Below are 144179 nucleotides of genomic sequence, written 5' to 3'. Positions count from 1 at the left end.
GAGTCTGAGAGGAGGAGCTAACCAGCTGGCCTTCACGTGGCTTGATTTTGCTGCAATAGAAGAAATCAAAACCGGTGGTCACTAATGAAGGGAAGATGCACACGATAACTCATTAAGGTACCCCAACAAACAGATGTTGAGCACCTTATACTCAAAGTCCTCAGAAGAGGACAAGTTTCTGTAATGTGGAAAGTTGACAAGGACAGCCTTTCCCTTTGGTGGCCTTCCAGAGCCACTGTGGAGTGCAGCAGATTGTTTATCTAGGGAGGATGTTACCTTGCTTTAACTAAAGTGGCCCCCACTGAGAACTCATAAAGAGAAGCTCAGGGGGACATCAAGGAAGAGGCAGTGCTGGACCCTCTCCAGGCCTCAGGATGATCTGTGTGTCAGCCATGTTAGTGAGACAAACGTCCTATCTTACCTGACACAGTTGGGATAACCAAGAAGACAATTTGGAATGTGGATTTGCATCCACCAGCATTAACAAGGTGCGAAGAGAATACTGGGTCTTATTAGAATCCTGAACTTAACGATAGTGTGGAGTTATCCTCATTAGTAAAAACATAATCACAACAAGAGCAAAGATGGTGGGTAGCATTAATAAAATGAGGGATTGTTTAAAAAGTAGAACACCTTTCATCTTTATCTTATTGTTTTTATTCTGTTTTGTACATGTTTTATAGGAACCTGGAGAACTCACACCTATGTAAATATGCCTACCCATCAGAAGTTAAGGCTCACTGAGAAGGGTGTCTGGGGTTGTGAAGGACAAAAGGAGATTGTCCAGCATCTATCCACGGATAGGATTAAGAAAACAACTGCTCCAGAAGTCAAGCATATAACAGGTCCTTCCAGCAGAGCTAACCAAGCACAGGCTGGATAGATCTTTACTTCATGGGGAGGATTTAAGTCACCTTTGGAACATTAGACTATATGATTTTATGCTCTTTCTGAGACAGAATCTTCCGATGTGACCTCCCGTGGCCTGAAATTACAGTTCTGCATCCCTTGATTATCCAGGATGACTTTACTTCCATCCCTGGTTTATCTATGTCTCTTCTGTTTCCGGCGGATCTCAGTTAGCTTTTCCATGGAGATCACCTCATTTCACCTTTCGGCACATGGGTGTGTGTGTGCCACTGTCTCTGCTAGGAGACGAAAGCCTTTACGAGCAGAGGAAATCTGGTATTTTATTTTAACTTTTATTTTTTGTGTGTTTATGTATGTATGCATGCACGTATGTGCAGGAGTACCTTGTGCGTGTACTCAGGCATGTGTGGACATCGGTGGACAATGTCAGGTGCTGAACTTCAGATCCCCCTGCCTCTGCCTCCAAAGTAGACACACACCACCATAACTGTTTTGTTCAGTGCTGGACTGAACCTGTGACTTCATGCATACTGGGTAAATATTTGACCAGCTATGCTACAAACTCAGCCCCCGTTGTTTTATGAGACAGGGTTTCTAACTGGCCTGGAAATCCCCCAGTAGTCCAGGCTGGCTCGTGAGCCCTCCCTGTCGCCACCTCTCAGCACTGCATAACAAGATAAAGCCACCACAACTAGCTTTTTAACGTAAGTTCTAGGGATTGAACTCAGGTCCTTGTGCTTGAGAGGTTCCCTGCTTGCCCTTGTATTTCTCTCTGTACTCTTAAAGCATCTCAACCTACGCTTTATATATTGGTGACATTCAATAAATGTTCATTAGTTTAAATTATGGAGTATTATTGTTTTAATAAAGGCAAAACTAAGTAGAGATAACATGTCAAATTCCAAAGAAATGAATGCAGGGGGTCATTGGCAGCCACGTCTTCAGATCAGCGTTGTTAAGAATGCAGACCATATCCAGCTTTGAATACCCATGTTAAAATGTTGTCCTTGTGCAAAGATACTGTCATCAGTCACCATGATGGCTCTGTCATCAACAAGTCCCAGCACCTCCAAGGGGTCTCCTCTTACAATGATAATCAACCCATACATTTTAACTGAGAAGCTGAGCTGTTCATATTATATTGTGAATAGCCACTGTGAATATGATATTGGTGATACTTATGTTCCATTCTCAAAGAGCCCAGAGTGGAATTTAGGGTTAGGAGGAGGTTTACTCTGGAAGCAGAGCTTCATGAAACACCAGGTGCTGCTTCAGGTGTTGGTGCCAACAGAATTCTCAAGCAATCCAGGGGAAAGAGGGTTTTCACAGGCAGAGAGTTCTGGAGAAGAGGCTTGAGCAGGCCTCCAAAAGCACTGCCTGAACGCCTTGCTAGCTGGTGAGAATGGTGTTCCTCCTGAGGCATCAGCCCCCTCTCTGATGCTTCCCTGGCATTTGCTGTCAGGTTCTGACAGCAGAATCCAGACATAAATCTGAGAGCTTCTTTATCCTTAGAATAACCAGCCTTTGTGCGCCGCCACAGTCAAACCCAAAACCTAAGGCTTTTGTCCATAAAGATGGCCTATTGTGTTTGGGTCGTCCGAAATTCCTTAGAGTGATAAAATCAAACCTGTAATTTTATGAGCATAGATAGTCCCTGCAGAGGGAGAGGTTCAGAGAACTTGCAGGCCAGATGGTTCCTCTGGGGAGAGCCTGGAAAAGGAACCGAGTGCTCAGGCTGAGTGGAGAACTTAGCTGGGTGAGGAAGCTGTAAATCTCAGTCTTCGTGACAACATGAGCCGCCAACGCCTCAGAAATGGCCCCACCAAGCTGTTCCTGCTGTAGGTAGACCCAGGGCGGGTAGGTCTATGGAGGCTGGCTGGCAGGCTTGCCACAGCTAATCTGAGCCTCCTTGTTGACCAGCTCTGCGGTCTTTGCAAGGCTTTCGCTGCCACCGGGAGAGTGGATTTGGTGTTGTCCTTTGCTCAAATCCACTTTTGCTGCTGAGCACAGAGTTTAGACTCTTAACTGAGAGTTCCCGAAGGAGGTTTTGCCGCTCATGATGGATTAGGAGAGTAACTCACTGTGAACGCTACAGAAATAATGGGAGTAACGGCCGGAGAAACAGCTCAGTCAATAAAGTGCTTGCTTTGCAAGAATGAGGACCTGAGTTCAATTCCCAAAACGCACATAAAAACAAAACAATTTTTTAAAAAAAGTCTGGGGTAGAATATGTTTTGTCTTTATCTCATTGCTTTTATTCCAAAGGAACCATGGAGAACTCACATCTGTGCAAATAAGCCTGCCCATCAGAAGTTAAGAGCTCATTGAAAAGGCTGTTGCAAGTCTATAATCCCAGTTCTAGAGAGGCAGATGCAGGCAGATCCCTGGGGCTCACTAGTCAATCAAACTTGTCTACTTAGTGAGTTCTAGTCCAGTGAGAGACCATGTCTGATAGATAGGTAGATAGGTAGATAGAAAGATAGATAGATAGATGATAGATAGGTAGATAGATAGATAGAAAGATAGATAGATGAACAGATAGATTGATGGATGAATGGATGGATGGATGAATGGATGGATGGATGAACAGATGGATGAATGGATAGATGGATGGATGGATGGATGAACAGATGGATGGATGGATGAACAGATGGATGGATGGATAGATAGATGAATGGATGGATGGATGAACAGATGGATGGATGGATGGATGGAGGGATGGATGGATGGATGGATGGATGGATGGATGGATATATAGATAGACAGTAAGGTAGACAGATAAAAAATGAATGGTTCCCAAGACACTTGAGCTTACCCTCTGGCCTACATACACACATACATATGTGTGATATGGGTGGATGTGCAGCCACATTCACAGACAAATATGAACATGCCCATGTATAAACACACACAAACACTCAAAAAGAAGTAAGTCAGTTAGGACGCAGGCAAGCCATACCACTTTCTACTCTCTGGTTATCAGGAAAGGTGGCTACATGGTTTCCAGCTGCAGGAGACAGTCGTCTTTGCTCTTCATTCATTCTGTTAACTCACAGCAAACTGGAATTGTTGATTCCTTATGTCCCTGTTTCTCAGTGCATGAACTCAACAAGCTTCTGCTGGCATCCCAACCTCTGAAGCTGTTCTCTCAGTTCGCAGCCCACAGCCTAGTAACACTTCTCTGGCCTCTAGAGGGTAATAGATGTAGGAAAAATGGGAAGAGCACACCCTTTGGGATACATTGTAGCAAGTGGCTGCCGTGTGCCACAGAGACACGAGTACCAGTAGCTAAGCTCCTGATGGGTGAGGCACATGCATTTGTCTTGCTCTGGGCTGGGCAGAGGGGGCTGTGCACACAAGGATGATCAGCCTGACGGTGGCAGCTCCCGGCTGGCAATCAGGGAAAAGCTTGGGTGACTTTGGTGTCTGTGGTTTGAATGGACCGTGATCTCTCTGAAACTCAGTTGGAATGTCATCTCCCTCGTAGGTCATTAACAAGGAGAAGAAGATTGTCTGGCTATGAAGAGTAGGGATCAGTCCCCTGGGAAGAGTCTAGGGTTAGAAGAAAGGAACAGAGTAGAATTCCCATTCTTGACTCTAAGTGGCTTTGTAGAGAGAGAAGATCCAGATATCCAGATACACACACCCTACTGTCTCTGGGTGTAAGATACCTGTCATTGTTCAGGGATGCTGCCAGTGAGAAAGTCACCACCACAGCCATGATATACTTCTTTTTCTTAAAAACGTAACCTATCTTGTGCTATTATAAAGAGAAAAGTGGCCTAAGACAGGGCTGAAGCCTGGGTTAAACTTGGGAAGTTTGAGAAACGGTGTAAGAGAATTTATACTAAAGGATCCGTTTAATCAAGGTTACAGAATCGTGTTCAGTGAGTTCTTAAAGCAAATCATTCATCCAATGAACATCCATGGGACATCCCCCTAGGTACCGGGAACACAGCATCCAAAAGACAGATTCCTGCTTTCATAGAGCTGCTACGCCAGCAGAGCAGATAAAGAAAATCACAAATAATAAAGAATGCAGCATGGTGGGTGGGGTGCATGAAGAAAGGAGTGGGAAAGGGACAGCCTAGTGGAGAGTGAGGGTGTTCTAAAGGGCAGCATGCAAGGTAGAAGAACACTAGGTCTTCTTTCTGTCCATGTTGTGTGTGAGGCTGTCAGTCTTCCAAATGTTTGCCTGAGGGATCATCCAGAAATGAACCACATCACCTCTCTGTTTATAGTCATTTGGATTACCCTGGGTATATGACGTGCATGCGCACATGCGTGTGTGTGCGTGTGTGTGTGTGCGCATGTGTGTGTGTGCGTGTGTGGGGGGGGTGTCAGGGTGTGGGGATTGGATGCATATGACCCAGATTGCAAGTGAAGGTCAAAAGACAGCTTTCTAAAGTTGGTTCTTTCCTACCATGAGTTCCAAGAATCAAACATGGGTCATCAGGTTTGTAGGGGACCTGAGGAGCTTCAATTGTCAGTTTGACACAGTGTAACATCGACAGGAAAGGAAACCTCAGTTAGGAATTGTCTAGACTGGGTTGGCCTGTGGGCATGCGTAAATGTGAGTCGAGCCAGTTCAATTGCTGGGCCCTGGACCAAATGAAAAGGAAGGAGTGGTCTAAACACTAGCAGGCCCGCATCACCTCATGGCTCTCTCGTCTGTGGGCGTTAGGTGACTAGCCTGGGCTTACCCTCATGGATGGAGCTAGAACTGTACTAAACCATTTTTCCTTTGAGTGGCTTTTGTCAGGATATCTTATCACAGCAAACGCTCTTACCTCCTGAACTAGGACGTCAGTCCTGCCGCTGGCTGCTGTGTCATTTCTAACCTCCCTAGCACAGACCTGTGCTCTGTCCTCTCCTGCCTCCAGCACCCCTTCTTCTGGGGCCGTCTGTTGCCCCCACTGTCTTCTTCCATCTCACACTTCCGCTCAGGAGCCAGGGAATTGATTCTGGGGAAATTGGAGCTACGTGGGCAGTCCACATCACCCGCACCTGGACAGAGTGATCCAGTTAGGACTGGTCCGGAAAGGCTGGCAGGGAGCACACTAACCACGCAGCATGCACGAGGGAGACTCCTCGGGGAAATCTACCTGGAGATAAGTAGGGATTGGAAAGCAGAAGGAAGAATCTGGAGCGGAGGGAGCCAGTGTCTGAGCCTGGAGGACCTAGAAGGTGCATGAGGGTATGAGACCATCTGGTTGTCAGGGCAGCCCCGATACTACAGCAACGGCTAGAAACAAATTCTCAGGCCCCACCTCTATTCTGAGGAGTGAAAGACTTGGGAGCAGAGTCCAGCCACCTGTTTCTATAAACTGAGTGCACGATTCTGACTCTTGTTAAAGCCGGGAAGCCAGGGGCTTGTTTAGCTACCTCGGCCCGCGAATGGGCTCGCTAGTTTAAGGCGACTGAGCTGGGATTTTGCTTCCCTATGTCACCTTTATTTTGACCTGGCAGGACTCCGATGATGCAAGGACAAAGGCAGCTTTGGTTGTATCCTTCTGGTCTCCAGGAATCTGCTTGGCCGTGGGTGGGGAAAGGGGGAGGGAGTATGCGTTTGCCTCTGGGTGAAACTTTAGAAAAGCCTCATTCTCTTTGTCTTTTTCATCTTATCAAGACTTCTGCTTATTAGGACAAAATATGCATACAATTTTATTTTAACAACATAGGTGTACAGATCGGTAGTGTTAAATACTCAGTGTCGTGCGGTCAGTACCATCTTTCATTCCCAAATAAACTTTGCTCCCAGTAAACAGTGAGTCCCCTTCTCTCCTGTCCTTGGTGCCTGGTAACCGCCCTTCTCTTTCCCTCCTCTGCGCATTGGTTACTGGGGACCAAGGGGTGGTATAGATACAGCCCTTGTCCTTTGGTCGGTGACTCCTTGCATGAGGCATAATGTCGTCAAGATCTGCCCATGTTGTCTTACAGATCCGGGTTTCTTGTCTGGTGACGGCTGCAGTCTGCTGTACACACCCTCCATGTCCTGCTTACCCATCATCCATCAGCAGATGCTTGGGCAGCCTCCAGCTCTGGGCTGCCAGGAAGGCGCATGCGCAGATGTCTGCTGGGGTATCTGCCCTGTCTTCGATTGTTCTAACCATGACTCCCTCACAAATCCACGCTCGCCTTCTGCCCTCTTTCCTGCCAGTGCACTGAGATCGGTTCCGGATACTTGGAATATTTTTCTCCTACTTTTTAAAGTGTTCCCAAGTAACTCAATGCCCTGTTATACAACTAAAAACACACGCTACACCCTTGTTAGAATTCTTTAAGTGTGAGTCATAGCCCTGCCCTCAAAGAGGAAGGGAAACTCACAGGCGTAGACCTGGCCCCAGAAACGGCTTTAGATGTCTTTATCTTATAAAATTGGTGTAGTGACTTTGCGAAACAAGGATTCTTATCATCCACAGACGAGGAAACGCCATTTCGGGGGTGGGGGTGGGGACGACAAATTGCATCCCTGATCTCACAAGCCCCAGATTAGAATCCTGACAGCTCTGTGGGTCTGTAGAGCAATTACATAATCTTTTTAACCTACTCCACTTTCATGTCCAACCGGAGAGATGCAGCTTTGTTACAGAGTACTGAGCACACCTAAAAAATATTTGTAAGGGTTTATTTTAATTTTGTGTGCATGAATGCTTTGTCTCCAGGTGTGTACGCACACCACACACGTGCAGGGCCTCCTCGGAACCGAGCATCAGATCCCCTGGAACTGGGGTTGCAGATGGTTGTGAGCCACCCTGCTGGGAAACACAGTCAGGTTCTCAGTAAGACCAACCAGCGCTCTTAACCACTACGCTAGCTCTCCAGTCCAGTGATCGTAGATATTAGAAGTGGGAATGCTTCTAACCCCCTGCCTGGAGATTAGTCTGTACTGAAGATTTAACTTCCTCAGGACCTCAGAGAATCAGTGACATTTATATCAACAGTAGTTAAGAGCGCAAGCATTCCTAGGGTGGGGACTAAGCCCCGATGAAGGGAGGGGGAGAGTATGGGCATGGGCTACGTGAGGGGCAGAAACCAGCCCTTCCGAAGTGGAAAGCACCTATTATTACTGAACACTAAGCAGGAGGTTCCATGAATATCAGATCAAAACTGAAAGTGCTTTCTGAAAGCAGTGTGGCCTAACTCTTGCACCAGGAGGAGGAGCCCTTGAAGAGGCCTTGTCCCCGCTGGACATCTTGCACAAGCCGTCCAAACACACCACGTCCATTGTTTCCTCATTCACGAGGAGGGGTATTTACACCTGCTCTGCATGGCTGTGTAAGACTCTGCGGTAGAAGGTGAATAAAGTCTCGGTCCTGGCTCCTGACCGCTCAGTCACAGCAGCGGCTGCCGTTGCGGTCATCAACATGCATCAACATACATCAACAGCATCAACATGCATCAACATACATCAACAGCATCAACATGCATCAACATACATCAACATGCATCAACATACATCAACAGCATCAATATGCATCAACATGCATCAACATATATCAACATGCATCAACAGCATCAACATACATCAACAGCATCAACATGCATCAACATACATCAACAGCATCAACATGCATCAACATACATCAACAGCATCAACATGCATCAACATATATCAATAGCATCAACATGCATCAACATACATCAACAGCATCAACAGCATCAACATGCATCAACATGCATCAACAGCATCAACAGCATCAACATACATCAACAGCATCAACATGCATCAACATACATCAACAGCATCAACATGCATCAACATACATCAACAGCATCAACATACATCAACATACATCAACAGCATCAACATGCATCAACATACATCAACAGCATCAACATACATCAACAGCATCAACAGCATCAACATGCATCAACAGCATCAACATGCATCAACAGCATCAACATACATCAACATACATCAACAGCATCAACAGCATCAACATGCATCAACATGCATCAACATGCATCAACAGCATCAACATGCATCAACAGCATCAACATACATCAACATGCATCAACATACATCAACAGCATCAACAGCATCAACATGCATCAACAGCATCAACAGCATCAACATACATCAACAGCATCAACATGCATCAACATACATCAACAGCATCAACATACATCAACAGCATCAACATACATCAACAGCATCAACATGCATCAACAGCATCAACATGCATCAACAGCATCAACATACATCAACATACATCAACAGCATCAACATGCATCAACATACATCAACATGCATCAACAGCATCAACAGCATCAACATGCATCAACATGCATCAACAGCATCAACAGCATCAACATACATCAACATACATCAACAGCATCAACATACATCAACAGCATCAACAGCATCAACATGCATCAACATACATCAACAGCATCAACATACATCAACATACATCAACAGCATCAACAACATCAACATGCATCAACAACATCAGCATGCATCAACATACATCAACAGCATCAACATACATCAACATACATCAACAGCATCAACAGCATCAACATGCATCAACATACATCAACAGCATCAACAGCATCAACAGCATCAACAGCATCAACATACATCAACAGCATCAACAACATCAACATGCATCAACATGCATCAACAGCATCAACATACATCAACAGCATCAACAGCATCAACATGCATCAACATGCATCAACAGCATCAACATACATCAACAGCATCAACAGCATCAACATGCATCAACAGCATCAACATACATCAACAGCATCAACATACATCAACAGCATCAACATACATCAACAGCATCAACATGCATCAACAGCATCAACATGCATCAACATACATCAACAGCATCAACATGCATCAACATACATCAACAGCATCAACATGCATCAACAGCATCAACAGCATCAACATACATCAACAGCATCAACATGCATCAACATACATCAACAGCATCAACAGCATCAACATACATCAACAGCATCAACATGCATCAACAGCATCAACAGCATCAACATGCATCAACATGCATCAACATGCATCGACAGCATCAACATACATCAACAGCATCAACATGCATCAACAGCATCAACATGCATCAACATGCATCGACACGCCCGTGCTCAGCCGAGTGCCAACAGGGAAGCGTGGCTCTTCCTGGTCTCAGAAGTGTTGACCCAGAGTGCCATTTGAGGGAAACTTCTAGACAACAGAGGTCAGTCTGGAGTACAGAGGTGGCATCAGTGGCAGAGGGGACGTCGAAGGGGCTTTTGTAACCACTGGGAATTGAGAGCACTAGCAGGGGCTAGAGAGGCTGTAGGAGAAGGTGGACCAGAAAGCGAAGAGCTAGCAACCTGCCAGACCATGGGAATAAAGCCTTAGAGAGAGGAAAAGTCCAGGATCACCGTACATAAGACAGAGGAGATTCATGGAAGCAGGAACCAAGACTGAGGTAGGAGAGCTGATGGTCTGGAGATGGGGTGGATGTGACAAGAAGGTTGTCACAACCCATTCCAGAATGTTGACAAGACATCGAAAAGAACAAAGAGCCCGGTGCTTCCACACACTGAGCGAGCAGCTGATACCAGAGACTCTGAAAGGAATTCCGCATGCCAGAGAGAGAGAGAGAGAGAGAGAGAGAGAGAGAGAGAGAGAAAGGAGAGCTCAGGAAGGATAGGGTGGACCTACATGAACAGATAGCAGTGCTCTTCATGTTAAATACTCTCACTATTTAAACAACAGAAAAACAGGTGAGGGGTTCTTTCGTGACGATCTCACAGAGACCTGGATACTACAGACCCCACATTTACCCTGCCCACAGGATTGCTCTGTGAGACGAAGGGCCAAGTGGTCTGTGCCTCTGCTCTGGATGAAGGAAGGAAGGGGTGTTTCAGAAAGCTGTGTTTTCCTGTGCTGGGGATTTCTGATACTTATCTGCACGTTCCTCGTGTGTTAGCCCTCTGATGAGACAGTAATACAGCCTTGATTCTCACGCTAGCATTCCACGACCATTTGTCTGGACATTCTCTGCACGGCTCCTGGTTGCTAGGCTACTCATCAGAACTACTGCCTTTCACATTTCTTCAAGGGTTTCCGTGTATCCACCACTACTTTAACCATGCTCCATTATTTTCCCAAAAACAAAGTGGAATTCATTTGGTCTAGCCATGGTCATATGGTTTTAATCTCTTCATTTTATTAATATATGCATGCTCAGGCTTGCATGAGTATGTGTGTGCATGTGTGTGTGTGTGTGTGTGTGTGTGTGCAGTGCACTCCTGCACTGGTGCTCAGGCTTGTGTTAGTATGTGTGTGTGTGAATGCATGTGTGTGTGTGTGTGTGTGTGCAATGCACTCCTGCACTGGTGTTCAGGCTTGTGTTAGTATGTGTGTGTGCAATGCACTCCTGCACTGGTGTTCAGGCTTGTGTTAGTATGTGTGTGCATATGTGTGTGTGCAATGCACTCCTGCACTGGTGTTCAGGCTTGTGTTAGTATGTGTGTGCATATGTGTGTGTGCAATGCACTCCTGCACTGGTGCTCAGGCTTGTGTTAGTATGTGTGTGTGTGCATGCATGTGTGTGCATATGTGTGTGTGTGTGTGTGTGCAATGCACTCCTGCACTGTTGCTCAGGCTTGTGTTAGTATGTGTGTGTGTGCATGCATGTGTGTGCATATGTGTGTGTGCAATGCACTCCTGCACTGGTGTTCAGGCTTGTGTTAGTATGTGTGTGTGCATATGCACTCCTGCACTGGTGCTTAGGCTTGCATGAGTGTGTGTGCATGTGCATATGTGTATGTGCATATTTGTGTGTGTGCATGCACTCCTGCACTAATTCTCAGACTTGCATGAGTGTGTGTGGGTGCATGTGTGTGTGCATGCACACACGTGCATGCATCTTGCACTGGTGCTCAGGCTTGCATGCCATAGCGTACATGCAAATATCAGAGGATGACTCATGGAAACTGAGTCTCTTCCTCTGCCCATGGATTCCAGGGATGAAACACAAACCATCAGGCTTGGCGGTGAGCGGCTTTGCCTGCCAAGCCATGTCTGTAGCTGTTTTGGCCTTTTAGATCACATTCTGTCTCAGTAAAGATGACCCAATCTAAGAGTTATTCTTAAACTGAGATTTTTCTTTGGCTTTTGAATCGTGTCTGATTATTTTTATGTAAATCACAGTGTTGGTTGTTTCTCTGCGGTCTTAGAACACTGCAGTGCCATCCGTTTCTTATCTCAGCAAGGTGACATGCATCACCAGCTGAATTCTTGAAGCGAGGCTCCTTGCTATTTTGAGTTAAAGGAGATGGTAAATGAAAGTGATTACACTTTCTATAGGCACTGTGGTGTCTCCAGAGGCAGTTTCAGGACCACACTGAATATCAAAATCCAAACTAGAAATGTTTGGTGAAAGCTGAATTACCATGAGCTAACAACCTAGGTGAGATAGAACACCAAGTCTAGGGGTGAATTTTGCTTTTTATTCATAGACTTTGAAGAATACATTTGAGATTCATGAACGGCACTCCTCATATGTGCATCTCTCTGAGCCTAGCGCTGTCCGTCACAGGAACACTGCCGTGGGATTATTTAGTTCCTCTTCTGCTGCATCGTTAGTTATATAAGGAAGAGACCATGTCTGCCCTGTTCATGTCCTTGGTGCAGTTCCTGGGTCGATCGTAACGGTCATGCAACATATATTTGACTATCTAATCAGTGAATGACGACAATAGGCTTCTCCATGTGACTAGTCACACAGAATGCTCAGACATACTTCCTGAATATGTCAGTGTTACCATCGACATCACACTTGGGTCCATAAAGCCTCTGTGAGTCATTTGGTGTTGCAGTTCTCAGCTTTAGATGCAGCTAGAAATGATGCAAAGAATTCACACGAGTCCAATCCCCAGATATCCTGATACAGTCAGTGCAGGTTGTGTTCCAATCTCTGGGGGTCATAAACTGCCCCCAGGCATTGATAACAAACAGCCAAAGCTGAGTTGTCCTGATCTGTCATAACCTCTTCCTTTTATGGATAAAGAAGTTGAGGCCAAAAGACCTGAAGTAATTGGTTTGTCGGTGAGTTTGTGGCAGAGAAAACCTGGGTGCGCTGGTGCTCCAGCCAGCATGCTCTCTGCTGTACCTGGTTTCTCAGATCGGCTCACTCCAAGTCACTTGCTCTTTTTTAAAGTGTATATTTATTATATATACTTTATTTATTTATTTTAAAGTGTATATTTATTATATACAAGCTTCAGAACATGTGTGTGCTGTGAAATGGCTGGATTGAGCGAATTAGCGAATTCACACTTAGAATTTTTGTCACAAGAAGACTAAACATCTGCTTTTTGCATGTTTAATGTCTTGTGTGTGTGTGTGTGTAGGTGAGCATGTGTGTGTGCATGCACGTGTGTGCATGCATGCATGTGTGGTGTGTGTAGATGTGCATTTTTATTTTCCGGGGTAGCTTGTTTTTTTTTTTTTCTCATCAGATGTTGAACCAATGGCATATTACAAGCCCTAAGGCTGATGGGAAATGTTTGGGAGAATTCCAAATGAGAACACATTTGCTGGATCAATCGATCCTTACTTATATTCTCCATAAGATGCAAACTTACTGGCCCTCTCCTACTTCTTCTTTTAGGGATGAAACGTTTTTGTCTGCTGGTCCTGCTCAAACGTTGTCTAGTAGACAGCAGCCCCGTGACCTGCCTCGTCTGCAGAAAACCAGCCGAGTTCTGTGGCTCTAGCCTGGAGCTTGTGATCATGCAATGGCTTCCCTTTCAACACACCGGTGAGGAGCACTCCCCTGCCAAGAACTGAAGGCTCGAATTCTGTAATTCATCAAAGCATTCCCCTAAACACGCTGTCAAATAACCTTTCTTTTCAGGAGGTCTAACCCAATAGCCTCCCAGACCCCAGATGAAACCGAGCTGCGTGTCCACGGTGTGCAGGAAGAACAAAGGAGAAATGACTTCAAAGCAGGACCACTCGTTGCATAACGCCTTGTGTTAAGAAATCCATGGCCCATAAAGCACTTACCTACTTTGTGGGGTTTAAATAAAGCAGAGTGCCGTTCCTTTCTACAGTCATCTTTCTGTCAGAATTCCAGCTATTCTATGACTCAGTGGGTATGTGTCTAGATTTTTAAAACTCTTTTTTTTTAAAAAAATTATTTTGGATAAGAATGAAGAAGTCTTCATATGAAGTTTGTAAAGAAAAGTTTATCTAACAAATGATCTGCTGCATCTAACAGATACACACATTTTATTTCACACTTGAAAGAAAGGGTTGTGAGTGACATTCTAAGAACTGAGGCTTACCCTTATTGGAGGAGCGTTTTCTCTGGACCCTCTATCTGAATGTGCAGCCGTTCATTCCTGCCTGCAGATTGGCTAAAATCTGTGGCAGGGTGGGGGTTGTCGATTTCACCTTGGCTGAGCGTTAGGATACAGACCACCAAAGAGGAAGACGGATCAATGTATACACACGAGAGGCCTTTGCCCCAGTTTTCACAAACCTTGTCTGTAGATCCTTCATCTGCAGCACAGCCTGGCAGGCTGCTCACACTGTAGGCTTACACACACACACACACACACACACACACACACACACACACACACACACACACACACACACAGAGGCACTCAGCTGGACTATCTTTCCCAGAACACAGGGGTATCCCGGGACTTGCTCTGTTCAGAATGAGGTATTCCGCTTCCTCTGACCCAGTAAAAGTTCTGGGTGTCTCCCACCCTACTCTGCTCACTGGGTGGCACAGGACCCAAAGAGACCTCTAAAAGAAGATGAAATCACAAACAAGTAGCCACATGTCAATCATTCGTATGCACAGGACTGTGAACTTGGAGAAAGTGAGAAATAAAGTTTTGTTATCGTAAATCGTAAAGTTCCGGTTTTCTATTTATTTTAGTAGCTCTCAATACATTCCCCATTGCTACTCTTCTTTCTTTTGGCCCCTCTGTCTCACTCCTATTATTTCTTATGATGAGTACCTCTCTTTGCCTCTCTCTGTGTGTGTTTGTGCACGCACACGCACGCACGTGTGGTGGCCAGAGGTTGGTAATGACTACCTTCCCTTATCACTCTCTCTGTTCAGTTACCCTGACTGGATAATGAGCTCCGGGGATCCACCCACGGGTCCCCATCCCTAGGACTGGATTTCCAAATGTGTGCCACTGTGCCTAGTGTTTACATGGTGCCGTAATTCAGGTACAAATACTTTCATGTCAAGCATCTTACCCATGGAATGTCTCCCTAGACTGTAGTTCTTTCTTCGTGGCTAAATGACGGCATACATTGGTGGATGTAGGATTAAAGCCTTCACTGTGTTGAAATGATAATCACACAGTTGAAACAATTCGACTTTTTACAAAGCTTACAATTTCAGTACTTGAGATAATTTTTGTTGACTAGCTGTCTGAGTGGATAGTAACACAGGTCAGGTAATTCCCCATGGGGAAAGGCACAAAGGTGGTTATCTCCACAGTAATGACCCAACAGGTGTGGACATGACAACCCTTTGCTGATAAGCTAAAACACCAGTATGCACAGACTTGCAGATCAGTATCTGTCTGAGCACTCAGCTGACTTTGGGTGGCCGTGTGGCTTCTGGACCTTGTAGCTTGGTGTCAAGCTGCTGACTTTGGGTGGCCCTGTGGCTTCTGGACCTTGTAGCTTGGTGTCAAGCTGTAAGTGCTGCCCGGAAAGACATCGGAACTGCTTAGGACTGGATGAGGCTCCCAGGTGAATTCAAGTCTGGAGACAGCAGAGCAAACAACACTCCCAGCTAATGCTCCCCTGTGACCTGGCTTAGGACCTTCTAACTACATTCTTTCAACTGTGGCGTGACAGTTAACCCTTTCTCCTCCTGGCTTCTTTTCCCTAGCTAGTAGCTCTGAAACCGGTTTCAAGGTAGTCCCAGCCAGAGGCTTTCCTACAAAGTGGGCCCCAGGCAACTCACTCTGGATTCAAACAGAAAAACTACATTTTGATGAGCCTTGAAAATTGCATTTTGACATAGGAATTTATTTTTGTTTGAGAGTGGGGAGACCCCATGACCATACCATCTCGTTAGGTTTTATAATACCACACCAACGCCTAGTCTCAGTCTTGCCTTATCTGAATCTACAGCTCATCGCTTCCTGAGCCCCCACACAGAGTCCCACTCACCTACCACCGTCTCCACTTGCTGGATGTCTCATAGACACCTCCTCGAGTATTCCTGGAATAGAGCACTTCACCCCGCCCACTCTTCCATCTTAATTGATGACATCACCATCTTCCCCATGACTTTGCATAAAACTCTGAACTGTGCTGACCTCTGTTATCTACTTCCTCCACATCTAGCCAGTTCTGCTTGTAAGCTGCCCTAATTAGCTCTTAATTATCTCCCCCTCTCCATCCCTACTGCCCCTGCCTTAGTGTGGGATCTGCTCGTCAATCTTCATCTGCCATTACCAGACTTCAAGCAACTCCAACAGCCTGATGACTGCTCTGACCGTTCCCTAACCTACAGAAGACTTTCTAGTAGTTTCTATTTAATTGCAACTTGGTAGTTAACAAACTGCTTTCTCGTACATTCTCACACTTAAACCTCATAACACTCTATTTTTGGTTTTCTTTTTGAATATGATATTTTGTTGATTTTTGAAAATTCCATTTAATATATTTTGATCATACTCACTTTCCACTCCTTTCCCTAATTCTTCTGAGATCCACCCTATCTCCTGGGGGACAATGGTCTGTACCCTGCCGCTTTTATTTTAATAAACGCTGATTGGCCAGTAGCCAGGAAGGAAGTATAGGTGGAGCGACCAGGCAGGAAGTAGAGGTAGGGCAACGAGAATTCTGGGAAGAGGGAAGTTTCAGTCTACAGTCGTTACCCAGACACAGAGGAAGTAAGATGTGACTGCCTTGTCGAAAAAGGTACCAAGCCACGTGGCTAACACAGACAAGAATTATGGGCTAATATAAGTTATGAGAGTTAATAAGAAGCCGACCTAATAGGCCAATCAGTTTACAATTAATGTAGACATCTGTGTGTTTCTTTGGGGCTAAATGGCTGTGGGACCTGGAGGGACAGAAACCTCAGTCAATACCATCCCTACCGCTTGTTCTCTTTTGAAAAATAACCAAGTCAATTTGTGCCAGGCCTCCACTGGATGTGACCGGCCTACCTGGGGTGACACTGACTGTCCCTCTCCTGGAAGTCATCCACTGTCCACGGCTTCGCAGAGAGGAGTGGGGGCTCATGATCCCCTCCCCAGCTCTCAACTAGAATGTCGACTGGCTTTGTCTCCAGCACACCTTTTACAGGCAATCACAGTGCTGTGAGCTCATGACCATAGAGGTCCTGCCATGTCCAGAATAAACTGGTTGGCTCTGGTCCTCCTCAACTTTTGGCTCTCGCAACCCCTCTGTCCTCTCTTCTCTGATGGTCCCTGAGACGTGGAGGAAGGGTGTGAAAGCAATGTAACCTTTGTGGCCGAGCACTCCCCTGACTGACACTTGTTTTCCACACTTTGGCCAGTCGTGGTTTTCTGTATTAACCAAGTCTCTGGTGAGATCTGAGATCTGCACTAGGCTATGTGCACAGCAAATGGAATTCAGATGGAAGGTTGATAGCATGCTTCAGCAGAACGATAGTAAAAGGCTCACCCCAGGAGCCTGGAACCCCCCAACCATGGGATGCTGGCCAGTAAATCTCACATTTTGTCAAGAAGTCATTTTTGTTATTCTAATTTAGACCAGGAAACTGAGGCTTAAATTATTACAGTGACCAAGGAGTCTTGTAAAGATACAGAGCCCTGAGATTTGAAGCCAGTTCTGAAGCCACGACACTGAAGCCAGTTCTGAAGACTGTGTATGTCCACGACACTGAAGTCCGTTCTGAAGACTGTGTGTGTCCACGAGACTGAGCCACAGAGACAAACATGCACCAGCATTTCCTTCAGGAGAATCCCAAAGTTTCCAGTCCAGAGAAGATCTTTAGAACTGTGCCATAGAGCTCCTTCCTGGGCTCCTTGTACAGCTTGAGTGGGAACTCATATTCTAGCATGAAACCTTGATCAGTCACGCAAGCCCTCTCAGCCTCCACTCCCTAATCTGTAGATGAAAGCTGGCAACAGAGTGTGTCCCCCCCCCCCTAGAACTGTCATGGGCCTTCAACAAGTTAGGGCACACGATGTTCTCTGCATTCTGCTTGCACTGACATGCTCAGTCCTGTTGCATGTTGGTTCTAACTTAACAGTCTCATTGTGTTGACTAGTTTTATGTCAACTTGACACAAGCTAGAGACATCTAAGAGGAGGGACCCTGAACTGAAAAAAATGCCTCCATAAAATTGGACTGTAGGCAAACCTGTACAGGAGCAGTTCTCAACCTGTGGGCCATGATGCTTTGGGCGCTGCAGACCAGATATCCTGCACATCAGGTATTTACAATTCAATTGATAACAGCAGCAAAATTACGGTTATGAAGTTGCCGTAAATAATTTTATGGTTGGAGGTCACCACAACACGAGGAACTGTGTTAAAGGGTTGCAGGATTACGAAGGTTGAGAACCACTGCTTTAGGGCAGTCTTTTAATTAGTGATTGATAAAGGGGCGGCCAGCTCTTTGTAGGTGATGCCACACCTGAACTGGTGGTCCTAGGTTCTATAAGGAAGCAGACTGAGCAAGTCACGAGGAGCAAGTCAGTAAGCAGCACCTCTCCATGGCCTCTGCATCAGCTCCTGCCTCTGGGTTTGAGTTCCTGCCTTGGCTTCCCTCAGCATGCTCGGAAAATGCAAGCCACATAAACCCTTTCCTCTTTAAGTTACTTTTGGACCAATGTTTCAACACAGCAACAGTAACCTTAATGAGCAAATCGTCTCACACCATTTCCTTTCCATTTTCTACCCCGGGCAGACCAGTTCCCAATCTGTTACTGTGTCTATGAAGCCTTAAAAATACTGTTGATGACCAGCTCTCCCAGCCAACACCATATGTATCTACCTCTATAGTTAGATACATCGTCAGATAGCAAAGTCCTTAAGATCAGCATAGAATTTCTTCAGAGACTTCTCAATAGGTCTTCAGGTATGTTCCTGCCCAGAAGAGATTTGAACTGCTCTTCCTGCAAATGATTCCAGACTGGTTCTTTTTCATTTCTCTTGTCTTCCAATGCCTTTCCTTGACTCCTCCTACTTCTGACCTCATGTTTGTCCTTGAGACTCTTTCTTGCCCCACACAGCCAGTTCTGACTGTCTGGGTGTAGTTATCAGACCTCAGCCCCAGGCCAGTAAGTGTCTCCAGGCAAGGCTAGTGTGTCTGCCCTTACTCTGTCAGCTGCTCATAGGTTTTTTGCTGCTGGCAATACCCAAGGACTGAGCAACAATGGTTCCAGTAAGATGGTCTCAGTTTATCTCTATTGTTTGTTATTTGTCTTTCGTCAGACAGCTGAACTCTCTCAGGACAAAGAGACCTCGTCCTTGATATCAGTAGCTCCTCCACAGTACCTGCCTTGGTACTATGTATTGAATGCTCACTGATTGAATAGACAATTCCTTCCCAGCCTAGTGGCGGTGGCTCTAAGTTCTCCGGACCACGAGGAGGCATCTCCTGGCACAGGTACTGCATCTTCAGTTACACGGCCAGGTTCAGACAAATGGGAAGAGCAGACAGAGATGGCACTGGGGGCTTAGGATTTTCACCACAGTGTGGAAGCGCATTATCAGCTTAACTATGGAAGGATTTTCTTACCCTTTCCCATTATACCGCTATCCATCATTTCTATAGGCTTGGATGCTATCAACATCCTTTATTCATTTAACTGCATTGTATATATTTCAGAATTAGTGCTGTGCTTTTTACCAAAGTGATTTGTTAATATTAGTCTCCCACTCTTGTCTTGTCCATTAGTTCCCTGAAGTAACTCTTTTCTGGTTTTCCAGATTTGTGTGTGTGTGTGTGTGTGTGTGTGTGTGTGTGTGTGAGAGAGAGAGAGAGAGAGAGAGAGAGAGAGAGAGAGAGACCCTGTTGAGTCATCTATTGTGAGGTATGTATTACAAAATGTTGATTAAATTGAAAGACACAGGGCCGTTTTCAGCGATGAGCCAATTTCATTTTCTGTTTGATTCAACAAGCATGGCTCTCGCTGAATACGTTTTTCCATAATTATTTTTGACTCTACAGTGATAGAGATGCCTAGACGATCACGTTTCTTTTCACTTCCAAATGATCGTGATGTGTGGTTCTGAGACTGAATTTAAGACCACGATGCCTCCTTGTTTATGACGATCTTGGAATTAGTCAAAAGATTTTAAAATGCTATTATTTTACTAAATGAAAGATGTACTTTGAAATTACTGATTGCTAAAATTTCTAATGTCATCACGGGGCCATACCACTTCTTACCTACCCATCACTGAAAAATATACACTTTAGGGAAATGAACATCATCTCAGTGACATACTACAAGCTGCCTGCCTGGGTAAATTGTTCTTGATGCTGAGTGGCACTACTGGACGGCAGAGCTGGGGATGTAATTTGGTGCAAGCTTTGCAGAAGGCAATTTGACCATCTATGCTACCACACTTAAAAGTGCCTCTTTAAAAATGCATGTACCTTTTCAATTGTTCTAGAATATTCTCCTAAGCATATAGTTGATAGAGGGCTGAAGTTTTAGTTAGATGGTAGTCCTAGGAATTTAGAAGAGGGTACAAACTCATCACAGGGTTGTGGACTGGGAACTAGGAATACGGCTCGGTTGATAAGGGTTTATAAGATGAGGAAGAAAAGGAGAAGTAAGGCACCACGTGGCTGTAATCCCAGCCCCGAGGAGACAGGAGGGTGTATGCAGTCTTGTAAGCCTGCCCAGTATAACTCAGTAAGTTCCCAGTTCAGTGAGTGTCTGTCTGAAATACAAGGTGAGGAGCAATTGAGGAAGACACTAGCCACCACACACAGGCACACACACGTGCACACAAATACCATGCAACACACCTGTAAGTGCATGTTTATACATTCACACACGCAGGTGCACTGAAACATATCTGTGAATTGAATGAAGTAGCATTTTTCAACTAAAGCTTAAGATACTTAGGGCTACTGCTCTCTAAACAGTGTGTGCCTCGGTCTACCATTGACAAGAGATGCGCAAACACCCTTGGGGAAGTGCTTCAGTTAGGACCACTTTCCTGCATCCTTCCCAGCTTCATTATAGGTCAAACTAGAGTCAGTAGGACATCTCATAATTTGGGTCAGTGATCTGAAGAATAACTCGGATAGGGAGAAAATGAGGGGAGTTAAGAGGGGTAAAAAGGCAGAAGGTGAGAAAGGCAGTCCAGGCAAAGGTAGGGGCTTCTGAGTAGGCAGATTCCAGCATTCCGAGGAGACTCTCTTGCGCCACCTTCTGAGCGTTATGTATAAATGCAGCAAATAAAAATTTTTGTTCTTAGGGACTGTATTTCTCTTTTAAATGGTTAGTATACAGCTAAGAGTTTAGAATAGCAAACAAGAAAAAGGAACAACATTGAAAGATGTGTTTAATATTTGCTAACATTAAGAGGTAGTTATGCAATACATGTATGTATTCAAATGAGAGATGCAGGAAATAAAAAAGTGCCCAGTAATCTTGTTTATACACAAGACAAGCTGTAGATTGAGATGCTTTAAGGAAGTAATAGAATTCTAGGCACTGGAATCAGATATAATGCAACAGCAAATAGACAAAACCCCTCGTGAGCAGGTTAGTGAGGAGGGGGAGTATGGAGGAGGAGTGTTGGACTTGATTTTGAGCTGGAGGCAGACTTTTGTAGACTCTGTAGTTCAGCAAGCACACGTTCCATGCAACAGGGAAAAGCTCAGTGTGCTCTCTACTGCCACCTGCTGTTGTCTCTGGGGAAGTTTCACAAGGGTCAGATTAAGATGACTTTAGTCATGAAAATAATACGAAAGTTCATTTGTTCTACACGGCTCTGACAGCACATGGTGCCATCTTGGTGGCATCCTGGAGGTACCTTCTGGCTTTATTCTGCACTCAGTCACTAACAAGGGTGAATCCCTATCCAAGCCCTTATGCACAGGGCTTGCATACAACCTATGCATATCTTCCCATAGGCTTCAAATCTTCACTGGCTTACTTATAATACCTACAACGCACGTGTCATATAAATAGTTGTTATGCTGTATCGTTCAGGAAATCAGATATCATCATCCTGATAGGATATGACAGTGTACAGGCAGACATGGTGCTGGAGAAGGCGCTGAGAGTCCTACATCTTGATCCAAAGGCAACAGGAAGTGAACTGTGTGACTGGGCAAGTAGCTTGAGCATAGGCTACCTCAAAGCCCACCCCTACAGTGATACACTTCCTCCAACAAAGCCACTTCCTAACAGTGCCTTTCCCTATTAGTTCTGGGGGGACTGTAGTCAGAGACTGCTCATTCGTTCCTGGGTGCTAAGATCCGAATAATCACACAGAAACTATATTAATTATAACACTGCTTGGTACATTAGCCCAGGCTTCTTACTAACCATGACAATAGTGAACTAAACCTCTGAACTGTAAGTGAGCCACCCTAATTAGATGTTCCCTTTATTAGAATTGCTGTGGTCATGGTGTCTCCACAGCAACAGAAAACGTACTAATACAGCAACAACACATGGGCATCCTATTGGGATCTAGAAACAGAAGGGAGTGCAGCCAAAATACCATCAGAAGGATGCACTGGCAGGGACGAGGGCTTTATCTGGGATGTCCAATGAACAGATGATGTGGGGCAGGGCAACTGCTTTAGGAAAGCATAGTTTGAGAAATTTCAGAGATCTACGCCAGTTGGTGATCTTGTTTCCTGGCCCAGGGATGATAGAGGCAGAGAAGTTTCCCTGAGGTGTGGCTCGGGATGGATTAGTCTGTATGACGTGGGCAAGCTTCAGCCTAACCTCACCAGTTCTAAGAACTGACTCCAGGAGAAGCAAGAAAGGTTAATTACCTGTGCACCCTAAACTGCTATGGGCTTCTTAGTAACTAGTTTCTTTGTCTTGGATGTACTTGATTTTTGACTTATCTTAAAACCTCACATCAAACACATCTTTTCTGAGTCTGAAGCCCTGATGATGCAGAGTTAATAGGTTTTCTGAAGTCATAAGCTTGTGACTACAGCTGTACTTACTGGTTAATCTCTCCCTCTCCTCTACGCGACAAGACACTTCGAAGGCCAGGAAGCGAGAAGAGGTGCTAGAATGAATGAAGGAAGGAACAAATGAAAGAAATCCTCCCTATTCCAGAGACAGTACCCACACCCCCTCTTTCTTTACTCTGCATCAAGAACCAAATCTCCAGCACGGGGTGGCCACAGCTCCTTCCTTGCCACCACTACTGTGCTGTGACCATACTGGGGCCTTGTGGTGAGGCTGGAAGAGCCGAAGGGGCCCAGGATCTGCGACAGTCACTTACTGAGACCATTATAAATATTTTATGAAATTAATTCATTAGCAAAACAGAATATAAATTTTGAGATTTTAAACTGATAGTAATAATAATTTAGGGCTAAAAATTAAGACCATCAAGACTCCTAGGTTACTTACTAGTTTAAGCATTTTGCTTACTTTTGTGTGTGTGGTGCTGCAGATCAGACCCAGGACGTCAGGTATGTTAGGTGTGATTGCTCTTCTAGATTGCCAACTTGACTACATCTGGGGTAAGTAAACCCTACGCGGTTGTGCACACCTGTGAGGCTTTTCCTTAATCAGTTCAAGTGTGAAGCCCCACTTGTAACGTGGATCTCTGAGATGGGAAGATCCCCCTGTAACCTGGACCACACCTTCGGCTGGCGGCCTGTATAAAGGACGTGGGACAACGAAGCTGGCATTAGAGCCTAATTCCTCACTGAAGACCAGCTAAGACATCCAGATTGTGTAAAGATTAACACTGGGTTCTTGGGCCATTTCTTGGTGGACAGCCATTGCTGGACCAGCTGGACCAACATCTGTGAGCCATTCTAATATCCCTCCTCTGTCTATTCAATACATACATATCATTCCGTAAGTCCCGTTCCTCTGGAGAACCCTAACACACCAGGCAAGTGTTCTACCATTGAGCTATACCCCAGTCTCCTGTTGTAAGGGTATCTTGATATGAACCAGTATCTTAATATGCTAATCTCTGGGCCCCCCCGAGTAGTGAGGGAAGGGAAGGGTACTAATCTCTGGGCCCCCCCGAGTGGTGAGGGAAGGGAAGGGTACTAATCTCTGGGCCCCCCCGAGTGGTGAGGGAAGGGTACTAATCTCTGGGCCCCCCCGAGTGGTGAGGGAAGGGAAGGGTACTAATCTCTGGGCCCCCCCGAGTGGTGAGGGAAGGGAAGGGTACTAATCTCTGGGCCCCCCCGAGTGGTGAGGGAAGGGAAGGGTACTAATCTCTGGGACACCCCAAGTGGTGAGGGAAGGGAAGGGTACTAATCTCTGGGACACCCCGAGTGGTGAGGAAAGGCTACCATCTCAGGTAAAGATGTAGTAACTTCCTGGAGAGTTTGCAGCTGCTTCTGGTATCCAGCACATCTTCATTAAGCCACTCAGCTTACGGCTCTGTGACTTGGATTTACTTCCCCTCAGACGATACTGGTTGATATTTACACACAGGAGAAAGACACAGGCTTCCTGCTTGAAAGCACTTCAGTTAAAGTGAATGCATCCCCACTCGGGTTCCCAGCCTGGCCTCCTCCAACAGCAGCAGCCTGTTTACACAGGGTTTTGGGGGATTGCCTATCTCTGAGAAGCACACAAGTACACAACAGCTTAAAGGAGCCCCTAGGGCTGTTTCCCCTTGAGGGGACAGAGCAAAACTGTAACTGTGCTACAGAAATGTACAAAAGGAAAGGAAACAGTTGAAGCGGGCCCTGAGACCAGCGGCTGCCACACTGTGCAACAGGAACACAGGATCTAAGCAAGGGATGAAGAAACACACAACACTAATTCAGAGTGGATTTTAAGGATTTTTCCCTTTCCATTCTCAGCAGTGCAGAACCAGACCCTGTATGCTGACATTTACTTAGCAGTAACTATTTACTGTGGAGTGGGGGCTGACTCTGTGCTGTGGGTGTGGAGTGGGGGCTGACTCTGTGCTGTGGGTGTGGAGTGGGGGCTGACTCTGTGCTGTGGGTGTGGAGTGGGGGCTGACTCTGTGCTGTGGGTGTGGAGTGGGGGCTGACTCTGTGCTGTGGGTGTGGAGTGGGGGCTGACTCTGTGCTGTGGGTCGTTTTAAAACTCTCCGCTGCCTCATGTAGCACCTCTGTGGCTTTTATAAAGACATCCTGCCATGGGGCCCTTCAGAAACCACAGTTCCAGTGACCCAGCTTTTTATTCCTTTCCTTCTCTGCTCAGTCATCCAAAAACTAAGGGAAAATGAAAGATCCAGCTTGGGCGGCGGCTGGATCCCCTGCCCTGACACACGGCATTCTTGAATGCTAGGTCTTCTGAGTACATAAGTCAAAAAGGAAATAGAAGTGTAAATGATTTATTACACATTTTCAATTAGTAACTAGATACAGCACACACAGTATTGCACCACTGTAGAGAGTAGTCAAGATGCCGGCTCTGGAATGTGGAATTATCTTACAGTACCAGGCTCCTCTACATTATGGCAGGACACAGAAAGACTACTTAAGAGTATCTTGAGGAGAAAAACAGAAAAGAGAAAATGACTAACTATATGGTTTAGAACTTATTTTAACTGTATTTATTTTGTTTTTTGAGACAGGATTTTTCTGTATACCCCCAGCTGTCCTAGAACTCACTCTGTTTAGGCTGGCCTTGAACCCAGAGATCCCTCTGTCTCTGCCTTGTGAGTGCTGGGATTAAAGGTGTGCACCACCACTGTCAGGCTACTGGTATTTTGAATCCATTTTTTTCCTTATTAAAAATAAGATAGTAGGCTAGGTGGTGGTGCCCACACACCTTTAATCCCAGCACTCAGGAGGGAGAGGCAGGCAAATCTCTGAGTTTGAGGCTAGCCTGGTCTACAGCGTGAGTTCCAGGGTTACACAGGAAACTCTGTCTCCAAAAACAAAACAAAACAAAAAAACCAAAAAATAAGCTACTGACTTATGAAGCGTAAATTTGCCTTCAATAAACTGGTCAATATAACAAGGAATATTTATAGTCTGTTATTTATAGTATTCATTCATAACTGAAAAGCAGCACTTTGGAAGAGTACTCTTAAAATATTAAAATGTGTGAAAAATTCTACATTGGGAAAAAAATCACGCAGTTTAAAATATGAAGAAGGATGCTTAAAAGAAATCCCACACTAGCTCAGAACTGAGAATAATAGATGGTTATTTATTTAGGGGTAGACTCACAAATGAATATCCTCTGCTTGAATGGAGAACAGCAACCGAATCCCGCACCAGAAGAGAGGCTGGACGCACCCTTTACGTGGGTATAAATAATAGAAGAGGTCACGCCCCAGTGGGCGGACAACTTAAAAGCTACTGGCTGTAGGATTTCCTACAGCATCAATAAATGTAAATAACACGAAAGAGCACGCTCGTACCAGGCTGTACTGCACCACATCATTCTGTCCAATAGAAACCCGCCCACCCACAAACAGGGGTGACTGCAGCAGTAATAATACAAGCCAGAAATGTTAAGTAAATTTGAAAGTATCTTTAAATGTTTATTTTATTATAAATATAAGTAAAACATGCAAATACTGCACTAAACACTAGCTCTGAACCTAGAATCAACTAGATTTGTCACTCTGAGAAAACGTAGGCTGACCAGTGTCCTGATGATAACAAGTGACGGCGGCGAGCTCGTCATCACGTCCGACCACGGAAAGCCGCACACTTCTCTTTCCTCTTTCCTTCCCTTTATCTGTCCTATGGTCAGTGCCAATGTAATACTTAGTAAATTAAATACAATAATGGGGAAATAGTACTCTCTACTATATTTCATATTTACAAGCTATAAAAATAAGTTTTTCTGTATATAAAAAAATGAAAGGATAATATGTATTACAAGTTTTTTGGTTTTTCGAGACAGGGTTTCTCTGTAGCTTTGGAGCCTGTCCTGGAACTCCCTTTGTAGACCAGGCTGGCCTCGAACTCACAGAGATCCGCCTGCCTCTGCCTTCCGAGTGCTGGGATTAAAGGCGCCACCACCACCCGGCTTACAAGTTTTAAAAAGTATAACTGACATCACGGCTCGTGCCACAATTATACCCAGTCCGTAAGTTCTGTAGGCACAGGTCAGATAAGAAATCTCTCATCCACTAGCGTTTTGGTTGCCAAATTCTTTTGTCCTACTATATTGCGGATAAATCGAAAAATCTGGAAAAATAAAACAGTTGAGAAGGAAATTAAAGATTCATAAAAAATTAAATATGCAATTCAATTTTAAATATCTAAATTAGTCAATTTTCTCAACCCTTTCTTGTCACGAATGAGTATTTTAATTACTTGATGCAATCATTTTTAAACTATAAAATATTAGGAAATACTTTTATGAATTAATATATACCTCTCATATTCACAAAAACATACTTTTAAATACTTAAGGAAAATTTTTAACTGTCTAAAACTAAAGAAACATCAAAAGCATGTCCTTGGTAAAGACAGAATTTGTGCCTGATTCTAGACCTCTATCCAGGAATAATAAAGCAGGCCCTAAGGCACGCCTTCCTTCATGCAGGCGGTATTTCAGGAGCAGCTGCCGTCTCGTGAACTCTCCTTCTCAGAGGTTTCACCCACGCAGTTCTTTACTATGCACACAGGTGAGGTTGTGTGAGCTGGCGGTGTACAGCCCTGAATGGCGTCTCTAGGGCTTTCTGTTTTTGTATGAATGGGACTCATAATAATTAGTGCTCACTTTTGGCATGTAGGAGACTGGTAGCTAAGTATCTTCCTGGTTGCTCAAGGAACTTCTGCCCTCAAGTGGATCCTGGCATTTTACTGTCCCCAGGGACAGAGTGCAGAGTGTGATCTCCTGAATGGCTCCTCCTTTTCTTGGCAGGGTTGATCATATTCCAAACATGCCTGAAACCTGGTCATACATTCTTTAAGAATATAAATACCAGAGGGAGGAGGGATTATATGGGCAAAGGGGTCAAGACCATGATGGGAAAAGCCACAGAGACAGCTGACCCGAGCTAGTGGGAGTTCACGGACTCTGGACAGCTGGGGAACCTGCATGAGACTGAACTGGGCCCTCTGAATGTGGGGGACAGTTGTGTGGCAGTAGAACCAGGATTTACCCTAGTGCATGAACTGGCTCTTTGGAGTGCGGAGTGACACCTTGCTCAGCCCTGATACAGTGAGGGGGAGCTTGGTGCTGCCTCAATCTGATATGCCAGACTTTGTTGACTCCCCATGGAAGGCCTTACCCTTTCTGAGGAGTGGATGGGAGGTTGACTGGGAAGAGCGGGATGAGGGGAAGAAGGGGGACTGTGGTTGGTATGTAAAATGAAAAAAAAATAAATAGAAAAGAAAAATACCCACACTTCTAACACTCTGCTTTAGAGGAACCCAGAATATGTGTGGAGATTTACCTCTTGCTGCAGGTACGTGAGGAAGGACGCTAAAACAAAATTCTGGCAAGCCAAGTCCACAACACAGAAGAACAACAGATCAAAGATAAGGAGCGTGGCCTCGTTTCCATAATACAGCACGCTGCTGAAAGAATGGCCTTCGTCTGCAAAACCACGCATAAGATCCAGAGTCAGGTTAAAGTCCTGCAAGGCTGGCACAAGGGTTCTAGAGTTTCTGCCTCAGTTTCCTACAGTTTTGTCTCTCTTTGTACTGCACTGCACTGCATACACAACCCTGTCCTTTGTGAGATGGGAACACCCTGTCAAACACCTGATCAGTGCTGCAGACCCCGCTACCATGGGAAAACTATCAACAGACAGACACAAGTGCTATCCACAATTTAGGGGTTCAGAGAACCAACACTGCCAGGGAAGTCCGGCAAGGGCCTGTTTAATACAAGGTGGTGAAGTCAGGGAACTGGGCCTGTTTAGTATAAGGTGGTGACGTCAGGGAACTGGGCCTGTTTAATACAAGGTGGTGAAGTCAGGGAACTGGGCCTGTTTAGTATAAGGTGGTGACGTCAGAGAACTGGGCCTGTTTAATACAGGTGGTGACGTCAGGGAACTGGGCCATTTAATACAAGGTGGTGACGTCAGGGAACTGGGCCTGTTTAATACAGGTGGTGACGTCAGGGAACTGGGCCTGTTTAATACAAGGTGGTGACATCAGGGAACTGGGCCTGTGTAATACAAGGTGGTGACGTCAGAACTGGCACCATCTGTCACACTGCAGGTGCTAGGAACGAGAATGATCCAGCTTGTGGAAAGTCACTGAGCTGTTAGCAAGACCCTTACAATGTATGCACTTCTCTACATACACACAGGCTCCTTTCTTCTTTGTTGATGAGATCTCATCATGGCACTCAGGCTGACCTGAGACTTGAGGAGATGGAATTACAGGGTGCCAGGCCCAGCTTTGTTTAATTTTTCTTTGCTATTGCCTTTCCACCAACATTTCTGGTAAACCCCTAATCCCCTCTCCTGACATCTACCCATAACACCCCTCTCCTGGCACCTACCCATAACTCCCCTCTTCTGGCACCTACCCATAACACCCCTCTCCTGTCACTTACCCATAATTCCCCTCTCCTGGCCTCTATCCATAACATCCCTCTCTTGGCACCTACCCACAACACCCCTCTCCTGGAACCTACCCATAACACCCCTCTCCTGTCACCTACTCATATTCTGCTTTAGATTCTTTATATGTGAAAATTCCGAAAACCCTTTAGAAGGTCATACCAAGTTTAGAGTGAAGGGGATTTAAATATTCAGAAAGGTTAAACAACACTTTGAAGTTCACAAAGTGTGGCTCTAGCAGGTGTTGAGTTGGGCTTTAACCTCAGGGCAGAAGACTCTGAAGCTGTATTCTTAATGTCTGGCTCATTTCTTTAACTCAGCCTGCACCATGCTCCAGAGTATAATGCGTTACAGACATCAGTAGCCGTGCTCACGAGCAGTGGCTTCTAAACTGCTTTAACCATGTGCCTCACCAAAATAAAATGGAACACAGGAACAACTATAGTCCCATGAGGCTGAGTTAACAAAGTTCTCTTGTTTCTATAAAATTACAAACATCAATAAGAAAACGACTTAAGCTCCCCCCGCCTCCCCAAACGTGCAAGGGTTGAGGAGTCACCGTTGTAGAAGATGCTCCTCTCCATGGGTTCCATGAACTCTATCCCTAGGACCCGCTCCAGAAGCAGCTTATCTTTTATAAAGTAATCCATTTCCTTATGAACCTGGTTTGAGACGACAGTCATGTAAAAAACTGTAATGAAATAAGTGTTTTCCAATGAACGCAAAATGAGAAGCAGAAAAAAAAATGAGGAATGAATAATATATGAGAAACTTGAGTAAAATGAATCACTACACTAGTATTTATAATAAAAATATTTTTAGAAAAGTTTTAAATCTTAAATTCTGTGAATATATTGAAGGTTAGAGATACTGGAAATTGATTTATAGATGCCTTTAAGAATACAATCATATGGCCTGGAGGGATGGCTCAGCCGTTAAAGGCTAGGCTCACAACCAAAAATATAAGAGTTTGGTTCCCAGCACCCATGGCTGTCCCTCCAGGTACTTAAAATAAAAAGAAAAAAGAAAAAAAAAAGAATACAATCATAGTGTAAGCATTTCAATGAGTAATAAATAACATTTTGGTGACATAAAATTCTAGTACAGACATATTTAAGAGGACCATAATTTGCTAATGGGCACATTAAATTCACATCTTTTATACACTCTAACTTTCTCTCGAAACCATACATTGTTAGTGACTGTAAATGTCTTAAAATATTATTCGTAAGTATTAAATGAGACAGAAAGCAAAACCAGCAAAAGGTTCCCTGACACAGCTGAGACTATAACTGAGCCCATTGAACTTCTCAAAAGCAGCAGACGACACCAGCATACATACGTGATCAATGAAAGAGCCAAGGAACTTATTCATTGCGTGGTACGCTTTTACACTTTGTTCGAAAGTGCTTGCTGATGAACTCAGTAACCTGGCGGGGCCATTTCTCTAATATGAAAAAGAGAAATGTATAAATATAACAACACACTTTGCTATATATACACACATACACACACACACACACACACACACACACACACACACACACACACACTGTGGAAACACGCGCAAACAATCCTTTACAAACCCTTGTTAGTGTTTCATGGATTCTGTCATAGTGCTGTCTCATCTGATCAGAAACTGCAATCTGGAAAGTCTGCCCGTCCGTGTTGGGTACCAAACCTCTTTGGCTGCACAAATTTTCCTGAAAAATTGAAAGAATTTACATTAAGATAAAAACAACTACAAAAGGCCTTTCTTAGAAAGAGAAGTGCACCATTTTCTTTAGCTGGTGTCACATGTTACGAGACTGATTAACCTGGTGGAATTTGGCTGATGCTAACTTGAGACAAAGATTCTAATGTCACTCAAGGTCCCCCCATCCCTCCAGATTTGGCCATGTTCCCTGCACTCTTACCCCAGCTCCCCTATAGGTCTCCACGGTGACTCCTCTACTCTGCTACCTACACTGCCCGGTTCACTGAGTATTTGGCCAGACTCCTGTATTCAGGGTCTTGAACTGGTATCCCTGCAGCTCTCAAAACACCTGTGAGCATTTCAGGTTCACTTTAACATGGGGAAGACATGAACTGTATTCCTACCGCTTCTCTTTTGAGGTTCATGTTCATCTCCTCCATGTTCGTGTCTGCGTGTCCGTGCACTGACCTCCCGTGGATGTAATACCCGAAACACCGGTGCGACAGCAGAAACACGGACACCTACAGAAGGAGAAGAAATCAGAGGCTCATACACAAAACTCCAAACCAAGTTTTTGTTCAAATCATTCCCCCCTCCAAAAGAATTAAGTCTAACTGTTTAGGAAGTACATAAAATGGAAACCAGGGTAGTGATGATAATAAAGGTTTTGTTTTGTTTTGTTTTTATAGATGGAAAAAAGAAAGGTTTTCTAAAAAAGGAAGACATTCTGAAATATAAATACATTTCAGGGGCTGTAGGATGAATAAATTATTAATTATTCATAATTAAGAAATGTGGATAAAGAAAAGAAAAGCTAAAGTAGGAATATTAACTTGTGGAGCATTGTATCTGTTTTTCAGATTAAAAGCTGGTTGAAAATTAGATTAATAACCCAATCCTCACAGACCAAGATGATAAACTGCAATAGCACTGTTTTGTCAGATGTGCACACACTGCAGTCATCTGTAAACACCGCGTCTGTCAGGTGTGCACACACTGCAGTCATCTGTAAACACACCGCGTCTGTCAGGTGTGCACACACTGCAGTCATCTGTAAACACCGCGTCTGTCAGATGTGCACACACTGCAGACATCTGTAAACACCGCGTCTGTCAGGTGTGCACACACTGCAGTCATCTGTAAACACCGCGTCTGTCAGGTGTGCACACACTGCAGACATCTGTAAACACCGCGTCTGTCAGGTGTGCACACACTGCAGTCATCTGTAAACACACCATGTCTGTCAGGTGTGCACACACTGCAGTCATCTGTAAACACCCCGTCTGTCAGGTGTGCACACACTGCAGTCATCTGTAAACACCCCGTCTGTCAGGTGTGCACACACTGCAGTCATCTGTAAACACCCCGTCTGTCAGGTGTGCACACACTGCAGTCATCTGTAAACACCGCGTCTGTCAGGTGTGCACACACTGCAGTCATCTGTAAACACCGCGTCTGTCAGGTGTGCACACACTGCAGTCATCTGTAAACACCGCGTCTGTCAGGTGTGCACACACTGCAGTCATCTGTAAACACCGCGTCTGTCAGGTGTGCACACACTGCAGTCATCTGTAAACACCGCGTCTGTCAGGTGTGCACACACTGCAGTCATCTGTAAACACCGCGTCTGTCAGGTGTGCACACACTGCAGTCATCTGTAAACACCGCGTCTGTCAGGTGTGCACACACTGCAGTCATCTGTAAACACCGCGTCTGTCAGGTGTGCACACACTGCAGTCATCTGTAAACACCGCGTCTGTCAGGTGTGCACACACTGCAGTCATCTGTAAACACACCGCGTCTGTCAGGTGTGCACACACTGCAGACATCTGTAAACACACCGCGTCTGTCAGGTGTGCACACACTGCAGTCATCTGTAAACACACCGCGTCTGTCAGGTGTGCACACTCTGGAGTGCATCTGTAAACACACCGTGTCTGTCAGGTGTGCACACACTGCAGTCATCTGTAAACACACCATGTCTGTCAGGTGTGCACACACTGCAGACATCTGTAAACACACCGCGTCTGTCAGGTGTGCACACACTGCAGTCATCTGTAAACACCCCGTCTGTCAGGTGTGCACACACTGCAGTCATCTGTAAACACCGCGTCTGTCAGGTGTGCACACACTGCAGTCATCTGTAAACACCCCGTCTGTCAGATGTGCACACACTGCAGACATCTGTAAACACCGCGTCTGTCAGGTGTGCACACACTGCAGTCATCTGTAAACACCGCGTCTGTCAGGTGTGCACACACTGCAGTCATCTGTAAACACACCGCGTCTGTCAGGTGTGCACACACTGCAGTCATCTGTAAACACCGCGTCTGTCAGGTGTGCACACACTGCAGTCATCTGTAAACACACCGCGTCTGTCAGGTGTGCACACACTGCAGACATCTGTAAACACCGCGTCTGTCAGGTGTGCACACACTGCAGTCATCTGTAAACACCGCGTCTGTCAGATGTGCACACACTGCAGACATCTGTAAACACCGTGTCTGTCAGGTGTGCACACACTGCAGTCATCTGTAAACACCGCGTCTGTCAGATGTGCACACACTGCAGACATCTGTAAACACCCCGTCTGTCAGGTGTGCACACACTGCAGACATCTGTAAACACCGCGTCTGTCAGGTGTGCACACACTGCAGTCATCTGTAAACACCGCGTCTGTCAGATGTGCACACACTGCAGACATCTGTAAACACCGCGTCTGTCAGGTGTGCACACACTGCAGTCATCTGTAAACACCGCGTCTGTCAGGTGTGCACACACTGCAGTCATCTGTAAACACCGCGTCTGTCAGGTGTGCACACACTGCAGTCATCTGTAAACACACCATGTCTGTCAGGTGTGCACACACTGCAGACATCTGTAAACACACCGCGTCTGTCAGGTGTGCACACACTGCAGACATCTGTAAACACCGCGTCTGTCAGGTGTGCACACACTGCAGTCATCTGTAAACACCGCGTCTGTCAGGTGTGCACACACTGCAGTCATCTGTAAACACCGCGTCTGTCAGGTGTGCACACACTGCAGTCATCTGTAAACACACCATGTCTGTCAGGTGTGCACACACTGCAGACATCTGTAAACACACCGCGTCTGTCAGGTGTGCACACACTGCAGTCATCTGTAAACACCGCGTCTGTCAGGTGTGCACACACTGCAGTCATCTGTAAACACCCTGTCTGTCAGGTGTGCACACACTGCAGTCATCTGTAAACACCGCGTCTGTCAGGTGTGCACACACTGCAGTCATCTGTAAACACCGCGTCTGTCAGGTGTGCACACACTGCAGTCATCTGTAAACACCGCGTCTGTCAGGTGTGCACACACTGCAGTCATCTGTAAACACCCCGTCTGTCAGGTGTGCACACACTGCAGTCATCTGTAAACACCGCGTCTGTCAGGTGTGCACACACTGCAGTCATCTGTAAACACCGCGTCTGTCAGGTGTGCACACACTGCAGTCATCTGTAAACACCCCGTCTGTCAGGTGTGCACACACTGCAGTCATCTGTAAACACCGCGTCTGTCTGGTGTGCACACACTGCAGTCATCTGTAAACACACCATGTCTGTCAGGTGTGCACACACTGCAGACATCTGTAAACACACCACGTCTGTCAGGTGTGCACACACTGCAGTCATCTGTAAACACCGCGTCTGTCAGGTGTGCACACACTGCAGTCATCTGTAAACACCGCGTCTGTCAGGTGTGCACACACTGCAGTCATCTGTAAACACCCCGTCTGTCAGGTGTGCACACACTGCAGTCATCTGTAAACACCGCGTCTGTCAGGTGTGCACACACTGCAGTCATCTGTAAACACACCATGTCTGTCAGGTGTGCACACACTGCAGACATCTGTAAACACACCACGTCTGTCAGGTGTGCACACACTGCAGTCATCTGTAAACACCGCGTCTGTCAGATGGACACCCACAGCTGCAGACGGTCGGAAGGTACTCACATTGCTCATGGAGCACAGGTCGACGAACTGCCGGATTTTGTCTTCTACAAATCGCTCATAAAAGGCCCCAAAGAAGAAAACCTGAAACAGTCAGTCAGGCCATGAGTGTCTGCCAGCCAAGCATACAGTGGCTCTAAAGGTTTCCACAGGATAACATCCCACTTGTCAGTTCTGACTCTAACCTCAGAGGAAGGGAGATTCAGAACTACGCCAGGAGTTACTGAGTGAGTCCATTTTGAATTTTCAAAACTTCTCTTGCTAACGAAACAAGGACAGACAAGGGTAGGAAGACAGTGACTTACAAAGTTAGCATATATTAGTGCTGGGGAGAGGGCTCAGTATATAAGAGGCCCTGAGGGGGCTGGAGAGATGGCTCAGTGGTTAAGAGCACGGCCTGCTCTTCCAAAGGTCCTGAGTTCAATTCCCAGCAACCACATGGTGGCTCACAACCATCTGTAATGAGATCTGGTGCCCTCTTCTGGCCTGCAGACAGAACATTGTATACATAATAAATAAATAAATCTAAAAAAAAAAAAAGAGGCCCTGAGTCAGGATCCCCAGCAGCCACAGCAGAAGGCTGGTGTGGAGGCAAGCAGCTAACCTCAGCACGACGGTGGAGAGAGGCGGGTCCCCACTCACTGAGAGACCCTCAAGAAGTAGAGAGGAGTAGCTGAAGGAGACACTGGATTTTGATATTCGGCTTACACATGTACACATACAGATGTACACCTACATGTGCATGCTTATACAAACAGGTCTGTATACCACCCACTCACACATACACATGATGTACACCTACGTGCACACGCTTATACAAACAGGTCTGTATACCACCCACTCACACATACACATGATGTACACCTACATGTGCATGCTTATACAAACAGGTCTGTATACCACCCACTCACACATACACATGATGTACACCTACGTGCACACGCTTATACAAACAGGTCTGTATACCACCCACTCACACATACACATGATGTACACCTACATGTGCATGCTTATACAAACAGGTCTGTATACCACCCACTCACACATACACATGATGTACACCTACGTGCACACGCTTATACAAACAGGTCTGTATACCACCCACTCACACATACACATGATGTACACCTACATGTGCATGCTTATACAAACAGGTCTGTATACCACCCACTCACACATACACATGATGTACACCTACGTGCACACGCTTATACAAACAGGTCTGTATACCACCCACTCACACATACACATGATGTACACCTACATGTGCATGCTTATACAAACAGGTCTGTATACCACCCACTCACACATACACATGATGTACACCTACGTGCACACGCTTATACAAACAGGTCTGTATACCACCCACTCACACATACACATGATGTACACCTACATGTGCATGCTTATACAAACAGGTCTGTATACCACCCACTCACACATACACATGATGTACACCTACGTGCACACGCTTATACAAACAGGTCTGTATATCACCCACTCACACATTTGAATAAGTCAGTGTATTGCTGGTCAAGATAAAAGTTTACTTTCCCAATTTTTCTCAAATTTTTTTGAGAAATTGTGAATTTCAAAAGCCATTAAAAACTTTATGAATTTCAAATTAATTCTGAACAGAATAGCATATAAAACATATTTAACATTAAATTTTAACTATTGGTAATACATTTCTTTTAAATGAAATACTTTTAAGTGTTTAATTGTATAGGCTTAATAGCAATACTACGTAAGGAAATTTTATGAATTAAAGTTTCAATTATAGCCGGGCGATAGTGGTGCACGCCTTTAATCCCAGTACTCGGGAGGCAGAGGCAGGCGGATCTCTGTGAGTTCGAGGCCAGCCTGGTCTACAAGAGCTAGTTCCAGGACAGGCTCCAAAACCACAGAGAAACCCTGTCTCGAAAAACCAAAAAAAATAAAATAAAATAAAATAAAAAAAAAATAAAAAAGTTTCAATTATAGACCTTTTTAGATGTTCCAGAGAAACCTATTTCCTAACTGCCCTACTTAGAGCTACCCACTGCTCCCTCATGCAGAGCTCGTCTCTGTTGATTATCTCATATCCTGTCAGATATCGTCATAGCAACACCACACACCCTCGGTAGCTCTTGTGGGAGCATCCCCATGACTTCAACACAAGGTCTATTATATAAACCATGCTGAAGTCTAAGAATGAACTTGACCCTATAGCAGCTGACTCCTAGTACTGACCAAACAATAATGGCAGCAATAACAAGTCAACAACACACACACACACACACACACACACACACACACACACACACACACACAGAACATGAAAATGACAACAGCCACGATCTGAACACGTGGAAGGCGTGGGCACTAGCGCCTCACTGTCACAATGCAGAGAAAGATTTCTGACCGGTCTGAAGGCAGAATGAGAGCACAGAAAGAGGTTAGGTGGTGGCAAGACTGCCAATGACTGTCCCTTTCTTCTTAGCCACAGACCTGTGCTTTGGGCAGGGCACACAGATGCCTCGCCAAAGGGCATCAGCACAGTTAGGTGTTCGAGTCCAGAGATACCAAATGGTACCTCACAAAGACTCTTTTTTTTTTCTTTAAAAAAGCTTTAGTTTGAAGTGTGTGTGTCTGCTAATGAGTACATATATGTGCATGCAAATGTGTACAGAGGCAGAGAGGCCACTGGGTCCTCCAGAGCGAGAGTTACAGCTGTGAGCACAGAGGTTGAGGGCTTGGAACTAAATTCTGGTCCCCTGCAAGAGTGCCCCATGCTGTTCAAGCTGGTTTAAATCACTAAGTCAAACTATGATATGGCCTAGTCACCTGAGAAAGGAGTTTCAGTCTGGGGACTTCCCAGGTCAGCCTGGCCTTTGGGCATGTCTGTTGGGGACCATCTTGATTATTATTGATGCAGGCGAGCCCAGTTTCCTGTGGGCAACAGCACTCTGTGGGTCCTGTGCTGCACGAGAAGCCTAGTGAAGCATGAGCTGTAGCCAATCCAGCGAGCAGCCTTGCTCAACGGGAAGACTCAGCTTCCTGATGGATTTTCCGCCCCGACACCCTCGTGCTCACCTGTGACCCCTAGCTGTATACGTCAGAATGACCAAAGGAGAGTGGTGCACTCCTGAGCAGCCATTTCTCTAGCCCCAAGACTTAACAAGGGACCAGGAAACCAGACTCCCGGCTTCCTCCTGCAAACCATCAGTCATCATGGGCCAGGAGATGAACTCAGGGATTCCACCCGACAGAGAAGAACATGTTTCTGGGTCCTGACGACACCAAGTCACCTCTTCAGCCTGTATTTCCGACCTCTGCTCTTCTTTTTCACCAGGAGAAGATGGAAGGGAACGGCTTGCCCCTCCCCCTTCCTGTTTTGCTTTGTTGTTAAATTTAATTAAATGGCAATTTTCAGATGGTATTCTGTGAAATTCTCTCTAACAAGGCTACTTTAAGATCAGATGAAGTAGGTACGTTCACAAGACACATCACTCATCAAAGATCTTATTTCATCCTCTCCTGGTGGCATTCACTAGCTCTCACCAGCCCAGCTCTGCAGCTTCCACTCTGAGCAGTGTTACCAACGCAAAGTGTGCATTCCTCAAACCAGTTCTCAGCTGGGAGCATGGTTCAGAGCAGAGCGCTTGCTGGCGTATGTAAGGCCCTGTGTTCAGTTCCCAGCCCTGGGGAAAGCCCTTTCTCAGTTATGGAATGCCACTTGAATCCAATTGAAAGGAAAACGACAATTTAAACAGACACAGGTAAAGAAAACACTATCTAAATAAAGATAAACAACAAGAAAAAGAAAACACCTGAAGTATACAAGCATATCTGGCCCCTTAGTTACATTTAAACCAGAGTCTGCCCTAGATCTGAGTCTCCACTTCAGAGTCCACAATGAATAGGAAGTAACCGTGAAACTAAACTGCCTAGGTTAATCCCAGCGCTGCCAACTCTAACTGTGAGACTTAAAGCAATCATTTAACTCTCCAGAGCCTCAGGTCTCCTTGCTTGTTACATGAGGACACTGCCTTAACCCATCTCTGAAGGCTAAAGTACAGACTAAGTAGTCAGTGTGTGTAAAGCCACGGATCTCCCAGTGCTTGGATCAGGATACAATACAAATAGTTATTGTTATTGCCTTTGTCGCCTTCTTTCTGCTGTAGTACTCAGCATTTGGAGAGACGCTGGTATACAGGCAGGGCTATAAACTGGCATTGTACCTACGCACAGTCTCGTTACCTGTATTATCCCGATCACCAGCCAGATAGCAGTGGCCACAGCATATCTCAAAATGCGGCTATAAGGTGCCACGTAGTCAGACGGGTTTCTAGAAAGGCTGGAAGACGAATCCATCAACGCTAAGTTTTTGAATCCCACAACCTGAAGCAAAAAAAAAGGTGAGAATTTACAGACATAGGTAAAGAAAACCCTTCCAGACTAAAAATGAAATATTCTTCTCTATTCACCTTGAAAAACTAAAACGCCCAAGGTTGTAAACAGCAGGAAAACCAAGACACAAATTACAAACCTAAAACTACCAAAAAGTTAAACAAATAACTAGCAATTTATAAGTATTTAACATGTACCCTTTAGTACACTAAATACTTTCTGTATTTCAAAACAATATATTCCAAGCCGGGCGGTGGTGGCGCACGCCTTTAATCCCAGCACTTGGGAGGCAGAGGCAGGCGGATCTCTGTGAGTTCGAGACCAGCCTGGTCTACAAGAGCTAGTTCCAGGACAGGCTCCAAAACCACAGAGAAACCCTGTCTCGAAAAACCAAAAAAAAAAAAAAAAAAAAAAAAAAAAGAGAGAAAAAAAAAAAAAAACTTGGTCAAAACAATATATTCCAAAATGTCTTCCAAGGAATGTATGTCCCTTCTTGGATGAAACGAAGCCACAGTTGGGGAGGTTTGACGGGTCTATCACACTGACTGCCACGGCTCTTCTCCTTGGAAAACAAGGCCCTAAGGATTTTACAGCAAGGTTTCTATACAATTCTATGTTCTCTAGGGTTTTGCAAAGCTAACTGCGGAAACATGTAATACCTTTTCAAGGTCATCAAATATTCAAACCCTTTTTACTATTTTGGGGTTTGAAGTATGCTCTCCTTGGCTTAGGTGAGGTTGGAACTTGCTGTGCACATGATCTTGAATTCTTGAGCCTCATCCACTTCCACCTTCAGAGAGTCTGCTGCAGACCACTGGTACAAAAGCTACCCCCTAGAAACCCAGAGTGTTCAAATCCATGAGCCACGAAGAGGAGTGCTGGGGACCCGGGGGCTGCAGGGACAAGGAGCGAGCGATTGACTGCAGGACCAATGCATGGCTGCAGCAGAATGAAGAGTCTGGGCTTTGCAGACGAGGAGCTCAGGAGGCAGACGTGGTGAGTCCATCCCACAGCACTGCCCTGTGCACTGAGAGCTCCAGACGGTGCACCTTCCAGGGACTCGTCACAACTTTTGTTTTATAGGAAAGATCAAGAGGAAATAAGGACAAGCCACAGAACAAGCTCCACTGTCTGGGAACTTACTTGCAATCAGAGTAACACTGTGCAGCGCTAATAAGCTGCACTCAGCCGCATCAAATGCCCACAGTACACAGTTTATACCTCCAAAAAGAAGAGTGTGCTGAGCACTTGGAAGAGAGGATTGGTTTTCCTCACAGTCTGAATCTCATTCCATTCATTTGCTATAAAGTATGTCCTCCAGATGCTCACAGGAACAGTGGCACTCCTGACACCGCCCTCACCTGGGGGGAGAGGAAACGAGTAAACACTGTTCTCCTTCACCCCGCAAGGCAGCAGCAGGACTCGGGCACAAACACTGACTTCAGTTACCTTCGACAGCTTTAAGAACTTTTCCTTTGGGCCGCTCCCAATCAATAAAGAATATATCTATGGTAATCTGGGAGATGAGCTTGTGCAAAAATTGTAGAGCCTAAAAATAACACAAAACAAAACACCTGAAAATATCAGTATTTAAGACTGATCATAAAAACAACACAGTTCTTTTCAAAACACAGTGCAATCACGAGAGTCACCAAGGGCACAGAGATGTCACACACCCATCCATTCACCTCTTTTCCTTCTGTACTTAAATTAGGAGCATGAAAAAGCTGAGCTGGCCTTCCGCCCCTCCCTACAGGCCCTTGCTTAAATGGCACCCTTTCTCCAGGCTCTACATTCTCTGACTTCTCGGTGAGCAGGGTGGCTGCAAAGCTGGGTGAAAGCAGCGGATGCCCCGTGTCTTCTCTCTGGGGCTGAGATGGGAAGCAGACTGTCGCTGACACAATCCTCTCCCTTGCAGGCGCGCGGTCAGTTTAGACCCAGTCTCCTTCCTGGGGCACTACTGATGGAAAGATAAAGCCAAGCAAGGGCGGTAGCGTCCGGAAGAGTCACTTTCTCAGTGGGTAAAGCAGATGGGGTGAAGCCCCGGAGGAGGACAAGGGAGGAGGGCATGCTGAGGGGCGGCTGCCACAGCGAGGAGGAGGAAGGACTGACAACAGCGTCTACAATCCCAGCTCTTGCCGGTGCTGGCTGTCACTCTTCATCGACAGAGATAACATCCATGATGGAAGTTGTTTGTCCCATTGTGAACACATTCCAGATTTTAAAGGAAAAGTTCAATATTGAAATATCATTTTATCAAATTAGCTACAACTTATGATTTCTCAGGCATATGATTTAAGTCATAACTTCAAAAGGAATAAGTAAAGTCACATCTCCTATGTAAAATAAAAAGAAGGATGCTTTCTTTCAAAACCAAACAAAATTTATGCCAAAAATCGTAAAAGCATCTGAATTTGCAAGATGCACTAGCTTTTTAGCAGGCTTCTGAGACTGAGGAGCCTGTCCTGGACACATACCTTCATAGCAAAGGCACACCCCACATAGGTAACAAAACGTTCTTCCTGAGCTGGCATCGGCAGCAAAACAGAGACAGACTTCTGTGCCTAAAACAACAATCACACAAGGCTTTCAGGACGCAGTTACAAGCCAGAGGAAGCATCCTCTGGAAACAGGAGCATCCTCAACCAATGGCTCACCAACAGGTGGGGAGCTCAGTAGCTGCCACGAGGAGCTTGAGCAGAAATGTCCCCTAACAAAAGTAGTTCTATTATTAAAGCAGTTTCTAGTTATTCAGAGCTGGCATTCAGGTGAAATTCAGAAATTGACTCACTTTGAAGAAAATAAGCCAATAGAGACCAGTTCCCACTGTGACGATAAAGAACACATTGGCCAGATCACCAGCATAGTACACCAAGAATTTCATAACTGTCTGCAATTTAAAAAGAATTACAATTGTTAGAGATTCCGTTTATTAGCTCTTTATTATATTTATTTCTGCTGAGGGTTTGCTTTACTTTACTTTTATCATATGTAAAATGGGAATACAAAAGTGATACTTCTATTTTAAGAATGTAAAGTATAAAAACACTTTCTTCTCACTGTATCCGCATGGTCTGGGTGCGCGAGTGCTGACTGCCATGGAAGGCATTTAAAGGTCAGAGGATGATTTTGTGGAGCTGGACTTCTCCTTCTACCTTTATTTGGGTTTGAGGGATAGAACCTAGGGTGTGGCATGTGCCTTTACTTTACTTGAGCTGTCTTTTTCATTTACTGTTTTAGAATTGTGCACATGTGCATGCAAACACCCACTTGTGAGTGCAGAAGAGGGCAGATCCCCTGCAAGTGGAGTTACTGGTGTTGTGAGCTGTCAGACACGGGTGCTGGGAACTGAGGTTGGGTCTTGAACAAGGCAAGTATACTCTTAATCACCAGCCCTCTCTAGCCACCGAGTATCACTTCTAATAATATTAATATACTGGCCATCTGTATCCACACACTACAAAGGCCCACTGAGCTCGCCTGCTCTATGCCTCCTGACTCCTCATTCCATTCCTCTTCCATTCATCTCACCTTTCGCTTTATGAGAAAGTGGAAGCTGCTTCCAAGTTCCCTAAGTTGGGAATGGCTACCCAAATCTATCTTATATATTTGCAGAGTTATTATGTAGTGTTATTATTTGCCATGCAAAAAAACTGACACTTGCTCATACTAGGGATCTCTGGACCCTAGTGAGCTTTCTCGAATGTAAATTAGTTTACGTCACTTTTGTTCTTAGAAACCTACAATGACTACTTACTAAATTGCTGACTCACAAGGTCCTCCCAGTACAGACCAAAGGCAGCTTCCTAGTTGGCTCCTGAGCTAGTTCCAAGCACGCCGATGTTGCCCACTGCACAGGCCCATCTCAGTGCTTTGTGGGAAGCAACGGCCGTAGTTTTGTCAACCACTCTTCCCTCTCCCTGTCAGGAACTCTGAGGGCAGGCTGCTCTGCTGGATTCATGCCTAGCGTGTTCCCCAGCACTTGGCCCTCCACAACAGACCCTCGGCGACCCCTGTGGAATAAACATCTTAACTTTCACCTGTAGGAAAGGCCTTCTTTGTTCCAAACAGGAGCACAAGCCCTTTGCCCTGACTCGCTGTCACACACTGGCTTTGGAATCAGGAGGACACCCTGGCTATACAAATTACTACAGAACCTTTCTCAGGCTCTTGGTTTGCAAAGAAATAACACTTTTTGTTGAGTTACTACAGACATTAAGCAAAAAATCTAAGCTCTATTTCCCTTCTATCATATATAAAATTGGAATAATATACTCTACTACATGGAGCTGTGTGAAGATTAGGTAAACTACACATACAAAGCTTAAAAATGTGCCGGTGCATAGAAAATATTCAATAACGTGAGTCAAAATGTTAAAACTTTTAAAGACTAAATAAGAAGTAAACTATAAAGCTAATGGAGTAAAACCTTCTTTTTTGTTGAGATGGGCAAGTGTTGTAGGTGGGTCATCTGTCTATTGTTATTTTCATTGGTTGATAAAGAAACTGCCTTGGTCCTTTGATAGGACAGAAAATTAGGTAGGCGGAATAAACAGAACAGAATGCTGGGAGGAAGAAGGCAGTGGGTCAGACACCATGGAAAACAAGGACCCTAAATAGAAAAGTGAGCAAGAGAGATTTAACAGTTCACAGAAAAGGGAGCCTAAACCTTTAAAAAGTATATAAAGAGCTACAGAGATGGCTTAGTGGTTAAGAACACATCTGTTCTTCCACATGGCCTCCACAACAATCTGTAACTCTAGTTCCAGGGGATCGGACGCCTCTTCTGGTTTCTGTGGGCAGCAGGCAAGCACGTGGTGCAGAGGAATACATGGGACAAAACACCAGGCATGTAAAATAGAACTTTTAAAGTATATGAATAAAAACAAAACAAAATAAAACCCACAATGACATCTTAGCATATGCCACTCTATGGTACAGACATGCTAATGTAGCAAAGTATCAAGTACTGGCAAAGACAAGATTAAACCAGTGGTGGGAATGTGGGCAGATGGGGGTCCTAGGAAGAAAGTGAAGCTGCATATGTTCTATGACCTCAAAATAAGTTTCCTAACTTATACTCCAGAAATCAGACAACGTTCTTACTCATCTTCTAGCTGTATCTTATAGAAAAGATTCAGAACAGCTGAACACAAAAAATCTCATTTAAGAACTGAGTGTACCTGTAAATCAATCATGGGACTCCCAATGCGCCTTTTCCACCCTGCTGTCTTCAAAAGAGATGACAACACAGCCAGCCCACCCAACACACCCAGTGCAATCTGGAAAAGGAACAGAACAGAACAGAAAACAGTTTAGAACAAACATAATTTCTCTCACTGTTCCTAACATCCACTATGAAAGTGAAATTACTCAAAAATTGGTGGGAAGCAGTTGAGAGGACATGGGAGCTGAGCAGTGAGAAATCCCAGGGGCTAAATTAGGGGAAAATTGAGCAAGAAAATGAATAGAATGAATTACAAAATCACCTAAGTTAAATATCCATGAGGTCATAGTAACTTAAATAAATAACTGAATAAATATTGATGAGGGCAAAAGGGAAAGCTTGGTCTTATAATAAAGTTCCAATTTATAAATTCAGAAGAAAAGAAGGAAATAATAATTAAAAACCAACATCAGGCAAACACCAGAGTGGTACTTGCTGCAGACAGCAGCACCAGTGGGCAGCAGCACCAGAGGACAGCGGATGCAGAGACCGTTCAGGCAGCAAGCGCTTGCTGCACATCACGAGGATGTTAGCTGGATCCCCAGAACAAATGTAATACCCACCCACATAAAAAGCATGATCCATGTGCCTGCAATCCCAAGGATGCAGAGGTAGAGGCTGAGGGTCTCTGAAGCTTGCTGACCAGCCAAATCTGTGAGCTTAGCGAGAGACACTGTCTTAAAAAAATTAGGTAGAAATATATAGAGGAAGATATCTAAAGTTGATGTCTGTGAATGTATATGTATACACACTCACACATACACACACACACGATGTGGGATTCCCCTCTGTATGCTGTGAATACCATTGGTTAATAAAGGAACTGCTTTGAGCCTATAGCAGAGCTATAGGGAAATAAACTTAGGTGGGGGAGAGGATTGGGGGTGTTGAGGGGACGACACTAAACTGAAGGCTGGGGAGAAGGAAGTTGGACTCAGAGAGAAGCCTTGTAGCCCCACCAGAGATGGATGTCAGAACTTTAGCTGGTAAGCCACAGCCATGCGGCGATAGAAAGAGTAATAGAAATGGGTTAAATTAATATGTAAGAGTTAGCCAATAAGAAGCTAGAGCTAATGGGCCAAGCAGTGATATAAATAATACAGTTTCTGTGTGATTATTTTGGTTCTGGGCAGCCAGGACAAATAAGCAGCCCCCTCCAACACACACTCATACGCACGCACACACTCACACATGCACACATGCACACACTCCTGATCCCATGCACTGAGAAGGGCCTGGTGCACTCCTGTGTCAATCTCTAATAAAAGAACACAAACTCAATTTAAACATTGAAAACCTGCAGAGAAACCCAAGTTGATGGCCAAAAAAGCTACCCAACAAACACTAGCAAAGGATCAGGCCATGAAAGACAAGGAAATACTGGACACTGACACAGACTGGCGGGCACACAGAAGATGTGACAACTGGAAGCAATCCGGAATCTGAACAGTGACGGAGAAACCCTGCACTACCCGAACCGGACGCAGGTCAGCTGAGAGCACTGCACCCACACTCGGTTCAGGTGACCATAGCTGTGCCGTGGGCCAGTGCAAGAGTACAGGGCCCATCTATTTTCACAGCTCTATCTACACCCCAAAATTTTAAATCAAGAGTAGTGTAAATATTTTAACAAGTCAAAAGGTACTCACATCTGTCTGGACAAATGCGTCTCCTTGATTCATCTCGTATTTGACCGAGAAGGAAATCTAGTATTTAAAAGAGAACATTCCGTCATGGATTTAGTAGTTAGTCTAACACTAAAACTAGACACCTTACATCTACTTCCATAAGAGTAATTTGCGTGTCTGGATTGTGCCATGCGCTGTCTTTGAGCAATCACTGTCACGGACACTGGCCTTTACTCCCAGAAGGTGCTGTCTGAGAACGCTATACCGCATTAAGTCCCTCTCAAACATGCACGGAAGGAAAGAGGGTTTGTTAGGAACTAAAGTCGTTGACAGCAGTTCAAGCCAAACCAATCCTATTTTATCTTCAGATAGATTTCTGTCACTGAGAAAGATGATTGTCTTTGTATCAAAATGATTAATTAGGTACACAACCATATCCTAAGAAGGCAGAATATGCACACATCTGAACAGGACACCTGGGGACATCAGAGTATCAAGGCACACACATGTCACAGCACCCATGTGAAGGCCAGAGGAGAGCTCCGCACAGTCAGGAGGTTCCAGGATGGAGGCCCTGCTGTATAGTCAGGAGGTTCCAGGCCCTGCTGCACAGTCAGGAGGATCCAGGATGGAGGCCCTGCTGCACAGTCAGGAGGTTCCAGGATGGAGGCCCTGCTGTACAGTCAGGAGGTTCCAGGATGGAGGCCCCGCTGCACAGTCAGGAGGTTCCAGGATGGAGGCCCTGCTGCACAGTCAGGAGGATCCAGGATGGAGGCCCTGCTGCACAGTCAGGAGGTTCCAGGATGGAGGCCCTGCTGTACAGTCAGGAGGTTCCAGGATGGAGGCCCCGCTGTACAGTCAGGAGGTTCCAGGATGGAGGCCCTGCTGCACAGTCAGGAGGATCCAGGATGGAGGCCCTGCTGCACAGTCAGGAGGATCCAGGATGGAGGCCCTGCTGCACAGTCAGGAGGTTCCAGGATGGAGGCCCTGCTGCACAGTCAGGAGGATCCAGGATGGAGGCCCTGCTGCACAGTCAGGAGGTTCCAGGATGGAGGCCCCGCTGCACAGTCAGGAGGATCCAGGATGGAGGCCCCGCTGCACAGTCAGGAGGATCCAGGATGGAGGCCCTGCTGCACAGTCAGGAGGATCCAGGATGGAGGCCCCGCTGCACAGTCAGGAGGATCCAGGATGGAGGCCCTGCTGCACAGTCAGGAGGTTCCAGGATGGAGGCCCTGCTGCACAGTCAGGAGGTTCCAGGATGGAGGCCCTGCTGCTAGCTCCTGCCGGGCACTCTCACCGCTGTGTAACCAGCTGCGCTGCTCCTTTCTTTCTTATGCTTTGGTTTCTCCACACTTGGTTTGCAAACAGTGGACAAGAATAATATTTAAAGAAAGGAATACTTGCATTAGAATGAGAGGCTTTAGGAGGTTTAAGACCGGGCAGCCTTTTCTCTTGTTATTTAGCATCCGGTAATGAACCCACGTAGATCTACTATTTCTGAGTACCTGGTTTAACCAGGCAAGGAAACGAAAAGTCAGAAAAGACAGATCCAGGAGCTGTGTGTCTCTGCGTACTTAGCCACTGACAATCCTCACCCACTCTTGGGGCTGGAAGGATGGGTCAGTGATTGGGAGTCCAGACTGGTCTTACACAGGACCTGAGCTGAGTTCAGTTCCCAGTTCCCAGTGCGTGAGCTATCCTTAGTTCCAGCTCAACTGCAGCTCAGTTCCAGGGGATCTGATGGCTCTGTCCTCCGTGGGAGCTCACAGGTACATAGCTGCTCCATCCCACTACACAATACACATGATTAAAAACAATAATTTCATTCTTCCCTGCCTTTTAATACTCAGGCTCCAAAAGAGCTCAGTTTCTTCTATTAGTCACTCTTGATTAAGATTTGAATATATAGAGATTTGTATAGGCGATGTCAGCATGGTATCAATATGTACAATGATGGGGCACTGATGATAAAGGACCCACCTTCACAAACTGGCTGTTAGCGTTTCTCATGTCAACGTCACTGTAGGCAATGGTCAGTAAGGGAGTATATATGTTTCCATTCTTTGTGTTGGGTACAAGGCGTATGCTGTTAAAATATACTCAAAATTATAAATATATTTAACCCCTTAAGAATATATTTATCTTTTTGAATTTTATATAGACTGTCCTTGTATTTTACACTCAGTACAGGCTAAGGAGGCTCACTATAAACTAGGGGCTAAACCGCAGCTCATTCTCACTGCTAAACCCTTCAACACTGATGTGCTCTGCGGGAGAGGAGCTTGAAGCTCTGCTGACGTAGGTACTGACATACAGTGAGATCACTGAAGCACTGTGAGCAATCTTTAAGGACAGCCAGAAGAGCTGCGCTACCTGACACCTACAGACTGGCAGACAAAACGTGCATCTTCAGATGAGGAAGAGGAAGTTTCACTACAACACTTGTTACATCGAGTTTGCTTTAGGCACCGTTTGGCAAGTATAATGTATAAGTATCATATAATTAGTGAGCCCAAAAAGAAAAATGCCAGCATGGCCTAACCAACAAGTCTACTCTAATTAGGTTTGATTTCATTTTTATTAGAAATTCCACACTGGCAGGTCAAGCAGATGTTAGAACACAGTCCACATGAATGTCAGCACGACGTATGAGAAAACTCTCACAGTGCCCAATTCATAAATTGCCACGAGAATCCAAACAAATAGAGGGAAAATGGCGGCTGCATGGCAGCACTCTAAGCAGGGAGAATGAGATCTGCCATGGAAGGAAACGGGGACGAGGAGGCTGAACTCGCAGTTGGCTCTCAGTTCTTATTCAAGACCTATCTTAGCGACCGGTATTAACTTCCTTCCTCTTCCTCTTCCAACCTACTGCAACTCCCAAGGTACAGAGTGACTTAGAACGTAAATCTGGGCAAACTCCTGAGGTCCTTCTGATATCAGTTCCCCCCTTTATCCCTTAATCTCTATTGGTCTATGTCAACCTAGGCATATCTAAGAAAACCTGGTGTATCATTTCTGTTCAGGTCTCCTTACTGTTTCAGTCTGGTCATTCCTGGTACACACCTCATGGCATGGTCTCGGACACTCCCAAGTCTGCCCTAGTCATTTGCTTACCTCAGTGATATCTGGGTAGCAATTCGAACTACTTTTGGCTGACTTCCGAGGTCATTTTCTCGTCCACTGACTGCATCCACTAAGAAGATGCGCCGAGTAAGAAGCCACTTGCTGGAGCTGCTGTCTTTATTATAAAAAGGGGAAAAAGGGCATTGGGAAAACTGCTTTCAAATGGCTTAAGATGGCCCTCACAACACTTACTGACAAACCAAGATTAATGCTTAGTATTTATTCTGAGTGAGACGGCCACAAAGAGCTGCTCCTGTCAGAAATTGTCAGTCTTCTCTGCTCCCCGCCAGAGTCACATTTTAAAGCATGGACAGCAACAAAAGAAATTAGCTTGTCCCCAGGAGGGGAGAACAGTGGGGAAAAAGAAGTTAGCTTGTCCCCAGGAGGGGAGAACAGTGGGGAAAAAGAAGTTAGCTTGTCCCCAGGAGGGGAGAACAGTGGGGAAAAAGAAGTTAGCTTGTCCCCAGGATAGGAGAGCAGTGGGGAAAGAGTCAGCTTGCAGTTCCAGTCAATTTCCTCAGGACATTCGTTAAGCAAGGGTATGATTCATAAAGTTTCAAAACTGAAATTTGTAAATAGGCCCAAACACAGCAGCCACACTACCGCTTCATCGCGCCTTGGGGCATAGTGTATAAACCATATCCTTGGAGGACCCATCACTACCGTCACTGGTCTACACCCACCGAGTTCACACTATATAAACCATATCCTTGGAGGACCCGTCACTACCGTCACTGGTCTACACCCACCGAGTTCACACTATATAAACCATATCCTTGGAGGACCCGTCACTACCGTCACTGGTCTACACCTACCGAGTTCACACTATATAAACCATATCCTAGGAGGACCCATCACTACCGTCACCGGTCTACACCTACCGAGTTCACACTATATAAACATTATCCTAGGAACCCATCACTACCGTCACTGGTCTACACCCACCGAGTTCACACTATATAAACCATATCCTAGGAGGTCCCGTCACTACCGTCACTGGTCTACACCTACCGAGTTCACACTATATAAACATTATCCTAGGAACCCGTCACTACCGTCACTGGTCTACACCCACCGAGTTCACACTATATAAACCATATCCTAGGAACCCGTCACTACCGTCACTGGTCTACACCTACCGAGTTCACACTATATAAACCATATCCTAGGAACCCGTCACTACCATCACTGGTCTACACCCACCGAGTTCACACTATATAAACCATATCCTAGGAGGACCCGTCACTACCGTCACTGGTCTACACCCACCGAGTTCACACTATATAAACCATATCCTAGGAACCCGTCACTACCGTCACTGGTCTACACCTACCGAGTTCACACTATATAAACCATATCCTAGGAGGACCCATCACTACCGTCACTGGTCTACACCCACCGAGTTCACACTATGTAAACATTATCCTAGGAACCTGTCACTACCGTCACTGGTCTACACCCACCGAGTTCACACTATATAAACCATATCCTAGGAGGACCCATCACTACCGTCACTGGTCTACACCTACCGAGTTCACACTATATAAACCATATCCTAGGAGGACCCATCACTACCGTCACTGGTCTACACCTACTGAGTTCACACTATATAAACCATATCCTAGGAACCCGTCACTACCGTCACTGGTGTACACCTACCGAGTTCACACTATATAAACCATATCCTAGGAGGACCCGTCACTACTGTCACTGGTCTACACCTACTGAGTTCAGCCACGAAAGAACAGAGGAGAAGGTCTTACCTTGGTTCACAAACATCTTATTGTGCTGGAGATTTAGGTTTAACACGGGGACAGCCCACACATAACGGTGCTCGTCTTTGTCTGTGTACTCTAGATAGACATCATAAAATATAGGACTGGGAAAGTCAGCCAGGATTTTAGAGAGAGAGATTTCACACTAGAAAGCAAAATAAAAATAAAAGTGTCATGACTCAGAATTAGAAAGGATATTACCATTAAACATTTTATAATTTTGTGAAGAGTCTTTAAAAACAGTATTTGCATGCACTTCCAGGAGAGTTCCAAAAGGGAATTGGGAATTCTTAAAGGCCCCCCCCCAAAAAAAAATCCACCCGGTTAAGAACTGTTTTGAGTCTACAACATGAGGAGAAGATCAGCTTTGTCTTTGAACACTAAGTGCATATCAAAGAAGAGGCCTGACAACTGCTGCTGTCCCACATGTCCTACAGGACGAAGGACAATTCTTTCTCCTGACGTACAATGACGCATACGACTGACAGGCTCCCCTCATGAAGGCTAAGCGCATCCCTCACTGTTCCTTATGGTCTATGCTCATCTGTATGCTCATCCGTTTACGCTCATTTGTACCAGTCTCTCGCCATCTACACGCCAGGCCATCCTGTCTTCCCAACATTGCGAATGTGGGTTCTGCATTAATTCCCTTCTGGCCATGCTCCATCCAGCTTAGGTTACAGAATAACTTGAGCATCACTGCCTCTCCATTCTTCCCGTGCTTCCTGGGGAACTGGTGTCTATACACCCCCACACACATATATACACATATCTATAATATCACTTGGACATTCTCTGTCTACATAGGTATTTGTTTACTGAGCTGTGTGAACTTCTGATCCTTGTTTAGGACTGAATGGCTCAGCATCAGACTCCTACTAGCTGTCGACTCTCCCTGCTCACTCTGGTCCATGTTGTTATAAAAGGATGATGACATAACACCTTATAAGTCACTTCTTAGCATAAAATAAACTCAGGTTTATAGTAGAAAATTTGGAAAATATAAGAAATAAAACAAAAATCATCTCTCGCACAACTGCCCAAACTGATCAATAAAACTGTCTGTCTTCTCCCAGTTGGTCGCCCATGCTGGCCGTGTTCACTGTGGTTTTGTTCTACATGTGCACACCCACAAGCTAAGAAACATTTCTATGTGCTACTGAGACTTGTCAAACAGCAATGGCTCACAATGCTCCTCCGTGCCACACTGCAATGTCAAGGTAAAGAAAGTCATATCAGGAAGGAGGACGAAGTATGGAGAGAGAGAGAGATATCAAAAGGAAGGGAAGGAAGCATTGTTATGCTGTTGGGAGGTAAAGTGAACAGGAAATGACAGTGGTCACTAACTTCATTATACAGTGTTCAGGGTAGCAATATAAGCTACTCCAACATAAGCCTAGATGCAGATAAACAAGTGACTATGGAAATCTGATATTATAGATACTTAAAACTGTAGACGACAATATATCTTCGTCTGATGATAAACATGTCTTGTGCCTAGATAATACAAGATTTATTAAGTAATGAAACTGTTCATTACCATTAAATGAATTTCCAATAAAAAAATATTCAGTCACTAGAGATCAAAGTGAAACTACAGACTGTATAACAAAGACAGAGACACTCACGTTTTGCTGGTAGGTTGTTCCGAAAGAATAAGCTGCATCCAGTCTTGTCTCTGTGTTTGGACAAAGCTTCAGCAGAAGAATACAACTGATGAGCATCTCTTGCAAATGATTTCTTTGCTCCCATATGAACGTATGTTCTATTTTCTACTAATTTAATATGTGAAGGCCATAAAAAGTTAAGAGAGGCTGGGCAGTGGTGGCACATGCCTTTAATACCAGCACTTGTGAAGCAGAGGCAGGTGGAACTCTGTGAGTTCAAGGCCAGCCTGGTCTACAAAGTGAGCCAGGACAGCCAGAGCTACCCAGAGAAACCCTGTCTTGAAAAACAAAAGAAAACAAAAAGTTAAAGGACTTTTTTTTGTTATAAATTAAAGTTATAACTTGAAAAGCAGTTTTAAGAAAGTCCAACTTGGTGATGGCAAGATGGCTCAGCAGGTAAAGGCACTCCCCACCAGGTTTCAGCCCCAGTAGAGGCCACCATGGTAGAAGGAAGGAAATTGACTCCCACAGCCTTTCTGGTGATCATGAACACACACACACACACACACAATGTAATTTAAAAATTCTAATTTAACATGCACACCCTGTAACAGATTCTCTTCCAAAAACACTCTAGTCTGTTCCTTTTGTCCTTGCCTCACACAAAAATGAAGTATACAGTATTGTTTTAGCTAGAATCACACTTACCTGTAAAACACCACCTTCTAAACTTTGCCATTTGATAAAATTTCCTCTTATGTCATAGGAAGCAGCAACAAACTTCAGCTTGATGTTTTGGTTAAAGAAAACGATAGTAAAAGAATGTCAAATACTTTATGAAGAGTATTTTTATTACTATCTTTTCAATGTTAACACTATTTTTGCTGAAAAAATAAATTCAACGAAATTTATTTGAACGTGAATTACTCCCACTGTCGGTACAGTTAAGTACACCGTAAGGCAGGACTGGTATTTTGCAGAGGTTACTTCAGAACTGAGGAGAACAGCATGCAGGTGCCTTCCTCTCACACCTGTTACCTGAGTGGAGTGTGGAGGGAGGGTACAGTGTATCATTCTGGAAAGTTCAACACCTGGAGGTGGGAATTAGGAGCTGTGTGTGGGGCAGTTCTGCCGTTGTCTTAAGTGAGGGCACGAGTCTGCATTTGGTGATGACACCACACTTCTCGGCCTTCCAAGTGCCGCCAGTCCACAGAATGCAGACATCACGTCAGACAGCCCAGCTCCACACTGCCCTGTCCACAGCAGCTGGTATCTATACAGCTAATCTGTAACTGTCTCTTCTGAAGGCAGAGCCTTGTGCATGTCAACTAAGCATATCACCCCCGAGCTGCACCCCCCTTCAGTCACTTCTTTTTTTTTTATGCATCAGAATTTATTTTAAACTTTTTTTAAAATTTATTTATTTATTAAAGATTTCTGTCTCTTCCCCGCCACTGCCTCCCATTTCCCTCCCCCTCCCCCAATTAAGTCCCCCCGCCCCTCAGCCCGAAAAGCAATCAGGGTTCCCTGTCCTGTGGGAAGTCCAAGGAACCCCCACCTCCATCCAGGTCTAGTAAGTTGAGCATCCAAACTGCCTAGGCTCCCACAAAGCCAGTGCGTGCAGTAGGATCAGAAACCCATTGCCATTGTTCTTGAGTTCTCAGTATTCCTCATTGTCCGCTATGTTCAGAGAGTCCGGTTTTATCCCAGGCTTTTCCAGACCCAGGCCAGCTGGTCTTGGTGAGTTCCCAGTAGAACATCCCCATTGTCTCAGTTGGGAGAAGATCTTCACCAACCCCGCAACTGACAAAGGTCTGATCTCCAAAATATATAAAGATCTCAAGAAACTAGACCGTAAAAGGCTAATCAACCCAATTATAAAATGGGGCATTGAGCTGAACAGAGAATTCTCAACAGAAGAACTTCAAATGGCCAAAAGACACTTAAGGTCATGCTCAACTTCCTTAGCGATCAGGGAAATGCAAATCAAGACAACTTTAAGATACCATCTTACACCTGTCAGAATGGCTAAAATAAAAAACACCTTCAGCCACTTCTTATCTCAAGCCAGCAGCTCCCATGAAGCTCCTCCTCTAGAGATGTGGAGACCCGTACCTGGTGTTGTCCTTTAAAACTGAAGTTTGTAGGAAGAGGGGTGGTACTGAGAACTTGCGGGGCCAATCCTGGCTGGTCTCCATAGAACAACCAAGGAAGGTTCTGCCTCCTGTGAACAGTCAGACTAGTCTTAATGAAAAGAAGTAGTGATTTACTAACATCTGTGAAAACATCTGCACTGAGTTCATCTCAGAGTGCTTCAACAACCAAAATCGCCTTACCAGAATGGGACAGAATGAATGCTGCTCAGTCCTGCAGTGCTTTCAAAGATGTAATGGAACAGGCGGCACGCATCAAAGGTGGTAGAGTCATAGGAGTTCATGTTCATCACACATATATTTCCAAGAGCCTGGCAAGACGTCAGGTTAGCATGAGCCTGCAGAAGAGAAGGAGTCAGAGTAGAGACGTCAGGTTAGCATGAACCTGCAGAAGGAAGGGGGGCCAGAGTAGAGACGTCAGGTTAGCATGAACCTGTAGAAGGAAGGGGGGCCAGAGTAGAGACGTCAGGTTAGCATGAACCTGCAGAAGGAAGGGGGGCCAGAGTAGAGACGTCAGGTTAGCATGAACCTGCAGAAGGGAGGGGGCCAGAGTAGAGACGTCAGGTTAGCATGAGCCTGCAGAAGGAAGGGGGCCAGAGTAGAGACGTCAGGTTAGCATGAGCCTGCAGAAGGAAGGGGGCCAGAGTAGAGACGTCAGGTTAGCATGAACTTGCAGAAGGAAGGGGGGGCAACAGTAGAGACATCAGGTTAGCATGAACCTGCAGAAGGAAGGGGGGCCAGAGTAGAGATGTCAGGTTAGCATGAACCTGCAGAAGGGAGGGGGCCAGAGTAGAGACGTCAGGTTAGCATGAACCTGCAGAAGGGAGGGGGCCAGAGTAGAGACGTCAGGTTAGCATGAACCTGCAGAAGGGAGGGGGCCAGAGTAGAGACGTCAGGTTAGCATGAACCTGCAGAAGGAAGGAGCCAGAGTAGAGACGTCAGGTTAGCATGAACCTGCAGAAGGAAGGGGGCCAGAGTAGAGACGTCAGGTTAGCATGAACCTGCAGAAGGAAGGGGGGGCAACAGTAGAGACGTCAGGTTAGCATGAACCTGCAGAAGGAAGGGGGGGCAACAGTAGAGACGTCAGGTTAGCTGAACCTGCAGAAGGAAGAGGGCCAGAGTAGAGACGTCAGGTTAGCATGAACCTGCAGAAGGAAGGGGGCCAGAGTAGAGACGTCAGGTTAGCATGAACCTGCAGAAGGGAGGGGGCTAGAGTAGAGACGTCAGGTTAGCATGAACCTGCAGAAGGCAGGGGGCCAGAGTAGAGACGTCAGGTTAGCATGAGCCTGCAGAAGGAAGGGGGGCCAGAGAAGAGACGTCAGGTTAGCATGAACCTGCAGAAGGAAGGGGGCCAGAGTAGAGACGTCAGGTTAGCATGAACCTGCAGAAGGGAGGGGGCCAGAGTAGAGACGTCAGGTTAGCATGAGCCTGCAGAAGGGAGGGAACAACAGCAGCAGGGCAAACAAAAGGTGACAGGAAAGTTACGTGGACAATTGGGTGGACAATGAACTTTTCATCACTTTTACTCGTGTGTCTGTGGATTTGCCTGTATGGGTGTCTGCACCACGTGCATGTCTCATGCCATCAGAGACCGGAAGATGGCTTCAGTTTTCCTGGGGCTGGCGCTATAGACGGTCATGAGCCACGATGCGGGTGCCTGGAACTGAACCTGAGTCCTTTGCAGGAGCAGCAAGTGCTGTTAATTGCTGAGCCATATTCCCAGACCAAGAAAATAAATTCTTAATACATGAAGATAAATAATAATAATAATTTAATTATGAATTTTGGGCAAAATATTAGCACGAGTACCTGAAAGAAGTGAAAATACAGAGAATATTTAAAATAAAACCATTAAACAGAAAAGTTTTAAGGAATATCATGGTACCATGGTTTATTCCACTTTGATTTTTTCCACTTTGCTTGAGTAATTTATTTTTATGAACAACAAAATCAAATTATTAGCTGAGTTTAATCTCTCAGCTTCCTTTCTCAGTACCCAGGAGGCAGAGACAGGTAGATCTCTGTCAGTTGGGCCAGTCTGGTTTGCATAATGAGTTTCACACCAGTCAAGGCTTCATAATGAGATCCTGTCCTAACAACTACTACAACAAAACAATTAAAAAAAACAAAAACCAAGCAAACAAACTCTAAAATCCCAAGCACACACAGACACACAGTTACTAAAATCCCGAGCACACACACAGACACTCAGTTACTAAAATTCCGAGCACACACAGATACACAGTTACTAAAATCCCGAGCACACACAGAGACACTCTGTTACTAAAATCCCGAGCACACACACACACAGTTACTAAAATCCCGAGCACACACACACACAGTTACTAAAATCCCGAGCACACACAGTCACACAGTTACTAAAATCCCGAGCACACACACACACACACAGTTACTAAAATCCCAAGCACACACACACACACACAGTTACTAAAATCCCGAGCACACATACACACACACACAGTTACTAAAATCCCGAGCACACACAGTCACACAGTTACTAAAATCCTGAGCCCGCGCGCGCGCGCGCACACACACACACACACAGTTACTTTCTCTGTTCTCTATTCTGACTTATTGCCTTCATACACTATTAAGAACCTGGCATTTATTTAGACCAAGTGTAAGGAGGGATGATAAGTACATTTACTTACACGAGGGAGGTTTTTCCTGTCTTCTGAATATGGAAGCTGAGAACAGGCCTAGCACATACCGTATCACCGTGAGACTCTGCCTAAGTGACATTCAGTTTCTCTAGACAGCAAACCACAACTGTGGTGGTCTGAATAAGAATCATCCCCACAGATTCATATGTTTGACCACTTGGGCCCAGTGGGTAGAACTGCTTGGGCAGGGTTAGGAGGAGGTGTGGGTGCCTTGAGGTTTCAAAATACTCCTTGATATTCCCAGTGTTCCCTCTCCTTCTCCTGCTTGCAGATTAAGTTGTGAGTTCTCTGTTGTCCCTGCCACCACAGCTGTTCTGCAGTCAGGGACACTGACCTTCTAAACTGTGAGCCCAGCAATTGGGGACTCTCACCCTCTGAACTGTGAGCTCTCTTCTATAGGCTGCCTTGTCCTGGTGGTTGTCACAGCAACTGAACAGTGACTACGAAACCACCAAATAACCCTGGGGACACCATATGTGTGAACTGCACAATAGTCTACAGACTCTACTTCAACCCAACAGAAAGACTTCATTCTTTTCAGAGCATATGACTAAAGAGATGGTCCACTCAGAGAACTTTAAACTCACCCAGCATGCAGCTGCTGCCGCCTGCAAGTGCCTGGCAAACCATTCTGAGTTTAATGACATACCCTATAAACAGAAAGATGAAGACAGGTTTAAATTCAAAGGAGATTCCTTAATCCTATGTCCTAGGAAGACATTAATACATATATTAACTGAGAAACGAACAACGCTATTTTCTTACTGTTATTATAAAAATAGTCTACTGGAATTTTTAGAAAAGCTGATGAGTGCCTTCTACAACTGAAGCTGTGGGACCAAACAATGACACCGAGACAAAGCATGACAGAATGTGTACACACTCCTGAAACACCGAGACAAAGCATGACAGAATGTGTACACACTCCTGAAACACCGAGACAAAGCATGACAGAATGTGTACACACTCCTGAAACACCGAGACAAAGCATGACAGAATGTGTACACACTCCTGAAACACCGAGACAAAGCATGACAGAATGTGTACACACTCCTGAAACACCGAGACAAAGCATGACAGAATGTGTACACACTCCTGAAACACCGAGACAAAGCATGACAGAATGTGTACACACTCCTGAAACACCGAGACAAAGCATGACAGAATGTGTACACACTCCTGAAACACCGAGACAAAGCATGACAGAATGTGTACACACTCCTGAAACACCGAGACAAGGGATGACAGAATGTGTACACACTCCTGAAACACCGAGACAAAAGATGACAGAATGTGTACACACTCCTAAAACACTGATGCTAATTTTACTAATGCAAAACAAAGTGGCAAAAAGGAAAATGATAGCGCCTAAGTATCGGATGGCCAATAAGTGTTGATTTAGGATTATTTTAAGTGTATCAAATTGATGAGCACTAAGGAATGAGAACCATTGCTACACAATGGGAAAGTTGGAATCTACAGAGTAAGATCTGACATCTCCTAAACGGTGTTTTGTAAACAACAAAGGACATCAGAATAACCTCTGGAATGTCCTAAAACCAAAGGTATCTGATTTAACCAAAGGCAACCAGAACTACCAGGAGACCAGGGCATTTTTGCTGCTGTTGTTATTTTATTCAGACTGGTTTCATGAAGCCCAGACTGGTCTCAAACTCGCTAGCTGTACAGTCAACTGTGACCTTGAACTCCTGATCCCTCTGCCACCACTTTCAAGTGCCAGGACCACAGAAGCGCCTCATCCATCCCATTTCGTAACTCAATCCTGAGAAGGACAGGTATAAAGCTCAGGTCGAAAGCTCAGACTCTGAGGACACAAAGTGAGTTACAGATTAACAGAGGAGCTCCAACCAAACCACCTAGAATGTCTCACAACCACCAGATCCATCAAAACACAACTGGGAGGCACTGTGGGAGCCCTTCAAAAGGCAAAAGAAGAAATGCCTTGAATAAGGTTGAAGAACACACACACATGCACAGTGACACACACACATCCACACACGCACAATGTTCTTTATGATAAACAGTGCCCATGAACAAACGTGGAAGGCTGCTAAAGGAGAAATCACAAAGGGAGATTAGCTAGTATGCTAAAAATTCTCCCCACACCTCTATAGCCACACCACCCTGACTGTGTCTCATCTCAGAAGCTAAGCAGGGCTGGGCCGAGATAGTTCTTAGATGGGGGTTCTCCTCAAAACAGCAGTCTTCAACTGCTGAGGAGGATGCTGAGTGTAAGGTGCTCATGGCAACCTCATGGCAGGCGTTCATAATGAACAATATCAGCAGCGATGGGACAGGCAGACAGACACCGTACGCGCTCTTACATGACGGGACAGGCAGACAGACACCATATGTGTGACAGACGTAAAGTACTGAGATGAGCACACCATTTTCTCTTTAACGGCTTTCTAGCAAGCATACGTTGAATATGACAAGACAGGACAGATGCAGCTGAGTTACCCCACAGACGGTAAGCCCTTTGATCTGAACTGTCAAGTCCATGAGGGACAGGGAGAGACTGAGGACTGTCTCACGCTAGAAAACGAAAGAGGGCATAACTGGCAGTTTCAGGAAAAAAGACATCGTTGTGACTTTTTAGAAATATTATTTCCTTTGCTTTCCCTCCAAGACAGGGTTTCTCTGTGTAGTCCTGGCTGTCTGGAACTCACTGTGTAGACCAGTCTGGCCTCAAACTCACAGAGATCCTCCTGCCTCTGCCTTCTAAGTACTAGGATTAAAGGTGTGCACCACCACCTCCTGGCAATTTCAGTTTTAACTGTGTAAAAGTATATGCATGTATATTAAAGGGGCGAGCTAAGGTACAGCAGGAGGGACAATTCAGAACACAGCGCTGAGCTGCCAGACTCCTGTCTTAGCTGTTTGCATTTTAAAGGGGTTTACACATAAAACTTTCTCAGCGTGTCTGAAATTAAGCAAAGGGAGAAATGCAGGACAACCTTTTTCAAACAAGCAAAAGAAGAATCAAAAATACTCACAAGCTCTCCATAGCGTGCCGTGGAAATTACACGCTGGAAATTCCCTGTGTTGCTGAAACACAGCCCACCTGTCTTCACAAATTAATCAGAGAAAAGTGTCAAATTACATAAAGGTATTATCTATTGAATTAAAAATATGTATTTCACCCTCTCGATTGTCTTTACCAAAATGTGAGGTTCTGAGCATGTACAAGACTTGCTGGTATTCACAAACGTTGGTTCACAGCGGACACACCTGGTAAAGATAATAAAAATCATTTTTAAAGTGTTAATGAATGACACTGAGCCTAATTTAACTCAGAAATCTTCCCTAAATGGTACATTAGAACACAGTAAGTCAACCAAGTGATTAATTACATAAGCCTTGAAAGGGTTTTACGTCATTATTATAAGGCAAAGTATAAATGAAATCGGCTAATCATACAGGACCATTCTCTTAACTACATACATGAAAATATACAGCATGAGTAACACTAAACAGTAAATATTATAAAATCATGGACTATCAACAGAGCCCAACAAACTCATATCAATTGTCCTAAATCAATTTGCACAAGCACATCTTTTCAGTGAATTGAGAACACAAGCATGTGTAGCCTTTTGCCAAATCTGCAAGAACACATTTAGTCAATCACCTCTGTTATTAAGGAAAAAGATGGAGAGGTGGTCTGGACTAGTGGGGATCGAGGCGGGCTGACATGGACATCAGTTATCTCTGAGATAGACAGGTTGAGATGCTACAGCACACCATGTAACTCAGACAGGCTGGGGAAGCATCAGAGGGAAAACTTATAAATCAGCCAGGAGCAGATTCTGGAAGTTTTAGCTCAACGTCCGAGAGAGGAAATACTTTGCTGCTAAGTTTCACAGGGAAATGTGTTATTTTCATTAATAAACTCAGAAAGGGAAGAGAAAAGCAGTGCAAACAGGCAAGTGATCAACGTACACTTGCAGAGACACTGAGAATGCGGGCTCGGTAGGATCTGTTTACACCAGAGACATGTGTGAAGAAGGGGGGTAGTTATGAATTTATGAGCGGGTATTGAATGCATACATGAAAAGGGAGCAGAAGCAATATAAAATTGGGCTACCAATCAGTGCACTTGTGTTAGGACAACATTTATTAATGTGCCCTTGTGTTGGTTTGAATGAGAATGGCCCCCATAGGCTCATATATTTGAATGCTCAGTCGTCAGGGAGTGGAACTGCCTGGGAAGGATTAGAGGTGTGGCCCTGTTGAAGAAGGTGTGTCACTGGGGTAAAGTTTCAAAATCCCATGCCAGGCCCAGTATCCCTCTTTGCCTGCTGCCTGAAGATTTGGATATAAAGCTCCCAGCTCTTACCCAGTGCCATGCCTGTCTTCCCCCACTGTGAAGAACATGGGCTAAGCCTCTAAAACTGCAAGTAAGCCCCCAATTACGTGCTTTCTTTTATGAGCATTATCACAGAAAAAAAATGTACGTAAGCCACCTTGTATGTGACATTGTAATATAAAATGGTTTCCGAATCATACACTCTATATACTATTCTATAGCTTATGTACAACTTACATAATAATGAACAAAGATAGCTGCCTTTTGCTAAGCAATTACTACAACACTATGTTAAGACCTTTGCATGTTTATTTTGAGGCAGGACAGCTTATGAAACCTATGAAGGGAAGAATACATTTCCATTCTAAACACAAGGGATTGTGACTACCTAATGTCAAATAGGAAAAGGCTAATAGAAGACTTGAACACACTTTTTCATGGATTCTGGGACTCAGCTCCTTTACTGTTTACACATATTCTCTCTTGGGAAATACTGAGGGACATAAAAATAGGGTGATATTAATGAAGCTAGCTGTTAGTATACCACTGACCTGGTTCCTAAAGCATTGGCTTTTGTGAACGAGTTTTCGTTTCCATCACAGAGTTCGCAAGTGGCTTGGGATAACAGGGATCCATTAACATTTCTTTCCACTGAGCAAGACACAAGCAAAACAGTGAATGCTGAACTATATACTCTAAAATAGGTATGTAAGTAAAATTATAACAATTCTCAAGGCAGCATCATTTGGTTAAAGGGCATGTCAACCACCTATATAATGAAGTATGTAAGAAAAATCTTTTCATCCCAACTGAAAACATATAGAAACAAGTTTTATAAGTGATTATAACAGTAAATCAGCATTCTACTAAATAAAATTTTTTAATGTCTTTCCTGTCATTCTGGGATGAGGAAACATATTATCTTCATAGATTGCTGGCCAGTTTCCACAAATGGGAGTGCTTTTAATAACCTCCAAACTCAAACACCCCAGCCAGCACTAACCTTCATTTGTAGACACAGAACTACAGAAGCACCTGCACCGAAACATACCGGGTTATGTTATTTGATAGAGCCGAATCAAAACGTCTAAAATAGCAGAATGGTGATATACCTATGGTTAACTTTTTTCAAGGTACAACAAATTTAACCTATGAATTCTGTGGGTCTTAACTATTTTAAAAATTATAAGCCACAGGCAAGACGGCATATGCCTATCATGCCAGCACTTGGGAAGTGAAGGCAGGGGCATCAGGAATTCAGGACATCTCTGACTACACAGTGAGTCTGCCAGCCTAGTGTAGCACAATTAATAAAAACTCAGAGACAGAAATTGGGGTTCAACCTGAAGGTCAGAAAAGCAAAACAGCTAGCCACTGGCTCTTACCTCTACCTCAGTCTGAAATGGCGGTCCTGCCTCCAGGAATCTCAGAATGAGACTGTGACTGAGAGCTGTCTCCTTCCTCCCATTTTATAATCCTCTCTAGGGCTGGGATTAACGGTGTGCACCACTACCGCCTTCCACTTAGATAAGTGGATCTCCCACCTCCTCTCCAGTTCTCCCTCCATCCCACCGTCCCTCCCTCCCTCACTCCCTTTTTCCCTCTCTCCCTCCCTCCTCCCTTCTCTCTTTGCTCTTCTTCTGGAAAGGCAGCTTCTGGCTCTCTCTCTTCTCCCCCTCCTCCCCTTCTCTTTCCCTTTCCCTTCCATAATCCACTAAATAAACTCTACACCCAAACTCTCTCTGCATGGTATATCTGTACGTCTGACTCCCACAGAGACCTCAGGTAACCCTCCGCCACACTCATGGGACCAGTTCCCCACTACTGCGTTATAAATGATAGCAACCACTATTTTATAAATACTGTTCTTACCCAATATATGACCAGTGGGGCAGTGGCATTTTCCTTCAGCTGTTAAGCTACCAGGGCAAGAAATACAGTCCCAGCCATCTTTGGTAACACCTTTCTACAGTTTAAAAAAAAAAAAAATAAAAGATTTTCTTCTTAATTAACAATTCAAAATTAACTGTAAGCTTTGCATTCACAAATATAAAACACAACAACACTCAAGAGAACTTAATAAAGAAATCTAGTTATCAGTTTACTCTTATTATCTTATTGCCTGTTCTACAATAACCTGTTTAAATATTCAAGTTTATAGGATTTTAAAATTTGTTCTGATTCTAAGCAGGTTTATGTCCTATGAATTATACAGTTATTAATTTGATTTAAGAGAATTCACTGGAATACTGATCTAGTGAGGTGAACTGGCAGAAGTTTAATAGAGTTTGACATTGTGAGGACACCTTCTCATGTCACATGGTTTAGGGCAAACCTGAAATGACAGTCATGGAAATACAGTTAGGGCCAAACTCAGCAGAGACCAATGTTAAAAACAACAACAAACAGACACAAACTAGGCTTTGTGGAAAAGACTGGACTTATTAGTAAATGCTTCTACAAACAGACACAAACTAGGCTTTGTGGAAAAGACTGGACTTATTAGTAAATGCTTCTACATAAGGCCCGCTGTGCAACACAAAAACCTACAATAGCTTTAATAATATCTCTGGAAAATAAACTTGCCCCCGAAACTATGTTCTGTCCACAGCTCTCATCATCAGCCGTTTAGCTACGACTGGTTCTTCCAGAACATGAACGAAATATAAACATGGCAACCAGAACTACAGGATGCATAGTTCAGAGAATAACAGATTCTCAGACTAACAGAATAGGAAACATGCCATAAAACTCATAAAACTCAGAGCAAACTCAGAAAGGGAAATTAGATTTCTATCCACTGAAAATTAGCCTATGTAGTAACTATTAACCGATTACATTTCCTCAAACCTGTATGGAATGAAGAGACTAATAAACTGTAATAAATTTTTATTGATGCAATGGGCATTGGATAAACGCATTGCACTTTCCAGGGCGCTATGAGTATCGATCATCGTGTGAGACCACTGACCTCGTAGGTCCACCTGTCTCATACAGTATCTGCCCTGGGATGTTTTACACATGTAACGCGCACCTTCCCTTCCTGACACCTGAGTTACTCTATGAGGAAAATAGAAACAATTTTCACAGCACCGACTCTAAGATATCTAAATTAAACACTTTCGTAACAAAATGGATTTCTGTTTTCCCCCCAAGTTCTCATGCAGTTTTAGTGATCTCTCAAAATGGACAATAATAAAGTTAGCTTAATAACTTTAAAGCTTGTGAAGAAATGGGAAAGACTATATTAAAGTTTGAGAGAGAGACATTCATTACTTTTCCCTCCAAAGTTATTTCAAACTAAGTTCTTCATACCATGTTTTCTGGACACTTTTTACAAACGATGGATGGCCCTCCATTGTTAGAGATCATGTGATATCCTGGCAGACACACACAGGAAGTTCCTGAAAAGACAAGAGCCGATTTCTGTCTTAGTGAATATAATTTCAAGACAGGGAAACCCAACACTTCTTACGATCTGGAAGCTGGGAGTGGTGGTGTACTCTTGGGACCCCAACACCTGGGAGGAAGAGGCAGGAAGATCAGGCAGGAGTTCAAGGTTACCCTCGCCCACATAGGGAGTGGGAGGCCAGCCTGAGCATCGTGTGTGTGTGCGTGTGTGTGTGTGTGTGTGTGTGTGTGTGTGTGACATTCGCGTGCACATCACTGAACTTTATATACCCTGGCTTCTCGTTTAGTAAAACAGAGAAAGTAACAGTACTGACCTAATAAGGTGAAGACTTAGAAATGTCTGGTCTTATGTTGCCGCTATTTAAACTGTAACTATTACTAAACTATGAAAACTATTTTCTTGTACTAAACCATGTGTGTGTTTAATGAATTTTGCTAATATCTTATTGAAAATTCCTTTCAGCCAACACATCACTGTGTAGAAAGACAATAAATGCTGCATGGTTCTTACTATGCAACGCTGCTGTATAATCAACTCTAAGGCCTTAAGTAGAAACAACACCCGCAGGAGCCTACATGCAACACACACACCGTCCTTTATAACCACAGAACAAATACAACGTAAACACGTTTTCTCTCACGCTTCCTCTCCTGGACACCCTGATCGGCACTGCTCACTGACTGAAGTGGAATCTAAAGACGACGGAGTTAACCAAACGGAGATGCAAAACATTTAGAGCTTAGAAAACAGAAAAAGACTTAGTTTGGGTAGCTTCAGTTAGAACTAGACCCATTAATGCAATTTAGGGGAAAAATTCACCTAAATCTAAAGAGACATCAGGAGCAAACAGTAACAATCAACAATAAATGGGGTAGGTCTTAAGGAAATCTGTAACAGACGCATAGGTGCAGGTTGGGGGCAAACAGACATCCGTATGACGTACACTTAGCTTCCAGGGTACGTCATACGGATGTCACATCCGGGCTTCAATTTCCTTATGTGCACAGCGCACAGAATCTGATCATAGTTAAGGTCGCCTCCAGCTCTCAATTTTTTGAATTTGGGAGTAGGGTTACAAAAGAAACTCGCGTTTTCTCCCTTTCTTTCCTGCCAGGGTGCTTTCCTCGTCACCCCCGGTTACTCCTTCACTATTTCTACTCTGCTCTTGTTGGGCGGCTTTCCGGGTACTATCCTGAGGATTCCCTGGGAGGGACTGACCCCTGGAAATGAGCTCCTGGTTCAGAAGGGGTCCGGGGTTCCCCATCTCATTCCGGGGCCAGTCCCAGGAACCCTTTCCTTAGGCGTGGCGGCTGTGAGTTTTCGGAACTCTCTAAGTGTGTAACTTAGGTCAGGGTCCTCCACCCCAAAGCGCCTCACCTAGGGCGTCCCGCCTCTGGTTGGCGCCACAGGGCTCGCAGGAGAGCGCAGAGATGTCGAAGTACTGATGGAGGCCGCACGACTCGGGCCGCCGGAAAGGGAAGGAGAAGATCTGGGCCCACGAGACTTCGCCGAGGACCAAGAGAAGGAACGCGGCACCGGCCGTGACTGGAGAGCCAGGTTTGGCCGCCATGGCCACCGCAGGCCCGGTACGCATCACCATGGCACCCGCCATCCGCAGGCGCCGGCTCCCAGCAGCCTCCGCGAGGAAGCTAGCGCGTCCGCTGAGCTGATTGGACAACCGGGCCCCGCCTGGTTGCTAGGTTACCACGCAAGCGCGCGGAAGGAGGGATCCGGCACAAACTGGAGGCGGCTATTTCGAATGTATTTAATTAATGCATGTATTAATTAAACATAATAACAATGTAAACTGCATTTAAAATGTATTATGGGGCACAGTTAATTTAGGCTGTTAGGAAAAAAATACGACAGCGACAGAAAATACCTGGTACAACACAGTAAGTATTGTTTCATGAAGTTGGCAATGACAGACACAGACACACACAGACACACACACACACACACACACAAGAATTTATTCAGGCAATATACTTTTAACAATAGAGGAGATATGGCACGTATTTTTAAAATCTCACTGAGGTAGTGGTTTTTTTTTCAGGGCATGGGCTTGATCTTGAGCAAAATCCTTATTGATTTCCTATGCGGCATGAGAATATCGCTATGACAAAGGACTGGAGAAAATCCTTGCCGACTAAATCTTGGTTTTGTACTTTTCCTGTTTTGTACACAGAGGACCATTCATGTAAAGCTCATCTTAGTTGTTTTGAAAATCAAATTTAGGCATACTTGTGTCTTTCAAAGTAAACACCCTTGTGGACTGATAGTTCAAAGATATTTTGGAATTACATTTACAGCTCATTTTTGGGTTCCAAGACAAAAATGGTTCTTGATAAATTTTAATTCTATTCTGCTGTACTTTCTGTGTATTTTATCTGTTTATCCTGATCTCCCTAATAAAGTCATCTGGTAAACTTTTTTTTTTTTAAGCAGTGGAAGCTTTCCCTGCTTTGTGTTTTTCCAGAAAAGGTAACGTTTTGTAATGAAAATGGTGTCTGACCTTACGGTCAAGGTTCACGCCTTTAATCCCAGCGCTCAGGAGGCAGAGGCAGGCAGATCTCTCTGAGTTTGAGGCCAGCCTGGTCTACAGAGCGAGTTCCAGGACAGGCTCTAAAGCCACAGAGAAACCCTGTCTCGAAAAACAAAAACAAGCAAACAGAAGAGGTGTTGTGCCCTTATAAGGGGGGTATTTATATTCTCAATGCCTATGGGAGATGCATCTAAGGAAGCTAGATAACTCTTAAGTTACCATTGTGTCTTTCTCAAAAGACTAACATGGATCTGGTTTCTAGAATGTATGACAAAAGAGTTGTGTTCTCCTAAGCAGTTCCCCAAAGAGAAAAATCTTTTTAAAAAAGCTTTTGGGTCATTATTTTATTGACCTGGAAATAGCTTATCTGGATACATTTAAAATCACGTGGTCATATAATCTTTCGATCTTTTTTAAGCCACCTGAGCAAGCAGCGCAATTATCTTTGTTTACAAGGTTTAGAGGCATGCCCAACATTACCCAGGAAAGATATAGATGTTGTTCATGAAAGTGTCAGAAACTAGGGGAATGTGACTTAATGACAACTTAGAGAGAAATATATCAGAAAAAGACTGGATTTGGAGAGAATATTGACTGTGGTGTAGGAGCCAAACTATGCTCTCTTTATAATACTAATGTTATTGATATAGTTAATATTAATCTGTTATATCTTTCTGGGAATCATCATCTCTCTATTAAATGTAGACAAGAATGAGAGATTTAAAACAAATTCTCTGCTTGCAATTTGCAGAAACAAACTTTGAATTCTATAAGTTTAATTTCAGGAGTTATTTAACCAAAATGTTGTGCCCCCTAACAACATACATGCTGCAAAGGGGATTAAAATAGAGAAACTAGTCTTTGAAACTAGAAACTGAATGGTCATGTGTTTCCTCAAAGAGTATGAGTTTGAAGGAGCAGTAGAAACTCCATTTTGAGAAAGAACTTCATTTTAAACAGGACCTAATTAAGGGTGGTGGTGGTGCATGTAGTCCAGCAAGTCATAAATATTCCCTAGAAACTGTGCCTGCCCTGGTCAAAGTGGCCCACCAGGGTATCCAAACAACATCTGCTTGCTTCAAATGTAGTTATCTGATTAACCAATGTTTTGAAATTCTTATTTGCTGACAGTTGCTGTTTTGAAATTCCTCTATACTCCAACCAACGAATTCAAAAGTTGTATATTTTACCCAATCCTGAAACATCAAGGCTTGTGCCACCTGCTTGTGGGTTTTCCTGTAAAAGCCCCTTACCCTGAAGCCTTGGGGCAATCTGCCCCACAGGCTGTATCAGAGTGTGGGGTCCCAGGCTGAGCCAGCCAATTTGTAATCAACAAACCCCAGTGTGTTTGCATCAGATACGGTTCATGGGTCTTGGGCAAAACAGCTGAAACAAAGCTTTGACAATAGCCAAGTCAGACTGAGATGTTTTTGTTAAATAGCTTTGGGGTGAGAAAACCCAAGAAGACAACCTAAAGTTTTAGAAAGGCACAGAGTTGAATGAGAATTTGTTAAGGTCAGGGAACAAGAACAAAGCAGCCCGATTATTGTTGGCTGATGTGCCTTTCTTGCTAGACACAGGTGCATATGTAGCAGTAATTTCATCAGAATCTTGGCATTCAAATTGGCCTCTTCAGAATATAAATGTTCAGTTTTTAGGGCTCAGAACTTTATCTCGGGTAAAGCAGAACACAAGATGGGTCAAATATATAGGGCCAGAATGACAGAGAGGAAAATTAAAGCCATATGTGGCTAACATTGCAAGAATCTGTGGGATGTGATTTGTTACAGCAATAGACTACTCAGGTTAAAATTCCCCCAGTCTTAGAAACAAACCATAGATTAATGTATGTTTATGGGAAAAATTTAGAACGTTTTATAAAGAACAGTTACCAACCAGTCAGGTTGTACAAGAACAGGGCCAACAGCTGCTGATATTTCAAAGGCACCAACAGCTTTACCTTTAAAATGGGTGACAAACAAATCTGTATGGGTTAGACAATGACCTTTAACACTAGAGAAACTGCAGGCTTTAGAACAGCTGATACAGCAACAACTAGATGCTCACCATAATGAGGAGTCAACAAACTCTTGGAATTCTCCTGTATTTATTGTTAAAAAAATCTGGAAAATGGAGAATGGTAACAGATCTAAGAGCTGTTAATAAGGTGATTCAGCCAATGGGTTCTCTACAGTCTGGCATTTTTTTGCTTTCTCTATTGTCTAAAGAATAGCCTCTTACAGTTATTGATTTAAAAGACTGTTTCTTTAATATACCTTTGCAAGAAAAAGACAGAAAATTTTGCCTTCACAATGCCTATTTATAATAATTATCAGCCTGCTAGAAGATATCAATGGGAGGTTCTCCCACAGGGAATGTTAAAAAGCTTCACACTGTGCCAATATTTTGTAAGTCAGCCATTGGAAATGATACATAAACAATTTCCTGAATCTATAGTTTATCATTATATGAATGACATTTTGCTATCTGATTCAAATGTAGATACTTTATAAAAAAATGTTGGAAGAAGTGAAGAAAATTTACCTTGTTGGGGATTACAAATTATTTCTGAAAAAGTACAAAGAGGAGATTCTATTAATTATTTAGGCTATAAATAGGTTTTCAAAAAATTAGACCACAAAATGCACAAATTAGAAAAGATTGATTATAGACTCTTTTTAATTTTATTTTTAAAACAATCTTGTTTTACATACCAGCTGCAGTTTCCTCTCCCTCCCTTCAATCTGCTCCCCCTATCTACTCCCCAACCCACCACCATTCACTCCTCAGAGAGAGTGAGGCCTCCCATGGGGAGTCAACAAAATCTGTCCCAACACTTGAGGCAGGGTCAAGGCCCTCCCCCTGTATCTAGGCTGAGCAAGGTGTCTCTCCATAGGGATGGGCTCCAGAGAGACAGTTCATACACTAGGGATAAGAAATGGTTCCACTGCCAGTGGCCCCACAAAATGCCCAAGCCACACAACTGTCACCATATTCAGAGGGCCTAGTTCGGTCTTATGCAGGTTCCCCAGCTGTCAGTCCCACTTGCTCAGGTCAGCTGTTTTTGTGGGTTTCCCCATCATAGTCTTGGCTCCTTTGCTTGTAATATTGCTCCTCCCTCTCTATGGCTGGACTCCAGGAGTTCGGGCCAGTGATTAGCTGTGGATCTCTGCATCTGCTTTCATCAGATACTGGATGAAGGTGCTATGATGACAATTAAGGTAGTCATCAACCTGATTATAGGTGAAGGGCATTTTAGGTACACTCTCCACTAGATTTTTAGCTGGGGTCATCCTTGTGGGTTCCTGGGAATTTCCATTGTGCCTGGTTTCTTGCTAACCCCATAATGGCTCCCTCTTTTAAGGTATCACTTACCTTGCTCTCCCTCTCTGTCCTTCACCCAACTCAATCTTTCTGATCTCTCATGTTCTCCTCCCTGCTCCCCTTCTCCCTCACCACTTCCTTACCACCTCCCTGTCCCTCCAGACTGCTACATTACTAAAGAGATCTTGTCTACTTCCCCTTCCCAGGGGGATCCATGAATGACTCTCTTTAGGTTTTCCTTGTTTCCTGTCTTCTCTGGGGTTGTGGATTGTAGGTTTGTTATCTTTTGCTTTATAACTAATATCCACTTATGGGTGAGTACATACCATGTTTGTCTGTGTCTGGGTTACCTCACTCAGGTTGATTTTTTTCTAGTTCCATCCATTTGCCTGTAAATTCCAAGATGTCATTGTTTTCTACTGCTGAGTACTCCTTGTGTAAATGTACCACATTTTCTTTAATCATCCTTTGGTTGAGGGGCATTGAGGGTGTTTCCAGGTCCTGGCAATTATGAATAATACGACTATGAACATAGATGAGCAAATGTCTCTCTTGTATGGGTCTTCATTCTTTGGGCATATGCAAATAGAGCCATATTTATCCCTGTGCACAAAACTCAAGTCAAAGACCTCAATAACAATTCAGACACACTGAATCTCATAGAATAGAAAGTAGCATTGACTGCATTGGCACAGGCGCTTCCTGAATATAACCCCAGCAGCACAGACACTGAGATCGATAATTAATAAATGAGACATCCTGAAACTGAGAAGCTTCTGTAAGGCAAAGGACACGGGTAATAAGACAAAATGGCAATCTACAGAATGGGAAAAAAAACTTCATCAGCTCCACATTGGACAGAGGGCTGGTCTCCAAAATATACAAAGAACTCAAGAAACCAGATATCAAAATATCAAATACTACAATTAAAAATGGGGTAGATCTAAATAGAGAATTCTCAACAGAGGAATCTCAAGGAACTGTTCAACATCCTTAGCCATCAAGGAAATGCACCTTATACCAGTCAGAACAGCTAAGATAAAAAACACTGATGGTCGCTTATGCTGGAGAGGATGTGGAGTAAGGAGAACACTTTCCCATTACAGAAAGCCTGGACAACAAATGATACAGCTACCCCTCCCAGGATTTAATAATTAACCCAAAGTTTTCTTTTCAGGATTCCCTAAAGATATTGTCGCTCCCAGACAGCAGGAAGTAAATTTAAGAATACAATGCCCACATTTCCAAGAGGTGGGGTGGGTGGTTTTTGGTCATTCAGTGAGTTATGGATATCTGTCAGTGTTTATGGGGATTGTGAAGCACGATTTATAAAAGCTCAGAGAGAGAGACAAATTGGTGTTCAACCTGAAGATCTGAAAAGCAAAACAGCCAGCCACTAGCTCTTACTTTGACCTCAGTCTGAAATGGCAATCCTGCCTCCAGGAATCTCAGAATGAGACTGTTGAGAGCTGTTTCCTCCCATTTTATAATCCTCTCTAGGGCTGGGATTAAAGGCATGTACCACCCGATTTCTATGTCATCTAGTGTGGCTACTGGGATGAAAGGTGTGTGTTACTATAACCTGGTCTGTAGGGCTAACCAGTAGGACTGTTTTACCCTCAGATCTTCAGGCAAACTTTATTTATCAAAATACAATTGAAATTCCACTACAGGATTTGTTATAAGTTGTTATTGATAATGGTCATGAAAAAAGCTAAACAAAGGAAATTAGATTCAAGTTTCTTGTTTTGAAAAGAAAAAAAGGGGGATATAGATATGATAGAATAAAAGGGTAGATTATTGAATCTACCTTTAAAAAGCAACTACTAGTTTTAAATGTTTTACATTGGATTGGATTTTTATATATTGTATACAAATTTTGTATATTGATACAAATTTGAGATTAATTTAGTTAGAACAAACTGTACTATATTTCTACTCTTGCTCAAGGTATTGTACGTATTTAAAAATGTAATGCAAATTTCTAGTCCTTGAAAATTATTCTTACCAACTGTTTTGAATAATAAGGAAATGCAAGTTAGTAGTTAATCACCTAATATAATTAAACTTGTAGTCACATTAAGAATGTTTTCAAGGTCATACAAAGATATATATATATATATATATATATTTTTTTTTTAAATGATTTATTTATTTATTATGTATACAACATTCTGCCTCGATGTATGCCCACACGCCAGAGGAGGGCGCCAGATCTCATTACAGATGGTTGTGAGCCACCATGTGGTTGCTGGGAATTGAACTCAGAACCTCTGGAAGAGCAGCCAGTGCTCTTATCCTCTGAGCCATTTCTCCAGCCCCACAAAGATATATTTTAAACAGATACATTATCTTCAAACACTGACTTCATGCAGAAAACACAGAAAGGGTAGAGCTGATCTCAGCTTCGTTTTGCCTGTGTTTCTTCTTTTTACTGAGCATCGCCACCTGGACCACCAATTGTCCATGCTTGTTCTAAAGGAACATGCCTTCAGAGTTCAGAACCCTCTCTATAGTGCTCTCTGAAGTAGATCTCTAGGGCTCAACTCCTGGATTTATCTTTTATCATCTATATTATTGTGGTGGTTTGAGAGAGAATGGAAATGTGCCCCATAGGCATGTTGGAGGAAGAGGTCACTGGGGGGTGGGCTTTGAGGTCTCAAGCCACAACCAGTGTAACAGCTCACTTCTGGCAGATAAGGATGCAGAACTCTCAGCTCCTCCAGCACCTTGTCTGCCTGCAAGCCACCATGCTTCCTGTCATCTGATAGAAAATCTCTGAACTGCAAACCAGCTCCAATTAAACATTTTCCTTTATAAGAGTTGCCGTGGTCATGGCAATTTATTAATTCACAGCAATAAAACCCTAAGACAGTTTACCTTGTGGAGCTGTGTAATTACCTATGTTCCATTTCCATTTATAAAATAAGAAAATTATAGTAGTTACATTCGAACAAAATTCTGAAATTAAATGTCGGAGTCTCACACTGGGGTGACATCTGTCGGGGTCCAGTCTTGATGGGGTTCACACGTTGCAGGGTAGGGGTGTGTGGATTAGAAATATTAGATATGAGGAACAGAGCTTTGAAAGAAAAGGAACGGAGATGCAGAGTAGAACCAGGAGGGCAATCTAGTGATTAATGATTGGCCTGTGTTATTTTCCATATGCTTATATTCTAATCTAAAGAGAAGGCAAAAGATTGCTTTAACATAACACAAAAAACAAACAGAGAAATGACCTCTTCAATACCTGAAATATCAAGCCACTATATCCTGAGTTAAGTATTCTGTTGTTTAGGCAGGACATGCAGTGACCACACCTTAGACCAAGCATCCTGTAGGCAGCCACTCCCTGGGTTAAACCTCCTGTCATCTCCTTGAAGGAGCAGGAATAGGCTTGAATTCTCTGACCTTTGGTGAGGGTGAAATGGATCCACTTCTGCAAGCTATCTTAATGCCCCAAACACCAAGTATTTACACCCTAGGTCAGGATGTCTTGTCTGTAGACATTCCTTAAGTCTTATCTCCTGTCACCAACCTAGAATGAGCAAGAGTTGGCTTAAACTCTCTGAACTTCAGTCAAGATGGAGCAGACCCACTTCTGAGGCTCCCTATAAAAATGAGATAATATAAGGCCTGGAACAACAACAACAAAAACAAAAAACCTCAAAAAAATGTTAGTAAGCTTTTGAGAGCAGGGTCCTGAACCCACAATTTTGGCAGGGCCAAAGCCAGGATTAAACTATTTGATACTTAATCCAAGAATCATGCTTCTCATGACCTTCTCTGCTTCTGTTTGGATCAACTTGACATCTCAAAGAAGTCAAAGCACTTTTAATACTGTTTTACGTCATCATCTTTCCTCTCAAACCTAAGAATCAGGTTCTAGTATTATTCCTATTTTGGGATAACAAACAGAAGATGGCCCAGAAGCATCTCTTATTCACTTCTTAGAGTGCCTCTCATTTCTTACTACACATTATTTTGGACATTATTTTACAGTGACCTAAATTAAACTCATTTTCTTCTAAGATTTAAGAGTGTTTCCGTTTTCTTAGTGGGCTTTGAAACCACTCCTAACTACATCTTACGGTTATTTTCAAGTAATTCCGGAAAACCAAATACAAAGCAGGCATCACAGAACATGCTTGTGATTATATTTTTCATTTCTCAACCTTCAGGAGTGATCTATCTACTTTGTTTTAAAATCTCCAGAAGAAAGCAAGTTGATAAAGGTACTTACCAACATTACTGATGTTAGATTAAGCATTATTTATTAAGCCCTTAGCTATTGACCTTGTACTTATGCACACTCTACAGCAGTAAGATGAACATTGCCGTGGCTTTCCCGAGTGTCGAGGAGCCTTTTGGAAGAGCCTCCACCCGTGGAAATGTGGAACCAAAACAGGAGCCACATTATCCATTGTTATTAAGTTTCCATACCTCACAAGAATGAGATTCTGTTTCCAAAGCCTAATGAATTCTGCAAACCATGTTTTTCAACCTGTGCTGAATTCGTGACCCCATGATGTATGCCCACCCCCTTGCCTTGGTAAGCTTCTGAACCTGTGATATACGGTTGGCCTTTTGCCTAGGGAAAATGTGTCTTCCCAGGTATCTTGATGACTTCCCTTCCACTTGATGGAATCTTGCACTTATCTACCCCACAGTCAGCCTTGAGCCTCCACTCTTCCGTCCAGGTGCTGAGGGTCGATTATCTCTGAAACATTTTCCGCGGAGCTACACTGGCAGGACCCCTGAGGGTGGGAGACAGATAAGCCGCGAGGTGAGAGTTTGGGTATAGAGTTTATTTAGTGGGTATTGGAAATGATATAAGAGTAAGGGATTATGGAGGGGGTGGGAGAAGGGGAGAGAGACCAGGGGTGACAGAGAAAGAGGAAAGAGAGAGGGGAGGAAGAAGAAAGAAGGGGGTAAGAGAAGAAGGGAGAGAGGCCCTAGTTACCTCTTAAGAAGGTTGGGGGGAGAGGGAGAGAGAATGCAGAGAGGGCAGAGATCAGCTTGGTACCCAGGTGACAAGGATAACAATCTCCACAACTGTTTTCTATCAAGACTATCCCTTCCCCATAAAAGGGACCTCAGAAGCCAGTGCGGGGCGGCTCTCTGAAAGCTCTAGGAGAGGCGGCTAGCAGGCCAGTTCTAAATACAGCTTGCTTTAATCAGACCTTCGCAGAACTGTTTTTTTCCTCAGGTCTAACAGAAACCACAGCCATGAAGGAAGAAATCTCCGGCTTCCCTCCTTCGCATCTTTTCCCTTAACTTGAAAAGAAAAAAAAGAAAGACAGACAGACAGACAGACAGAAGAAACCTGTTCGTGTATTTCTGCAGTCGTCTCCTCAGATGGGAATTTGGCGGGCGCAGCTCCGGGTCCCCAGATTGGCCAGGCGCAGGGCATGAGCAGAGAAGCCCCACACACCCAGGTTACTACTGCAAGCGGCGCGGGCCGTGTGCGCATGCGCCACCCGGAGCCTGGGTTGTGGGTGCTGCCCGGAGAGCGCATGGGCAGACAAACTGTCCGTCGGTTTGTCCCGACGGGAGGGCAGCGTGGGCGCCATCTTCCTGGGGGCCGCCGGGGGGCTCGGCCGGCTGGGCGTGTGGCGGGCGCTCAGACTGGTCCCGGGGCGCCGGGCGGGGAGGGTGCGAGTCGAAGGCCGGGCAGGCGGGGCCGGGGCGAGCACGGCCTGTGCGGTTAGAGCCCCGCGCGCTCGCTGACTCCGACGCCCTCCGTCCGCCTCCCCGAGCGGGGTCCCGACGGCGAAGATCTCGGAGCCTCGCCTAGGTATTGCTTTTCTCGGCCGCGTCCGCGTGGGTAGCGGCGCGGGAGAGCTCGGCAGGCCGGTGTCCCCGGGCTGGAGGGGCGCAGAGCGGTGCAGTGAGGTTGGGAGCCGGTCCCCTTGGGCGAGCTGGGGTGGAGCGTTTGCGTTCGGGACAGGGGTCCCGGTTAATCTAACAGCCAATTCGGGCGCAGACTCTGGCGACAGCCTCGGATCCGACCTAGCAAGTTGGCCTGGCGGTAAAAGAAGGAAACTCTGATCTTCGGGAGTGTGGACAAAGGCGTCGGGCTGTGGAATCGATGCCTTCGGAGGATTCCCCATTGATGATGGATGGCGTGAGAAGTCGGTGCTCTGTGGATTCGACTTAACAGTTCCTGACCCGGGACTGTGACTCAATGTGGTCATGCATTTTTTTTTTTAAATTTTAGACACCTGCATTATAAAAGGCAGATTATATCAGAGACTATTTGTGGACTGGGGTAGATGGTCTGCAGGAAAATTCAAGTTTACAATTTTAACGTTCTTCATATCTGGGCACTAAGACATAGTTGGAGGCATATAGAAAACTGCCTCCATTATCATGTCTGGAAAATGCCTTTATTTGATAGTTAAAATCAAGTGGATTAGAAATTAGGGCTCTTAAGTTCAGTGTCCCGTTTTTCTCCGACTCTTAATTAAAAGATACACACTTGCGGTCATTTAATTAAGACGGTGATTTAAACGGAAGGATGACGTGGTTAAATTAGCCAGCTTGTTTAAAATGTGTTTATCATTAAATGAATTTTTAGGGATTGGCTTCCTGACATCAACACAGTCACTAAATCACTTTGGCATTCATATCTGAACCGGGGTTAGTGTGTGTTTTGATTTTTGCGCAGTGGCATTCGAAACCAGAACAGGATAATTTGTGTTTCGACTTTGGTGCAGTCTGTTGTGCCAGTAGACTGTGGAGATCCTGAGGAAATAGTGTATTGTGAGAAGTACTTTGAGTCTCCTAGAGATAGTCTCGATGTTACTGTCCGTGGACAGATAATGACATTGACCTGCTGTGGCAAGGGCAAAGAAGTCTAAACATTAACTTTTACTTGGCACATTAGCACAAACTAGGTCTCTTGGATTGGAATGCAATGGCCTCGTGCCTGTGAAGCTGCCTTTAGTTAAGACACTTAGGTAAGGTGGTTTTAAGCTAGGATGTGTTGTGAGAGGCATTTTGAATTTGGCGGGTACTTATTGCCTTGAAATGTCTTCGAATTCATGTACTTGTAGTTGAATTTATGTCCTAGGATTCCATCCCTCTTGAATTTAAAAAGTTTAAGGACAGAGAAAGTGGTGCTTACCATTTGCTCCCCAAAATATTTAAAGACTTAAAACGTAGCCAAGTCAGTTGACATAGGCCTCTTGGAATTTGAATGTGGACAGGTGTTTCAAGGAGCGTTTTTATAGTTTTTGTTGAAATGTTGGGTGTAAATATTAATTTGTTGAAATCAGGCTTACACTTTTGTTTGTACTGCAAAGATTTTAATAGTAAATCTCAATTTTAAAATGTAGTGTGTGCCATTATTTTTATTAACTTCTAGTTTAAGAAGTTTAATCTATAAGCCAGCTCCCCCTTTAAAGACAATCTTTCAAACTTGAAGGAATATATTTATGTACAGTGGTACTTAAGTTTAAGGGAACAAAACTTTATTTGCACATTAATGTTAATTATGATTAATGTGGCACATTTGAAAAGTTATTTGGAAAAAATTGGGTGTCTATAAAAGAGCTACACACTAGTATCCTTAAATAATAATAAGTTGAATTTTTTTTCAGTAATGAATGTTGGCAATCCCAAGATTCCAAATTGGTCTTTATTCTTGTTTACTTTTCTATATTATTATTAAGGTTTCTGTAATGTAAGCATGTAGGGTAGTTTTTTGAAGTGGTTATTGGCATAATAAAATTTCAAAGTTGATATAGTTTTTGTTTTTTGTTTTCTTCGTGTCTGTGCTTGAGATGAGTTTTAACAGTCTACTGTTGTAAGCATATTGGAGGAGTGACATTGATTCTTCTTACATTTAGGGATGCCTTAATTACATTGTAATAACGCTTGTTTCTGTATTTGTGATATGTGGCATTTGTATCCAAATGGTAGCCATTGACTTGGCTTTCTTGCATAATTGCCAGTTTTTGAGCTTTGATATTTTTTTATCCAGTACATCATTTTGAATTGTTGCTTTGTCTGACTTAGTAGTGTGTCTTGGAAGGGTGGAGAATGGCGAGGGAGTTGGACATAAGTCTGAACTACATGCTTGGGTCATCATTAGGTAAAATGATGGAAGGTCTTTAAAAATAAATGATTTTCAAGTCGATGTTTTACTTATAAAACAGATTTTTTTCTACAACTTCTATATCAGCATGTGATAAACCCAGAGTTTACTTAATGATGGAATTCAGTGAGTTTTGTTATATTTTATACACTCATGTAACCACTACTACACTCAAAATATCTATTCATACATTTTCATGCAAATTCCAATCATGTAGTATAATTTTCAGCATACATTTTTAGTTTTTAATACTTCCCAGCTGTCTGCTCTGGTTTTATACTTCTTTTTTGAAGAAGTATAATCAAGTTCCCTTTTTGGACAAATCATTTTGTAATGCCCACAATTTTCATGCTTTATAGTGTTTCGCTCTACTAGGTAATTCTGAAATGGATATCAGGCATTGAGATCAATTACAGAGTTCAAAGATTAATTATATTTCATTTTCTTTCCACAGTTAAGTTGCTTTTACAGAATTAACAGGTCTCCAAGAAATAAAAGGAAAAGGTAAGACTTCAGAGCTTACGGCTTTGCACAGAAAGAACCGTGACAGCATCAGATAGATCAGTGTGTCTTTGTACCTTGCTTCTCTTTCCATGGCTGCTGAGTATCCTGAGCAGAAATGAACATTGACCATAGCTGGCTTTTCTGAATATGTAAACTTTATTATGGTTACTTACGGGCCAGGAGGAGGCATGTTTCTAAAGAGTCTGAAAGTAGTTTGATTTTGTTGGAAAACAGCATTTGGCAGACTTACAAGGGAAAAGTTGGTACTTTTGATGTTCCTATTGAATAGGATAGGTGACGTGAAGTGTTACTTTAAGGCAGTTGGTTTATCTGTATGTCTAGACAGGAGAAAGCGTATTTGTTTTCTTTAAGAATTAGATAAGATCAGTTTTTTGCAAACTAGTATCTTGCTTCCACTTACTAATGCTGAAGGAAGCAGGAACCAGGTAATTATTAAGCTAGTTTGCGCTAAGGTGCTGCAAAAGTAAGTCTTGCTATTATGTGTACCTTTCTGTCTGCAGGTCATTATTGCTGTGGTTTGAGCCCAGCATGGCTGTAGTCATCCGTTTACTGGGGCTCCCCTTTATTGCGGGGCCTGTGGATATCCGTCACTTCTTCAAGGGATTGGCTATTCCTGATGGAGGAGTGCATATAATTGGAGGGAAAGTTGGGGAGGCTTTTATTATTTTTGCAACAGATGAAGATGCGAGACGTGCCATAAGCCGTTCAGGAGGGTTTATCAAGGATTCACCTGTAGAGCTTTTTCTCAGTAGCAAGGCAGAGATGCAGAAGACCATAGAAATGAAGAGAAGTGTTCGTGGAGGACGAGGGCGACTGGGGTCGGGGGCATCAGGGGTCAGCAACCTGTGTCATTTTATTGATGCTGTGAAGAAAGAGGAGAGTCATTCTGGATATGGCTCTTCAGTTAACCAAGATGCTGGGTTTCACTCTAACGGTGCAGGACTTGATGTAAGGCCAAGAAAGACCAGGCCATTGAAGGCTGAGAACCCGTACTTGTTTCTACGAGGTTTGCCTTACTTAGTAAATGAAGATGATGTCCGTGTCTTTTTCTCTGGTTTGTGTGTGGATGGAGTAATTTTCTTAAAACATCATGATGGCCGAAATAATGGTGATGCTGTAGTGAAGTTTGCTTCATGTATTGATGCCTCAGAAGGTCTTAAATGCCATAGGAGTTTCATGGGTTCAAGATTTATAGAAGTAATGCAGGGCTCGGAACAACAGTGGATTGAATTTGGTGGCAGTGCGACTAAGGGTGGTGACATTCCTTGTCTGCGATCTGAAGAACATTCTCCTTCAAGAGGTATGAACGACAGACATTGCCGAAAGCGATCTCATTCAAAATCTCCTAGAAGAACACGTTCTCGCTCTCCTCTTGGATTTTATCTTCACTTAAAAAATCTGTCCTTAAGTATTGACAAGAGAGATCTAAGGAATTTCTTTAAAGACACTGACCTGACTAATGAGCAGATTAAATTTTTATATAAAGATGAACGAAGAACACGGTTTGCCTTTGTGATGTTTAAGAACCTGAAAGACTATAATACTGCCTTGAGTCTGCATAAGACTGTGTTACAATATCGTCCAGTTTTTATTGACCCAATTTCTAGGAAGCAAATGATGAAATTCATTGAATGCTATGAAAAGAAGAGACCAGGGTCACAGAAAGACTTTGAAGACGGCTACTCTGGTCAGAAACTGTACATATATATAAGAAATTTTCCATTTGATGTCACGAAGGGCGAGGTGCAGAAGTTCTTTGCAGACTTCCCCCTTGTTGAGGATGATATATATTTGCTTTATGATGACAAGGGAGCTGGTTTGGGGGAAGCACTGGTGAGATTTAAATCAGAAGAACTGGCCATGAAAGCTGAACGTTTAAACCGAAGAAAATTCTTAGGGACAGAGGTGCTGTTAAGACTTATATCTGAGGTACAGATGCAGGAGTTTGGTGTCAATTTTTCCTTTATGTGCGGTGAGAAAACACAAGCCCGTTCCCAGTCACACAACAGAGATGACCGTTCCCATCTGTTTGCCCTAAACGACTCACCAGTATGCTCACTTGGCTGGTCCGAAAGGGTTGATTATCAGCTGGAAGACTTAAGGCATCCCCACAGGTATTTCCAGCAATCTGACAGGCACCCTCCAGAAGACTTCCGGCACTCTCCTGAGGACTTCCGGCACTCCCCAGAAGACTATAGACACTCCCGGGAGGAACACATGAGGCGCTCTAGGGAGGAAGACTGGAGACGGCCTCTGGAGGACTGGAGATGGTCGTCGGAAGATGATTTCAGGCACTCTTATGAAAAAGACTTTAGGCAGCTGCCAGAGGAGGACTTCAGACGGCCACCTCAGGAGCACTTCAGGAGGCCATCCCAGGAGCACTTCCGACGGCCACCCCAAGAACATTTCAGGCTTTCCCGAGAGGAGTATTTCAGGCATATGGCAGACGAAGGCTTTAGGCACCCTTCTGATGAGGACTTCAGGACCTCCCAAGAAGAAGATTTGAGATGTCCCTCTGATGAGGACTTCAGGCAGCTCTCTGGGGAAGACCTCAGGGATGTACCAGAGGAGGACCCTAGATTTCCTGATAGTTTTAGACCTCCTGGTGAGGATTTTTGGACCTCACCTGATTTCAGGGGTCATCGTCCTTTTATGAACTTTGGTCACCTAGACGGTGGCAAGTTTGATTTTGGAAAGCATAATATGGAATGTTTTCCTGAGGGAAGATTTATGCCTGATCTAAAATTAAATTGTGGTTCAGGTAGAATAACTCCTGTTAAGATCACGAATCTTCCATTTAAAGCTAATGCTAATGAAATTTTAGACTTTTTCCATGGTTATAAAGTCATACCTGATTCAGTTTCAATACAGTATAACGAGCAAGGGTTACCTATAGGAGAAGCCATTGTTGCTCTGATTAATTATAATGAAGCTGTAGCTGCTGTTAAAGAACTGAATGGTAGACCAGTTGGTCCCCGCAAAGCTAAGCTCATTTTGCTATAGAGAGTCTCTCATCTCAGTTCCGTAGTTTTCTTCCACAGTATTGATACAGTAAAAATACAGCCTTTTAAAAAGTTTATTTTTAATTATATAATTAACTATTTTAGTTTTAACCTGTGACTAGAGAAAATGTGTTATGTAAATCTGGTTTTCCTTTGCTTACAAATGGACATTCTTCTCCATAATTTAAAATTACATATGCTCTCTTTTTCTTTGCTAGGGCAGAGAAAACAAATTTCCTGAATTCATTAGTTTCATTGATGTTATGGATAAACCCCAGTCTTGTGAAATGTGGGGTTATGTTTGGGGAAGGTAAATTTATCTTTAATTTTGTTTTCACCATTTTTTACTCAGACTGTCTAAGGAAATGACGGATGACTGGTTGTTCAGGTTGGCACTTTCATTGCTACCAGCTGCAGAACTCCCTTTTGTGTGAGATATTGTGTTAAAGTCTCCTCTTAACTCTAAATAGTTCAGAAAATGAACATACTGTGAACTTGAAATTTACTTATATGAAAGGCTTAGGAAATTCTCAAAATTTGTGTTCATAACTTTGAAAAGTTTTATAAAAATAAAATTGCAACTGAAATACTTATTAACTTGTATTTGTATAACAAAAGCAAAGACAGAATTGTGTCTGGGTATTATAAAAAATTTTCAACAGTTGTCTTAAAATTATATGGTAAACGGGACCAAATAATCTATAATACACACAGGTCTATAGTTTCTCCAATATTATTTTATCTTAAGCACTGGAGGCCTAGGGCTTATCCTAACTAAACTGCTAAGATTAACACAAAATGTTCAGAAGTCAGTAAAATAATTTGTTTAGGGCTAGAGGGGAACTCTCAGGCTGGCAAGATATGGCAAATGAATCTAGTTTTTCCAGGCAATCTACTGGTGACTCATTAGGTTTCCTTTTTAGATTCAAAATTTTGTATTCGTTCAGACTCACTAAATATAAGATGTCTGGGTGTGAATTTTGACTTTGATACTCAATGTTTATATTTTGCTTATACTCAACTAGATTTTCCTTACCTTAAATAGAAGTAGCTGACAATGGACACATAATTTATTAGGCAGTAAATGCTTTATATGTATGCTTTCTATTATCTTTTTAATGTTATTCTTCACAAATAAGAAATGAAGTTTAGAGAGGTTAAGCCAGTTGCCTGAAGTTAACACGAAGTTAAGGAACCGATCTTAACCCCATAAGGAGATTTCTGATCATACCATGTCCATAAATATCTTACTGTGTCACTCGGTTACGTGGTATTTCTACTTTAGTAAGATCATGATAAAAAAGTATTTTCAGTTGTAAATTCTATTTCCTTTCTTTGATTTATTTTTAAAGTTACATTTAAAGTATGACACTTAAACATTGTTAGCGAAATTAAAGAGAAAAATGACTTAAGAATTTAGTTTCTCTTGGAATATATATATATATATATATATATATATATTTCCAAGTCAAAGTTCATTTTTTCTAATTCATGATTTTTATAGTTTAATATGAAACAAAGTTTTACCTACTTCCTTCATCCAGACATTTCCCACAGAGTAATTGTGAATAAATCCTTTTTTTAATATGGTGTATTATTTAGCTACTACAGAAGTAGAATACTTTAAGTATTTTGAATTAACATTTGGTGATATAAAGAAATCTAAGAGAAGCCTGCCTAAGTTTTTGTTTTTAATAGTTAATAATTAAATAGAATTGATAAATTATGTTAAAAAAGCACATTCTGAGTCCTAAAACTTGAAAACCTAAGCCAAGCACAGTGATTACATAGCTGGTTTATTTGATGAGATCTGCCAGACTGTAAATACACTTTCCAGATGAGTACATGGAGATACAACTAAGATAAAGCTTCTTAACAGCATCCCCAGCTGCTTGGTAGATGAACGAACACTTCTGGGACTGTTTTTCATATCTTGTAGGAGTAAGTTTCCTCTCTAGACATGTTTTACTATTTTTATATACATTCTGAACAGAAAAAAGTATGACTTGAATGCAAAAAAACACTGGCTATCATTACTACTAAGCCTTGCCACTGAATCTTAATTTTCACTAGAGATGCCAAATTATGGGCTATTTAACACGTTGAGCTTTTGTTGTCAGGGCCTCATCATGCATGCTAGGCTAGCGCTAACTCCCAGCCCAGTTTCCACATTCTTAAGTGTACTTAGATCCTAAGTACATGGCTGATTTTGCCTCGTTGCCCACAAAAAGTAAAATTTGGTCTAATATTTCTTTTGTTTTTATATACATGTTTGTTTATAATTTTTTGTTGTTGTGTTTTTGAGATGGGGTTTCCCTGACTATTCTGGGACTCACTCTGTAGATCAGGCTGGCCTTGAACTCACAGAGATTCACCTGTCTCTGCCTCCTGAGTGCTGGGATTAAAGGTGTGCACCACTACCACCTCCTCCTCATCTTTTTTTTTTTGTCTCATGTAGCCCATGCTGGTCCTGAACTCAGCGGAAGCCAAGGATGACCGTGAACAGCTGATCCTCCTGCCACTGCCTTCTAAATAGCTGGCTAACAGGCTTGCGCCCCACATGTGTGGGGGCAGTTTCTGAAAGCACAGCTGTCAAAGCACAGCTGTTTCTGTGTTAGGCGCTGACTTGGCAGATGGGGCAGGTGCTGCCTGAGAGAAGTCCCTATCTACTGAGCAGCACAGGAATACCATAGCTGTTTCCCCTCTCCGCTCTAACATCAGATCTGAATACTAACTAAGAATATAAAAACCAACTAACAATCTAGAGCTTTAAAAGTACTCTGAGAAAAAGTACCAAAGCAATCTTATAAGTATTCTCAGGAAGAAACACTTTAAATTTTTCTGTTTTGAATAATTGCTTTGAGATTCATAAAATCATAATTGTTTACCTAAAGAAAAAGAAATGTCAGATGTAAGGAAAATCTGGATTTAGGAATAAAGTGTCTGCATGTTTCCTGACTACGGTGGCCTAGGCAGAGCGCGCTCAGAGGTTTGCAGCACGCTGTGATGAGGGAGGCAAGATTCTAGCACATCGCTTGCCTTCCAAGTGTCAGGGACTTGTACAATGCACAGGGCTTCAGAGTGAGAGCAGGTTTGTTTTTAAAGCCAGTATGGCTGACTGTGGCCTTTTTAGCTGGAAATTTAAGTGTTATGTACATTTATAAAGGTATGTCTTATACCTTTATTTAGCTACATTTTCGCTGAAAACACTAAATTTACACACCAAATGATGAAACAAGGTTGTAATTAAAAGAAACAATCTTTTTACTTAAGGCATTATGGCATACAGTTATTAACTGACCTCTTGCTATTTTAAACCTCAAGTTTGAACCTAAAAGAAACTATCCAACCTCTGTCACCTGCCTCCCTTTCGCATCTTCAATAGGTTACATAAACTGCATTACATCTGAAATCCGTGAAATACATAGTCCAGTTTTAATAGTACATATACAGAAAGATATGCTACTATAGATAGCATGTTGAAAGACTGGTATGAGCTGGGCGGTGGTGGCACACACCTTTAATCCCAGCACTCAGGTGGCAGAGGCTGGCAGAGCTCTGTGAACTCCAGGCAGCCGGGATACACAGAGAAACTGTTCTGAAAAACAAAACACCCCCCTTCAAAAAAGAAAAGACTGGTATGTAACATTAAACATCATTTTTTGTGTTTCATTTTTTGTGTGAGCATAATTTTCTTTAATCCCGCCCCCCATTTCATAGCAGTACTTCATTTGAAGTTTAACCTGTCAGTGAGTGTGATGTGATCCCAGATTCCGCCACTTAACATGAAACAGAAATGTGAGTTTCTAAGATTAGTTTTCATCTTCTGTCACATCTAACTCTTCGTCATCTTCATCTTCGACTTGTTGGTCCTTTCTTGTTCGACAGGTGGTTATCTGTTAAGAATTAACACATGAAAGAATAAAAAAAATGCTTTTCCACATTTCGCATCTTACGTGTCCTTCTAGGAAAGGGTGTATAGAACAACTATTTCAGCAAGGCTGAAGTCTCCCTTTATCAGTTTATGTGAGGGTGACCGTGTTTGATCCCAGCAGTGACTTCAGGAACCATCACTGGGCCGTGAATGCTGTGTCTGAATGAGAGTCGTCAAGTGGATGGAAACCAGATGTCAATTCGGCAGCAATACTGACGGTGGAAATGTGGGGTGAGCTGAGAACCAGCTCACCAGCTGCACATCTTTTTCTTCCTCAGCTGTCTCACTAAAACCTCTGAGGGTGATCTGTGCCACCCAGGAGACGCGGGGCCACGTCTGAACACCAGTGGTGGTCACACTGTGATGCATTGCTACTGACCGATGATGCTCAACACCTTACAGTATACAGACCCCCAGGTCCCTGATCTCAAGTTAGGAAGGCTGCGTATTAAAAATACCCTACTATACACGATTTAGTTGTAAATAGATTTTTATATGGAATATAAAGACAATTTATGGAGTTGCATGTGTCAAGGCTGAGATAATAGAAATGCCATTTGGCTGGGGCAGAGATGACATAAAGCAGGAACAATGCACGGACTCCAATGACAGAAGTTTTACCTTTGGCAATTTTGCCTAAAATTATATTTTGAGATTGTTTAATTTTAAAATTCTGAGGCAATATCAGATTTTGGCACATTACAGTTATGGTTTTGACTGTTGATCTAAAGAGCTATGGGTCATGAATTATGCCTAGGAAAAACCACTTTCAGGTGTATTTTCTACACAGATGCTCACTGAATTTGTATTGATACTAGACACAGCAAATCTACATTTTCATTTTCTGTCTTTGCAGCCATCTCTTCAGTGTGCTGCCTCACTGAGTAAGGAGAGCATAATCACAGACATTTCCACCATTCCAGAGGAGACAGCATGGGGGGAACGTAGCAAGGGGGCAGCCCTTGTAGTTAGTACCCAACGGTTCCAAAGGCAAGAACTCAAATTTCTTTACCATTTTTTTGCTCACCTGTCCAGTTCCAGATGCGCACTTAGTTGATACTGATCTCTGAAGAGGTGACTTTGAATTTGCTCTTACAATATCTAAACGAGATGGATAATCTGGTAGATACAGAGAATTTCGGAAAACCTATTGCAATGTAAAACAACATTATAAAGTCGATGCTATATGAACATCTAGATAATCCACTTACATTCTTAAATTTGAGTTATGTAAGCTTAAAGGGGGAAATTACAAACCTAGTCATGTTAGAAAAGAAGGGTAAAAAAATTCTCCTAGAATCATGCAAGTTGATAGAAGATGTACGGCCGTCATAGATTCATTTGGTCGAGGCGCACACAGGTGTGTTAGACACTTATCTTTGGTTCTTTCTGCTTTGCCTACCTTCATTGAAGGGGTGTCACGGCACAGTTTTCATTGGAGCCACCCTAGCCCTAACACATTAGAATTGGAACCTGTCCGTGCTTCTCAAGTCTTCCGTCTTTTATACTTTATACCCACGTTTCTAACACACACGAAGAGTCAAGGTCAATGTGAATTTCAAATACCTCCTTCCAAACTCTTTATTCCACATTTTTTATTAAAAATAAAAGCAGCAATGGTCCCAATCATAAAATTATTTTTTGTTGCTACTTCATTCCTGAAATCTTGCTACTGTTATGAATCATTAATATCTGTGTTTTCTAATAATGGTCTTAGGTGACCCCTGTGAAAGGGTTAGTTGACCCCCACATAGGGGTTGCGACCCAGAGGTTTAGAACCATTGTTCTAGAAACAAGTATCTACTCCTTTTTATTATTATTACTTCAAGGTGTAACTTTTAAAACGCTGATCAGTTACTTCACGCCCCTGACCAGAACTGGTTATTCGCCCCACAGCAAATATCAGATTCCCTATACAGTTATCTTCCCCAACCCAACCTTTCCTCTGCCCACACCCGCCATCACATGCCACTGCCAGCTTGCCTCTTCTGCTTCATCTGTTTACAGCAGCGTCATCTAGAAAATGCCTCTCTTCTATGGCTTACATCTTAAATATGTTTTAAGGCTTTTGGTCACCCAATTTTTTCTCTGCAGTATTTAATGTCTTATCAACTAATGAATTCTCTGTATACTTCATATATCTTTTATTATAGACAAATAGTGTCTAATAACATGATCTGAGATGAAAAAATGTTTGATGTCCAAAAAGACTCCTGGCCATGTGTGGCTGCTAACACTAGGAAGGGTTTCTGTGAGATTTTGATTTCTGATTTTTTTAAAAAAATATTAAGGTAGCCACATAAAATTAGTCCTACTACATTGGGTGTAGACTCAATTTTATAACGAAAGGCTTTATACCTAGCAGCATGGGCATTATACTTAATACCTGAAGCACTTCTACATACTGATGATAGACCTTTCTTCACAGCCCATTTAACCTCAGGTTATGGTAGGTATATAGAGGTTGAGGGCTATGTTTCCATTCATTCCGTGCTCAGTGTTTAAAGTACATGGCTCTTCATTCACAACAGTGTAAGGACCTTTGCATTATCTATGCCGTCAGAAGATTTTGGCCAGGAGCCCCCATCTCAAGCTCCTTTGGCTTCAAGGCTATGGAACCATCCATCTCTCACACTCCACGCTGTGAGATTGGTTGCATTATAAAATTTTAATGGCTACATAGAATTTTTGTCTTTCTTGATATCACTGGTAATGTAGACTATTCTTATTCATGATCCTAGTACTAAGAATGGTGCTTGGCATAACAGGCGCTGAACAAACCAGTTGTTGCTTGGACATCTTAGGCGGTAAGTGGCATAATTTGTATTTTACCATAAAGATAAGAAGTTATTCAGTACTATTCCACTGAAATGTGAAGGAAGTTGTTCAAAAACAAATCTACTACAGAATCTTGAAGCCTTAGTTTTTCATCGGTCTCTACACAGCCTACTTAGCTGGCTGATTAAGAGCAGCGGTAGGTTATAAAGGGCGCAGAGGGACCTATCTAGGGCCTCTGGAATGGGGAGAAGGACTTGAAGGGTCAGCTGAACTTAACCTGAATATCAGTTTACTATCAGGAATGTTAGCCAATGGAGACTGGTACTGGAAAAGGGGCTCCAGGTCTGCAGCAGGAAACGACACGAGTCACCATCAACTCTAGCTGTAGCCTTAGCAAAAGCCTTATGAGCAGCACGGGACAGACGTTGAGTCGACGCCCAGCTCTGCTACTAAACTAGCTATCGGCCTCTGAGAAATTCCCTGTTTCAGTGTTTCTCATCCTTAGAGTAAGGACAATAATTTTTTTTAATTGGTGGATTAATTAGCAGAGTTAAAATACACAGATCTGTTCAAAGCGATAATTGCATAAATATTTGCTACTATTTTATAACTGTCATGTAAGAGTCTGATAATCTTTTAAAGAAGAAAACACGGAAAGGGCGAAGATGAAATGTTGGTTAGAGTACTTGAGGGAGTGGTGGTCCTCTGTTAAAGTACAAAGGGCTGTTTAGGTTACACACAATAATGTAGATTATTACCCATCCACACTAAAGCTCTCAAACATTTCCACGCTAACAGGAGAACTGATTCTGGATGCAGGCCCTACCTCCAGGTCCTCGTCCTCGTCGATCTTCTGTATGTTTTGGTATGCGGCAGTGAAGACCTCCAAAGCTTTGCCATGAAATAACATTTCAATTGTGATAAACTCTGAAAATATGTTCTGAAAAACACCAACATTGGAATCTTAAAGTCATTTCAATTGTTTTTATGCATTTAAGAGTGTATTGTATGGAACCATAGGGTTTTATATTCTCCACTATAGTCTTAGTATTTTATAAAAGAACACAGTGTCAGTATTTGTGCAGGACAAACACAGCTGAAATAAATATGTGAAAACCTCACAGCAGAAACATGAACTCTGCAAAGTGTGCCTTTGTTACTACTCACTTTTTTTAAAAAAATATTTCTTTTTACATGATAATTGACATTTAGATGAAAAAAGATGACTAAAATGTACACCACTATATACTCCTGCATCCTATAAATATTCATGGTAAAAATTTTAAGTATATTTTTAAAAACTATAGAAGACTGGCCTCTGAGATAAGGCATGGAACTATGACCAACAATAGTTTCTACTCTATGATGCAGGCCCTGGAGGGCTGTCGTGTACTTGACTGTACAACTGAGTATCATAATGAACAGCACTATGTTTAGATACCACTTGCGATTTCATCCCGAGCATCTTCAGAGAGATACAGGGTCACCTTAAGAGACTGAGTGACTTCTGACTAGGAATTAATTCTTTGTTAGAGTCCCTAAGATAAGGTCAAAAACCACACAAGAATGACATGACCTTGTTCTACTGTGTAAGGGCAGGGTCACATCAGTAAGACTCCAGAACAATGAAGCATTTTCAACAAAGGGGTATACAAGAATGAAAAACCCTGTGTAGCATGATTAATAAAAACTCAGGGAGAGATATTGGGGTTCAACCTGAAGACCACCAAAACAAAGCAGCTAACCACTGTCTCTTACCTCCACCTCAGTCTTAAAATGACGATCCTGCCTCCAGGAATCTCAGAATGAGCCTGGGACTGAGAGCTGTCTCCTCCCATTTACATTCCTCTCTAGTGCTGGGATTAAGGGCATTGCACCACTACTGCCTGGTTTCCATGGCAAACTAGTGTGGCTACTGGGCTTAAGGGTGTCTCACCACTGCCTGGTCAGTAAGGCTGGCCTGTGGCTGCTTTGCTTTTCTGATCTTCAGGCAAGCTTTATTGAAATACAAATGAAATGTCACTGACAACCCTGAGCTCATTCAATGTAACAGTAAGTACGTCACAGAATTACATGAATGAGAATGACAAAAACTAGAGGAGAGCAGGGAGGAGAAGTTACCACCCAACCTGACAGTGGATTCTTAGCTGGGAGGAGAAGTCACCACCCAACTGACAGTGGATTCTTAGCTGGGAGGAGAAGTCACCACCCAACTGACAGTGGATTCTCAGCTGGGAGGAGAAGTCACCACCCATCCTGACAGTGGATTCTCAGCTGGGAGGAGAAGTCACCACCCAACTGACAGTGGATTCTTAGCTGGGAGGAGAAGTCACCACCCAACTGACAGTGGATTCTTAGCTGGGAGGAGAAGTCACCACCCAACTGACAGTGGATTCTTAGCTGGGAGGAGAAGTCACCACCCAACTGACAGTGGATTCTCAGCTGGGAGGAGAAGTCACCACCCAACCTGACAGTGGATTCTTAGCTGGGAGAAGAAGTCACCACCCAAATGACAGTGGATTCTCAGCTGGGGGGAGAAGTCACCACCCAACTGACAGTGGATTCTTAGCTGGGAGGAGAAGTCACCACCCAACCTGACAGTGGATTCTCAGCTGGGGGGAGAAGTCACCACCCAACTGACAGTGGATTCTCAGCTGGGAGGAGAAGTCACCACCCAACTGACAGTGGATTCTTAGCTGGGAGGAGAAGTCACCACCCAACTGACAGTGGATTCTCAGCTGGGAGGAGAAGTCACCACCCAAGTGACAGTGGATTCTTATCTGGGAGAAGAAGTCACCACCCAAGTGACAGTGGATTCTTAGCTGGGAGAAGTCACCACCCAACCTGACAGTGGATTCTTAGCTGGGAGGAGAAGTCACCACCCAACTGACAGTGGATTCTTAGCTGGGAGGAGAAGTCACCACCCAACTGACAGTGGATTCTTAGCTGGGAGGAGAAGTCACCACCCAACTGACAGTGGATTCTTAGCTGGGAGGAGAAGTCACCACCCAACTGACAGTGGATTCTTAGCTGGGAGAAGTCACCACCCAACCTGACAGTGGATTCTTAGCTGGGAGAAGAAGTCACCACCCAACTTGACAGTGGATTCTTAGCTGGGAGAAGAAGTTACCACCCAACCTGACAGTGGATTCTTAGCTGGGAGAAGAAGTCACCACCCAACTGACAGTGGATTCTTAGCTGGGAGAAGAAGTTACCACCCAACCTGACAGTGGATTCTTAGCTGGGAGAAGAAGTTACCACCCAACCTGACAGTGGATTCTTAGCTGGGAGGAGAAGTCACCACCCAACTTGACAGTGGATTCTTAGCTGGGACACTAAACCACAAGCAACAGAGAATCTGAATTGAGGTCACTAAAACTGGAAATGTGTGTTCATATGATACCATCAAGAAAGCAAAGACAGCTGACAGAATGGGACAAAATAATGACATCTGTTATTTAATCAGTGATTTGTATCCAGATTATGACAAAAACAACCTTTTAATCTGATAGTAAAGATAACCAATGGACTTATGGACAAAGTCCTGAGTAGGCATTTCTCCAAGGAAAATATATACAAATGGTCAGTAAACATTACTGAAGGCCAGGAGGTAGTAGTGTCCACCTTCAATCCCAGCACTGAGTTCAAGGACAGCCTGGTCTACAGAGTGAGTTCCAGGACAGCCAGGGTTACACAGGAAAACCCTGTCTCCAAAACAAAACAAAAGTTACTGAGGATTGTTACTACAGTGTGACATTAGTATGACTACGATCAAATCTCTAAGAAGCACGGAGGAGTCAACAGCATCAGGGACCATCGCATAGTGACAGGCCTGTCTCGGAACTCAGTATTGAGTAGGGATTTATAATCCCTGTAGAGGCAGCTTGCCTGTAGGTGGGAAATGAAATCGAACCCAAAGATCACAGATCACATGTGAAAAATATTCACAGGCACAAGGAAGGGCTAAGTGGGAAGGGAATCATTGTTTGCTCTCATCGTTCAGGTCAATGCTACTTGTCTTAGAACTCTTAACCTGAAATTTTACCAAGACTGTTGGCAGATGACCTCCATGCCGACCTGTATTCTCTAAACTTGGAAAAGATGCCTATTTCAGACCATCCTCTTTGGAGCCTCTGAGCAATAACCTGCTTTGACATAGCACGGTGTAGACTGTGACTGAATTTAGAGGCCAAAGCTCGGAAACTATCATCAGGAAATATCCAAAAGCGTTGATTTCAGAGATGAATTATGTACATGTCAGATAATTCTTATTTCATTGGCAATATAGCAAAATAACAGCCATTACAGGAAAATTTGCAGTGAGTCAAAAAAATCCTTAATTTTTAATGGCATATAAAATGATCATTAAGCAATATTTAAGATCTTTCAACAATGCCTAAAACACTGTCATCAAAGACCCACTGAAAAGTCAAACCTGCAGGTCTGCCACACAATAAAGACAATTTTGAATATCTGGAACCAAACCAGTTTATCACTGTGGCTACAGTTTATGTGACTGTCCTAATTAGGGTACTGTGGCTGTGATGAACACCGTGACCAGAAGCAAGTTGGGGAGGACAGGGTTATTTCACTCACAGTCCACCACTGAAGGACGGCAGGACAGGAGCTCAGCTGGAGGCAGGAGCTGATGGGAGGAGCTGCTTGTTGGCTTGCTCATCATGACTTGCTCAGCCTGCTTTCTTAGAGAACCCAGGACTATCACCCACCACGGGCTGGGACCTCCTCCATCGATCACTAAGAAGATGCTGTGCACCTGGATCTTATGAAGGCATTGTTCTCAGTTGAGTGCGAGAAACTTTCCAATGACTAGCTTGGGTCAAGCCGGCGTAAAATTAGCCAGCACGATCTTTTTACAGCTTTGAAAGTACTGTTGCTGTTATTTTATGCCCTAGGTATTAATAGCAGTCTACTATAGATTTTAAAACACAACTGGTTTACAGGCGTATTTTTGGTTGTAGTTCCCTGAATAACTTGCTCTGTGTAGTTCCTTATTTTTAGTAACTACCTTAAAGTCCAGTTGGTATAAATGGAACACTTGTTTAAAGTGTCAACAATGGTATCTGATACATAAATATATCTGCTAGCTCTTGTTAGAAATACAGCCCCTTGATTCCAGCCCCTAACTGCAGCAGAGGACTTCTGCTTTATCAAAGGCCATGCTGGCATTAGGGACCGCAGATAAGACACGGCCCACCGCCTGCTAACACTCCTATAAGCCCACAAAACAGCCCCAAACAGCACCCCACCCCCTGTCCTCCATATCCCACAACTTCAGCAGAACACCTCTGCCTTACTGGAGGCCACAACATATGAAGAACCCCAGAGACCAAGCAGGTAACCAGAACCCCAGCAACACTGACACCCAAAACCCCAGAGGCTATGCAGGTCGCAGAAACCTCAGTGCAGACACTCTACTGGATCTGAATACTCACTGGTCACCAGAACCCTTGGCCACTCACCAGAAGACCAGAGAGGAAATAGAAACCATGGGGGAAAATCCATCTAATAAAGATAACCTCAGAAATCAGCACCTAAACCTATAATAACCCAAAACCCAGATGACTAGAGGCCAGTGTAAGAACACAATCAACAGCCAGGGTGATACGGCACCATCAGAACCTCCGCCCCCGTTTTACAGCAAAGAGCTTCTGTGTTGGAATCTTCCGGAGTCTATCACTGCCTCCACATCTCCTCACTCCTTGCCCCAAGCCCACCCCTGACACTGCCTGAAGCGCCAGGACCCAGAGGCCCAGACAGCCCAGAGACCTAGGGTAGAGCCAAACATGACTGGCAAAAAAACAAAAACAAAAACAAAAAAACAAAAAAAAAAACAAAAACAAAAAACAAACAACCAAACCAAAAAAATCTTTTTTTTTTTTTTTTTTTTTTTTTTTTTTTTTTTTTTTTTTTGGTTTTTCGAGACAGGGTTTCTCTGTGGCCTTGGAGCCTGTCCTGGAACTAGCTCTGTAGACCAGGCTGGTCTCGAACTCACAGAGATCCGCCTGCCTCTGCCTCCCGAGTGCTGGGATTAAAGGCGTGTGCCACCATCGCCCGGCTAAAAAATCTATGAGATGATTTTTAACGCTATTCTGCTACACTCATAGACTGGTGCCCTAGCCCAACAATCACCAGAGAGGCTTCACCCAGCAACTGATGGACACAGAGGCAGATCCACAGCTACACATCAGGCTGAGCTTGGAGAATCCTGCAGAAGAGGAGGAGGAAGGATTGTAGGAGCCAGAGAGGTCAAGGACATCACAAGAAAATCCACAGAATGCACTAACCTGGGCTCACAGGGGCTCACAGACACTGAACCCACAACCAGGGAGCCTGCTGCCTATATGTGAGAGTTGTATAGCTTGATTTTTTTTCAGACTCTTCTAAGAATGGGAGCAGGGGCTATCTCTGATTCTGTTGTCTATTTTTAGAACCCTTTTCTCCTACTGGGTTGTCTCTTCCAGCCTTTATAGGAGAGAATGTGCCTAGTCTCGCTGCAACTTGCTATGCTGTGGCTGATTGACATCCATGGGAAGCTTGCCCTTTCCTGAAGGAAAAGGGAGGAGGGGTAGATGGGGGTCTGGAGAGGAGAATAGGAGGAAAGGAGGGAGGAGACACTGCAAACAGAATGTAAAAAAAAAATACGGCCCCTATATTATGTCATAATAACACTTGATATATTTTGGTCTATAATTTTTAAAAAAAATTTAAGGACTCTGGGCTAAAAATCATTTTAGCAACTTTCCCCCCTGACTTTAAGCATCATTAGGAAACATTCTGCATTAAGTTAATTACCTTTATGTCCTTTATTTTCTGCTTTTCAAAATTGTCAATAGTTTCCTCCAAATGACGACTTGTTCGGGTAGCATCAATTGTGGCCCTCTGTAATTCGGTTTCCGCCTGAAGAGTGAATCCCCCAAAAAGGGAAGATTTGGATCAGGATCCATGGAGCCGAATCCTTTAGTGAAAGTTACCATTCAGCGCCAGCCTTTCCTGGCCTCGCAGTAACTGCCCACGCTTACCTTTACCACAGACAGACAAGGGAAGGCCTCTATTAGACAGCGTGCACAATGCACAACTTCAAGTTTGTTAAATGACCTTCAATCCCCAAACAAAAATGCTGTCTCTTCTCCGTGTCCTACCGCTGTCCCATCTCAGCTGGGCCAGTCCTCACACTGTCCTTTTTCACACTGCTCCTCTCTCCTTCACCCTCCGCCCCAAAGACAAGACTTGTAATCTGCTGGCATTTCCATGCTCTCCCGTTGTATTCTCTGTACAATAAAGATTATCCATAAGACTATTTTCTAGATTAAGTGAACTAAATAAATCATTGTGAAGGCCAAAATCTGCCTGCCTCTGCCTCCTGAGTGCTGGGACTAAAGGTGTGCACCACCACATGGCTGAGACTCAAGTGTCTTATCACTATTCACTTTTACGAGTTCCCCAAATGCATTAGAGTCTCCCTGTATAGCCTGGGCTGTCCTAGGATTCTCTGATCGTGAACTCATGTTCTCCTGCCTCTGCCTCTTGGCTGCTGTGATTACAGGTATATGTCACCATATCTCTATCTATATAGTTTTGGAATATGTATGTATGTATCATGGTCTGGGTTGGCTGTAAGCTTACTATCTGGTGGAAAATAACCTTAAACTTCTGATCCTTTTTACCTTCCAAGAGATGGGATTACAGGCATGTACCATCAAGCTCAGCTTAATCAGATCAATCAGATTCTTACGAGCTAACAACAATGCATTGCTTTGGTTTGGTTTATGGTCATTATATACTATGTATAAAGTAACTAATATATTAAATGGCAAGTTTTAATGCATTGCTTTATACATGGAGACATATACTCATACTGTCTAGATCTGTGTTTTAAAACAAATTATTGTGGCTACTATCTGAATACTACCACTTACTTGTGAACTGCAGCTACAGAGGTTTTTAAAAAACTGTTTCCTAAGTTCCTCTAGCTGCAGATCAAGAATGCAGGGCACCCTGAAGCAATGGGACTATCAATCATGTCATTTCTCTTTAAGCATCTTTGCCTTTAGGACAAGATGCTCCAACACATTAAATGTTAAGCAGTGCCAACAATTAAAAAGACATACCTCAATCTTATGATTACATTATACCTAATAAAGTTCTGTGCATAATACTAAAGTTATATTTTCTCTAAAGTCATATATAGTTTAATATTAACTGTAGGAAAAATTTGCATTTGTCATCAAAGTTCTGAGATGTAACATTCTGACATTGCTTTCTTTTCAAAGAATATATAAATGAAACAAGTAAAAGGGTTTACTCTCAGGTCCATTTCTTGACACACCATTTTATTGCCCACCTGTGACTGAGAATTTTCATAAAGGAAAAAAACATTTCAAGAAGAATTGTATATTTTTAAAATAAAATCATATGCCTTTATAGAATTGCTCTACAGCTTTAAGATACTAAGCACTTAAGGGAGTATCAATTTGCATCTGTATTTGTTTATATTTACCATATATAGTTTTTAAAAAACAAAGGCTTTCACCTTAATCCTAACTAGTATTAAAGCTGTTTAAAAATATAAAAAGTATTTTAAAACATTTCTGCACATTCCCGGGCTTTAAAAAAACAGAAAATTCAAATGTAAAGTTGAGTCCCTTTGAAGAGCTGCTCTGAAAACAGCTGCTGTCAGTTACTTGGTGTCTGATCATTTTCTTCTGAGAATACACAGGCTGATTCCTAAGGATTATTGTATATAACATCCAGTTCCTATGACTTTTTTGTATGTAACATACAGTTCTTATTACTTTTATTTTGTATCTTGTCTTTGCCCTTCTCATTTTCTGATATTTTAGTTTAAAAATTGGGAATCTCTGCAGACTGTTTAAAGGAAAGCACGGGGAAGCAGAAGCAATGGCTGGGATCTTTGTGATCCGGCCTCTAGGAATTGCGATCCCTTTCTAAGTCTGAAATCCGCCTTCTGAGCACAGAACTCACCCAGAGCCAGTCTTTACAAAGAAAATCCACATTGGTGATAATTATTATATTCACTAAAAATTGCTCAAAATTCTACAGTGGACCAATCTCAAGAAGGAGATGTTAAGATACAATTCCATGAAGTTACCAGTGTATCCAGCAGAGTTATTATGGCTTCCGAACTGCTCAGAAATCACCTGCAGCCTTGGGGTGGAGAGGTGGCCCCTAGGATTGTCATCACCGAAAGGGACTCCATTCACTCACATACTGCACTTGAGCAGGCCTCTGAGCAAACAGCTGAGCTGTGAGGGCCTCCCCGGTAAAAACATCATGATGCTCTCAACTGGACATTTTTACTGTTACACTGAATACATTTACATGTATACTGACATGTATGTGCTAGTTCCAGGTTGTCAGAATCCTTCAGTCGCTCTATCTAGTGAGCAACACAATTCCTCTGTGACTAACTTACATTGTTTTTTTTTACTATCTTGTTTTAGGTGTGCCATAGGGCTTCCTCCTTCCTCTGCAGCAATGTTAATGGATCACGTGTAGATCAGACAAGTGGGACTTAACATTTTTGTGTTAAAGGTCAATATAAATGCTTATGACTCAATCAACAACTATTCAGGATTCTGGATGTTACGTCGTCTTCAGAGACTCTCTTCCCTAAGAACAAAACAGATTTAATTCTTAAACATTGGCGATGCCCTAGTCTCCCTCAGAGTTGTCAGGCATGAACTTGAAGCATTCTCTGGTTTGTCCAGCTTGCTTAAGACAGACTCCAGCTGGAAATCTGAAGCCGCAATAAATGTCCTGCAAATGTTCTTCTGCACCAGACCAACTCAACTGCTCTCTGCCTTTTCTTGTTTAAAGTAGAAGGTTGGGCTTATGCACCTTTGGTCCCGAGGGAGACGGACCAGGTAACTAGTGCAGCCCCGAATCACTGCACAGGGGCTCCCTTCAGGAACGGAGGCATTCGTTCTTCACTGCACAGTGCCCACAGAGAGCCACTCCCTATGTGGTGTCTGGCTAGGCTTGCAGTATCAACCCTGGGCAGGAGAATGGGGAGAGGCAGGAGGGGATGTTAGTGCTGGCAATGTATGTGTTGTTGGTCATGAAGGAGACACATCCTAGTTCAGGAAGAAATTGTTTCCATTTTACAGCAAACACTCCAATTTAGATACTGCAGTATCTTGCGATGACCTTAATTATACTCAAATCTCCTGAAGGTCTGACTGAAAGTTATAGTCAGGGTTTCATGTAATTCTTTTTTTAATTTGATGAAGGCCATTGTGGGACTTTTTCCTTCTTCCTTAAAAGTATGGCAGGCAGAGCACCGAGACATTAGCATTTACTTTTTAATTTACCCTGAAAACACACACATTTCTGAGTGGATTGGGGAACAGCCTATCTGAGAAATGAAAGACCTGGTCAGAAACAAACTGCTTTCAGCCGGCTAGTTCCTCCTGTGGGGGCCCCTAAATGGGCCGAGGATTCCCACACACTTAGGTCCAGAGGTGCAAACTTCCACAATACACTTACTTTAGTACTGCATACCTCACAAACTGTTTCTTAAAATTTTACATCAAAATCCAAAGGATACAATTACATGCCGATCGGATGGGTTTCGCTGGCGCGTCCTTTCTAACTGAGATAACTGCTTGGCTTCTCGATTCCTGGCTGTTAATGTTGCTTTGAGATCATCCTGTAAATAAGCCCTTTTGTTAGTAAAACTTTCTAATTTAAGAATAAAACACTCTTTGCTAGTATTGCTTGTGTGATACGGGCACCATGAGCAGAGTTATTAGTACTTCACAATGTGTGTGTGTGTGCACACGAGAGCATGTATCTCACTACATCTCTTACTGTACACCGTGTGTGTGCACACGAGAGCATGTATCTCACTACATCTCTTACTGTACACCGTGTGTGTGCACATGAGAGCATGTATCTCACTACATCTTTTACTGTACACCGTGTGTGTGCACACGAGAGCATGTATCTCACTACATCTCTTACTGTACACCGTGTGTGTGCACACGAGAGCATGTATCTCACTACATCTTTTACTGTACACCGTGTGTGTGCACACGAGAACATGTATCTCACTACATTTCTTACTGTACACCGTGTGTGTGCACACGAGAACATGTATCTCACTACATTTTCTCAAAGTCAGACGCAATATGAGTAGAAAATAAACCATACAAATGCACAACTATCATTTTGTCTGTGGTGATGCTCACAAGACCATATGTAACCATGAAAACCAAACACTGAAAAATAATTTTATTGTATGCAATTTTTACTCCAGTTTGATTTTAAAGCCAGTTTGTCAGATTTTAAGAATAGAAGCCACCTGTTTTAAAACAAAATATATAAACATGTATTCATTACATACTTAGAGACTTTTCCATAACAGTGGTTTTTACTGCTATGTGGAATATTAGTATACTTAGCAAGTTTGGTAAATGTGCTTTATTAGTTTTAAAGATCCGAATTTTTTCTAAAGTATGTAAAAGGAATAAATGCATGTTATTTTTCATTTGTTATAAAAAAGACAAAAAACTCATACCTCGTGAGACTACCAAATGGATAAGAGAATGGATTTGCTTACCCGTTTCATTTTTACAATTGTTCCATAAGCTTTCAAAGGTTCAACTACTTTGGCTTCAAGCCTTTCAACCTATTGAAAATTATATAAAATATAACTGAAAAGAAACATAGAAATGTCAAAATTTAAATACTGAAATAAAATCTATACTGTTTAATCTGAAATAAATGTTGTAAAGATTAACAATTTTGAAATTTTAAGAAGATCCTCTACGGCAATTTTATAAAAGATAATCACCTGGATTTGCTGACACTCAGAATCTCCACTCAAACATTAAAAACATAAACCACGCGGCAACAGCCCCGGACACAGCATGGGAACACAGCCTGGCAGGAATGCGTCTGGCACCTCACAGCTCTCATCCTTGGGCAAGCACAGTGTTTACCTTACAGCTGTAGCTTCCGGGCAGTTTTAAGACTTCTGCAGTTTTAGGACAGCTACCATTATCATGGGTTCAAGCAGACAATGCCAGATATTACAGAAGTGTCTCCTAATTCTTATAGCTCAAAGTTTCAGAAAAACTAAACCTGAAAGAAACAGTGTTGCTAGGAATGTTTAAAGAAGCACAACTCTCCAAAGCAGACAACTCGGGGATTATTGCATTCGCTGCATTTTTAGACCATTTATGACTTATCCAAGCCTAGAACAGGTGGGCTTCGTGCTGCTGAGCTGCAAACTGCCCAGTGGATCTCTTTTCATCTTGTAGTAAACACTTTCTCATACCCATTTAAAATTTTATCAAAGAACAATAAGAAGCAATTCTCTTACCCACACTAGGAAAAGGAACCGAAGCAGTGTCTTTTCACAAAAACAAACACAAGAAAATGATGGGGAACTGCAACTTTGGGAGGGCAGGCAAGCGGATGACATCTATTTCTTCAAACGAGCATTTTCCCAGCAAATACACCGCTTTTCAAAATGATACATGTTTACCTAGTCAATGCCTTCCCCTTGCATACCTAATCAATGGAGTTTCATTTCATATTTACACTTTAGTTTCTGGAATTGATGTTATATGGCTGTTTCATTTTACAAGAGTTTAGGGAAATGTAAAACTTAGGTTCCCACCAATCATTTAAATATTCTGAATTCAAAAATCAGATTACGAATGTCCAGGACAGTTCACCCCACGTCTAATTCCATACACCGTGGGGATCATCCACGCCTGCTCTAAGCTTCCCGGTCCTTCCCTTGCCTACCTGTGTCATGGCCATTAGCATCTCCACCATTGGGCCAGCAGTGAAACAGAGCGGAGCGAATGCAAATCAGTTCACTTTGCTAGTTCATAAGTAGCATAAGATCTTTCTAGGAAGGGGAAATAACTGGCGAAATAGGGCTTTAGGATTATCTGTGCATAAAAACTACTTTTGAAACACTAAGTCTCCACTACCATGTATAATTCAGTATTGATTGTTATTGCAGAAGTGTAAGCCAAGAACACAAAATTTTCCAGGAGTGATTAGTACTCAAATTGTGTATGCATAATGATGATAAGTTCAAAAATTTGGGGTAACTGAAAATTTGTTTTAGGTACGAAAAAGAACAACGGCACTTGCCACAAAAGTAAAAAGGCAATGGAGTTTGAAAGTGGCGACTTTTGTAAGTGAACTAGTATTCAAAGAAGCACGTGAAGGTGCCAATGCAGTACCAAAGGCAGGAAAAATACTGGGGGGTGTTGCTGTTGTTTGTTCTTTTAAGAAAGAATCCACAAGAGAAGACTCTGCTTACTCGGAGCCACCACACAACTTAGATCATCCTATCCCTTTTCCGAATACTTGCGCCCTGCCACCAAAGTTGGCAAATATTCAAATTGGGAAATTCAAGACTTCCATCACACCTAAAGTTTAGTTTGAAAGGCTCCCTAGAGTGGACTCACGCTGTTACAGAAAGGAAACGCATTATCAAATGTGCATTTACCGCTGTAAAGATACGGCACAGAGAAAGTGTCCACGATTCCTACACATTACTTCCTGGACTTTTATCATAATGACACCGTGACCGCACTTCATACCTCGGCTTGGCGGTAATCTTGAAGTTTGGCAAACTCATCGGCAAAGTTTTTCAGACCCTGCTTTAAATTGGGGGTCTCGGTAGAGGCATACAGGTTGATTTCATTCACCAGGAGGTCGGCTTTGTCTCGCAGCCTGGCAGTTTTCCGTACATAAGCAGCAAAGATTTGGCAAAGCTCTCCAAAATGCTTCTCCACGTTTGTGACAGCATCCTGCAGCTGTTTGGTCTGAGCATCTCTAGAAAAAGGAAACGCTGCTCTTAAAACATTAAGAAGGTGTCCCGTTCATTTTATTTGCAGCCTCCCCAACTCTACTGGAGGCCCGGCCCTTCTCTAGGACCCGACTCGGGGTCTGGTCCTGCCTTGGCCAGCGCAGGCCCGGGTTTAGGCCCTGGCTGGGCCTGCCGTGAAGGGGCGGCAGCTGCGAGCCGTGGCCCGGGCCCAGCGGCCTCCCGGGCTCTGCACCTCGGCGGCGCCGGGCCCAGCTCAGCGGGATGGTCGGTCCGGAGACTCTCTCGGCCCCGCTCTCGCTGCAGCACGGAGGACCGGCTACTGACTGCGGGGACCGTGCGGCCTGGGCCCCGCTCCCCTCACCCGTCCACCCGGCCCTCTCCCTCGGGCGCCTGCAGGACGAGGCCCCGGGCGGTTACCGGTCTTCCAGGTTGCGCCTCAACATCTTGCCTTGCGCCCCGCCGAGGACCAGGGGTGGGAGCCCAACGAGCGCGGCTCCGGGGCGCCAGGGCGCGCGGGAAAGGGAGCCGCCGCCACTTCGACCGGGAGGCGAGAGCGCGCCGTGCGCGCCGCCGCGCCTGTCCGACGTTTCCGTGGCAACGCGGCGCGCGCCCCGGCGGTCAAGAGCAGGGCAAGGGAGACCAGAGGGCATTGGAGGGAGGGACTACTGAGCATCCCCCTTCGGGGCTGCTCTCAGGCCTCCCCGGCCGCTGGAAGCGAAGAAGAAAACCAGCCCACCCGTAACCGGAAGGGGGACGTAAAAGCAAAGGTGAACGGGGTCCGCGCTCTGCTTCAGGATGTGAACTTGTCCCCGTACTTCTCTGCTGAACGTGACAATGTGGGCTTTTAGAAGCCGCCTTTGGAAGAGAGATCTGTATTAGTTAGATTTCTATTGCTGGGATAAGACCATGATGGAAAACAAGTTGGGGAGGAAAGGTGGGTTTTTGTTTTGTTTTTGTTTTTTGGCTGACATCCCAAGTCACACACTGTTCATTGAGGAACTCAGGGCCTGAACCTGGAGATAGGGACTGAAACAGTGGCCGCAGAGGAACACTGCTTGCTGGCTTGTTCAGTCATATTTCTCTCCTTGACATCTGTCCTCTCACCCTGTATTGCACTGACTAACAACACCTTACTCTCTGGGATCCCGGATGATCTGATAATCTCTTGGTCTCCACATGTCTCCTTCTAGAACCTCTTTTTAGTGTTCAGCTATGCCTGCCTAAAACCACACCACATCAAAGGGCACACAGCGACATCCACACTCACAGACAGGGTCCTCACTCCTCACATATGGTAGGGTGCTTCCTTTGGTAATTACAGCAGTAAATCTTTCCCACCGAGACCTCCTGCACAGGGGTGGCACTGTCCACAGTGGGCTGGGCCCTTCTACCTCGTTCATCAATCAAGAAAACCACCATACAAGTTTGCCTACAGGCCCTTTTAACGAGGGCATTTTCTGAATCTGGGTTCTGTCTTCTCAGAGAAGTCTAGCTTGTATCAAATTGACAAAACCCCAAAAACCCAAAGAGTCCGTTCAAACTGCCTCATCTTTAATTTTACCCCCCCCCCCATGCAGCTTCTACTTTATGAAAAAGATTATATTAGACCCAGGAAATACGTCTAAGAGAATCAAGGGTCCATAGTTTGAGGAGACATGAATAACCCAGAGCTTTTCCTTTAACTTCTGGGCACGCATGGCCTAGACTTTGCGTGCAAGAATGTGCGGGGGGGGGGGGGGGCATGAGAAAGGGAAGGGGAGAGGAGACAAAGAAACTTCTCTTTCGAATGAACTCAGCGTCCAAATTCAAGGCTTATGTGCTTCCCTGGGTTTCTCCCATGCTTGGCTAGCACGCTCCTGATTTGATGTTGTTTCCTGGAAACAGAGGAAACGTGATTTTTTTTTCTTGTGCTCATCAGTGCCTTCTACAAGTCCATGAAGGGTTATTTTGCACAAATGGCTATCCTAGCCTTCTGTAACGTCTGCTTTAAAGTCCCCTCTTCTCCCATGTTGTAACTTGTTTCAGAGCCCCCTATATTAATACTTCTCCTTTAGAGCCCCCTGCTTCAGAGGAAGTTAGAGTCTGCGATCCAGCAGAGAACTTCAATTATCAGGGTAAACCTGGGCTGGTCAAATTGAGTGTCTATAATTTTAGAAGAATGGGCGTAGGTCCAGACTCATCACTCTGTACAAAATTCAAGCCCAAGTGGATCAAAGACCTCAGCATTAAATCAGTTACACTGACCCTGATAGAAGAGAAGGTGGGGAATACCCTTCAACGCATTGACACAGGTTCCTGCCTTGATTCCCCTCCGGATGAACTATAAACTGTGAACAGATATAAGTCCTTTCTTCTACAGAAGTTTCTTTGGTTTGTGCTGTTTATCACCACAATAGAAAACAAGGCACGACACTTCTATATGATTTTAAAACATGATGATTTCTTTTTTCTATGGCTGGTTCTGTATCACACCAAAAAATGAATTGTAAAATTGGAAAATTCAATCAATAGATTCATTATTCTGTATACTAAATAGATAGTTCCTTTTCTAGTTAGGAACTCACAATTGTGTTGCATGGAGGAGGGAGGCTGAACAGAAGGCGTTACTTGAAAGAGTGTAACTAACATTTCCATGGTTTATAGGACAGGTCCTATTGAGGGGGCTAAAGCCAGTGCTTACACTGGGATGGAGAAAACTCTACCCCTGTTTGTTACTGAGCTATCAGAGCTGGCTTTGAATGCATTGCCAAGCTTTTGGGGGTACACACGCAAGCAGGAAGAATCTATTTGGAGTTTGCTGAGTCACTCTCTGGACTCTAGGATCATGCTGGTTACATTTATCAAGCTCAGGCTCCTGTCTATGGAACAGTTTAGGCTTAGATAATCAGGTAACGTTTGTGTGTGTGTGTGTGTGTGTGTGTGTGCAGCTTCTGTAATAATACTGAACATGGCACATGTGGCAACTCTGGATTAATAGGACATCCCTCTTAGTGTGGTTGTTCTTGTGAGGTGACAAAGCTAAGGTGTCTTCTGCCCAAGGGTGAGGACCCTTCTTCCTTTTGAAGCCCAGCTCCAGCCAGCCACACTCTAGATCTGGTGTTGTTTGTTCTGATACAGTGACCTGGCAAAGTTTTCTTCTTCATTTACCAACAGTGACAACCACAACAAATTCCCTTTTGATAAAACTTTGACTCTTAAAAAAATACAGTCATATTTCTCTCCTTGACATCTGTCCTCTCACCCTGTGTCGTACTGACTAACACCTTACTCTCTGGGATCCCGGATGATCTGATAATCTCTTGGTCTCCACATGTCTCCTTCTAGAACCTCTTTTTAGTGTTCAGCTATGCCTGCCTAAAACCACACCACATCAAAGGGCACACAGCAACATCCACACTCACAGACAGGGTCCTCACTCCTCACATATGGTAGGGTGCTTCCTTTGGTAATTACAGCAGTAAATCTTTCCCACCAGGAGCTCTCCACAACCCCCTTTAATGCCAGACACGCTGCTCTTCCAAGGCTCTGCTTCCTGCTGCTCTGGCCTTGAGTGCATCCAACCCTTGCAGCTCAGCAAGCACCTCCTACTCCTCCACCCTTGTCTGTGGCTGCCTGGAGGGATCAGTGCTCAATGTTTGATTCTGGCATCTATCAGTGTTTATTTTCAAGTGATTCTCTTTGTGCTGCACTTGCCCCTTGGTCACAATTGCGCCTGAGTTATGTGGAGCCCCATATGTTTTGAAGAGCAGCAACCTCAGGGCGAATCTCCACTAAATGAAGGTTTTGGCCCTTAGGAGTTTAAAGTTGAGTTCTATAACTGCTGAGGAAATTATGGCAGTAAATTAATTCAATAGCACATGTTTACTAACTATCTCCTATATGCCAGATCTGACATGATCCCCTGCATATATTGGCATACATTAAAAAACAAACCCAAAATCTCTGTAATCTATTTAATGAAGAGATACAGGCAGAGAACCATAGACAAATGTAGGCATCTCTTCTGTTTCTACCGTCCTAGAAACTGTAAGTTTTTACAAAGGCAAACAGAAAAGTAGGGCGGAGTGAAAGAAGCCAGGAGTGCTGGTGTCAGGAGGGACAATGTCCAGCCTTCTCATTAATGACACCTAGGAATGAGCCAGTTACTCTACAGACAAACACATGTCAGTCTGAGGGCAGCTCCGTAACAGGAGGAAGATTCTTCTTAGCATCTTAAATAGACAGGAAATGAAAACAAATGTTATCTACGTTGACGAGAAAACGGGCCCACACCTGTACTTGGGTTTGGATTTGAACCCAGGTAGTTTAACCTAAAAGTATAGGTTCTTAATTAGTACTTTGTTGTTTATAGGATGCGTTAACTCCCCCAAATTCTCCTTCGGTTTTTAAATATCTGGTGTAGTAATCTTTTCCTTTAAAAGCAAACTCATTGAAAAGAGTAAAGACTCTTTCCACAGGCAGGGGGCAGCAAATGATTGGTTTTGAGCGGGAACGGTTCATACAGGATGACTTATGAAAACAAAAACAACCCCACAAAAACCTGTTTAATTATAGTAAATAATGGTCCTAAATGAGACGCAGTACACGTCTTCCTTATTCATTTAGAGTGGCATTCATTTCTTTCCTGCTAATAGAAACATTTAAAGCCATTACTTTAAAGTAATAGATTTGCATATCAACTCAATCTTAATCTCAATATCAACATTACGAACACCTTACGCTTTGGTTGTATATTATTTTAAGATGACAGGCTGTGTACATTCTTCTCTTTCTACTTTGTTTTTAAAAATTACATTGTCACTCTTTTTCTTTTTAAATATATTCTGTTTACAGTTTTCTCCTCCCAGCTCCTTCCCATCACCCCTGCCCTTTGGATCCACTCCTCTTCTGTTTCTCCTTAAAAAAGAACAGGTCTCTAAGAGGTAACAACCAAACCTAGCAAAATAAGATATAATAAAATAAAACAGAAAGCGTCCCATCTAGACTGGACAGGGCAAACCAACAGAAGGAAAAGAGCCCAAGAGAAGTTGCCAGAATCATTTTTTAAAATTTCAGTAATGTTTGGTTAACACAAAAGATGATGGCTTCCATTAGGTCATGTCCTCGTGACTTTATCTTTGCTTTCTGCTCAGATCATCTCTGCCCTGTCATCTTCCTCTCCCTCCTCCTCCCACTGACCCCCTCCTCTCTCTCAGTACCCCCATTCTGCTTTCATGTTGTGTAGATGTACTTGTGTGTATGTATACATTTATATTCTGCATCTGAGAGAAAACTAGCTTTATTCTTCTTCCCCTATTAATTTCTCTTCTTTCTCCCTCTCCCTACTTCCTCTCTTTAAACCTCTTCCCCCACATAGTCTTCCTCTACTTTCATGTCCTATATTTTTTAAAAAATCTATTGAAATACATAAAATGTATTTTAAATTAGCAGAATTAGAAGAAGGAATAAAGTTGATGTGTAGTTACGGTTTTTTTTTTTCTGATTTTTCGAGACAGGGTTTCTCCGTAGCTTTTGATTCCTGTCCTGGAACTAGCTCTTCTAGACCAGGCTGGCCTTGAACTCACAGAGATCCGCCTACCTCTGCCTCCCGAGTGCTGGGATTAAAGGCGTGCACCACCACCGCCTGGCTGTAGTTATGATTTTTATATACTTTTTATTAATTGGAGACTTCATACATGTATATAATGAAATATGGCCATATACACTTCATCTCATTTCCCTCCAATCCTCCACAGCCTCTCCAGCCCCTCCTTGATAACTTTACTTCTTCCTTTCTTTTACTGATAGCCCAATATATCCAGTTACTGCAGCCATGGGTGTGGGACCATCGCCTGGAGCACTGGAAATCTAGAAGCCACACCCTCAAAGAAGAATGATTCTCCCTTCCCAGCAGCATCAGCTGCAAATAGCTCCCCAGTAGGGTTTGGGGGCTGGCACCCTCTCCTCCATCTCTGCTAATGTTCTGTCCAACTTGCTCAGCCTTCCACGCTACCCTACAATGCTGCTTTCTCTTCTGAGTCACGATAGAATCCTGTTTCTATCGCCCTTCTAATTAAACACCCCCATACACAATCAGGTAGACTTTATCCTGAGCCACTTCATTGGATTACAAGCTCTGAACTTCCTCAGCTTTGGAGCCCCTGCCCTGCGTACTTAGTCTTGCGTGGAGTAGGTTTCTTTCTCTGGACCTTTCATTGCTGTGCCCTTTGCTAGGAGTGATTTGCTCTGATACCTGCGTGGCTGATCCCCTCTCTCGTGTGGGTTCTACACTCAGAGTTTACATTCTCCGTGTCTGAATCCTCCTGCTTTATGTCATTGTGGGTTGCCTATTCCTGCAATATTATTTTTTCTTAGCACAAAATACATAACACATCGTGTAGATTTTACTCATTTTTCTTGTTTATTTGTTGCCTAGATTGCAAGTTACACTAGGATAGAGATTTTTGTCAATTCAGTTTGCAACTCTATCCATAGTTCTTAGTACAAAGTCGGAGATCAATATATATTTAAGGAATAAATAAACAGATAGCAACCTTCAGTAAACACAGCAGCAATGAGCCACGGTGTATATGCATTGGATCTGAGCCTAGAACTAATGTCAAGGGAGATGAATGGGTTTCCCCCAACATATGTGGAAAGGCACTAGCAAAATTAGGTCACATTTACCTAGATGCATTTTATAAAAAAAAAAAAAAACCAAACAACTAATTGTTTCACTGGTGTTAGCAAGCTTCTGTGTTAAGAAGTCGGTATCTAAGAATTCCAATCCGTTCCTACACGTCAAAGGGCCTTGGTCTCCTTACGCGCCACAACAGTGATTATGCCTCAAAGACATCTGCTCAGCTCCTCGCCGCTGTCACCTGTGGTTTGTACAACTGAGTCCATTGTTACATGTTTGTTTACATGGTGAGGCATATGGCATTGGTCATCCTGGCCCCCGCCGTGTCCTGAAGATTTACAGTGGCTCTAGGCCTTACTATGTGGTGTTTGCCACTGAAAATTTGATTGCTTTTTTTCTGATAGCTTAGTGCTGAACATTTGGACAGGAATTTTGAACGAAGATGTTCAGAGTTTGCATCCTGTTGCAAACGAATGGGTTTCAAAGGCACTTATTGGGCTAAGGCTAAAGTACCTTCTTCACTCAAAAAAAAAAAAACAAGCTCAAGCCGGGCGATGGTGGCACACGCCTTTAATCCCAGCACTCGGGAGGCAGAGGCAGGTGGATCTCTGTGAGTTTGAGACCAGCCTGGTCTACAGAGCTAGTTCCAGGACAGGCTCCAAAACCACAGAGAAACCCTGTCTCGAAAAACCAAAAAAAAAAAAAAAAAAAAAAAAGAAAGAAAGAAAAAAGAAAACAAGCTCAGATTTGAATAAATTTGGGGAAATTTGATACTTAGGACAAAATGAGGAAAATGTTCAACCTTGTAGTAGAATTTATGGAAGTACAAAAAACTATCAGTTTCAATTTGCCTAAGCGCAAATAATTTCCAGAAAGTCAGACTCTTGTAAAGTGTCTCGATTTTGCTTTCAAGTAAAGCAAAGTGCCCAAGAGCCCTGCAGATGCTCTTCAGAAAACTGTCTGGCTTTGCTTTCAGAGCAGGGAGACGCTTCTTAGTAATTCTGGTTATTTTACTTAGTCAGATTCCCAAAGCTTTAGCCAGAGTTATTATTTTTGTTAAATAAAGCAGAAATCTGGATGTCTCTGTAGGCAGGACTGTGTTTGACAGGATTATTGCAAATGGAGAGCAGAACATTGCAGGAGAGAGGGTGGGGAGCAGAACATTGCAGGAGAGAGGATGGGGAGTGGAACATTGCAGGAGAGAGGTTGGGGAGCAGAACATTGCAGGAGAGAGGATGCAGGAGAGAGGATGGGGATCAGAACATTGCAGGAGAGAGGATGCAGGAGAGAGGATGCAGGAGAGAGGATGCAGGAGAGAAGATGGGGAGCAGAACATTGCAGGAGAGAGGGTGGGGAGCAGAACATTGCAGGAGAGAGGATGGGGAGTGGAACATTGCAGGAGAGAGGTTGGGGAGCAGAACATTGCAGGAGAGAGGATGCAGGAGAGAGGATGCAGGAGAGAAGATGGGGAGCAGAACATTGCAGGAGAGAGGGTGGGGAGCAGAACATTGCAGGAGAGAGGATGCTGCGACCGCGGGACTGGGGAGCACTCTCATCATGGGAGAGAAGGGATTTCCTTTCTAAGAAATGAATCAGGCAACAAAGAACTGGCATGGAATGTGGGTTGACAGAGAGGCACGAGGGAAAGTAGAGACTTGAGCCAGAGCAAAGAACAGCAATGCAGAGGGTCCATGGCCTTGTCAGAGCAGAGGCGACACACGGAGCAAAAACTTGATGGACGGGTGGGGGGGTCCTTGCTACAGCAAACTAAGCTGCAGACCCCAGAAAATAGCAGGGAGGCTACTTTAATCTCTAGTGTCTTCCAACACACAGCTCAGGTAAAATTTGCTCACTTTAAAATGTAGGATGGGTTTTGAAAAATATCCTAGCCTTTTTCTTTTACAAAGGGATTTAAAATAACAATTTGATGGTCATTAATTTTGACATTTGAAATTTTCTCTTCAGGGTGTGTGTGTGTGTGTGGTATGTAAATTATTTAAAAATAAAATCATGACCATAGAAGGGAATCTTTGAGATAAAGAACACAATTAGACATGCAACTTGCTGTTGGTTTGTATGTCAGTGGCGCCCAGGGCAGTACATATTTAAAGTAAGAACATGAAGGGTAGGAGAAAAGAAATCTTTGGATTACTGATCAACAAAAATTAGTAATCAGAAAGTCTTTCTTTAAAGGCATTTGTCTTGCTCACCTTAAGCTATTTCCTCTGTAGGAAAATGGAAGACTATTTACTGAACCTTTGAGAAGTTCTTTCTAAATGAAGGAAAAAGGTAAGACAAGAAAGTTGAAAAATATATAAAGAATTAGGATAAAACATCAGGTGATTTATTTTTATATTGTACTAAAAGTTCAGAAAGCATAAAGTTCATAGTAAATCAACTTATTTATTTACTTAAGAAACAATTGTGTTGAGCACAGCAGCTTGAAGAGTTGTTGGTTTGTTTTTTCCTTCAGCTGAGCATTCACAGCTGAATCTGGTTTTCCCTAGACTATCTCTCCAGGTGAAAACATGTACTTGCATTCAGACCTCTGAAACTTTAAAACACATCAAAACCAAAAAGAAGTGGACTAGGGACAGGGAAACTGTGTAGCAGTGTGGGAAAATTCATCCTTACTGAGACTCATCGCTGAGGAAACTTAGTAACCATTTGGGCACTTAACGGGTGGGTGACCCCAAGATCAGCCCAATGTTCCTAACTTCAGCGTCCTCTGCTCTTAAAGATACGCAGGTGGGACTTAATGGCCAGTGTAGCTGCATCCACTTAATCTTCCCAATGCCGGAAATTCCTAGACTCATGAAGGAATTTAAATACTGTGCCACCAATGTTCTCCAAAAGTTGGGTACAGGTCGAAAGGAAGGCTTTTACATTTGGCGGAGGCTGGCAGAAAACCTGCAGAGACTATAAAGTGGGAGAGATTTTCCTCTGAGAAGACCTGGTACCCAGGGAAACAATGGCTGTCGCTGGTGACGCCCCAGCATCCTGCCTTCCCTTCTCCGCCTGCTATTTTACAGGTGTGCTGTCTTCTCCTCCCCCACCTTTCTGCAGAGAACTCAGGCAAGGACCCCGTTCCCAGCCTCAGCTGCACCTCTGACAGCTCACACCTTCCCCCGGGCCTCCACACCGGGCGCGGAGCAGTGTCGCTGCTATTTCACTTTCAGACAGTAGATGTCGCTGGCTTTCTGTCGGAAGAGTGTGCCAAGCAACATAATTGCAGGTCTCTGCCTCCAATCTGTACTGAACCCCTCAGAAGCAGGGATGTTTGGCTTTTACTTGTGATCACATCTTCTAGGCAGAGATTTCACTAATTTATGTAACACACCCAAACAGCGCTTTCCAAGTTTAGATGTTTCTATTGATGAGTTTTTTTCTTTTCTTTATTTTTTTTTTAAATCATTTTTCTTTTTCTTTCTGATTTTGATGTCACTGGTGGAAAAAGCTATCTCCCTGTCTTAAGGATTTTCCTTAAATCATGCCATCCTCCACGAGGCATTGAGAAGCTGTCTTCTGGAAAAGGGAATTTTAGAGAGAGTGTAAAAATGACAATATCTTCTGGCTAAACTTTAGTCGTTTCTTCAAAGAAACATAAAATTATGCCACTTCTTTGATTTTTATGCCTTTGAATATTTCTATTTCCCTTTAAACCAGAAGCTATCCTTTAGTCTTTGGAAAGTGAGTACAGCCAAGAATTGGTTTTCCCTGAAAACAGTTTGCTCTTTCTCCCTAATGTCTCAGTAACCCAAGGGGGACAAACGGAATGTATCGCCTTCCAAAAGGTCTGCCCTCCTTGTGTAGAAATAAAGGCTAAGGAGATGGCCCGGTCAGTGGAGGGTGGGTGTGCATGCCAGAACACATGAGCAGATGGCACATGTAGAGGTGTGTGTCTGTAATCTGTACCAGCATCAGGGTGGGTGTGCATCCCAAATGCGTGAGCAGACAGCGCGTGTAGAGGTGTGTGTCTGTAATCTGTACAGGGAGACAGATACAGGAGGCTCACTCAGCTCTCTGGCCAGCTAGTCCAGCCAAACTGGTCAGCTTCAGGTCCAGTGAGAGACGCTGTCTCAAAAACGAAGGTGGAGAGTCAGCAAATGGCTCAGTGGTGAAGTAGTTGCCATGCAAACCTTATGTAGGTGGCCTTCTATCTTGATGGAGGTGGGTGTTGTATCTTATCTGTTGCTTTCATTGGTTAAGTAATAAAGAAAACTGCTTGGCCCTCGGATAGGGTAGACTTTAGATAGGTGGAGTAAACAGAACAGAATGCTGGGAGAAAGAAGCCAAGTCAGAGTCGCCATGATTCTTCCACTCCAGACAGACACAGGTTAAGATCTCCCCTGGTAAGCCACCTCGTGGGCTACACAGGTTATTAGAAATGGGTTAGATCAATATGTAAGAGCTAGCCATTAAGAGGCTGGAACTAATGGGCCAAGCAGTGTTTAAAAGAATACAGTTTCCTTGTAATTATTTCAGGTAAAGCTAGCCGGGTGGTGGGACGCAGTCGCCGCTCCTATCTCAACACTGTCTATGTGTTACTTTTATTGGTTAATAAAGAGACTGCCTTGGCCTTTTGATAGGGCAGAAAATTAGGGTGGAGTAGACAGAACAGAATGCTGGGAAGAAGGGAAGTGAGGCAGATGCCATGGAGCCAGCCGCCATGTCAGACATGCTAAATCTTTCCTGGTAAGCCACCACCTCATGGTGCTTCACAGATTATTAGAAATGGGTTAATCAAGATGTGAGAATTAGCTGATAAGAGGCTAGAACTAACTGGCCAGGCAGTGTTTAAAAGAATACAGTTTCTGTGTTATTATTTCCAGGGCTAAGCTAGATGAAAAGCAGGCCTGCTCGCCTCATCACTACACAAACCCAACAAATCGAGTTTATTTCCCAGTGCCCATGGAAGGTGGAAGGAGAGAGCCAACTTTGCTACATTGTTCTTTGACTGCTACACCTGTGCCATGGTGAGTCCCTTCATCTCTCTCTCTCTTACACACTCTCTCTCTCTCTCTCTCTCTCTCTCTCTCTCTCTCTCTCTCTTACACGCACACACACACACACACAGAGTGACTGAGGAAAACATCTGACATTAACTTCTGACCTCTATACATGTGCCATGGTGTGTCCCCTCATCTCTCTCTTTCTTTCTCTCTCTCTTACACACACACACGCACACACACACACACACACAGTGACTGAGGAAAACATCTGACATTAACTTCTGACCTCTACACATGTGCCATGGTGTGTCCCCTCATCTCTCTCTTTCTTTCTCTCTTTCTTACACACACACACACACACACACACACACACACACACTTTTACTACTATTGATCTCCTTACCAAGTTACCAGTATCCAATTAACACCTCTAATCCCAACACTAGGGAGACAGGGCAGACGTATCTTTGTGAGTTCCAGGCCACACTGGACTACCCAAGATTGAATTAGTCTAAAAGACAAACAGCCAAGCGGTGGTGGCTCACACCTTTAATCCCAGCACTGGGGAGGTGGAGATGGGAAGTGATATGTGCTGTGGGACAATGGTCTGTATCCTGTCAATTATATTTTAAATAAACACTGATTGGCCAGTAGCAAGGCAGGAAGTATAGGCAGGGCAGACAGGTAGGAAGTAGAGGTGGGGCAATGAGAACAGGAGAATTCTGGGAAGAAGGAAGTCCTAGTCTGTGGTCCTGATCCAGCCACAGAAGAAGCAAGATGTGACTGCCTCGCTGAATAAGGTACCGAGCCATGTGGCTAACAGAGACAAGAATAATGGGCTAATATAAGTTATGAGTTAATAAGAAGCCTGAGCTAATGGACCAATCAGATTATAAGTAATATAGACCTCTGATTTCTTTGGGACTTAACAACTGAGGAAACCTGGCAGGACAGAAAACTCAGACAACAGATATGGCGGGGTGGAGAGAGGAATATAAGGTGGGAGGAGATAGGAGCTCAGAATTCAGTCTGAGGTTTCATAGAGACAGCATTCGGTCTGAGAATTCCTAGAGACAGGATTACCCATTCAGTCTCGGGATTCGGTAGAGGTAAGAACTAGTGACTGGCTGCTCTGTTTCTCTGATCTTTCAGCATTCACCGCTATATCTGTGGTGGGTTTTTATTATTAAGACCAATTATAATTCATGCTACACATCATGTTACTCATCTTAGTTAATCTGGGTAGGAATTATACTTTGGTGTGAGATGCCTGGACAGTAGTGATCATGCCTGGATCATCTCTGTATTTCCAGTATCTTGTAGGTAGGATATATATATTTTTAAAGTTTATTTATCTATATTTTATATGCATGGATATTTTACCTGCATGTATGTATCTGCACCACATGCATGCATGGAGCCTGTGGAGGTCAGAAGAGGGCATCAGATCCCCTGGAACTGGAGTAACAGATGGTTTTGAGCCATCGTGTAGATGCAGGAACTGAACTCTTAACCACAGAGCCATCTCTGCAGCCCCTGTAGGAGATATTTTGTATAGATTTTCTGATAACTAGAATGGAACTTGATTGAATCAGCAACAACATTTATTGCTTTCTGAATCACGTTTGGAGTTTTTTGTGCATGCATTTCTGCTAAGCTCCGCACATCTTTGATCAGCTCAGTTTTGTCACTCACAATCAACGCCTTTCTAGAGTGTTACAGGGATGAAGTGCATTTTTCCAGTATGTATAGAGGCTAATCAGGTCTGATCTTGAGATAAAATCCAGTAGCCTGTGCTGAAGAGAGTAAACCCGTGGGAAGACTGGTGAGCAATAGGTATGGGGGACGTGCTTGCTTCACAAGCATGAAGCGTTGCTCTCTAGCCCGTGGGTTAAGAGCTGGGCACAGTGTCAGGCAGCTGTAAGCGCAGCAGAGAGATGGAGGCTGGACAGTCCTGGAAGCTGGTCAGCCAGTCCAGCCGATTGCTGTCTCCACATGCAGGGAGAGACCCTGTCTCAGACATGCAGGAGTGTGACCCTGTCTCAGACAGTAAACTGGAGTGTGACGGAGAAGGCCACCTGATGTCTCCACTGGCCTCCATACATACATAGACACATGTCCCCACACCCCAGGTATCCATGTATACATACAAACCCAAATAGTAGCTAAAGCTCTCTTTGGTATTTCTCTCTCTCTGTAAACATCTCACTACATACCTTAGGCAGGCCTTGAACTCACTATCTTTGTGCCTCAGACTTCTGAGTGCTGGGATTACAGTCCCAAGCCATGATGTCACTGCCGTGTGGCACTTACTAGATGAACCATATTAGCCATGGACCAAAAATGTGTCTAGGTGGTATTAGTGTAAAGCTGTTACTAACCCTCTACATAGATGTCTACACTTATTGACTGATCGATCTTTTCCAAGTTACAGAAAAACATTAATATTACAGAATTGTCACTTTTCATTCATTAGTAGTTACTATATTCTAGCCTTTATTTGTTATGCTGAAACAAATTCACAAGAAATTATTATTTGGCTTTAATGTCCAGGAAGATTAGGTTTCAGAGAGGTTAACCACACTGCCTAAAGTCACATAGCTATGATTTGTCTGCAACTCGAATTCAGTGGCGTCCGGCTCCAAAGTCCTTGCCTCGTCCTCCTAGTCTCAGATCTCTGAAGGAAAGTGGGTGAAGACGGGAGTGTGCGCAGCTTTAACCAGGAAGCACTTGGAAAAGGTGGACTTGAAGCCAGGCCACACCCAGGCTGGATTGGTGGAGTAGCTCCAAGGACTGCCTGGATTGTTCCTGAGGTGTGAGTGTCTGGCAGGAAGGAGGTGGTTGCCTGTGTTTGCTGGATGGAGGAAAACAAACACCCTAAGACTGCGAAGAGGACTCCAAGAAGGGAGATTGTCTGCCAAGGGAGTGTGCCCACGCCCCTGTGGAAAATATTTGGTACCTATTGTGCATTGTCTGACCGGGAAACTATGTGTAGAGGAGACCCTCCTCTGCCTCTAAGGATGTGTTTTCCTCCTAGAAAGAAATTTGAAAGTTAAAAACAGAGAAATTATATCTCAAGAGAAATTAAAATTAAGAAAACATATGTATGAATTCTCAGAGAAATAAAGTAGATTACAAAACCAGTTGCAAGAGAGGTTGCTCAGTTGATAGTTTTCTGTGCAGACATCAGAGCTTCTTGGAAATTATTTATTTCAAACTATTTTAGGACCTTAAATTATACATCTCGTGAACTACTTTTCAAGAAAATCCATTTGACTTGATTTTGCCTTTAATATTTAAAAGCCTCGCAATCCTCATTCTCTTGCATTTTTTTCAGGTCCTTTCTTTGTCCGTCTTCAGTTCCTAATAGCACAATACCACAGACTGGGTACACTAAAGAGACCTAGGAGCCCACTTTACCTCATGGTCAGAAGCTCACGGTCTAAGACTGATGTCTGATGATAGCCATCTTGCTGGCAGAGTCTTCAGATAGCTGCACACCACTTGGGGAGAGACTATGGTGTGTGCGTGTGTGCGTGTGTGTACTGCATATCCGCTTCTCTTTATGAAACCACCAGTAGTTAGTTATGACGCTCAGTTCCTCAGTTCTGATGACCTCATCTAGTCCTAAGCACATTCCAAAGAACCTGGTTTATGTTTCCAACCTCTTGTGTGTGTGTGTGTGTGTGTGTGTGTGTGTGTGTGTGTGTGTGTGAGAGAGAGAGAGAGAGAGAGAGAGAGAGAGAGAGAGAGAGAGAGAGAGAGAGACACGGTTTCTATGTGTTATTCTAGCTGTCTGTAGACCAGGCTAACCTCAAACTCAGAGGTCCACCTGCCTCTGCCTCTCGATGGCTGTGATTAAAGGCATGTACCATCATTTTCTGGTTTCTAGCCTATTAATCCCTTAAAACAGAATTGATCTTGTTTTTGTTTTGTTTTGTTTTTGTTTTTCAAGACAGGGTTTCTCTGTGTAACAGGCCTGCCTGTCCTGGAACTAGCTCTTGTAGACGAGGGTGGCCTCAAACTCACAGAGATCCGCCTGTCTCTGCTGCCTGAGGGCTGGGATTAAAGATGTGTGCCACCACTGCCCGGATAAAACAGGATTAATCTTAAACTCTGTTTTGGGAATGTTCAAGCTATATCAAGTCACATTTTATTAACCTTTAACGAAATTATTGAAATAGAAATAGAAAAATCTATGTTTCTTTTAAATAGTGAAAATGTTTAGTAATTTGACTAGCATATAGAAGTGATAGGTTGGCATATAATTTTATTTGCCAGTCTGTAAATTTAGGCCAAGATTTTTTCAATTTTTGCAACTAATGAGATTTGTGAAAGTTGTGTGGAGGTGGGAACTACTCCTGAGAGTAGAGGGTGCAAGCAGAGGGACACCAATCGTTTGTCGCCACCTCTCCCCTTGGACGGCTGCATGTGGGCTGCCACTATCGCCAGGACTAGGATCAAATCAGGTTCTTGATGTCGCCTCCACCATGCTGGGCACTAACCACTGCTGGACTGAGGACAGGAGTCTGCCAGGGCTAGAGGCTACTGGCAGCAGCAGAGCTCACTCCTGCAGGACCGAGGAAATCTCATCACTTGCCCGCTGTCAACATTCCCACAGCTGTCTCGTGCACAGAGTGGGCGCTCCACACCCACTGCTGTGCACTTATCCCCTGTGGCCTGCTAGAGTGTTCCTGGTTCTATGTGACCTCCAGAGAGACCTCCAGAGACAGCGGGTGCCTTTGACCTCTGCGCTGGTCAACCTGCTTGGATAGATCAGTGAAGCATACCTTTGGGTACGTTTGTGACTGATCTCCAGAGACAATTAGTCTACAACTGCTCTGATGGAAGCAATCCTTTGATGAAACACAGCATGACGTCATGACTGGAAGCTGGCGAAAGGCAGAAGGTGGAACCCAGCTGGGGGGTGTGAGCCACCAGGGACTTTTTTGTCTTGGTATCTTTCTATGTGACATTCTTCTGCTTGCTGTCTGACATGGTGTGAAGAATTCTCTTTGTCATATGTGCTCATTGCCGTGATGTTCAGCTCAAGCACATGGGCCGAATCCTTGGATGTTGTGAGCCTAAGATATGTATGTGAGGCATCTTGGTGACTGCAACAAAAGTGACTAATAAAGTATCACAGTGGAACACACTGCACCTCACCTATTAATCATAAAGAAGCTATTGGCCTTATATATATATATATATATATATATATATATATATATATATATATATATAGTGTATAACATTATAGAGCTCAGCAGGACACAAAGATAAGTTTGCACACTAAGCTAACTCACAAGACATCTTCAGGAGAAAGCCTGCATGTGCGCATGTGTGTGTGTGTGTGTGTGTGTGTGTGTGTGTGTGTGTGCGCGTGTGTGTAAACTGGCTTACAAAAGCAGCATGGATAATTGACCCACCATGTGCATAAGTCACAATGTAGCATCATTAGAAATAAGAAAAAATGAGGCTATCTCATGCTCCAAGCGAGCATAATAACACTCTTGCAACAGATCCTAAATAAGATGGTATTGATGAAGTGCTTGATAAGAGTCAAAGGAATAATTATGAGAGAGCTCAGAGATTCAAAGGGAAGAAGACGATTGAACAGGGCTAGGGAAACAATGCATGAGATGAATGAGAAATTCAGCAAAGCAATGGTGATCCTGAAAAAGAAACAAATAGAAGCCTTGGAAATCAGCTTGGTAAGACCAAAAGCAGCAGCTGGAAGTCTCAGTGACAGATGTGGTGAGCAGACAGAAGAAGGCTGCACTTGATGGTGTGTCTTTTGGAATGTATCAGTCACACACACACACACACACACACACACACACACACACACACACACACACACACACGGTTCGGGGTCAGGGGAGAAAATATTGAAGAAAGCACCTGAGATTTTTTTGGATATCTTTAACTGGAATAAACATTGTATCTTTGGTGTCTCCAAAGGGAAAGAAAAGAATAGATACAATAATAACAAACAGTCTCCCTAATCCTGGTAAGATAAGACCACCCAGATGTAGGAGGCTCTTAGGATGTTAAGTAGACATGGCCAGAGAGGTCTGTGCCACAATATATATTAGCCCAGCATTTATAAGTATAAAACCGGGTCAAAGAGATAGCTCAGAAGGGAAAAGGTGTGGTTTGGAGCCTCAGAATCCCACGTGACTCTGAGCCTAGCATACCCTTGTTGGAGATGGAAAACGAAGCCAGAAGAATCCCCACGAGCACGAGGATCAGCCAGCATGCACAGCAGTGAGAAACAGGAGACCCTGTGTGAAGTCAAGTGTAAGGCAGGGCTGAGACCTGAGGCTGACCTCTAACCTCTATATCCATGGTGGTAGGATGTGAACACACACAGATACACAGACACATGCACACAGATACACACAGACAGACACACACAGAGACACACACAGACACACACACACAGATACACAGACACATGCACACAGATACACACAGACAGACACACACAGAGACACACACAGACACACACACACAGATACACAGACACATGTACACAGATACACACAGACAGACACACACACAGACACACACACACAGATACACAGACACATGCACACAGATACACACAGACAGACACACACAGACACACACACAGATACACATACAGAGAGACACACACAGACACACAGAGAGACACACACAAACACACACACACACAGACAAGCCAAAGAGAAAATTTTCAGAACTCGAAGATAAAACTTGCAAGCCACATTTGAAGTCTTCTCTCATTAGACACTCGGTAGAGCTTAGCTATATTGGTCAGCATCCCATCACTGTGGCAAAACACCTGGGCTGAGCGGCTCGTGAGTGGAACTGGGTTATTTTGGCCCAGTCCTTCAGAGCTTTCAGCCCATGGCTGTTTGGTTGCCCTGCTTTGGAGTCTGGGCTGAGCCACCACATCAGAGTGCTCATGTAGAGCAAAGCTGCGGACATCATGAGAGCTAGGAAGGGGAGGAAGGGAGGAAAAGAATAAGGAATACTTAAAACAAATTTAACAACACAACAGAAGTCTTTACACACCCCAAATAACCTTGACTGTCAACCCATTAGACCCCCAGTTACAAGATATGGATGCGGTAAGTGGGTGCAACAAGAAGAGGGAGAATATCTGTTTACGGGAAACTCTCTTCTCTACTGCAGACACACACGGATGGAAAGCAGAATTAGGAAAAGTGATATGCCCCGAGAAAATAGAAAAGGAACACGAGCAAGAGAAGCTAGGTTTGGATGAGAAGCAGTAACATTACGGGGAGAAATAAAAACCACACAAAGAAATAAAGAAGTCTTCAATAAAGGATCAGTAAAATAAGATGCTGAAATTGTAAATACTTTTACATCTAATACCGTAATGCTCAATTTTATAAAGAAAGTAGTCTATTTAAAAGGCGGATGGTGGGGAGCTGGAAAGATGGCTCAGTGGTTAAGAGCACTGGTTGCTCTTCTAGAGGTCCTGAGTTCAATTCCCAGCAACCACATGGTGGCTCACAAACATCTGTAATGAGATCTGGCACCCTCTTCTGGCATGTGGGCGTACATGGAGGCAGAATGTAATAAATAAATCTTAAAAAAAAATGGCAGATGGTGGACTCTAGTATAGAAGCAGGAGACATCAACACACAAACGACAGATCATCTAGATAACAAATCAGCAAGCAGCACCAGGAGTCAATTATACTGTCGGCAAAATAGACAATAGGCGCTTCTACACCATTTCATGCAAAATCTATAGAATGCGTATTCCTTTTTCTTTCTTTTTTTTCTCGACACAGGGTTTCTCTGTGTAACAGCCCTGGCTGTCCTGGAACTCTCGCTGTACACCAGGCGGGCCTCAATCTCACAGAGACCCTCCTGCATCTGCCTCTCATATGCTGGGAATAAAGGCATGCGCCACCACTGCCTGGCAAGAATGCCTAATCTTTACATTAGCACATGCCAAAGCATACCTTAAAAAAATTAGAAAAAACCTGAACTCACATTGTCTCTTTTTTGACTACCTGAGCTAAAAACAGAAGTAGATGACAGTTGGAATTTCAGAACCAGAACAAACTCACTGGTGCAGCATGAGCCTGGCAAGGAAGAACGCGGTGCAAGAGGACCACAGCGTCATCACAGAGGTGAAAAGGAGCAGGGCTTGGTAGCACAGGCCTTGAATCCCAGCACTTGGGAGGCGGCAAAGGCAGAAGAATCTGTGAATTTGTGCCAGCCTGGTCTACAGAGTGAGATCAGGACAGCCAGGGCTACACAGGAATCCCTGTCTCAGAAAATAAAAAATACAAACAAACAAACAAAAAAGAAGTAAAAAATGAAATTACAGAATTTTCTTCAAACAAATGAAAATAGCAATGAAACATACGAAAGCTTAAAGGATACAGCGAAAGCAGTAAACACCGAAGTTTGTAGCAATAAAAACCTACATAAATTTATGTAAACCAACTAGTAAGGCAAAAGCAGAGCAACCAAAATCCAGTAGAAGAAAAGTGACAAAGATCCAAGCAGAAGCAAACAAAAGAAAATGCAAACAATACAAAGAATCAATAACGCAGAGGTTTTTGTTTGTTTGTTTTAAATGAAAACCTTTAGCTAGACTAATTTTAAAAAGAGGAGACTCATATAAAATCAGGTTGCAAAGGAACAGCTTATAATGGCGGCTACAGAAATAGAGTCATTAGAGATTGTCATGAAAAATTGTATGCTCGCCAGTTGGAGAACTGGGTAAATAAGTACATAAACATTAAAACAAATTAAATGCAATATATAGAAAGAGAAAACACACTCCCTGACTTAAAAATATATCACATAGCTCATACAATACTGGCATAAGAGCATAAGAATAGACACACAGACCAACGGGGCCGAATAGAGCGCATAGCCATAACCATGCATTTGCTGCAAGCTGGCTTTTGACACAGGCATAAAAACGCATGGAGAGAAGGGAGCTGCTTTAATAAATGGTTCTGGAGAAACTGCGTATTTGCCTGCAGAAGACTGAAATTTGAACCCTGTCTTTCAGTTTGTATAAAAATCAAACAAAAAAATGTGTCAAAGACCCAACCATGAGAACTGAAATTGTGAAACTCCCAGAAGAAAGTGTAGGAGAAGCAACATTAGCACACGGATATCGGCAATGACTCTTGGAATAAGATACCCCAAAACACAGGGGAAAAATCAGAAATAAACACATAGGATTATATCAAGTCAGGGGAAAGACCAGAAATAAACACATAGGATTGTATCAAGTCATGGAAAAGACCAGAAATAAACACATAGGATTGTATCAAGTCAGGGGAAAGACCAGAAATAAACAAATAGGATGGTATCAAGTCTGGAAACTTTGGCACAGTAAACTAACTAAAGCAGTTGAAGAGGCAAAATATAAATAGAAAAATATTTATAAACTAATTATGTGACCAAGAGCTAATATCCAGAATAAAAACCAACATTAAAATGCAATGACAAAAGTCCTCCAAATAATGATGAAAAATGAGGAAAAAATATGAATAGATTCTTCTCTAAATGAAGAAACTCAAGTGGTCAACAGATGTATGAAAAAATGTTCAACTTTGTCAGCCGTCAGGTAAATGCTGTCAAAATCACAATGAAATTTCATTTCCCCTGGTTAGAAAGTCTTTCATCAAAAAGATAAAAATATAACAAACATTGTTGAGGGTGTGAAGAAAAGGGGACTCTCGTATTCTCTTGGTGGGAATGTGCATCAGCCCCGCCATTGGAAAGAACGGTGTGGATGGAGGCTCTTTAAGAAACAGAAACTGTATCTACCATAGGATTCAGTTATCCAGCCATTAGAAAGAACTGTGTGGGTGGAGGCTCTTCAGGAAACAGAAACTGTATCTACCATACGATACAGTTATCCAGTCACCTGGGAAACCCCAGGAAAGGACAATACATCACAGATGCATTTCTGACTGCTCCAAGTCACAAGGGCTAAGATGTGCCATGAACATCAGAAAAGCGGTATCTATACATATATTTATATTTCAATGACATAGCAACAAGTAATTATGCAATCTAGCATATACTGGTTGTATGTACTGTACTGATAACATATTAGTCGGTAGGCTATAAAGAATAATAAGCTATTATTTTATTAGTAGTAAAACTCCTGGAGCTGGAAGACACTGTGTTAGGTGAAGTCAGTCAGGTTCAAAGAGACAACTTCTGCATGCTCTCTCTTATATGTGGTTGCTACCCTGGGTCACAGTGTATCATGTACTGATTAGAGGCTTGGGAGGGCAGGCGGGACATCAGAGCACCAGGATCTGAGAGGTTGTGAGAAGCAGTGACATCTAGCGTTCTATCAGAGGGGCAAGGCCAATTCACAATAGCATAAAATAGATTCCAAACACAAGGTAATGCTGAGACACGGAATGAATACCTTGACTTTACCAGGGCATATTGTATGTGTGTGTTGAAGTAGCCACAACAACCTCTACATGTGAAATTACTGCCTGTTAATCCAACAAGGTTAGGATAATGGAGATATTACCTAGTCTGACATGGTCAATACCTACAGAAACATGCATTGGTCACTGCACAGCACCCCATAAATTTGTACAATTAAAAAATGAAAATCCCAAACAAAATTCAATAACTGGTAAACATTGCCAGGTCCCCTGATCTAGAAATTTTATGAAAAGTGGATGCTTTCTCATTGGGTACTGAATTAAAAAAATCTGGTAATAGAGTTTTTGTCCAATATGAGGGCAGATTTGTATTAATATTTTTGAGGTGAAGAAATAGTACATAAACTGATAAATTATATTTTGGGGAAAACAATTGGCCTTACCTGGTGAATTAGAATTTAAGTTATGACTTATTTTTTCTGTGTGGTTTTTCCTTATAAATTAGAGTCAAACACATGCCCTTGCTTCTAGAGACATACTACATAAGCCAGTACATTTAAAAATAGTTCGCTTTAAAATGTGACAAAATTTAGAAGCCTGACTGAGGAAGACTGAGCAGGGAGGGTGAACTTCCTGTGAACCGGAGAAATGGAAAGTGATTTCAGCTGGAAATAACGTGCCTCCCTCAGGAGCCGGAGGGTAATTTAGGGAACCACCTTTGCAGCATCCGCACGTGTGACTTGAGGTCAGATGTTAGGTTAGGTGTGTTCCAGGAGACCTTGCGGAGTTGGGTGAGGACATGTGGAATATGCTGCCTGAGCTACAGACAAGAAGTGGCTGTTGGCCGATAAGGAAGGATTGCTGTGTTAATGTAAATCAAGCCCAGGAAAGCTGCGGGAAGAGGAGGTTCAGGAGCCTATCCTATGGCTGCCAGGCATTTGCCCCATCAAAGGGGATGCAGGGCAAGCTGGGGTGGAGGCAGCTTCATTCAAAACTTATTCCAGCTTCTGAATTTTGGAGTCTCCTCTTTGAGGCTATAGGAAAAAACTTTCAAGAACACAGTTCAAATAGCATGGAATTCAACTGACATTTCCATGTAACAGACATAAACAAATGGTTGGGCCCATGTTAATCCATGTCTTCCCTTTCAGGCTGTTTCATCCTTTCTCTCTCCCCTCCCTCCCTTTGCTTCCCCTCTGCCTCTCTTCCTCTCCTCTCTGCCCCTTGCTTCCTCTGCTTCCCTCTCCTTCTTTCCCCTCTCCCTTCTTTCCTGCTTCTCTTCTTCCTTGTGCTGCTTGTTTGTGTCAACTCCACACAAACCAGAGTCACCAGCAAAGAGGAAACCTCCATCGATGAATCGCTTCCATCAGATTGGCCTCAAGGCAAGATTTTCCTTGATTAATGATTGATGTGGGAGGGCCAGCCCACAGTAGGCTGTGCCCCTCCTGGACAGGTGGTTCTAGACTGTATAAGAGAGCGAACTGTCAGCCCTGCAAACATACATACTAATAACGTTATACAAACTAAACAGGTTATATTATATATGCATACAATAAAATATATACACATACAATAACACTTAATGAAAAAAGAGGCCATGGATTTGAAGGATAGAGGGGGAATGTGGGAGGGTTTGGAGGGAGGAATGTCACAATTATAATCTCAAAAATCAAATAAAAGAAGAAAACTAAGCAAGCATGGGAGTAAGGCAATAAAAGCATCCTCTGTGGTGTCTCCCTCAGTTTCCTGCCTGAGTTTCTGTTCTGGCTTCCCTTGAGGATGAACCGTAGCATATAAATCCAAAATAAGTGGTTTCTTAGACCAGTTGCTTTGTGTCACATGTTTTAACAAAGCAGCAAAACAGCATACTAGAACACCCATCCCCTTCCTTTCCCGCCCACATCCCTTTCCCTCTCCTCCACCTCTTCATTCTTTTATTATCAAACATTAATGACACTGCCATTTCCCCAGGACCTAGCGATGCCCATGACTTGTAGAATTCAGTCTCGTCGAAAACAGAGTTGGTAAATTATTAAAGAAAATACCTTTATTAGTGCATACTTATAGAGACTGTTCTGTAGGACTCAAGACTAGATGCTAACACCAAGTGCTCCTGGATGGCTCCCCTAGGAGGACAGTGAAGCTCACATCGCGAAGAGCAGCCACCGTGAAAAGAAGGAGCCCAGCAGAGAAGAACCTAAACCTTGAGGTGGAGAGTCTTCAAGGTGTGAAGGAACCTGGTGTTTTCAGGATAGAGAAAGAAACCAATTTTCTTGCACGTCTGAAGGAAGGGAGAGAATATCAGAAAAACTGGCAAAGTAAGTGTTAGATTGTGGAGGCTGGGTCTTCTCAGCCGAGGAGGCAAGGAGTTGGTTGGGTTTTCTTTAGGTGGAATGAAAAGCCGTAGGAGCAGGAGGCTTGTGTTTGGAGATGCTGGGCTATGCTAGGCTGTTGTGGGGAACAGACGGCGGTGAACAAGACAGGCAGCAAAGAGAATGGAGAGAGACTTCCGCCCGGGTCCTGGAGACAGCTCGATGCCTTGTGTGGGGCTGGAAGGCAGCCAGTCGTTGGAGACGGAGCCGATTGTTGAGCCAGCAACAGGCAGGCTAGAGTGTGGGTGCTCTTCTGTTGGTCTTTACTCGGACTGTGGGGAGCCCTCTACTCTGGGTACACAGTTTGAAAACCATGAATTTATAGAGGGCAAAAAGAAATTTATGATGTGGTTGATAATGTGAATTGAATTTTCTGTGCAGCAAGATGGTTTTTGCATTCCAAAGGACTCTAACGCGCTTTCTTCTTCTTGGGACGGCAATTGTGAAAGCTGGGCTAGTCTTTTCGTTGTATTGACTGGTCGGTGCAGTAAGAATCAGACAAGATTGATTGCTGGATACATTTGTCACATTGACAGATTTAGAAAAAGTGATTATAAAATTCATTTTGGGGGGAGGTTTCAGTTTGCAACCTGAAAACCTTCCATTTCTTTCTTCTACTTAAAATTAGATCATTTTGTTATAGTGTTATTTAATTTGTAAATTGTCTTACTATGCACAAAGTAAATTATGGCTTAAAGAAAATTTCAGTCATATAGCAATCATCTGAATGAACTGATTGCATTAGTTAGAGGCTGGGCCTGTGGTTTCTTTGAAGTTAAGATTCTAGTTTTTCATATTCAGTTGTTATATGACAGCTTCTGACAATAGAAATCCATTTGTCAAGGCATATACAGACTGCTTGCCATGCTTTATTTAAAGAGTTCTATGGAGGGAATAATTTCTAAATCCTTGTAGTCTCCTGATTGACATCTTGCAATTAAAAGTCAAGATTGAGAGACAGCATAAACCGTGGCGAAGGCCATCAGTAGAAAGGGAAAGGATGGGTGGAGGCAATGACTTAACAGCAGCACAATCGTGTTCTTGGGCTTTTAATTTAATTTAATTTTTTAAACTGTGCCTTTTCTTTTACTGAGCAACATGTGGAAGGTTAAGGTGATGGTTTGTGCCTTTCCGGCTGGAGGCAGGGTGCGCGTCTGTATTTAATTCCATGGCAGTAACGCATGTCCCAGCTAAGCACAGGCCTGATTATTGTAATTCTCTTCTCGTAGGGCTTCCAACAGGGCTTTTCTCTCACTGCTCATGCAGAATGCAGCAGCACATCTGCCGGCTGATTGGAGAGTGGGCAATCACATTACCCCAGCCTGTGCAATGCCGGACGTGCGGGTCACCGCGGACTCGCCGTGTCTTTGTCTCTCACTCCTTTCCTGTGTCTCCTCTGTACCTACAACTATTTTTCATTATTCATTTATTTTTGTTTTAGGGAGAATCATTGATTTTTTTTTTACAATATTCGATTTACATGCCATTTTAAGATATTCTGTTCGTAACCTGGATGATGATGATGATGGGAAGGGGTTCATTTTTTATGAGGCTGTTTTAATTGAATTTATTTCTACTCAACCAAAAAGACCTATAGTCCAAAGATGGATGAAGAACTATTCTACGCAATCCACTCTATTTTATCCCATCAGTCTCCCATCCCATTCCATTCCGCCCATCTCCTCCCTTCCCGTCCTGTCTTTCCTGCCCGCGCAGCTCATCATCCCATTCATCCCATCTCCTCCCTTCCCGTCCTGTCTTTCCTGCCCGCGCAGCTCATCATCCCATTCATCCCATCGCCCCTCATCCCACCACAGCCCATTCCTCTCATCCCGTTCCATGCTCCGTCATCCGGCTCCTCTCCAGCCCTGTCTTTTGTTCATTGATTCTTAAGCCTAGTAGCTGTCTGCCCAAGGCTGGTCAGTATTCTAGCTTCATTTGTTTTTGTGATAAAACACTGTGAGCAAAAGCAACCTGGGGAGAAAAGGTTTACTTGGTTTACCTTCCCCCGTTACAATCCGTCATTAAGGCAAATCAGGAAAGGATTCAAGGGAGGAGATTGAAACAAATATTCGAGGAATGATGCTTGCTAGATTGTTTTCTGATTCATTCTCTGGCTAGCTTTCTTGTACAACCCAGATCCACCTAGTGGGGATGATGCCCCCCACAGTAGGATAGGCCTACCGTCCTACAGGCCAATCTGACAAAGGCAATTCTTCAGTCTAGACAGTAAAAATTAACTAAGACAGTCATTTTGCTGTGACTGTGGAAAAGTGGACGCAGAGTCAGAGAAGTAGGGACAGTGACTCTCCAAACAACTGTACTTCTGCTAAGTGCTGGGCCTGTGGTTTCCTCTAATGTCAAGTTTGTTGATGCTAACATAGACATGGGAGAAGAAAAGGAGCCTGGAAGAGTGAGGGGCAGCTCAGGTGAATATCGTGTAGTGACTTTAGGATCCCTGGAGGGATAGGTGAGACGATACTGGAGAGAATAGTTTTTAAAACGTCAGCTATAATTAAACATTTCCTAATTATAATTAACCTTTCAGTATAGTCTCCTATAATAGCTACTCCATTTATTATTTCAATACTTTTAGACACTAAGCTCAATGCTAATCTAATTTCCTCAGAACAGAACAAATTTTAGGAAGAAGACAACTTTATTTCATGTGATACTTGGTCACATTCTATAGCTCAAACTGTCTTCTAATTCTCTAGGTGACCCAATCTGGCCTCAAACTCAAAGCAATTCTCCTGCTTCCACCTGGCTTTGAGCCCTGTGTTTAGTTGGGACTGGAACTGGTAATTTCCAATCTCATGGTCTTGGTCTCCTGAGTATTGAGACTATAGGCATGTACCGTCACATCTAGATTAAAATTTTTGATATATCAAATTTTATCTTTAAATAAAATTTTAACTCATCAAACTAATTTTACTTTTAATGCTCTGAATTTGATACTTATCTTCTGCGACACATTTTTATTTATAACCAAATTTGTTCTGTGTGTTTTCCCTCCCTCTTTCCTTCTAATACACCAAACAATCACAAAGATGGGGTTTTCACTGGTGTACAGACCAGCCCAGGACTTGTGTGGTCTTAGTAAACTAATGAAGTTCTAGAGAAAGTTATGAAAGATGCCCACTTTGACATCATTTTGTCCTCGAGATGTAAAGTACTGCATCTGAAGACTTAGGCTGTACAAATACAGTGCAAGCAGCGTGTAAGAGACAAAAGCACCCAGAATTAAATAAGGTTTAAGAAAAGACAAAGAAAGAGGGACTTAATAAATAACTAGTTAAGTAGATGGATAGTCCCATCAAGAAGGTGGTTTGTAAAAGCCAGAAATCTGGAATACCATGGGTGCAAATAGCTAAAACCAAGGTAATCTTTACTTCATACAGTGGGGAAGCTGTTCTTAGTAGGTAAATACCACCGCCGCTGAAACAAACAGGACAGTGTGCGCCTCGGGCTGCTGACTGGAGAACATGCACCTTGGCATGCATTTCACCCAAGGAGTGCTGAAGTAAAGAACTTCAAAACTGTCCAAAGAGGACAGTCAGAGCTGTTAGGGTTGTCCTTGGCTTCACTGACTTTGTGAGATCTTGCTGGTCTCTGCTAGATAATAGAACTGTACCTGGCCTTGGAGTGGTGTCTGTTTAAACCTGGGTTCTCCAAGTCAAGAGTGAGCTCTTTCCCTACTTTTTCCAAAAAATGTAAGCAGAGGTTCAGTGCCACAGCTAATGAGACAGGGAGCCTCTCACTGAAGGCTGGTTTTCTGCAGACCAAGGGCATGCATGAAGAGATAGTGCTTGATAGTGTTTTTACATAGATGATAAAAGTATTCTGTGATGTATATTTGGGAGTAACAACATGTTTTGGAGATGTAGTCTAGAATTTTCTGAATCCTAAAGTAGGTGTGGAAAAGATTTGGCTTCGGCAGGCCATGCCGTGGGGAGACTGCATAGATCCTGACTCATGGGCGGTACTTGAAGGCGAAATGACTTGAGTGATGGAGCTAGGAACTTGCATTCTCTTTTGGACCTGGGAAGGAGAGGCTGGGGAAGGCTTGGATGGAAGAGTGAGCTAGGGCCTCCTAGACCACATCTAGATTATTATGCTTCTAGTATGTCTCATTGGTCTACAAACCACCCCTGAGGCCTGTGAAGGAGTTTATGTCGACCAAGTAATGTGAGGCGGCTCTTACAGATGTGCGACACTGACCAGCTTCTCAAGGAAAAGTGATGCATTTGATCATCACCGTGGAGGTATGTGTGTGAGTCCATGTACACATGTGCCACAAAGTCAGAGAGCAATTGTGGACTTAGTTTTCTCGTTCCACCTTTATGTGGGCTCCAGGAACAGAACTCAAGTTCCTGCTGGCTCATCTCCTGACCTCTTCTCACTTTTAGTGTCTCACATCGTCCAAGGCAACCAATGTCTCAGTCCAATAGAAACTTCCAGAAACAGCTAGACTCAGAATAGAGTTTAAGTTTTGGCATGCTATATGAATTTTTATGAATGGGTAGTTGACTTTATCCTTACACATATTTTTACAGTATGTATACATGTGTTTTCATTTAGGAAAGTGAAAAAACCATTTTTTTTATAGTCACTCTTTTTTCATTAGTTTAAATTTTTTGGAGAATTTTATTCAGTGTATTTTGATATCATCCCCTAGCTCTTCTGTGATCTATCTTCCCTCGTTACCCATCAGACTTTGTGTTCTCTCTCTCTGTTTTTCATGAGATGAGATCTCCTTATGAGAGGCTGACTGCCAACCCATGGACTTTTGGGTGTGTGCTCTTCCTTTGGAGCATGACCTCTGGACGGAGCACACACCTTAAAGAAGAATGACTGTCCTTCCACCAGCAGCCATCAGTCACCAGTAGCTGCTTAGCCAAGTGGGACATCTTGTCTACCTTCTCACCATGCTGAGACTTGGTCTTGCTTGAGTGTGTGTGGCTTTTGTGTATGCTGTCACACATTGCATGAGTTCATATGTGTAAGTAGCCTGCTGTGTCCAGAAAACATTATTTCTCTGCGGTCATTTATAGCCTCTGGTTCTTGTAATCTTGTTGTCCCCAATTCCACAATGATTCCTGAGCCTTGGGAAGGAAACGCTGGTGGGATAGCTTAGTAGGCAAAGGTGCTTTCACCAAGACTAACGACCCAAGTTCACCCTTAGTACCCACATAGCAGGAAGGGACAGTTCCTATGTACACACATGCACACACACACACACACACACACACACACACACACACACACACACATAAATGTGAAAGAACTGGGTGTATAGTTCAGTGGTAGAGTGATTGACCAGCATGCATCAGGAAGCAGCAATCCTTTTCCAGAAAGCATTCTATGACTTTCGTTTGTATTCATAGGGAGAGAACTGTTTGGTTCACACTCTCCTAGACTTGTTTAAAGTTCCACACCTGATGTCCATGGGTGCTGCAGGAACTGGGGCAGATCTGGGAATCAGCCGTTTGTTCTGCTCTGGTAGATGGAGGGGCTGTATGACCAGCATATCGGCCTCGGGAGCAGTGGGGGACACTGATTGGGCTTTTGTAGCCCCGCTGAGAGCATCATCTCCAGATCAGGTTTTACAATTAGCATAGCATGAATAACATAAATAAACGGAAGGTGATTTACCTTGCTTTCTGATTTCATTTCCTGGAGTTTTATGACTTGAGCTGTGTGGAAGTCTCTTACATCAGTCAGCGGGTAGCCCACCCATCTAAAATTATTTCTTGATTGTCTGAGAGCTAATTTTCCCCCAAGGAAGTCCAGCAATGAAACAGTACTGATTTAATTGTTGAACAATTTTGCTTTTTTTCCTTATAGCTTTTGACCTCGTATAGCCTTCCATGTTCTGAGACTGCTCAACAGCATTGAACTGAGAGTCAGTTTACATGAACGGGTGAAAGCCTGCATCCTGGAACTCAGTTTCTCCTCTGTGTTTCGGTGGATGGTGATGCACAGGAAGATAATCTGGAGAATTTCCTTCTGCTCTATCGTGTTCTCTAATGCAGCAGGGCTCACTACTGACGTACATTAATAGTGAAACTTCTATTAGCATGACCCAAACTTCCAATGCAAAGCTCTGGTACACATGCTGGTATAGCCATACATGTTATTCATGAGGAAACTGGGGAGCACTGTGGGTTACATCCACACAGGTGAATTCTCGAAGCTTTCCACTTTGCCTCGTCAGTCTGTTTTGCCAGGCAAGAGGCCAAAGTTAGTCTTGGCCCAACAGCACAACACAGCAGGGAGAAGCTGGGTAAGGGACATGTCTTCCCTTAATTAAAGTCACACAGGGCCCTTCCAAGATGCCCCTCTAATGTTTATACCAGGTGATCCCTTCCCTCAGAGAAGGATGCTAAATTCATTGGGTGGACGTTTCATTTGCTTTTTCCCATTTGAATATATACACAATTGAACTGTTTTTCTCTTTTTCTTTTTTAGGTCCAGTCTTGGTATTTATTTTATGATAATAAGGGCCCTTTAAAGTTGGGAAACCATAGACAGGGGTCATCCGAAAGCTAGCTAAGTGTACCAGCCTAGGGTACTGTGGGCTGTTCTTCCTGTAAACCAAGGCTCATTCTAGACATTCAGATCAGAAGTCTGTCCATTAAATATCTTCGTTTTTCCAATCTCTACATCTCAGCTAATGAGACAATGTAATATTAGCCACTTTTAGCAAAAATTATAACCCATTAAAGGTTTTTCAAGCAGGCAAGATGGTGGACAACTGTAACTTGAGTTCAGGCTCATCCTCAGCTACACAGCAAGTTTGTGGCCAGCCGAAGCTACGTGACATCTGAAGTTACGTGACATCTCAGTACTCCCCAAATAAAAATATATGTTTTTGACTTCCCACAGCTCATCATTTAGCAAACATAATAGAACTTTTTCTAAGCCTCTCTCTCCATTCGCGTCTTAATTTCTCTATTCAGACCCTGATACCTTTGGTGCCTCCTTCCTTGATGTATACAGGCTCTCTAGAGGAATGCAATTGATAGGATAAATACACATTAAAAGGTGTTTATTAACTTCTGGGGGTCTGATGCCAGCTAGTTTATTGCCAGCATATATAAACCCAGAATACTTTGGAAAAAGGTTTTCTGGTGTAATATAATTGTGATTTCACTGAAACTCAACTCAGGGTACAAGTTATTTCTCCCAAGAAGATGGGTTCTAGAGATGGGCTTCCTGTGTTAGCCTAAGGGTCTGGGGAAGGACCTGGCCTGGTCTCAGCCATACAGATATTGTAGAGGTCTTTTGGGACTGGTTGTGGGAGCTTGGGGGTGCTCCTGTCTTAGACTCCTTTAGGTTACTAGCTACCTCCAGCCCTGGTTGTAGGAACTTGGTATAGCCTGGACCAATAGACAAAGCAAACCATCAGGCTGTTAATCACTTCCAGTTCCCAGCTTTCTGTGTGTAAGAATAAGTTTTAAGTCTTTTCCCTTGGAAAGACAATCTTCTATGCTTGGCATTCTTGGTCTCACTGGAGATCTGTGGGCACAAGGACCTTCCGGCTGTGCTTCCAACAATTGGGAGCCTGGAGGATTCCTGGAGAGTTAGTGTTCTTCAGTCCTTATAGGAAGCTTCAAGAAGCTGGCTTCTCATATCTGCAAAGTAATGCCTCAGCAATAGCACCAACAGCAACAGGGTAGGAGAGCTTCCAGTGAGAGCAAAGACAAGCCTGGCCACAAAGTTAGCTCGGGGCCAGCACGGGCAGCATAGCAACATTGTCTCAAAAGCAAAGGAACAACAGAAAACAGAATTTTAGGGAAAAGTACTAGTGCCTAGTTACCATCTCTTTGTTTTGAATCTGTAAGACTGTTATACTACATGGGAAGCCTGTTAAAACATGCTTTATTATATGTTAAAAAATTGAGTGCTCATGAGAATTACACTGCTCTTGTGAATGATTGCAATTTGCTAACAAAACAAGACGAAGTTCCAACACGCCCCTGTTTGTGTCCCTGCCAGGAGAGGGGAGGGGGTTCTTGTTGGAGGGGGAAGCTTTGCGGGGAGTCAGGTGGAGAGGGGCTGGCTGATGGGGACTGCAGTGTGTACATGGACAGCCCCATTGGGAGGCAGGCACTCGTGAATTGAGAAGTAGGATCCATCCATTACTGAGAAATAAACAATAAGCAACTTTTGAATCACAGCGCTGTGTTTCCTTCTGGGACTGCAATGACTACACAAACCACTTGAGTTTCATTTTTATGGTTTATGAAACTCAAGGGGATTATATGGCCCTGATTTATAGTTGCTGGTTTCACGTAGTGTTCGTGGCTCCGTATGCTATGTGTGATCATATCGTGTGCACGCCTGTACACAGGGTTTAATTAATGGCCTGAGATTATCCTCCGCCTGACTTATTGATATCCCCATGCAGAGTGCTCACACGCTGAAAAATCAGAGGAGCCAGGGACGAGCGCTGTGGCTTTGGAGTGGATTTCACCCTGTCTGAGGTTGTGCCAGCTGGAGATTTGGTGTTTGGGATTCCACAGGTGCTGTGCGTCTGTCCAGCTCAGCCCGCACACTTGCAGCCAGCGGAGAATTAAAAGTGAAATAAGACTCTGAGGTCTTTGGTTCAGCTCTACCCTGTTCTGGGGGAGCACAAACAGACATAAAGACACTTGAGTCTTTGTTACTTTTTCTCGCAGAAGCAATTAGCTTCCCTGTTGCTTGCAGTTGAAGTGAACTTGGGTAAAGCCGACTTTTGTCTTTTGGGACGTCATTCAGGTGCCAATTTTTTTAAAAAAGAGCCCCCACCCCCCAAAAAAACCACCTTTGTGTTTTAAAGCGTTCTAGTAAAAAAGTGTTTCTTACTAGAAACAGATTTTAGACCGCTAAACTGGAAAATAGTTGAGTTAGATTGAACTCAATGGTTCTCATAAAAAGAAATCCATAGGTCCTTCTCTCAGCCAGGCCCATGGAGAAAACACGGATGAGAAAAAGAGCGACTGGCTAACTGAGAGGCAGTTGGCAGAAGGGGTTAAGCTGGTGTACTGAGTGGCTAGGGTGCTGGGTCTCGGTGTTTTCCAATCTGCCAACCAGCAGCTTAATCTCTTTGTGTTTGTTTTTCCGTGTACAGAATCAGGACTAGGTTCTATCATCAGGTTACTGTGAGCTTTACAAAAGTAAGCGATGGTTTAGGTAAGTGTCCTGCACGTGGTGCTTTCTGTCGGCTGCTGCAGCTGTTGCTGCACGTTCGGTGCCTGCTGTGGACCGGGTGCAGAGTAAGCGTTGGTGAGATGGTGGTGCGTGCCTGAGAGGAAACCTTGCCGTCTTCTGGGTCTGACACTGCGGTGGTCTGGCGCAGAGATCGGCAAATCTTTCCTGTGAAGGGCCACTCTCTCGGACTGAGAGTGGAGGACAGAAGGAGGCACGCTAGGAGGCCATCGATTCGATCCAGATGAGAAGTGATGTAGTCCCTGGCCCTGTAAGGATAGACAGCGGGAGTCAGAGGCGGACAGAACCTGCACGTGTGCTTTGAAGGCTGCACCAGAAGACATTTACAGCACAGACTGGAGGTGAAGCATGAAGGATGAGAGCAGACGAGGATGAGCATTTGCTCGCTAGCGGCACAACACGGTCCAAGGCCATTCTTTAAGGATGGAGGATTGGCTTTCTCCAGGTCCTGGTTCAGGAGGTGCCTTCTGTTCTTCTTGGTCACCTACTTTCACAGGCTAATCTTCCTCCTCCTCTGACTGCACACAGACAAACACCCTCCTCAACTCAAACATTAGGTGATTTTCACTTTCCTTAGTGCAAAATTTTCTTCTGCCTTAGAACCGCTTGTCTACCGTCTGCGTCACAAGGTTGGGTCTCCAAGATCTCCAAGATAATCCTAGGAATGTAATAGGTGCATTTTAAAATTATTATCATAGAAAGACATAACAAAGGGTTTCAAACAACTTTCTTCCAAATAAGGCCATTTAAAAATCTCACTGTTGGTCCTTCAAGGTTCTCTCTCCCTTCACCTTCTGGCCAGTGTTTCCACGGCCTCCGTTTCCTTTTAGATTTTTACTTGGGGTTGCTTTATATTTTCTGCTTAAAAGTTTCCCCAGGGCCTATCACAGTGAAGGGAAAAGGCCTTTGTTTTTACTTTAAATTATGTTCGCTAAACAGAAACACTTCAAGTTGTAAAGTATTTGATATTTTAAATTCTTTTTTTTTTTAAACAACTTTTCATTGGGTTTCTCAACAGGCCTTCGGGTCACACAAGTTCAGAACATCTGGAAACCTTGCCAAGAACATGGCACAGATGCAGTGGTGTGCAACATTAGCATGTGTGGACTGCAGCTGGCCAGAGCATGCTTTTACTTACGCCCACCATGCAATCTTCTCCATTGCTGGCACGCTTAGCTGCATACCTGTTGAAATAAGAGTGGTGGGCTGCGTTCCTGGCACCAGGCCGCCCATACGGCTAGCTTTACCCGAAATAATTACACGGAAACTGTATTCTTTTAAACACCGCTTGGCCCATTATATCTAGCCTTTTCTCGGCTAACTCTCGCACCTGGACTAGCCCATTTCTTATAATCTATGTAGCCCAAGAGCTGGCTTACCAGGAATGATCTTAACCTGCATCTGCCTGGAGTGGGAGAATCATGGCGACTCCTTGACTCAGCTTCTTTCTCCCAGCATTCTGTTCTGTTTACTCCTCCCACCTATGTTTTAACCTATGAGGGCCAAGCAATTTCTTTATTGCTTAACCAATGAAATTAACAGATAGAAAGATGACCCTCCTCCATCACATACCTGCCACAGAAACCACCAGGTACCAACAATCTGAATAGTTCTGCCCTCACTAAGCCTTCTGAGGAGAACGCAGCTGTTGGAAACTCTGCCCCTCAAACTTCTGAATCTGGAGGCTGGAGATTCATACAACCCTCTCTGTTAGCTAAATTATTGTTCCATATCTTTCAAGCTACAAAAAGAAACAAAAATGAGATTATACACATGCAATTGCAATGGGTAAAATATCCAATATTTACTGTGGCCTGAAAGATGTCTTTATTCTCCTTTCTTTTGGTGCTTTTTTGGGGGGGAGGTTTATAGAAGTCTTTTTTCATTGCTTTAAGAAAAGCTGGTAGCCAGCAATAAATTGTTTGTCATAGCTTTGGCTTTCTGATCCACTTGGCATAGTCTCATTATCTGTATTCAGTGAGAAAATGATATATACTGTGTGTGCCCAGACACCGTGCTGGGTGTGGCACATGCACCGATCTCTTCTTTAGCTTTCACAAGAGTCCCAACAGAGGTGCTGATCTGCTTTGTTGAGATGAGGAATGATGGTTGATTTTATGTGCCAACTTGAGTGGGCGGAGCAGTGAGTAAACATTATTTTTGAGTGTGTTTGTGAGGATGTTTCTGGAAGGGAATTCAAGGCTGATTGGCAGATTGGGTAGAGGTTGCCCTTACCTGGATGAGCAGGCATGGTCCACTCAATTCAGGATCATAATAGAAAGGCAGAGAAAGGGCTAACAAGATGGCTTATCTGGTAAAAGCACAAGCTTTAGGACCGGAGTTGCACTGCCAGGAGCCACATGGTGGAAGAAGAGAACCGGCTCCTACAAGGTAGCCTCTGGTACCCTCTATGCACACACAAAATAAATACAAAAAAAATCAGGTTTCTTTTAAAGACAGAGGGTGATTCGTTCCCTCTGCCTGAGCTGGGTTGCCCACATCCCTTCCATCCACCTTTTGGACAAGGCATTCCTGGCTGTTTGGTCTTTTGGTTTGAACTGAGATTAATGCCACCGGCTTCCTTGTTCTCAGTCATCTGGCCTTGAACTGGAACCATTCCACTGACTTTTCCGTTTCTTCAGAAGGTTCTAGGATTTCCATATCATGTAAAGCAACCCTTCATAATGGTCTGTGCTATGCTTTCTCCTGCTGTGCATGGGGTCCTGATGGGGATGACTTTGCAGACTCTTCCTCCCCTGGGAGGATGAGGAGGCCCCGAGAACCTCTTTGTCCACTTGGGAACAGAGTCCCCCAGGAGAAGCTTATGCTTCTGCAGAACAGCAGAGCCCTTTGCAGAGAGACTCTCGTAGGAATTTCTGCGCATGCCTCCCAGGGCAGTGAGGCAATTGTGGCAGTTTTGGGTCTTTTATATTTGAGCTTCATCGCTCTCCATTGATTTTGCCATTTGTGGCTTATAATGGAAATGAGGACCATTGGTACAGATGGAGCAGTTTCTAAACACTTCTCTCTGTCTTGGAGACGGGGCACTCCTGGGGAATTAGCTGGATAGATTTTTGCTTTTTGAACTTTTCTCTGGATTTCAGGAATTTGGGGCCTCTGGAGGGTGGGCATCAGTTCTACTGAATTGGTTTGTATTGTTCCTTGTGAATTAGGACTACTTCCCACCACAAAGGCTTTAGGAAGAACAGAAGTTTACAAACTGTGGCAGCTTATATAAATTTTAGGAGTGTATTTTGCTAATACAGCATGAAACATGTATTAGGACAGACTCCCACCTCTGAATTCTTAGGAACAGTGAGTTCTAACTTCATTGTAGTTTGAATGGTCATGCCAGTATCACAAGAAAAGCTGGAGTTTATTTTGCTTTAAGAAAACACTATACACATATGATGCCTCCAGGACATACAGAGGCCAGCCGAGAACACAGCTCATGAATGATAAAATGAGTGTAGTAGGAGACTCCTTGTGCCTGGGTGAAGGCAGCTCCCTGGCCCATCCTGAGGTCTCCAGTGATTGCTGTTTCATCTTCTGTTCTCAGCACCTCCAGTTGTCATACCTTCCAGCCCAGGGCAGCTAAGGGATTGCACACTGGACGAGGGCAGAGGAGGCTGCAAGCCAAAGTCATCCTGATGGAAAAGAGAAATGACAGCTGACAGACTGATCATCAGTAAAGTGACAGCCGAGCTAAGCCAGAGATTCAGGGCGGCCTCTGGCAGCAAGGAGCTGCTGGATTTTGTCTGCAAGGACAGTATAGCCTCGTTGCAGGGAGTGCCCACAGCTGTGACAAACTAATCGGGGACATGGAGAGAATGGCTTGAGCCGAGGAAGATGTGAAGACCCAATATTTGTTTATATACATGTCAAGTTAAAGAGATAATAAGGCCTGTGGAGGAAGCTGAGCAAATACTGCTTGGTTTAAACCAGCAACTGGGAGACTGGGGGTGGCTTCCAAGGCTTGTGGACATGAATATTTATAAACAGGTATATGTCAAGGTGCATGGGGGGAGGGCTAGGTGTTCAGAAACAAGACTAGAGGAATTTGGGGTTTTGAACCACCTTTCTTTATACACCCAATTTAGAATCAAGTGTGGGGCAGCACTTTGAACTGGGAGAAAGTGAACTCTAGGGAGGAGCATGATGACCATGGAGCATGTCACACACCTGCTCACTGTGTTTTGTGGGACTGGGACCTGAACTGACATGGGCTAGTGAGGGAATACAGAAATCAGACACACAGAAATGTGGACTGAAAAGGTGGGGTCAGGTGGCGCCATCTACCGCAGCAGCCTGGAAACGCAGCCTGTTCAGTAGGTGCAGAACAGGGGCAGCTGTTGCTGGTCTTGGTGGGAAACATCTGGGCAGCAGAAGCCTCAGCTGCCAGTTTTTGCACACACTGGTCAAGGTTCCTAAGCACTTGTACTTGCACAAACAATGCTTTGCTTTACAGAAACTTTTCAGTTTCAGGAGGTCCCATTAATTTATTGTTGCTCTCAGTGTCTGTGCTACTGGGGTTATATTTAGGAAGTGGTCTCCTATGCCCGTGCATTGAAGGCTACCTCCCACTTTCTCTTCTGTCAGGTTCATGCTGACATCCAGTTACGCCAACACTATTTGTTAAAGATGTTTTCTTTTATTCATTGTATAATTTTAGCTTCTTTGTCATAAGTGTGTGGGTTAGTATCCGAGTTTTTGATTCTATTCCATTGGTCCTCCTGTCTGTTCTTATGATAATATCAAGCTGTTTTCATTATTGTAGCTCTATAATAGAGTTTGAAGTTAGGGATGATGATGCCTCCAGAAGTTCCTGTATTGTACAGGATTGTTTTGAAGATTCTGTATTGGGGTACAGATCTAAACAGAGAATTCTGAACAGAAGAATCTCAACTGTCCAAAGGACACTTAAAAAAATGTTCAACTTCCTTAGCCATCAGGTAAATGCAAATAAAAATGACTCTGAGATACCATCTTATACCGGTCAAAATGTCTAAGATCAAAAACACCAATGATAGCTTATGTTGGAGAGAATGTGGAGTAAGGGGAACACTCCTCCATTGCTGGTGGGAATGCAACTTGTACAACTACTTTGGAAATTACTATGGCAGTATCTCAGAAAGTTGGGAATCAACTTATCACAGGACCCAGCAATACCACTCTTGGTCATACACCCAAAGGATGCCCAATCATATACTACAGGGCAGTTAACTATGGTCATAGCAGCATTATTCATAATAGCCAGAACCTAGAAGCAACCTAGATGCCCCTCAACTAAAGAATGGATAAAGAAAATGTGGTACACCTACACAATGGTGTAGTGGTAAGAAACAATGGTGTCTTGAAATTTGCATGCAAATGGATGGAACTAGAAAATACCATCCTGAGTGAGGTAACCCAGACCAAGAAAGATGAGCATGGTATGTACTCACTATAAGAGGATACTAGCTCTAGAGCAAAGGATAACAAGTCTATAGTCCAGATCTCCTGAGAAAATTGGGAGCATGGGGGTGAGGAGAGAAAGGAGGGGAGAAGGGGAACAGGAAGGGAGAAGGGTAGGAGGAAGAGAACTTGAGGGAACGGGATGGTTGAGATGGGGAAAGGACAGAGAGGGAGAGCAAGGAAAGAGATATATTGATTAAAGGAGCCATTATGGGGCTAGCAGGAAACCTGGCACTAGAGAAATTCCCAGGAATTCAAAAGATGACCCCAGCTAAGACCCTAAGCAATAGTAGAGAGGGTGCCTGAACTGGCCTTGCCCTGTAGTCAGATTGATGAGTATCTCAAATGTCATCATAGAACCTTCATCCAGCAACTGATGGAAGCAGAGGCAGAGATTCACAGTAGAGCTTACATGAGCTAATGGGAGCTCACCAACTCTGACCTGACAGTGAAGGAACCAGCATAGAACAAAACTAGGCCCTCAGGATGTGGGTGACAGTTGTATAGCTGGAACATATTTTGGGGCAGTGGCACCGGGATTTATCCGTACTGCTTGTACTGGCTTTTTGGAACCCATTCTCTTTGAAGGGATACCTTGCTCAGTCTAGATATAGGGGGGAGGACCTTGGTCCTGCCTTAAAGCAGTGTGCTAGACATTGTTGATGTCCCATGGGAAGCCTTACCCTCTCTGAGGAGTGGGTGGGGGCTGTGGTGGTAGGGGGAGGTGGAGGGAGTGGAAGGAGGGAAGGGAGTGGGAACTGGGATTGATATGTAAATGAGAAAAGATAGTTTTTTATAAAGTAAAAAAGATAAAAATCAGTTTTCTAATTTCCATGGCTCTGTTTTAAATGACCCCCCCCCCAAATTGGGACATAGTCAAAGAAATAAAAAGCAAAAAACAAAAAAACCCCAGAAAAATAAACAAGAAACAAAAGAGCCCCAAAACAAAAACAAAGAGAAGTAAGATTGATGTATAGGAAATTTTGATGAAGTATATGATTTTTCCATTTGATATAAGATACATATTTCTTTGTGATCATATTGTCATGCCCATGATATTTGGCATTTTCACAGGGGAAGGAAAAGGATCAAAATTAATTTTCTTTTGGCCAGAACTGCAACAGAGATCTGAGGCTGTGTTAAAACTTACAACTTGCCTGAGCATACACGAGACTGGATTCAGGTAAAGCCCAAGACATAAGCATTTGACCTATTGGTGGCCTCAGGTGCTCTTCACTCATTTCCAAAGAGTAAATGAAGTGATAACCGTGATGCACCAACAGTCTAGAGTTTAGCTAGCCCTGGAGACGTTGTATTAATGTCCTGCGGGCTAAGTCTGAATGAGACGGCGGTCAGGTATGTATACAGGAGTGGACATTACTGCAGGCAGATGTGCACAGCTAATGGCTGGCAGTGGGGATGGCTGCGAGGGGAATTCCCTGATAAAGATGAGTTAAAATGAGACAATGGATTATCCAGAAGGGTGCTTTTCCACAGACTACATTTTTATTGGTGAAGGCAATCAAACGGGAAAAAAAAATGAGTCATTAAAAATAAGAGTCCCTATGATG

General features: G+C 43.6%; 3 protein-coding genes and 1 long non-coding RNA gene across 8 annotated transcripts; 2 read left to right on the top strand and 2 right to left on the bottom strand.

The window, feature by feature from the left end:
• Positions 1 to 12783: 12783 nt before the first annotated feature.
• On the top strand, positions 12784 to 13994 carry LOC142847315 (uncharacterized). Its single transcript, XR_012910141.1, has 3 exons — positions 12784 to 12943; positions 13509 to 13658; positions 13755 to 13994. It is a non-coding gene; the product is annotated as an uncharacterized LOC142847315 (long non-coding RNA).
• Positions 13995 to 26516: 12522 nt separating this feature from the next.
• On the bottom strand, positions 26517 to 67182 carry Tmem67 (transmembrane protein 67). 3 transcript variants are annotated; one of them, XM_075966949.1, is made up of 28 exons: positions 66922 to 67182; positions 65448 to 65536; positions 64005 to 64098; positions 62684 to 62783; positions 60985 to 61054; positions 60820 to 60891; positions 58390 to 58452; positions 55302 to 55456; positions 55081 to 55189; positions 53674 to 53751; positions 52987 to 53052; positions 51347 to 51503; positions 49575 to 49698; positions 48438 to 48543; positions 46479 to 46535; positions 44786 to 44884; positions 42394 to 42492; positions 42080 to 42166; positions 41052 to 41151; positions 40824 to 40963; positions 39453 to 39593; positions 35214 to 35294; positions 31633 to 31749; positions 31119 to 31235; positions 30875 to 30979; positions 30092 to 30194; positions 28414 to 28556; positions 26517 to 27196 (listed from the first exon to the last, which is right to left on the bottom strand). In XM_075966949.1, the coding sequence occupies exons 1-28, from the start codon at positions 67154 to 67156 to the stop codon at positions 27116 to 27118; spliced, it is 2988 nt and encodes a 995-aa protein (XP_075823064.1). In that variant the 5' UTR covers positions 67157 to 67182; the 3' UTR covers positions 26517 to 27115. The 3 variants fall into 3 exon arrangements, with proteins under 3 accessions (XP_075823064.1, XP_075823065.1, XP_075823066.1); XM_075966950.1 differs by lacking the exon at positions 35214 to 35294 and having other exon boundaries at positions 26972 to 27196; XM_075966951.1 differs by lacking the exons at positions 64005 to 64098; positions 65448 to 65536; positions 66922 to 67182 and having other exon boundaries at positions 26972 to 27196; positions 60820 to 60887; positions 62684 to 62779.
• Positions 67183 to 77093: 9911 nt separating this feature from the next.
• On the top strand, positions 77094 to 84431 carry Rbm12b (RNA binding motif protein 12B). 2 transcript variants are annotated; one of them, XM_075966945.1, is made up of 3 exons: positions 77094 to 77210; positions 79969 to 80018; positions 80540 to 84431. In XM_075966945.1, the coding sequence occupies exon 3, from the start codon at positions 80568 to 80570 to the stop codon at positions 83040 to 83042; it is 2475 nt and encodes an 824-aa protein (XP_075823060.1). In that variant the 5' UTR covers positions 77094 to 77210; positions 79969 to 80018; positions 80540 to 80567; the 3' UTR covers positions 83043 to 84431. The 2 variants fall into 2 exon arrangements, with proteins under 2 accessions (XP_075823060.1, XP_075823059.1); XM_075966944.1 differs by having other exon boundaries at positions 77119 to 77210; positions 77400 to 80018.
• Positions 84432 to 86281: 1850 nt separating this feature from the next.
• Cibar1 (CBY1 interacting BAR domain containing 1) lies at positions 86282 to 104258 on the bottom strand. Of its 2 annotated transcripts, XM_075966946.1 has the most exons (9): positions 104011 to 104258; positions 103364 to 103598; positions 101356 to 101424; positions 100342 to 100443; positions 98077 to 98121; positions 96567 to 96671; positions 90580 to 90693; positions 88003 to 88122; positions 86282 to 86937 (listed from the first exon to the last, which is right to left on the bottom strand). In XM_075966946.1, exons 1-9 carry the CDS (start codon positions 104241 to 104243, stop codon positions 86854 to 86856), a joined length of 1107 nt encoding a protein of 368 aa, XP_075823061.1. In that variant the 5' UTR covers positions 104244 to 104258; the 3' UTR covers positions 86282 to 86853. The 2 variants fall into 2 exon arrangements, with proteins under 2 accessions (XP_075823061.1, XP_075823062.1); XM_075966947.1 differs by lacking the exons at positions 98077 to 98121; positions 100342 to 100443; positions 101356 to 101424.
• Between the last annotated feature and the right edge of the window lie 39921 nt (positions 104259 to 144179).

Source organism: Microtus pennsylvanicus, chromosome 3 (assembly GCF_037038515.1).
Source record: "Microtus pennsylvanicus isolate mMicPen1 chromosome 3, mMicPen1.hap1, whole genome shotgun sequence".
NCBI lineage: Eukaryota > Metazoa > Chordata > Mammalia > Rodentia > Cricetidae > Microtus > Microtus pennsylvanicus.
Note: the sequence above shows the minus strand (reverse complement) of the source record. Positions and strands in the feature narration are given on the sequence as shown.

Bases quoted from the DNA above. Each gene is read 5' to 3' on its own strand.
- Tmem67 (XM_075966949.1), bottom strand. From the start codon at position 67,156: ATGGCGGGTGCCATGGTGATGCGTACCGGGCCTGCGGTGGCCATGGCG. The intron at 62,784-64,004 runs GTAAGAACAGTA...TGTCTTGCTCAG, and splicing joins CCCCACTGGTCATATATTGG to TGGAAAGAAATGTTAATGGA. The intron at 41,152-42,079 runs GTATGTGTCCAG...TGTTATTTTTAG, and splicing joins GGTGTGCCTTTGCTATGAAG to GCTCTACAATTTTTGCACAA.
- Rbm12b (XM_075966945.1), top strand. From the start codon at position 80,568: ATGGCTGTAGTCATCCGTTTACTGGGGCTCCCCTTTATTGCGGGGCCT.
- Cibar1 (XM_075966946.1), bottom strand. From the start codon at position 104,243: ATGCCCTCTGGTCTCCCTTGCCCTGCTCTTGACCGCCGGGGCGCGCGC. The intron at 101,425-103,363 runs GTATGAAGTGCG...AATTTTCAATAG, and splicing joins AAGATTACCGCCAAGCCGAG to GTTGAAAGGCTTGAAGCCAA. The intron at 90,694-96,566 runs GTAATTAACTTA...GGTGTTTTTCAG, and splicing joins AGAAAATAAAGGACATAAAG to AACATATTTTCAGAGTTTAT.